Below are 144,179 nucleotides of genomic sequence, written 5' to 3'. Positions count from 1 at the left end.
TTGATGTGATTCTTAGTCCTTATTAAGAAAGTTTCGACCTGTGCCGAGGAGGTCTAGTGTATCTCCTATTCCTTCTTGTAAAGTTTTTAGTGTGTCAGCTTTTACCTCCAGGTCTTTGATCCATTTGGAGTTAATACTAGTGCAGGGTGACAAAGAAGGATCCAACTTTAGTTTTCTGCAGGTGCTTAACCAGTTCTGCCAGCACCAATTGTTGAAGAGGCTGTCTTTCTTCCATTCTATTTTTTTTGGCTCCCTTGTCAAAGATTAGGTGGGTATAGGTCTGTGGTTTAATATCTGGGTCCTCAGTTCTATTCCATTGGTCTTCCGGCCTGTTCTTGTACCAGTACCAAGCTGTTGTATGGCAGTGCCTCAAAAGGCTAAAGATAGAACTCCCCTATGACCCAGCAATTCCACTACTTGGCATTTACCCAACCATCCAGAAACTAGGGGATACTAAATCCACCACCACAACAATGTTCATTGCAGCATTATTCATCATAGCAAAAATATGGAACCAACTTAGATGTCCCTCAGTTGATGAGTAGATCAACAAGTTGTGGTACTTGTACACAATGGAATTCTATGCTGCTGTCAGAAAAAACGACATTGCCCCATTTGTTAGGAAATGGAAAGTCTTAGAAAAAATCATATTAAGTGATGTAAGCCAGACTCAAAGGAACTTAGGCTCAGTGGTTTCCCTCATTTGTCATAATCAGTAGAAACCTTGGGCTCTACTAGCAGAGATCTGCAATAGAGCAAAACCTTGATACATAAGGCCATATAGTATGAAGCTAATTGAAAAGACCTCCAGGATATTGAAACAAAAGCCATATAATGAATGATTGTTGTCCTTAATGTACTATGTTCTCTCATCTCTTTTGCTGTCCCTTGGTTATCTCATATTGTTACAGTATCTCACTTTGTTATCTGATATATTGGATTTATTTGTATTTGGTTATTTGCAATTGGATAGGGAAGGGGGAAAACCAAGATGGGGGGTGGGGGGGAGGGTAATGGGGACCAAGATATGTGAAAGGGTATCAATATATGTGAATTAATGCACCTTCTATCTGGCAAATATCATGTAACCCTTTTATTAATTACAATAAAAAATATAAAAAATAATTCCATAATTTCTTTTATATATGATCTAGGCCAACACTGTCTCAGTTTTTTTTCTATGGTAAAACCCAAATGCTCTAAGAGAGTCTTCTTAATTAAGAATTCTTGGTAGGAAAATCTCTGATGAATCTAAAGAGGAAGTAGGATAAAGAAAAGAATGGGTATCTTCTAGGGGTTAGAGGGACTAGTTATTACCAAAGAGCTTATAAACAACTCTAAACAGTCAGACAGTTCTTTAGCAATAAGACCACAAATAAATTACCCTAGCTATGATAAAAAGCTTTTCTATTGATGTGGAAGCATGACTTTAAAGTGGAAACTCCCAGGCAATTCCTAGTTTTATCTAAGACTTCCCTTTCTCAATTTAAAACTCAAATGATTTCCTTCTGTGGTTTTATCAATGGGCCAGAGGTCTGATAAGATTGCTTCCTTCCTGTACTTGGAACTCTGCCATCTCACTTGGAAGAAGTAATAAGACTTGTCTTTCTGATCTGGCTCAGAACTCAGTGGAACAAAAAGCACATGAGATATGGAACCATATAATACAGAGGCAGGCTAACATGATGAGCCCAAAGTGAACTGGAGTGGACTTTGACTTGAACCTTCATCTCTATCTGTGAATGTTTACCATCTCACAAACTATCTTGCAATGCTTACCTAGTACACAGTTGAACAGAGATCATAGCCTATATTTTAGTTTTGTGGGGCAAATATAGTGAAGTACTGTGGCCTGGGTAATCAATAACAACAGAAACTCATTTCTTAGACTTCTAGAGGCTTTGAGTTCAAGAACAAGAGAGCTAAAGGTTTGGCATCACTGCTTCCAAGGTGGCACCATTATGCTGTAGCATTTTGATAGGAGGAATGCTATGTCTTCACATGATGGAAGAAATTGATAGGATAAAAAGGGGTGAATTCCCTCAGTCAGGGTCTTAATAAAGATACAAAATTTTATTCATAAATATTCAATCAGTGTCTAAAGGGCACACATCCTAATACTGTCTCAAATGGAATTAAGTTTCAATGAGTGAATTTTGAGAAAGATTCAGACTATAACATTCCACCCTAACCTACAAAATTCCCATCTTCACATGAAAAATACAGCCATTTCATTCCACAGCCCCCAATATAATCCCAGCATCAACTCAAGCCCAGAGTTTTATTTAAGTTATATATAGGTAAGATTCAAAATTTCATTCTAAGGGAAATTGCCCTCCAGCCGTGAGTCTATGAAATCAAATAAGTTATGTGATTCCAAAGCACAATGATTGTTGGGAGCTGAGTGCAGGGTCAGGCTGCCCCATGAATCTGCATCACTGAGTAAGATAACCACACAGAGAAATGAGCTGTCATGTATGAACGCCATGCCTAACTTTGAGCTATACTGTCTGCATTCTGAATCACTTTCTGCTAAGACTTGATTACCATTGGGTATGAATGTGTTATTGCTTTATCACTCTCTGCTAAGATCTATAGTGAGAGTAAACAAGTGGACCTCCCCTGCCCTGCCCGTCTTTGTGCTGATAGGCTCCTGTACCCTATATTAGCTGAATGTACTTCCTCAATAAACGAGCTCCTGCCTTGTGGGGTCTCCCTGATTCGTCTGATTGTCCTCCAGTGAGGGAGGGCCGGGGGCAAGCAGTCAGTCGGCCCTCTCCTTTCAGGGCTTGTCCTGGTCAGGGCGTGTTCTCCCTATCGCTCCTGCGGGTCAGAGAGACCAAGGACTAAAAACTCCGACAAATGATGACACAAACACAGAATAGATATTACTATTCCAAAAGGGAGAAACAGACAAGAGTGGCAGACCCCAAGCAATTAAATACCAATATGATACACAGTGTTAAATCCTCATGGCATGAGAATAATCTTGGACTCCATGCCTTGCCTTTTGGACACACTGGAGGAGGGTTTGGGTTTCTAAAGATTAACAGGATGCCATTTCCACAGCTTTGCCAGATAGAACTCATACTGTAGCTCTCATGGGTTGAATCTCATGCAGTCCCTATAGGTTTCTCAGGTCAGAGTTGCATGGAGGTAGTTCTATATTTCTGGAGTCTCTAGTGGTAGCATTACCTTCATAGCTGCACCAAGCATTACTATAAGTGGGAAGTTTTTTTTACAATTTATTTTAAATTTTATTGTTAGGGTGATGTACAGAGGGGTTACAGTTGTATTTGTAAGGTAGTGTATACATTATTTCTTGAGCATTATTATCTTTTCCCATGTTTTTCTCCCACTTTCTTCCCCCCAAACCTTCTCAAGTTGTAAAGTTCATTGTCCTGTGAATATCACTTTACATTAGGTCACCCTGTGTCCTTTGTCTCATCTTTCATTTTTTTCCCCTTCCTTTGCCCTAATTCAAATAAACAAATAAATGTACATGCAATACACCAGGTACCAAAGTCAGATACAGTAACAACAGAGAATAAACCATAAGAGAAAAACAAGAGAGAAGTCACTTCACATAGTACATTAAAAACAACAACCACAATGATAAATATCTTGTTTATATATTTTGGAGTTCACTTTGCTTAGCATCATCTTATATGGTCATATGCACATAGGTATTGAGCTATTGTGATCCTCTGTTATGAGAATCCTAGATGTATACTAATTATTACAAATGAGAGACTCCATGGAGCCTATGTTTCTTTGGGTCTGGCTTACTTCACCTAATATGATTTTTTCTAAGTCGTTCCATTTCCTTAGGAATGGGGAGTATCTATGGGCAGCATATAATTCTTTTGTATACAAATACTAAATTTGCTTGATCCACTCATTTACTGAGGGGCATCTGGGTTGGTTTCATATCTTAGCTATGGTGAATAATGCTGCAATGAATATGGTTGTGCCGGTAGGCTTAGTATGTCCTTGTTTTTGGACATTTGGGTAAATGCCCAGGAGTGGGATTGCTGTGTCATAGGGGAACTCTATATGTAGTCTTTTGAGGAGTCGCCATACTGCTTTCCATAGTGGTTGAACAAGTTTACACTCCCATCAACAGTGTAGTAGCAATCCCTGGCACATCCCCGCCGGCATCTGTTATTAGATTTCTTGATAATGGTCATTTTAACTGGGATGAGGTGGAATCTCAAAGTTGTTTGGATTTGCATTTCTTTTATGTTCAGAGATGTGAAGCATGTCTTCATGTGTCTATAGGCCATTCTTATTTCCTCTTCAGAGAAGTCTTTCTTATATAAATGGGAATTCAGTGGCCCTGACCCCATGCCTCTGATTGGCATCATTTAGCAAAGGTTCTCTAAAACACCCTTTGAAATCTAGGTGGCAGAACGAGTTTGCACTCCCACCAACAGTGTAGTAGTGATCCCTCCTGGCCACATTCCCTCCAGCATCTGTTATTATTCGTTTTCCTGATCCTGGCCATTCTAACTGGAGTGAGGTGGAATCTTAGAGTTGTTTTGATTTGCATTTCTTTTATGACCAGAGATTTTGAACATTTTTTCATGTGTCTATAGGCCATTTTTGTTTCTTCTTCAGAGAAGACTCTCTTTAAGTCTTTGGACCATCTTTTAATGGGATGGTTGTTACTTTGGAGTGATTCAATTATTGTAGCTGTTGATATATTTTAGATATGAGGCCTTTGTCTGTTGTTTGGTTGGTGAAGATCTTCTCCCACTCTGTAGGCTTCCTATTTAATTTACTAGCTATGTCCTTTGCCATACAAAAGCTCTGCAGTTTAATGCAGTCCCACTTATCAAGCTTTTCTCTGATTTGTTGTGATTCTTGGTCCTTATTAAGAAAGTTTCGACCTGTGCCAAGGAGGCCTAGTGTATCTCCTATTCCTTCTTGTAAAGTTTTCAGTGTGTCAGCTTATGGAAAACAGTATGGCAGTGACTCAAAAGGCTAAACATAGAACTCCCCTATGACCCAGCAATTCCACTACTTGGCATTTACCCAACCACCCAAAATCTAGGGCATACTAAATCCACTAGCACAACAATGTTCATTGCAGCATTATTCACCATAGCAAAGATATGGAACCAACCTAGATGTCCCTCAGTTGATGAGTGGATCAACAAGTTGTGGTATTTGTACACAATGGAATTCTATGCTGCTGTCAGAAAAAATGGCATCGACCCATTTGTTAGGAAATGGAAAGACTTAGAAAAAATCATATTAAGTGAAGTAAGCCAGACTCAAAAGAACTTAGGCTCAATGGTTTCCCTCATATGTCATAATCAGTAGAAATCTTGGGCTCTACTAGCAGAGATCTGCAATAGAGCAATATAAGGCCATATAGTATGAAAATATTTGAAAGGACCTCCAGGATACTGAAACAAAAGCCATATAATGAATGATTGTTGTCCTTAATGTACTATGTTATCTTTCATCTCCTTTGCTGTCTCTTGGGTATTTCATATTGTTACAGTATCTCACTTTGTTATCTGATATATTGAATTTATTTGTATTTGGTTATTTGAAATTTGATAGGGAAGGGGGGAAAACCAAGACGAGGGGTGGGTGGTGGGGGGGGAGGGTGATGGGTACCAAGACATGTGAAAGGGTATCAATGTGTGTGAATTAATGCACCTTCTATCTGGCAAATATAATGTAACCCCTTTATTAATTGCAATAAAAAATTATAAAAAAAAGAAATCTAGGTGGCAGTAGCGTGCCTCTGCAACTTAGACTCTCAGCAGATCTACAGAGCCAGCATGAGAAGCACATCTGTGCAGAACATGAGGGAGAATAGGCTCTCTATACTGTCTTTTGGAATGATTGTTCCATCAAGGTCCTAGCATTCTGGACCTGTTGAAAGAAGTAGCAACTAACCTGGAAGATTTACAAAATGTTTTTGGTGCCATTCTCCAATTAGCTTAATAAAGATCCCCTGTCTTCCTTCTAATCATACAAATGCCCTTGTCATGTGATACTGATACATGCCTTAGCCTGTATGGCCAAGCTGAAAATTTATAGGTTTTTTATGCTCTGTTTCCGTTTTGGGTATCAATTCCAGCTTTGAGAGACAACATATAGCTTCCTAAATGTTCTGCTACTTAACCATTTCCTCCACCTATATCTTAAGCAATAACTCACAATTTTTATGCTCCTCTAAGTCCTAGAACATGGATATAATTTAGCCATATTTTTTGCAACTATAGAATAAATATTGAGGAGGGTCTGGAGAAAGAGGTCAATGGTATTGGAAATATACTTCAGGGAATCATCTCAGAGAACAAGAGAAAAAGACTTTCTGAACTGTTTGGATCCCGAATTTAGTGGAGACACAAGTTTCCTATCCGGCCATCCTGCCCTGATCCCAACCCCCCCAAAAATATCCTGAAGAAGACCTTTTTTTTGTTTTTAAATTCTCTCTTTTTTTTCTTCTTTTTCTTTGTTTGGGTTTTTTTTTCTTTTTTTTTTTCTTCCACCCCATCTTTCAGTTGCATTTATAGGTTTTCTTATTTTATCTTTACCATCCTACCTACATTTTTTTTCTTCTCTTTTCTCTCCCACATCCCTCTGTCACTGTGGTCATTCCTGGAAACATAGTGACATCTCTGGGAACAGTCTGAATACAAATGATATCTATATTGATACAGTCACCTGCTTTTTAATCTCCTGGTGTCAATCCTAGTATTTCTTAAGCAAGAGCTCACAATAGTGAGGAACCTCCCCCCACCACTGTCTCATCCTTTATCTATAGCTTAGCTCCAAAGTCACTTGCACATTTTCAGGTATTCCTCAGTATCCATGGATAAATTGGCTTCAGGAGTCCTATGTGGATGCTCATGTCTTTTATATACATATAATCAGTGCATATCTTCCCATATGGCTTAAGTAAATTCATCATAGTACCCAATAGAATATAATTCCATGTGAATAGATGCTATATTATATAGGAAATGATACAAAAACTAATCTGTAGGGGGTGGGGGGAAGGGAAATTGGGACAAAAACATGAGAAAGTATCAGCGTGTGAGAAATAATGCACCTCCTATCTGGCGAATATAACTGTAACCCGTCTACATTACAATAAAAAAAAAAACAAGATGAAGAGACAAAGGCAAAAGGCAAAAGGATGAACCAGTGTAACAGTGAAATTCACAAGACAATATGTTGAAAATGAACTTTACAACTTGAGAGGGCATTGGGGGTGGGGAAGTGGGAAAAAAAACATGGGAAGGGGTAGCAATGTTCACGAATTAATGCACTCACAATCTTAAGAATGTAACTAGAACCCCTCAGTATATCACCCTGATAATAAAATAAAAACTTAAAAAAACAAAACTAACCCATATATTTTCATTCTTCTCCTAACATTTTTGATCTGCTATTGGCAGAAGCCAGGGAGATAGAACCCATAGATAGAGAAGGCCCACCCTATTTGTTATAGCAACACCCTCAGTGCTCTTCATTACTATTTTTACCTTAGTCTATTCATAGTGTCAACATAAAATACTGGAATTGGGCATTTTATAAATAATATTTATTGCTCATAGTCCTGGAAGATGAAAGTCTAAGCAGGTTTTGGTGTCTGGGGAAGGCCCAGTCTCTGCATGCCCAACATGGCATATTTTTCCTGCATTCTCTGGAGGGGAGGAACACTGTGCCCTCACATGGAGAACATGGAAGGGCTGAAAAGAATGTGAATTCCCTTCATCAAGACTTTTAAAATATCTATTTTATTACTAGATGAATATTAAAATATCTATTTTATTACTAGATGAATATTAATTATTCACTGAATATTTTTCATATATATTCAACATATATTGACCATATCTGTCCATACTCCTTTAATCCCATCTATAAAACATGATTCTATATTTTTATAATTTTATTTTATAATTACAGTATAATTTTAATTGTATAAAGGGGTTTTATTGTAAATTCTACATACATGGATATATTTACATTAATCAAACTTATAAGAGCATCTATTTCTGGAGAAAGGCTATTTCCTCATGATATCACTAGCTGCCCCAAAGTTCCACTTCCCCATCCTGTTTCATGAGGAATTAAATGTCAATATGAGTTGTTGAAGAGGCACAGACATTCCAATGACATCACCCATGTTTCACAAATACTTACTATGTATTTAAGTTACCTGTGGATCTTGTTAAATGCAGATTCAACATTGTACTTACATGTCAATAGAGCAAAAGGCTAAGGTAATTTTCCTTGTCCTTCAAATGACATTAATCCATGAGGGCAGAGCTTTCATGACCTAATCATTTCCTGAAAGACTGTGTCTATTAATGCTCCTCAGTAGGTAACAAGTTTCAATGAATGAAGTGGGGTGGGGGACATGTAGATTATAACAATTTTGAAGCTACCATGTATTATGCGGGATTCTGGGGAAAATCCCCATGTCCAAAAGAGCTGATCATTTGTATTCTTGGTACTTTTGTTAAAATAGCTTTGGAAAATGTAGTTAGCCGAACAAATGTCTTGCCAAGAGATAGTCATTGCATGGAGCTCCTGAAAGGGATTTTGAGAATTTGGACAATAGGATAAGAAACAATTCACTTGTACTTAGTGTCGGTCCCCTCCCTCCTCAGCAATGTATGAAAATATCAGAACAACGTTTAATCTTTGGAAAATATCCCTGGTGATCTAATATTTCCATCCTCTTTCCAAAAATTGTCTTTTTCAGAAGCAAAATGGACAAGTCTCTTGTCCCATCTGAAGAGAATATTTTATTTATTTTTTTATATTTTTATTGTAATTAATAAAAGGGTTACATGATATTTGCCAGATAGAAGGTGCCTTAATTCACATACATTGATAGCCTTTCACATGTCTTGGTACCCATTACCCTCCCCACACCCACTACCCACTCCCCGTATTTGTTTTTCCCCCCTTCCGTATCAAGTTTCAGATAGCCAAATACAAATAAATTCAATATATCAGATAACAAAGTGAGATACTGTAACAATATGAGATACCCAAGGGACAGCAAAGGAGATAACATATAATGAATGATTGTTGTCCTTAATGAAGAGAATATTTTAAAAAGACAGCTTATTGGGCCGGGAGTTTGGCTTAGTGGTAGAGTGCTTGCCTAACATGCACAAAGATCCGGGTTCAATTCCTTGGAACCACATACATAGAAAAAAAAAGCAAGAAGGGGTGTTGAGGCTCAAGTGGTAGAGCTCTAGCCTTGAGAAAGTCCAAGGACAGAGCTCAGGCCCTGAGTTCAAGCCCAGGACTGGCAAAAAAAGAGATAGCTAACTGCCCTTTCAACTACTCAAGAGAGCATGGAAGTCATAGATTGGTCATCAAAAACAGCCTTACTTGCAGAGTGGCAACTTTGTCAGCCTCAAAAACATTAGATGACAGCTATTAAACAAAGAGAGATTTGATATGCTTCCTTGTAAATGTATGGCTCTGGATATACTGATAGTGAAAATTGGCAGAAAGCAAGAAAGAAGTGACTAAAGAATGGCAATAAGAGGACTGAAAAGCTCCATAGTATCTAAAGCCTTCTAAGATATACCTTACTAGTTTTCTTTCCTCCTTTATTTTCCCCTCTCACTTCTTTATTTTTTGCTTCTGCAATTTTAAAACTGCTTGCTTCTTCTTGACATTTTACTTGAGATTCAAAGATGCCAGTGGTCTTTTTTTCTTTTATCGAACTTTATTTAACTTTCTTTTCCTCTCTCTTTGCCTACCAGTAACTCAGAGTTAACTATCTCTGACTGTCACTGCCTCATTTTTTTGCCAGTGGTCTTTTATGTGCTTTCACCCCCAATCTCCTCCCCATCCAAGTCCTAGCAAGTATCTCTCTGGACCTATGAAGCTGTTGACACATTTGGTTTTCTTCACAAATCAAGTTACATATTGGCCCCAAAGTCTACATGAGCAATGTAAATGATCAACTCACCAATTAATATTAGCAACTATATGCTTTGTGTATTTTTCCAGAGCTGCTTAGGGAGCCCTGGTAGCTAGTCACTACTTTTAGACTCTGGTGTCAATCAAGTTAGATTTTCCATGTTCTTCCTTGGTGTCCAGATTATTTCCTCTCACTCATTCTGCTGGACTATAACGACTTTTCTAGCACAGGATTTGGTTTAGAGACCCACTCCATGAGAAGGATATTAACACAGAAGAACTCTCACCTTACCAACATCAACCTCTTTTGTTTATTCCCCACCCAATGCCTGCCTTAGGAACTTCAGAGTGCAGTTTCTTGTGGGTGTTGACTAGAAAAAAAAGTCAACACTTTGAACCTGTGAGTTGAGGTATGGAAGAGATGAAAGATTGCAATCTAGATTGTATATGCTGGCCAGTATGACTATTGGTTGAATGATAGTTTTAAATCAGGCATCATATATCTCCATGTGAACTATAGTAGAACAAAGGTCCTTATTTGTACCTGAAGCATTATTAGGAAGAGGGTATGTGGTGAAGGTTCCCCCCCCCGCCCATGTCTCTAACTTCTCTCCTTTCGAAGAGATTAAATTGATAGAGAGAAAACACTTTTCCATAGATGTTTCAAAAGGCAGACATTTTTCTGAGTGTAAAATTTGGTTTTCCAGGCTTAATTGGATTATCTCAGGACTTCAGATACTAGTGAAACTTGTAGCTGACATTAGCAATAGAAAAGGGCCAGTCTCCTTCTTCCCCTGGAAAACCCAGAGTTCTAGCTAGTAACAGAGGTAAAGAAAATGAGGGAAGTTCTTAGTGCATGAGAATGAAAGAGTCGGTAACAATATGAGAGCTCTTTAGAAAGTTTAATGGAACCTGAAGTCTGTACTTGCTACTTTAGCTTTCTATAAGGCAGTGCTCAGGAAATGGTAACCAAATAGAAAAGGGAGAATGAAATTATACTCTTTGAAGACCATTGATAATGTTTCCATTCAGCTATACAGACTTTTTGGAGAATAGTGCTAGAAACATACATCTTTGCTGATCCTCAATATTTTCCAGATCACACCGTATGTTGATTATATGCATGATAAACAGAAAGAGAAAAATACCCTCTCAACAAAAGTAGGAAGTATTTGCAACATGCATTAAGCCCTAAATGAACAAATGGAACATTTGCAATCAAAGTGGCAAAGTGAATGATTATATAGAGCAGAATGCAACAGGGAGATTGAAGCATAACCTCAGTATTCTAAGTCCCCCAAATGAAAATTCTACGGTTTTGAAAAGTTGACATATCGTCGATGCAAAGAAGTTGAGTTGCCATAAGGAGAAACAGAAAAGTAGCATTATGGTTTCTTATCACCATGCTACTTCCATCCTCATCCTACCAACAAATTTTATATAAATTTCTAACAATATAAAGCATAATGATACTTTGCATATGCTCATGAGGAAGATCCTGCAATATCTCATTTCTTATTGTCTCCATGGCACATTTCTCCCCGAATACAAGTAATCTTTTTCATTTTATGTAATGATTAATATTACAATATTTTCCTCTGCACATTTATTTTCTTTCCTGACAATACTTTTTTAACTTGCATTTATTAACTTAAAGAAGCATATTTTACTTTTTTTTCAACTTCACACATTTTTATTTATTCTTTTTTTTGCTAATTCTGGGGCTTGAACTCGGGGTCAGGGCACTACCCTTGGGCTTTTCTCAAGGCTAACACTCTATCACTTGAGCCACAGCACCACTTGTGGCTTTTTCTGTGTATGTGGTACTGGAGAATCGAACCCAGGGCTTCATGCATGCTAGGCAAGCACTGTACCACTAGGCCACACTCCTTGTCCCTTATTTATTCTTTACTTGGTCAATACTACAAAAGTAATAAAAAGAAAGAAACACTGAAAGGTATCATCTAGTAACAAAATCAACATTTCTGAAGCATTTTTTAAACAGGAGGTTCCCTCTCTGAACAACTTTTTGTAACTCTGCATTGTAGTCCATAGATCTTCAATTGCTCTCACTTCTGAGCCCAGACAGCACAGTGTGGTAAACTATGTGTTTTACTTTTAATGACACTGTATTCAAGATGTTGCTAACCAAGTCCTAATTATCTTCCTGATTTCTGTCCCTCTTCACATTTTTTTCAGTCCTGTAATAATACATATTGCAATGTTCAATTTGACTGGCTCACATTTAGAACTTTCTCTAAAAGAGCTAGCAGAGGACTGGGGAATGAGCCAATATTTCACAAGTTTGGTTTAGACACGGACCCCAGAGGTTTCCCAAGTCCAAATTAGGCCAAGTTGGCCTAGCTATCTCCTAAACAACACTTCTCCTGCTGTTCTCTCTCCCTTGGACTTCCAGGGGATTTATTCAATTGGGTCCTTGTTTGCTAAGAGGCATAGATATGCTGGTATCTGAGGTATAACTAAACAAACCCAGCAGAGAATGGCAAACTGCTTGTGTTACCGGGTGAGAAGACAGACATCGCCCTCATCCATCTCATAACAATTTCCAGCCAACATTAGGCACTTCGGTTACAGAGGAAAAGACACATTCCCTGGACTCCTGGGGCTTCTGTTTTGTGCACGCCAGGCATATGCCCAACCAATAGACACACAAACACTAGCAATATATCTGTGAAGTGATGAATGAATGGAATTCAACAGGTGAGTGGCATTGGTGGGGGGGGGGATGTTAAAACTACGTAAATAGGGACACTTTCTTGTTGGCTTGTGTTTTTCCAGGAAATTTAGGACAAGATTGGCTATAACTTAATTTGAGTCATTGAAAGTGCCTTTTCTATGCACTCTCTTTCTCCTCCTCTGTTATTTACAATGAAAAGAAAATCCCCTAGTAAACTTTTTTTTTGGTGGGTCATGGGGCTTGAACTCAGCCTAGGCGCTGTCCTTGAGCTCTTCAGCTCAAAGCTACCTCCCTACTCTTGAGCCAAGCCCCACTTCCCATTTTCTACATGTTAATTGGAGACAAGAGTCTCAGGTCCTTTTGTGCCCAGGCTGGCTTTGAACCTTGATCCTCAGATCTCAGCCTCCTGAGTAGCTAGGATTACAGGTGTGAGCCACTGTGCCTTTGGAGAAGCTATATTTTTTTAGTACAGGCAGACAGAATCCTAGCTTAAATATGCTACTGATTCTCTTCTATATTCCTTCTGTTCTGTCCTCATTTGATATCATTTTCAATCTATTCCTTTCCAACTTACCTCTCCTCCAATCTTTCCCCTAAATTCCTTTCTTAATCCCTAGAAATAGCTAGGGGATAGGTGATGATGGAAAGGAGAGGGGGGATATGAAAAGCTTGGAGAGAAGCTTTAAAACAATGAGCATTTCTCAAAGTCCTGGCATATAATGTCTCTGGCTTCCCTTCAACTTTCAAGAAATCAGTAATGGTAGATGTAATGCAATAAACATTTACTATGCATAATTGTTTTCAATACCTCATCTCCTCTAATACTTATAGTAACTGCAAGCTGACACAATTGCTTATATTTTGCAAATGAGAAAAATGGAATGTGAAACTGAAACTGAGGTTCAACAAGGCTAATCAGAGATGGGGCAGAGAGCAGGGTTTGGAATCCTGGGTCTGCTATCAATTAGCTAAATGATCTTGGACATTTTGCTTATCTATGTATTACTTTACTTCAGAAAGGTACTTAACCTTACTTAAGGGTGCTAATTGTGCAGAAAAAAGGGTTGTTCAAAGTGTAAATATAGTAGTCCCGCTCTATCTGTGATTTTTCCTCAAGTCGCACATTAAATGGTAAACTGTAGGAAAAAGCAATTCATAACTTTTAAATGGCAAGTGTTTTGTGAGTAGCATGGTGAAAGCTCATGCCATCCTACTCTGAATCATTCCTTTGTCCAGTGTATTCATGGTGGATATATCATTCATGGGCCACTTAGTAGCTATCTCAGTTATTGAATCGATAGTCCTGGTAACATAATATCATAGTGCTTGCTTTCAAAAACTCTTACTTTAGTTATTAAATAGCCCCAAAGTACAAGAGTAGTCACGCTGGCAATTTGAAGATGACAAAAAGGAACAGTAAAGTGCTTCCTTTAAGTATAATAATGGAAGTTCTTATCCTTATATGGAAAAAGAAAAACATATGTGGAAGTAGTTAAGATCTAGGATAATGCATTTATGAAATTGTGAACAAGGAAAAAGTGTTTTGCTGTCACAATCTGAAATGTAGAGGTTGTCTTGTACATATTGATACACATGTATAATTCCAGATAACCACCCAAGAGGCAGAGATAAGGAAGATCATAGTTTGAGGTAAACCTGAGCAAAAAGTTAGTGACAACTCAGCTCATCAAGCTAGCAGGATATCATGATACTTTCCTGTAATTTGAGCTTTGTGGGAGATATAGGTAAGAAGATATTGGCTTGAAAATGGCCCAGGAAAAAACTGCAAGGCTCTATCTAAACTATTTACTAAAGCAAAAAGGATTACAGGTGTGGATCAAGTGTAGACCTGCCTAGCAGATATGAGTACCTGAGTTCAAATCCAGTACTTCCAAAAAACTGCAAAATTTACAGTCACAGTACATGATAAGTACTTAAAATATGAAAGGTACTAAATATATACTATGTATAGGAATAAAGCATAATATCTGCAGGGTTTAGTACTCTTTGGTATCAGGCATCTACTGGGGGATCTTGGAATATTTCTCTCTAAATTAAGGGGGAATGATCATAGCTTGTACTTTGTGGTATGAATAACTAGGTCAGATAAGAAGAATTGAGGTTAGGTAACTAAGCACTAAGTATAAAGCATGAGCAGTCTGGTGGGATCTGGTCAATATGTCACCCCATGGTGTATCTGTAAGAGTACACAGGCATCAGAGGCATCTTTATATCAAGCTATTTAAGTATGACAATTGTACATGAAAGGATTTTCAGCACAGTCACAAATTCAGCTATTCCACCACTGTTACACAAAACATATCCTCAGCATAAGTGCATATGTTCTACCTTACAGTTAGAGATTCTGTGTGATAGCTTCATGTATCCTATGCTGCCTGGCTCATATGGATTTTGTGGGATGAATGGGTAGGCCACAGGAAGTTTCTAAAAAGTGAACTGCATAGGGTCTAGTATAAATTTGGCCTTCTATGTGGGTGAGTTCTATAGCCAACAAATCTGAGACCAAAATTTCAGAAAAGTTTAGAAAGTTCCAAAGAAGCAAAGCTTTAATTTTCTGTGTGCTAAATCCATGTGAATAGCATTATGGGTGTGCACAACCTCCTATAGTCTCCCACCATTTCACAGATCCTCAGTCTCTCCCTAGTACCCATGGTGCTAATACCGTTTGACTCATATTGCATTCATGCACTATATTGTTATGTGATTATAAATGTACTGAATGTGTAAAGACTTTTCCTTGTCATTATTCCTTGATCAGAAGAGTGTAAAAACTTTATAAAGTTTATGTTGCATTCAGAAGTATAATATTTTAGAGATGTTCTAAAGTATATGGGAGAAATGTGTAAGTTGTATTCAGAAGAACACCAAAGCTCATTTTATATGAGTCTTGAACATTCATGGATGTTGGTAGGTAAGCGAGGGTTGTCCTAGAGACCGGACACCAAGGTATTACTGCACTACGAATAATACATTCACTAGCTGGCACACTGGCTAAATAGATTTATCACTAAGATTTCTTAAAACTTGGGAGTTTATCATTGACTCCCTATCATTTTCTGAACCCCCTCTAGGTTTTCCCAACCTCAATCCACCCCATTGATGGCTGGGACACTGATCAGACAGGAAAATGTCTGGGTAGAGGTTCCAGGGGCAAGCACTTAAATTTCTCATGGCAGTGAACTTTAAGAAATAGGAAGAGGAATGAGAAAAGAGCAAGTTTATTCTTAGAGAACACTAAGGAGGTCAAAGGATGCATGTGGCAAGCCTAAGGAGTTAATACAAGGCCATCAACAGGAGACAGTTCCTAGAAGGTCTGTAGCCAGATATGCAAAGGAATAATGACAGAAGTAAGGAACATAAGCAGGAGTTAAGTGGAGGTTCAGGGCCATTGTCTTAAGTGAGATCCTGAGGTCTTAGATTTGTTTTTTTGGTTACTTGCCATGTAATACATGGGTAAAATGGCCCAGAATAAACACAAGGCTAGGACTTCCCCTGCTTTGCCCAGTGAGAAGTTGTGACTTATTAAGGAATATTCTTGAAGTTGGAGGCTAGTTCCCATCAGCACGCCTCTTATACCATCACCTACAATTGACAAGGTGGAGCAGAGAGTTCACCACATCTCTTTCTGCCCAGCCCTCATTGGTGTGGGCAGAACAGAGGGGTTTGCACAGGGTGGACCTAACCACAAGTATAAAAAGCCTCCTACTCATTGTGCAGGGACAGTATGAATGAGAATTCAAAGACTGTTAAAAGTTCTCCAACCAGCAACATCTTCAAGCACTTAGTATTGGAGATTTGCGGTAAGGTGGTAGGCGATAGTGGTTCGTGCTTAAAAGTAGGTAATTGAAATGTATATAGATTGAATTCAGATTTCAACTCTGCCACGTGAGTCTGTATGAGTTTAGGTGAGGCACTCACTTTAAAAAGGAATAGTAGTGACTTTTACTAGAAACAATCTCCCATCTCAAAGGCTTGGCATTTATAGAGGTTAGCTGGTACTTAGCAATGCTGTGAAGTAGTGAGATAGAAACTGACATTACAGTGGTTAAGAGTGCATTCAATATATGTGTAGAAGATCCTGAAATACGGAAAAACGTTTGATTTCCCCTATCTTTGTGCCAAGATGAGGAGAAATGATGATGGGTATCGGAATTAGAAGTGCAGAGTTAAATGAGGAAAAAATATTTCAAAACAACAGTGGGGCCAGTGGGGCCTCTTAAAACTTAATCACTGCATATATTTTGTATAACAAAATATGTTATAACTAAGTTAATAAGTTTTCAAAACTTTGCAATAAATTATAAGAATAGATCTGGGGAAAAATAGTGTCCAAGGACAGTGCTCAGGCCCAGAGTTCGAGTCCCAGGACTGATAAAAATATTTTAAAAATATGAATGTCTTTGAATGTCTTCATTTCTTTTATTTGTTAATAAATTTTATTTTATTGTCAGAGTGATGTATAAAGGTACAGCTACATTGATAAGGTAGTGAGTACATTACTTGTTGAACATTATTATAAATATCTTCATTTCTAGTAGTATTTTTCCATCAGTTGTACTTTAACTGTATAAATTTAGATGCAATGTTTATTCTTAAAAAAAACTTAATCACTACAGATTTTGGGGGGTGCTCCCTTATCACCCGAAAACTTCTTGGATGAGATCTAAGCTTCCTTAGTCCTATTTCCAGGAGTCTGCAGGGGACTTGAGTATCAGAATTGTCCTAGATTGGAGACTCAGGTGCCCACATGAAATTGCTCTGTCTTTTGCAGGTTGCAGGTAGCTATTCACATTTTGCTTACTACAATGGGCTCTATTTCAGTCATCAGTATGATCTCCTGCCAGAGTTGTGTTGGTGGAAAAGGGGAAGGGGAAGAGAGGAGAGTCCTGGCATGTGAAATGGTTTGGAGACAGGAGTGAGCAAGTCATATTTACTTACTCAGGAAACAAGATCACTTGGCCGGAACAAAGAGTTTAAGACAGACAGTAACAAAAAACTGAACAAAATTCAGCAAGGAAGTATTGACTAGAGAGTGCTTTGACACTTAACATGTTAGGGCTTCTCATGAGAGGCAAATGAAAATCTGAGAATTATATACAAATACTCTTGGAAGATTCTTGCTGACCTGTGCACATTATATTGGAGGGAGGTAAAACAGAAGTTCAGGGAGACCTAAGGATAGGGAATTCTTAGACAGGCTAATCAAAAATAATGAAATTGGTGAGACAGAGATCTTCACTTATGGAAGAAAAGTTCAAGTAGTATCCGAAGTGATAAACTTTATTAACTTTCTCCTTAAATTGTGGGGTTGGCACTAATTCTAAGTACTTAATATTAGCACTGAGTTGCATCAAGTTGGTACCAGGAAACTGGTATAGGAACAGTGAAGAAGTAAAAATTGTTGAGTTTGTTACCTAATAAGAGTGTAGGGGTAAAAAAATCAAAAATGGAGTTATGACTTGATGGTTATGGAGCAAGTAAAGAGAAATGCTCACAATTCATGAAAGTGGTGAAGAGAAATATCCATAACTCTGATGTGAGTTTCGAGTGTACTGGTCCTCTTTTAAGCCCAGTGTCATTGAGTTAGACTTTGTCATAGGCAGAATAATGGCCTCCAAAAATACTTTGCTTCTTAATCCCTGGAATTCATGTATGTTACTTTACATGGCAAAGGGGAGTTAAGGTAGTAGATGAAATTAAGATGAATCCTTAAAATGGTAACATTATTGTGGATAATCTAGATAAGCTCAATGTAAGTACAATCTTCCTTAACTATGGAAGACTTAGGCAGAAAAGCAAGTTAGAGGGATTTAAGATGAGGATGACTTGAAAAATGAATGGAAAAATGGAATTAATGAAGCCAATAAATTTGAGGTAATGCATTACAAAAGCCATAGGAGACTGATAGCGATTTATATTCCTGCCTCTCTCCACAGTAACTCCTATTGACCTCTATGAGCTATGTTTGCACAGAGATCAACTCTATTTAAGCACTTAACTTTTCTTGGAGTATTTTATGTTTAGTTTTATCTTCCTAGCTACATCATGAACTCCAGTGGAGACCATGTTTTGACGTTAAGTATTGATTGTAGTATTCTCACACAACAATAATAACGATTAAACAATAATGGCTAACATTTATTGACTGCTTTCTCTGGGCCAATAATTGACTACTATAAGCACTTTCCCCATATGAGTAACTCATGTAATTCTCTGTGAGTTTCCGTTTTACCAATGAAAAAGCAAAGATATCAAGATACTCAGTATATTGCATGAGGTTACACAAAAAGGAATCTAAGTCTAGAAAATTTGGCGGCAAAGTTTATGATCTTAACCTCTAATCTACATTATGGGGTGAATTTAGTCAAATACATGATTAAAATGAGTATTCCTTTAACTTCTGCTACTTAAAGGATATGATCAGAACTGAAACATACTTGTGGCCAAAATAAAATAATAGGTAACACTATTATACCTTCTTCCTAAAAACGTTTGAAAACCAGACAAAAATGTAAGAAAAATATTTTTCAAGTCATTGGTCAAGATATTGGTACCTAAGTAACAGGAAAAGTGACTGTCCAGGTTTGGCATTTTATTAACTGTCTGCAGAATTAATAACCTCTTGTCTAAGATACTACTGTGCTAATGTCTCCTTTTAATTATAAATAGTTCAAAATGAACAGACTGTGAACTTGAAAACTACTTATGTGTAAAGAGCTTAGGAGATTCTTAAAAGTTTGTGTTCATAACCTTGACATTTTTTAAAAATAAAAAATCTCAACTAAAAAAATTGATGCACATTGAAATTGCCTCCATTTATTGCTTGACATAGCTCTGGGTTACAACACTGTAAAGGAAGCCCAGAGAATCTGTGGGACTTCCTGAATTGAGGTGGTACATGAAAGTCAAGGGATCTTCTCCCAACAATATCATCCTTTGGTATCACTGCGTGAATGTCTAGGGACCTGTGTAATTTCTCATGTTCAAGTGCATTTTTGCCTTTTAACACCCAGTGTGTTTACTTGTAGGCATAGTCTAGTAACGACAAATGAGGGAAACCACACAGCCTATGGGATCACTTTGCTTAATACATTTTTTCTAAGTCTTTCCATTTACTTATTTTTTAATGTGTCCAAAAATACTTTATTTTTTATAATACTTAATAAAAGGGTTACATGATATTTGCCAGATAGAAGGTGCATTAAATCATATACATTGATACCCTTTCACATGTCTTGGTCCCCATTTCCTCCCCACCACCCCCTTCCCTAACCAATTTCAAATAACCAAATACAAATATAGTCAATATATCCGATAACAAAGTGAGATACTGTAAAAATATGATATAACCAAGGGACAGCAAAAGAGATGAGAGATAACATAGTACATTAAGGACAACAATCATGCATTATATGGCTTTTGTTTCAGTATCCTGGAGGTCGTTTCAATTAGCTTCATACTATATGGCCTTATGTATCAAGGTTTTGCTCTATTGCAAATCTCTGCTAGTCGAGCCCAAGGTTTCTACTGATTATGACAAATGAGGGAAACCATTGAGCCTAAGTTCCTTTGAGTCTGGCTTACTTCATTTAATATGAGTTAATTCTAGTGCAGGGTGACAAAGAAGGATCCAACTTTAGTTTTCTGCAGGTGCTTAACCAGTTCTGCCAGCACAACTTGTTGAAGAGGCTGTCTTTCTTCAATTCTATTTTTTTGGCTCCCTGTGGTTTAATATCTGGATTCTCTGTTCTATTCCATTGGTCTTCAGGCCTGTTCTTGTGGCAGTACCAAGCTGTTTTGATAATTATAGCTCTGTAATAGAGTCTAAAGTTTGGTATTGAAATTCCAAATGCAATTGATAAACATCATTAATGAAAAATGTGAAAATATAAAGAAAGAGATAAGGGAGGAAGCCATAGCTAAACAAGAGGAAACCATAAACAAGGTGATAACTGAAAAAAGGAGAAGCCATAAAGGAGGCCATAATAAAGTTTTTTCAAAGAAAAATGGATGAATTTATAGAATCCACAAACAAAAAGTTGACCGAACTCCAGCAAATGTCCAAAGAAAATAAAGCTACTGAGCTAACCACTCAAATGGAAATAAAGGAGCTAAAGAAATCCATACATGATCTAAAAGAAGAGATTCAAGGCATCAAAAATTAGCAACTAGAAGCAAGGGAGATGAAGAATAAAGTCGATAGCTTTGATAGCAGGTTACACAATGCAGAAGAGAGAATTTCTGGGGCTGAAGATAATTTATTTGTTATAGAGAAAGAACAGAAAGTGAGTCAATTCAAATCTAGGAAATATGAGAGAGGCTTCAGGAGGTCCAAGATACAATTAGGAAGCCTAATTTAAGGCTAATTAGTATTGAGGAGGGTCTGGAGAAAGAGGTCAATGGTATTGGAAATATACTTCAGGGAATCTCTTGGAGAACTTCCCAAATATCCAGAAGGGCAGACCCATCCAGATACAAGAAGCTTTTAGAACCCCAAACAGACCTGACCAGAAAAGAACATCCCACCGCCACATTATAACCCAAACTGGATCAATAGAGACCAAAGAAAGGATCATAAAGTCAGCCAGGGAGAAGGGATCCATCACCTATAAAGGCAAACCAATCAGAATAACCCCAGATTTCTCTCCATTTACTTATAAATGGTATCATATCATTCTTTCTGATGGAAGAGTAGAATTCTATTGTGTATATATACACAATACAAATTTCCCTTTGTTTCTGTTTTTCTTTTTTTCCTGTACCGTTGGTCTTGTTTGTAAGTTTATCTGTTTGGGGGACTCTAAGGGGGAACACTGAAATGGTTAGACAAAGGGTGAACAAATGAAGTGATGATACTTACTAGACTGAATGTTGAAAATGAACTATACAACTTGGGAGGGAGAGGATGGGAGAAAATACAAGGATACAGTAAGGGAAGGAGCGGTGCTGTTCAAAAAGAAATGTTCTCAAGGGGCCAGGAGTTTGGCCTAGTGGTAAAAGTGCTTGCCTAGCATGCAGGAAGACCCGGGTTTGATTCCTCAGTACCACATACATAGAAAAAAGCCGTAAGTGGTGCTTTGGCTCAAGTGTTAGAGCTGTAGCCTTGAGAAAGTCCAAGGATAGTACTCAAGCCCTGAGCTCAAGCCCAGAACTGGCCAAAATAAAAAATAAAGTCAAAAAGGACATGTAATCAATACCCAATTAGGTATGTTTAACCCTCTGCACATCACGTTTACAATAACAATAAACAAAGGAAGAAAGTCAAGGGAGATCAAAGTGGCTGGAGTTTGAAGTGTAGAGTATTTGGGACATAGGGAGACTGAATCTGTGGAATATTTCTAATATTTAGTAGAGTACTGGTTAACATGTATATGTAAAGAAATTTCAAGATAGTGGTATAAACACCCTGAAGAGTATAAAGAGCAGTATCCAACACTAATATAAGATATGCTGTTTACTTCTGCTATCACTATGTAAAACTTCATAATCAATGAGGCCTTATTTAGTCCTCTTAGAAATTCCTTGTATCAGCAATAGAAAATAATTAGCCCTACACTAGATATAGTGTTGGACTAGACTAAACAATCTCAAAATAATTTGACTTAAAGGACTAAGCTATTTCCAACTCTGATTTAAGAATTAAGCTCAGCATTAAGGCAAGAGACAAACATAAAGGGGATGCAAATAGGGACAGAAAAAGTTAAACTCTCCCTATAGATTATTCTCCAAGTTACTTGAACTGATCCCAAACTTTGTTAATGTAGCAGGGTATAAAATTAACCCACAAAAATCAGTAGCTTCTCTGTATGCCAACAATGAGAAGAGTGATGCTGAAATTAGGGAGGCAACTCCTTTTGTAATAGCCTAAAATATATCTAGGAATTAACGTAACCAAAGATGTGAACGTCCTCTATGATGAAAACTTTAAAAACGTGAAAATAAAGCAAATTTAGGAAAGTAGAAAAACCTCCAATGCTCCTAGATTGGAAAGATTAGCATTATGAAAATGGCAATACTGTCTAAAACTATCTACAGATTTAATGATATACCAATCAAAATCCCAACAACATTCTTCAGTGACATAGAAGAAGCACTCCAAAAATTCATATGAAATAATAGAAGGCCCAAAATAGAAAAAACACTGCAGTAAGAACAACACTGCAGCAATGTATACCATGCATCAAATTCTATTAAAAAACTGTAGTAATTAAAACAAAAGCAACAAAAACAACAAAAGAACAGCTCATTACTGGCCCAACAATAGGCCTGAGGACCAGGACTAAAACTGAAGATCCAGAAATGAATTCATAGACTAATGGCCATCCAATATTTGATAATGGAGCCAAAGAAACAGGATGAAACAAAGACTGCCCCTTCAACAAATGATACTGGCAGAATTGCCTATAAACATACAGAGAACTAAAGTTAGACTTTTATATATCACCCTGCACAGAAATCCTGAAAATATTACAGGAAGGGATAGGGGAAACACTAAGGTCAAAATTTACTAAGATCTGGAATTAAAACAAATCAAAGAAAGACTAGATAAATGGGATTGCATTGAGTAGAAGAGTTTCTGTATGGCAAAGGACATAGCTAGTAAGATAAATGGAAAGCCCACAGAATGGGCTTTCCTAGCTCTGCTTCAGACAAGAGCCTCATATGTAAAATATACTCAGAGCCCAACAAATTAAACTTCCCCCAAACAAATCCTCAAAGAAACAACAACCCAAATAAGAATTGGCCTAAAGACTTCTCTGTAGAGAAAATAAGAATGGCCAATAGACACATGAATAGATGCTTGACATCTCTGTCCATAAAAGAAATGCAAATCAAAACAACTTTGAGATTCCACCTCACTCCAGTTAGAGTGGTCATGATCAAGAAATCTAATAACAACAGATGCTGGCGGAGATGTGGCCAGGAGGGAACATAACTAGACTGTTGGGGGGCAGGGAATATAAACTTGTTCAGCCACTCTCTAAAGCAGTATGGAGTTTCCTCAAAAGACTAAATATAGTTTCCCTAGGGCATTCATCCAATTGACCACAAACCAGCCATCAGAACAACCATATTCATTGCAGAATTGTTTAACATAGCCAAGATATGAAATCAACCCAGATGACCCTCCATGGAAAAATGGATCAAGAAAACTTGGCATATATATGCAGTAGAATTCTATACTTCCCTCAGAAAGAATGGCATTGTCCCATTTGTAAGGAAATAGAAAGACTTGGAAAAATTACACTAAATGAAGTAAAGCCAGAACCAAAGGAATATTAGCTTCATGGTTTCCTTCATTTGTAATAATTAGAAGGGGCCTATAAAGATACATGTAAACCTGATGGATAGTAAAAGACAAATAATTACACCTATATATGATTAATTAAACAATATGATTAATTAAACAACAATCTATACATTCACAAAAGAGAACAAAGAAAGATATGCTTAGGACCAAGACATGTGAAAGGGTATCAATGTATGGGAATTAATGCACCATCTATCTGGCAAATATCATGTACCCCTTCTATTAATTACAATAAAAATATATGAAAAAAAGATATGCTTAGGAGATGACTGCAAGAGATCAATAGCTGTGTGCCTAAGGTCATGTAAAATGTTATTTGTTGAAATGAACTCCAAGAAATGGAACTAATAATACTTACGGTTCGTTATTCCCTTTTCCTTTTCCATTTTTCTTGGTTTATTTTCTTCTGCCAGTTTTTTTTATTTCTGTACCATTTGTCTTATATATAAGCTTATCTGATTTAGAGAGGGAAAACAGAAACGGCAAGACAAATGGTGAACCAATTCTGCAATGAAACTCACTAGACACTATGTTGGAAATGAACTATACAAATTTTGGAGGAGGGAAGTCAGAAGGAGTATATGTGGGAGTGAATGAAGGAGGGGGTGACACTGTTCAAAACAAAATGTACTCATTACCTGACTCATGTAACTCTAACCCTCTTTACCTCACCTTTACAGTAAAATTTTAAAGAAAAGAAAAAAATATTAAGGCTCAAGAATATTTTCTGAAGGAGAAAATGTCCGGTGAAAACTCATATCTAGCATTCACTAAATAGTTATCATGCTATTCATCAAAATAGTTATATTTTGAACTGGTATGAATGTTAAAATTATCAGACAAGGACATTAAAATAACTATTAAAGTCCATTACCATCCAGATGTTTTAAAAGACAGATAGAAATACAGGAAAATCCTAAACAAAGTAGAGATAAAATCTACTGATGAAAAACTCAAAATACATAAACTACACATAGTGTAAGAAAAAAACTCAGAGTTATAGTATAATTCATCAATAATTTTATACTGAATGAGTAAATTTAAAATGATAAAGTACATTAGAACAGCATAGTAAACAAATTGAGCATTTTTTAATCTAATCACACAACAGCAACATCGAGTACATACTTTTCAACAATAAATATTCATGGAACAGTTACCATATTTTGGAACACAGCAAAAATCTCAATTTATTTACAAAGATTTCATTCATGTCTAATATATACCTAGTATATGTACATAACTATGTATATTACGACAGTATAATTAAATTTCAAATCAGTAACAGAGTAATCTCTGTGAAATTCCTCAAATAGTTAAATACTAAGTAGTATACTCGAAATAATCACTTGGTCCAAAAAGAGAAAAATCAAAAAGGGGAAATTTAAAAATATTTTGAACTGAATGAAAACAGAACATATCAGAATTTTTGGAATGTTACCAATGTACAACTTAAAATTCATAGCACTCAATGTCTATATTAGGCAAGAAGCATGTCCTAAATCAATAACCACATGTTATTTTTCTAAAAGAAGAACAAACAAAGGAAGGAGATGGGGAGTATTATCAAGGCAAACTTCAATGGAATAAAAACAAATAACAGGTCCGGGAGTTTGGCCTAGTGGTAGAGTGCTTGCCTAGCATGCATGAAGACCCGGGTTCGCTTCCTCGGTACCACATACATAGCAAAAAGCCAGAAGTGGTGCTGAGGCTCAAGTGGTAGAGCCCTAGCCTTGAGAAAATCCAGGGACAGTGCTCAGGCCCTGAGCCCAAGCCCAGGACTGGAAAAAAAAAACAGATAACAAAGAGACAATTAATGATAGCAAAGGCTGATTATTTGACAAGATCAATAAAAAAGAGAAACCTCTAGCCAATTTGATTAGAAAGATAAAAGAATGAATCACCAATACTATACAGATATTAAAATATTATTGTTAACAGATTTTATTAATAAATGTGAAACAAAAAGATGAACAAATCATTCAAAATACATAACTTAATACAATAAAATAAATAACACATATAGCCTTATAACTATTGAAAACTGAATTTGTAGTAGAAAATATTTTGGAAAGAAAATTCCAAGCCTGAACAAATATTCAAAGAAAAATGAGTATTACATTGATTCCAAAATTCAACCAAGACATCACAAGAAATCCATAGACTAATATTCCTTAGAAATGCAGGTGTAAATTTCCTGATCAAAATACTTGTAAATCAAATTCAGCAACACCCCCCCACACACACACAGACACACAGAGTTTAGCAACTATGATCCAGGTGCTGATGGTTCACCCCTGTAATCCTAGCTACTCAGGAAGCTGAGGATCATGGTTCAAAGCCATCCCAGGCAGCAAAATTTGTGAGACTCTATCTCCAGTTAACCACCAGAAAATTGTAAGTGGCACTGTGGCTCAAAGCACACTAGCCTTAAACAAAAGAGCTCAGGGACAGCTCCTAAGCCTGGAGTTCAAGCCCACCACCCGAAAAATAAGGTTAACTATGCACTATGGCAAGCAGGATTTATGCCAGCAATACAAGTTTGGGATAACATGCCAAAACAGCCAGAGTAATACATCATGATAATAGGATAAAGAACAAAAAAACAAGTATTACCAGAAAACATAGAAAGTCACGTGACAAAACCAAACCGGCATTAATCATTAAAATATACAAATTAGGAATTTATTAGTTTAAGAAGTTCTAGAAGGACTTCTAAAAAATTTGCTTAATGTGAAAGAGACAGTGCCTTTCCCCTAAAATAAGGAACCACACACAGAAAGTTGCTCTTATGATCATTTAACATTGGAAGAAGATTGTGAGCAGTGTCATAAGGCAAAAAGTGTATAAAACATGTCCAGATAGAAATATAAAATATAATTTTCTTTTCACTCACAGATTCCACTATAGTGTTTCAGGAAGTACACTACATACAATGATTAGTCTGTGAGTTCAGCCAAATCCCAAAATACAAAAACAATTTTGTAAAACTCAACTGTCTTTTTATAAAAGATATAACTTCAATAACATAAAATATTAAGTATTTTATGATAATACTGCCACCCTAGACCTTTAGTCTAAAAGACATAAAAATTGCTGAGAGGGCCAGGAGCATGGCCTGGTGGTAGTGTGCTCACCTAGCATGCACAAAGCCCTAAGTTCGATTCCCCAGTACCACATACACAGAAAATGCCAGAAGCAGCGTTGTGGCTCAAGTGGCAGAGTATTAGCCTTGAGCAAAATTGTCCAAAGACAGTGCCTAGGCCCTAAGTTCAAGGCCCAGGACTGGCAAAAATAATTGCTAGGAGAAAGTAAAAAGCTGAATAAATGGAGAATCATTGTGCAGGTCAGGTGGCTTGACGCTCAGATGTAATTCCTCCTCAAACCCGTCTACCTATTCACTGCACTTGCAAACAAGATTCTACAGGCCTTTCATGTTACAGGTGACAACTTGATTCTAAAATTCATATTTAAATATGAATGACCTTGAGTAGCTAAGTAATACTTTTAAAAAGAAAGAGTTAGGGGGCAAGTAGTACCTGATTTTGAGATTGTTTTTATAGAGTTACTGTAGTCAAGGCAGTGTGGCATTAGAATAAAGACTGATGACAAACTCATAAAACAGAAGAGGGAATCTATGAATAGATGTACACATATATTGAAAATTGATTTTGACATAGCTTCAAAAGTTGTTTTCAGGACAAATATATAAACTTGATGCCACACGTTGCATTGAATATAAATTTATGTCAAAATCTATCATATTCCCAAACATAATATTCAAATTTTTAAAACTACTAGTATCAATGTGGAAGACAATTATGCTTTGTAGATAAGCACTGGAAGCTTGCACTTATAATCCTAGCTATTTAGGAGGCTGACAGCTGAGGATCATCATTTGAAGCCTGTCTGGGGAGGAAAATCTTCAAAATTATACTCAATTAACCACCAAAAATTATGTACTGGAGGTATAGCTCACATGGTACAGTGTCAGCCATAAGTGAACAATTTGACTGAGAGTGAAAAGCCCTGAATTCAAGCTCCCCAGGTATTGGTAAAAAATATTATTATGCATCTTGGGTTATAGAAACATTTAGCTTACCAAAATAAATGTATCACTTGATAAATTAGACTTGGGTTATATAAATATCTAAGCATAACCAATAAAAGGGAAAACCAATATTTGGGAAAATGAAAACTTATGAATGACATTATTAAAAGAATGAAAATTCAACCAACTGGAAGAAAATCTTTGTTTATATATCTTAATTGGTTTTGTGTTGTTGTCATAAAATACCTGAAGGTGGGGGGCCAGGAGTTTGGATTAGTGGTAGAGTGCTTTGTCTTGCATGCACTAAGACCAGGGTTTGATTCCGTGGTATCACATATTCAGAAAAAAGCCAAAGTAGTGCTGTGACTGAAGTGGTAAAGCTCTAGCCTTGAGAAAGCCCAAGGACAGTGCTCAGGCCCTGCATTCAAGCCAGGACTGGCAAAAAAAAGAGACCTGAAGGTGGGAACTTATAAATAAAAAAGAGTTGTATCTGACTTTATATGGTGTCTGGAAGGTCAAACAGCATGTTGCTGGCATCCTGACAGGATATGACAACATGGGACAAGCATGTGGACTGGCCTATCTGACAACCTGCTCTCATGGTAATTAGTCACATATCTCACCTGTTCTTGTGATATCAGTGGAGGCCCAGAGACCTAATTACCTTCTAGTAGGCCCTACCAAAGATTCTACTGCATCAATACTTCCACACTAGGTCCAAACTTGAACCTTTGAGGAATAAATGACATCCAAGCCATGGAATCTGATAAAGGACATGAATCTAAAATTTATCAAGAACACCCGAGGCATAAGAAAATGAACAATTTGGGTAAATAAGAGTAAAGATTTGAATTTTTCACTTCATATAGACTCATCACCTTACATATGGAATTGTAACTCCTCTGTATATTATCCTGACAATAAAATAAATTTAAAATAGATATATGGTGGTAAATAATGACATTAAAGAATGCTTGTTATAATTAGCTGTTAGGGAAATACAAATTAAAATACCACTGAGATACCACTACACAAATTAGACTGGTAAATGTTTTAAACAGGACTGCAGATCTGAACATCAGCAAGATGGCAAAATATGACTTTCAGTTATACTGCCCTTTGTTGAAATAATAATTAGAACAAATATTCATATAGGAAATTATCTTCATAAGAGCTAACAAAACCCAAAACAGGTGAGAGATTAAACCACCCATTTAGCAGAAAGAAAAAAAAAACATTGACAAAGTTAAAAAGGACTGTTTTCTGTTTGTGGTTGTTATTTTTCCAGTCCTGGAGCTTGAACTTAGGACCTGGGCACTGTTCCTGAGCTTCTTTGTGCTCAAGGATACCCCTCTGTCACTTGAGCCACTATGCCACTTCTGGCATTTTCTGAATAGCATATTTTGGAGATAAGAGTTTCACCGAGATTCCTGCCCAGACAGAGTTGGAATCACTATACTCAGCTCTCAGCCTCCTGAATAGCTAGGGTTACAGGTGTGATCCACTGGTGCCTGGGCATGAAGGACTGTTTCACCTTACTCATCCCATCCATCCTCTCTAGTGCCTGCCTGCCTAGTGTGAATAAAGACACTTTGTACTTGAAGAAAGAAAAAAAAGTAAGTGAAGCACTGGACTGTCTTGAATCTCAACAGTGGCCTTTCCTGGCTTTGGGCTGGATTTCACAGGTTCACAGGTACAGGCTGCAGGCATTGCTTGATGACCCAATTTCTGCATCTATCTCACCACAAGTTGGCTGAGATTCCAGACTAGCTTCAGTGCCATATCAGTCCTGTGTTTTTGGAGTTGATGCTTTCCCAAGGACCAGATTTGTGCCTGCATCCTAGTCATCAGGACCATATCCATGGACCCAGATCCTCAAATGTCCCTAGGAGATTCAGGTCTCAGATCACCCCAGCACATGGTAAATCTATGCAGACTCAGGTTCCAGGCCTATCCCAGCATGAAACCAGCACTGAGACACTGCGGCCTCAGAGGCCCAAAGCCTCAGGCCACACTCACCACTGAGCTGGCTTCCATCATCCCAGGATTTGGCCTGTACTAGAAGTAGGCTGACCACAATCCATGCCTCTCCACCAGTGCTAATAATCAAATCGGCACCTGTGGTTGAAGCCTCTTGACTGGCTCCTGTAGCTTCAGGCTCCAAGTACATCTTAAAGTCTAACCCAGCCTGGAGTCAGTTTCAGCCCCACTTCACTATCAGGCCAATATTGCTAACCTTAGGTATCAGGATGCCACCCACAAACATAGTCTCCAGTTGTAATCCATGTGAGGTTCAATTCTGCAGCAGACTTTGAAGCTCAGGCCAGTCTCTGCAGCCCCTGTGCTCAGGTTGTTTTTTGTGACTTCAGATCCTGGAACCATTATGTTTATTGTTTTGATACTTTCCTGAGGAAAATACACATATTGTATTTTACACAATATGTAAAAACATAGTTACATGCTTTACATGCATGCGATTATTGTATTTCGATGGTACACATATAAAGCTATTAGAAAGATAAAGCATAAAAATGAGCAGTATACTGGTAGCTTATGTTTGTAATCCTACTACTCAGGAGGCTGAGATCTAAGGATTGTGGTTCAAAGACAACCTGGGCAGGAATATCCATGAGACTCTTACCTTCAATTAACCACCAAAAAGCTGGAGATAGGGCTGTGGCTCAGGTGGGAGACCAGTAGCTTTGAGCACAAAAAGTCACAAAGTCATGTAGAGTGCCTAATTCCTGATTTCAAGCCCCAGGGCCAGCACACACAAAAAAGGAAGTAACTAATTTTCCAATATGTATTGGAAGAATGGCACAGCCTCTATATTCCAATTCTTGTATTAGTAAGCGATGTTTTAAGTTCTCATACACTATTGTTTTTCTGTAATATACCAAGTAAATTGTTTGAGGTAGTCATGTTTTCTGGCTACTGTCTTATTTCAGTCTTTATTAGAACCCTGGATCTTAATCTATCTGAAGAAATGAATGTCTTAGGACTCCAGAACCACTGAAAAATTTATTTTTCTCTTCCCCACACACTGAATCTCTAATATCATTGAGAAATTAATTACTTATTTTGATGTCCCAATATATGACTACTGCTGTCCATAAAGCAGCTAGTTCTGTGCAGGTAATTTAATATGTGTCAAAAAAACTTAGTTATAATCTACATTTAATCAGGGTACAAAATTCTGTCTATAAACTTCTAAGCTCCAAAGCTCTTGCTTCTGTGTAGGACACATTTTCTTTGGACAAAGGGGAATTGTGTGATATCCTGCTGATGTTGAAACAAGCAACCCTTGTCATTTTTGGCAAGCAATAAGCTGAAAAGATATTGTAAATATAGAAAGTAGTTTCCTGAACTTAAATAAACATGAAATTTTGATACCATACAAAATTAATTTGGGGACACCCAAAAGCATATTTAATTACTCTGTGGTTGATCCCTGAAAATCTCTTTTCCTCTGATGAGGAGGAATCCTCTTTATGAAACATGTATACCTTTTAAAGTTGGTAAATCGCACATTTCTTCTGCTTTGACGAAAATGTCCATGGTCATAACAGCACACACAGCAATGTCTTTGTTATATCCCTAGATAGAAGGTTGACTATCACAGCTTAGTTTAGACAAAAGAATAACATTTTCTCTACTGGCCTTTTTCTGCAGAGAGGGCATCTGAAGACTCTTTGATATAGAAATAACTACCTTTTGAATGAAAACTGGACTGCAAGGTTACTGTTGAGTGTGGAGTGAGATTTTGCAACGCTTGGCGTTCTAGAACATATAGTCATGTTGTCATGATTATTACTTTTAGCCATTTTTTGCCAGCTACCAACCTTAAAATCAGGGCTAGGATGTTGTCCCTGAGCTTTATTGTTCAACACTACTGCCATATCACTGGGGGCCACAGGTCTACTTTCAGTTTTTGAGTGGCTGGAGATGAGAGTCATGAGAATTTTCCAGCCTAGGCTGGCTTCAAACCTTGATCCTCAGATCTCAGCCTCCTGAGTAGCTAGGATAACAGGCATGAACCACCAGGGCATGGATATTAATCCTTTAAAAAATTTATGTGGGGCTGGGAGTTTGGCCTAGTGGTAGAATGCTTGCCTAGCATGCATAAAGACCTAGGTTGGATTCCTTGGTTCCATATACACAGGAAAAGCCAGAAATGGTGCTGTGGCTCAAGTGGCAGAGTGCTAGCCTTCAGGATAAAGCCCAAGGACAGTTCTCAGGCCCTGAGTTCAAGCCCCAGGACTGACAAAAAAAGTTTTATGTGGTTATCTTCTCCTTCATAGCATTCTGTAAGTATACATGGAAAAATAATTCTGGGCCTTTAAAATAATTTACAAAGGAGGGAGTAAATAACTTTGTGTTTTCATACTGCGGTGTTTCAACCTATAACCTTTCTTAGAATTATCCAAGACCAATGAATTCCATCTCTGTCTCCTTCATGCTTTCTATATTTAAAGTTGTCCAGAAAATGAGCACCACATTCTATTTTAGAAGCCCTATTTTGTAAGTATACCAAAGTTCACTGTCATACAGAGTTTAAATAAATGTTGCTGAGGGCTAAAAATCAAAATCAAAATGAAAACTCATGAAGTAAGGCAAAATATGTACACGTCATATACTCAAGAAGAAATTAATATAAAACACATAAAGCATTCATACAGGTGAGTTGCCAAAAAGAAAAACTCCAATTAAAAATGGGTGAAGGCTTCCAAAGTTTGTATTTTTAAGGACTAGTCATTCAGAGGGAGCTATAGGGAAGTACTACAGACCTTTAGGAGCCTTAGAGTTGTTAAAAATGGTTTCAAATGGGATGAAGGGGCCTTATATGTTTATCTTCCTAATTCTCCTTGTTTTCTGGTTCTAAATGTTGGCAGTTTTGCTCTGGTGCATACTCATGTCGTGGTAGATTACCTTACTACAGGTGCCATGTAATGATGCTAATAAGTCTGAGTCTCCAAAGCTGTGAGTCAAAATAACTCTTTGCTCTTTGTAAGGGTTATGTGTTTTGATGTTGAAATGGCAAGTGAACACAGAGCTGAATAAATATTTTTCCACAGAAGGCATGCTAGTATTTTAATATCACTTACTCATCAAAGAAATTGAAATCAAAACCACAATGAGTTATCATCTCATATTAAGATGACTGTTTTCAAAGACATAAATGAAACCAAGTGTTAATGATAATGTGAAAAAGAGGAAACCCTTGTACATTGGTAGTAGCAATGAATATTTTTTTCAAGCTTAGGAAAGACAGTGTGGAGATTCCTCAAAAGTTCAGAATAAAACTACTGTGTGATCCAGAAACCTCACTCTTGGGGTATATTTCCTGAAGGAAGCAAAACTGATGTTTAGAAGATATTGCTTCAAATGAACATGGGATTGCAGATGTCAATATTCATTAGAATATCTGTTAGATATGGAAACAACCTATATCAATCAGTAGAAGAACAGTTAAATAAAATGTAGGCCATCTGTATAGGTACACAGGCATATTATACAGCCTTCAAAAAGAAGAAACTCACAAAAAAGAAGAAACTCTGCCATTCACAGTAAATGGGTAAACATGGACATTATAATGATATTATGATAAGTGAAATAAGCTAGGAACAAAAGTCAAATGCTGCCTGATCTTACTTATATTTGGAATAAAAAAAAACAATCTTACTCATGTAAGCAGAATAGAATGAATACCAGGGGTTGGGGGTTAATACGTCAATATTAGCCAAGGACACAAATTTCCAATTATAAAATAAATAAGTTCTGGAAATGTCATTATAGGAGGAAAACAGTTGAAGTACAATATGTGAATCCAGAATGTGACTTTCAAACATTGTACCTAACCATTCCTACCTATGTGTGTAGGGAGAGGAAATACATACAAATTGTTCTAATATACTTTAATTCCTTCTTATTATAATTCCATGATTCATTTATCTCTATAAAAATGGCCGCATTTTACTTAAATTTCTACTTATTCAATTGTTTTATTTGACAATGCCTTATTCTAGCTTGATGATTTTTGACTTTATTTATTGTGTACTATTTGCTTTTTCCATATATGGATATTTGCACATATATGTATACATATATATGTATGTAATAACCGTCAGTTTGATGTTATTTGCAAAAATAAAAGTCTTCATAATTCTAAAATAAATAAATAATTTCTGGAAATGTAATGCACAAAATAGTGACTCTAATTGACAATGTTTTATGTACATGAAATCTTCTATGAGAACAGATACTGAGGTGCTTACATTCACATACAACAGGATAACTGTGAGGTAATGGATATATTAATTCACTTAATGGGATTATCACTTCATAGTGTATATACACATGTATGAATATAGTTAAGTTTACACTGAATTCACTGGGAAGCTGAGAAACTTTGAGAAAGAAAATCTGACATGGATGGTTTCCCTCATTTGTAATAATTAGTACAAACCTTGGACTCTCCTAGCAGAGGTTTACAATAGCTCAAAACCTAAATACACAAGGCCACATAGGATGAGGCTAAATGAAAGGATCTCCAGGATATGAAAACAAGAGCTATATAATGTGTGATTGTTATTCTTAATGTACTATGTTATTTATCATCTCTTTTGTTGTTCCTTGCTTATCTCATATGGTTACAGTATCTTACCTTGTTATGTGGTGTATTGTATATATGATTATTTGTTTATTTGAAATAGGAAAGGGAAGGAGGGAACAAGATGAGGGGAGAGGGTGCGGGAGGGAAATGGGGACAAAAACATGGAAGAGGCATCAATGTGTGTGAAGTAATGTACCTTCTATTTGGCGACTATAACTGTAACCCTTCTTTTACTTACAATACCCCCCCAAAAGAAGAAAATCTGATATGGGTTGTTGGAAATGAATTTGATGTCAATGTATATATCATAGTAAAGATTTAAAAGGTCAGTCAGAAAGTCTGTTGTTCTATAGTATGTAGAGTCAAGCTGCCTTTTGGACTTCATCTCCCTTTATTTTTCCCTAAAGCATGATTCTTACCTGTCTGAGGCCTAGATTCAATTACAACATCAGGCTGAATCCCTAATCAAGAACTATTTCTTGACTAGTCTTGGCACACCATAAAATTTTCCATCTGGTCTGTTTCCAAGCACCTAGTGTCTTTGCACATATACCATTGAATTAAGTAACCCACTTTAATTGGCCTAGGGCTCAGTCAACTGTACATATGCTTGAAATAAAATTCCTATTTCACCCCACTGCCTTTCTTGGGGTGTCTAAGTTGATTTTCTAACAATTACACACAATAGCTTATTTTCAACTTCAGTTCCACTACCTCCAGCAGTCAGGATCCTTGAAACCTCAATGACTTCTGGAGAGTTAAATAGTCATTACAGGCATCTAGGAACTGGAATGCCATTCACACAGCTGGCCCAATTAGCTTAGGATGGGGGAAATTCTCTTCCCTAGGGCAGTCTGCTTTTTATTTCCTAGAATGTCAGAGCTAATGGGTTCCACAGAGATTATCCTCTTATGATGAGGTGACCGAGACCCAGAGAGAATAGGCAGATTTTCCTAGATTACTCTGCTAATTAGTAATACAACTGGGACTAAATGCAGTTTCTTAAACCCAGTGTCTACCTTTTCATTGTATTTAGCTCTCAAGAGAATACTGTTCTGATCCCTGTTGCTATTCCCCAGACAAAATTTTGTTCTCATGTCTCCATTTTCCAGGAAATTGAAGATCTGAAGGTAAGGAAGATTTAGAAACACGAGTGGTTAATCAGCTGCTGAGACTTTCAAAAGAGAGTAATAAGAGGTAATACCTCAAAGGTCACAAAATACCCAAGAGAACAGCAGCAGTAAAAATTTTAAAAATTTTTGTTGCATTGTTTGAATATATTTATATTTTAAATATTTAACTAATGTAAGCACATTTTTTACATTTCCAATGCACATATATTATATGGGTACATGGAAATTTATGTTTTCATGTATAGACTGTATAATGTTTAAATCAGATTCAACATGTATGTCTCAAATACGTATCATTTCTTTATGCCCAAAACTTCCAAACCATTTCAAGACGTTTAGACAGGAGTATATTATTGCTAGCTATAGTTGCTGAAACACTCAATAGCATACAATGATTTCTGGCTCCTATCTAACTTTAACTTCGTGCCAAATACTCAACCTTTCTCCATCATCTCCCTACTTCTACTTCTTTTCCTGTATATTTTTATTGTAATTAATAGAAGGGTTACATTATATTCACCATATAGAAGGTGCATTACTTCACAAACATTGATACCCTTTCTCATGTCTTGTTTCCCATTTCCCCCCACCCCTGCCTACTTCTACTCTTATGGAACTCTAATTAGACTCCAATATTGTTTTTAAGCCATTTTAAACAGTACCATAGTTTTAACTTTGTTGGCCACATGTTAATATTATACAAAAGCGCTGTCATTACTGATAGATTATTTATCTTCTATTCTGTGTTCTTGCTGTACTTGCTTATTTTAGGTGAATTTTTGTAGATTAAGTGGGAATTTCTATGTAGACAATCATGTCATCTTTAAAAAGGGATGCCTAATTCTTCAAATGCCTAAGGACTTATTTACTTACATTATTGCAATGGTTAGGACCCCTGAGCTAGGTTTAATAAGTGTAGTGAGAATGGAAATCATAGCCTTGATTTAAGTATTTTACTGTTTCTGGTCATGTTAGTTTCAGGTATTGCTCAGATGTTCTTTTTTTTGCCAGTCCTGGGCTTGAACTCAGGGCCTGAGCACTATCCTTGGACTTTCCCAAGGCTAGAGCTCTACCACTTGAGCCTCAGCACCACTTCTGGCTTTTTTCTATTATGTGGTACCAAGGAATCGAACCCGGGTCTTCATGCATGCTAGGCAAGCACTTTAACCACTAGGCCAAACTCCTGGCCCTTGCTCAGATGTTCTTTATCTTGAGGAAATTCGCTCCCATTTCTATTTTCCCCTGATTTTACACTGATTTTTACATTGATTTTCAAAGGAAAACAGACTCCCATCCCTGACAGAAACACCATTTAGTTATAGTGTGAAAGGGTCAGTATATAATATTACTGAATTCTGTTAAGATTTATGCATCTATATGCATGTGTTGTTTATATTATTTATTGCCATAAATTAATTGCACAAAGAGTTTTTACTGGTACTTTTTAGAAGTCTGAATTCTATATATAAGTCAAGATATAAAATAGTTATCTTTCTGAGCTTGGTTAATCTCTCTCAGCATAATACTCTCCAGTTTTATTCATTTTACTCTGCCTTTGATTCGAATATCAGGATAATGATAGCTTCAGAATATTTGCCTCTATTCTCTACAAGAAAGAACAATGAACTGGGTAAAAGTGTTAGGTAAAATTCTCCAGTGAAATTGTTTTTGCCCTTTTGGGAAGATTTAAAACCAAGAATTCCATTTATACAATAATGTTGGAATATTCAGATTTTCTATTCCATATTGAATTAGTGGTGGCAGTTTTTATATTTAATGAACATAAGTGTCCATTTCATCTAAATGCATGAGGCTCTTCTTAGTCATTTATTATCACCGGATGCCTGCAGGGAAGACAGCAATATAGCCTTCTTCCTGATGTTGGTAAGTTGTATCTTCTCTTTTTGTCTGTCAGTCTTACTACAGAATTAAAAATTGTTAAATGTAAAAAGAAGCAGGATTTTGTTTCATTGCTTTTCTCTAGCATTTTTCCTCTTTCTTTAATATTATTGTCAAATAGTAATAGAAAGGAATTTCAATTTATCATGTGCCATTATTTAGGCATTGTATCCTATTCAGTGTTTCTCCACCTATCATTCTCCCCACTCTCATCTATCCCATTCACATTCATCTTAAGTATGCTAGATCCAGTTTCATATATGTACACTGAGAATTATGATTGTATTCACCCATCATTCTTGTCTCCATTCATATCCTCCCCTAGGGTTTCCTACTGCCTCAGACATGACATGTTTCAGCTTCCTGGTATTCATTTTGTTAAACAATCTAGAAGCTGTTCAACAGAGTTATATAATAGAAACTCAGCCTTCCATATACCATACTTTGGCACATTTGATCATGCATATATATATACATATTTAATATTCTACTGTATAAGTATACCACATATTCTCAATCCATTCATCAGTTGAAGGGCCTCTGGGCTATTTCTAGAACTCAGCTATTATGAATAGTGCTGCAATGCATGTGTGCACCAGTGCGTTTATTGTATCATGACTGACAATCTTTTGGATAAATACTCAAGAGTAGTATCAGTGTATCATTGAATGGGTCTATTAGTTTTTTGAGGAATGTTTATACTGACTTCCATACTAGATGTAATAATTTACATTCCTACCAGCAGTGTATTAAGGTTCATTTTTTCCATTACATCCTCAGAATTTGATGTTCAGATTCTAGGTAATGGCCATTCTTATAGATGTGAGATGTAATCTCAAAGTTGTTTTGTTATATATTTCATTTATGATCATTGATGTTGAGCAATTCTTCATGTATTTATTGAACCTTGATTTGTACATTTTCTTCTGAGAAGGGTCTCTTTATCTCTTTGGTTCAATTATTAATTTGGTTATTGATTTTGGGGGGATTTCTGGACTTTGTTTTTTCACTCCTTGTATAATTTGTTATGAAGAACTTGTCAGATAAAAAAAACTAGGAATATCTTCCCTCCTTCAGTAGGCTTTTTTTTGCCAGTCCTGGGCATGAGGTCAGGGTCTGAGCACTGTCCTTGGACTTTCTCAAGGCCAGAGCTCTACCACTTGAGCCTCAGCACCACTTCCAGCTTTTTTTCTGTGTATGTGGTACTGAGGAAAGTACTGAGGAATCGAACCTGAGTCTTAGTGTATGCTAGGCAAGCACTCTACCACTAGACCAAACTCCCAGCCCGTCCACTAGGCTTTTTAACTCACTCACTGTATCCTTTCCTGAGAAGCTTTTCAGCTTGATGGGATACTGTATGTAAATTCTCACATAATATATATGAGGAGAAATTAATGTTTACTTGCCAGTCATAGGGCTTGAACTCAGGGGCTGGGTACTGTCCTTGAACTTTCTCAAGGCTACCAGACTACCACTTGAACCACAGCATCACTTCACCTTTTTCTATGTATGTGGTGCCAAGGAATCGAACCCAGTGCTTCATGCATGCTAGGCTAGCATACCACTAGACCACACTCCTGGCTGTGAATGTAATATTTTAAAGAGAAAAATCACTACCTTATGAATGTAACAGTAACCCCTCTATACATCACCCTGACAATAAAATTTTTAAAAATTGAGTTGTACTTTCAACTATAATCACAGATTTCACTATTCTTACACTTTCGTCAGTTTGTCTTACTCTTTCAGCTCTACCATTTGATGCATTCTGGCTGAGTGAAACTATTTTTGGTCAAACACTCTTATTTTTATTATCATGTATTAATTGTACAAAAAGGATTTATCATAACATTTCTGTACACACATGCATTTCACTCTGATCAAATTTATTCCATTACTCTCTTCTATGCTCTTCCCTCATCTTTTTGTCAGTCTTTGAGCTTGAACTGGGGACCTGGGCTCTGTCCTTGAGCTTTTTTGCTCAAGGCTAGTACTCTACCACTTTTAGCCACAACACCACTTTTTTTTTGAGTGGTTTTTTGGAGATAAGCTGCCTGGGCTGGCTTAGAACTGCAATACTCAGATCTCAGTCTCCTGAATAGCTAGAATTACAGGTGTGAGCCACTGGCACCCAACACCATTCTTCCCTTTTAAAACAATTTCAGTGGGTTCTATTCCATTTTCATTGGGCTGTAATAACATACATTGCTCTTGGTAAATGTAATTATTTGAAGTCTGCCTCATCTGCTGTTAAGGTAGTCTTTCTTACTTTACTTACATTAATATTTATAGGATGCATATTTTCGTCCTTCTACTCTTAATTTGCTTATGTTACTTTGGGTAAAATTTTTGTGCAAATCACCCCTGGATAGATCATTTTTAAGAATCTAATCTTTCACTTTCTTTTAATTGATATACTTACATTATGTATCACTAACATAGTCATTGATATTTTTTCTGGTTTGTGTGCTTTCCTTCTTTGTGTTTCACTTTTCATGTTTTCCTATTCCTGTGGGAACATTTTTAAAAAATAGACATTGTTGTAAGTTTTGTTTCCTATATTGCAATCAAAAGATTCAAGAGGAGAAAGCCTACTATATTTATACTTTTGTTTTTATTATTTCTAAAGTTAAAATATTTTTCTTTTATCATTTTATTTTCCTTTAGTCCCTCTTTCAGTGTAGCTTTGCTGGCAACAATTTCTATTCATTTTCGTTCATCTGAGAATGGTTAAATTTCCCCCTTTTTCCTTGCAGAATATATTTACTAGATATAATAATACTGATTGAAAGTTCTTTCAGTCCTTGAAACATCTTGTGTCAATTCACAATTTCTTGTGAAAAATGGATGTCATTGAAATTGTTTCTCTCCCGAGTAAGGTATCATTTCTATTATTAATCAGTATGTTTTCTTCATCTTCATTTTTTGAAGTTTAAGTCTTGATACGGATTTTTTGGTTATTTGTTGATTGTGTTCACTCAGCCTCTTGAATTTATGATTTCATGGATTTTTTTCAAGCCTGGCAGATTGCAAGACATTATTTCTTTGAGTATGGTTCCCATTCTGTCTTTTGTCCCCTTCTGTGACTTTAAAGACATGAATGTTAAATTGGAGACTCTGTTCATTTGTTTTTCCAGACTATTTTCTCTGTTGTTCAGGTTGGGTAATTTCTACTGTTGTCTCTTTAGGTTCACTGATTCTTTCCCATATTCCCTCTATAATGCTTTTGAGCCCACCCAGAGAGATACACTTTGGGAAAGAGTTTTTTTTTCACTTCCAAAATTTCCACTTGGTAGTTCTTTATTTTTAATATTTTTTTCTTGAGACTTCTTGGTTTTGTTGTTAAGAATGTTTTCATTTGTTTAAACCATGTGATACTTTATCCATTCACTCTCCCATTTGTGGCCATCACAATTGATTCCATATCTTAGCTATTATAGAGAATGCAAGAATAAGTATTGGCATGCAGGTGTCTCTTTGAAAGGCTAACACTATTTGCTTTACCTATATTATGAATACCTTGAAGAAAAGAGCTTAAAGTGTTCAAACACAAAGTGATAAAATGACGGAAGCATTACCCTGATTTAATCAGTACATATTCTACACAGGCGTTAAATTATCACAGTATACCCTGAAGAAGTACCATTAAACACAATAATTAGTTTTTAAAAGTGAGTAGTTAAGTATTGAGACATTTTCTTCACAATAATAAAGTTATGGAATCAACTGTCACTAAATGAGTAGACTATAAAGATCGGACATATATACACAATGGTGTTTTATTGAGCCCCCAAAAATGTCATTTGCAGGAAAATGGATGGAACTGAAGATCATCATGTTATGCAACATAAGCCAGACTTACAGAGATAAGTATCACATGTTTTCTCTTGTTTTAGGGAAGGAGGAGGAAGGGGGAAGAGTAATAGAGAACATGATTATTATCAAAGTACGTTATATGCAGCATGAAAATGTCACCAAAATGAAATTCATGTTTGGTACAATTAATATATGCTAATAAAATGCTTTAAAAAACCACACAGCAAAAATAAAATTCATCTTTAAATATCATGTTTAGTAAGTTCACATGTGACAAGAGTATATAAAGAGTGTATATATAAAGAGACTCTAAGTGGAGAAATATAGTATTGGCATGTAAAGGCTGAAATTAGAGTGAATAGATGCTGACTTGGCAAGCAAGTTCTAAAAGGTTTCCAACCCCTAGCTTAGATGCCAGAAGACCCAGTGTGTGGCCTTCAGCTGCAGTTAATCACCATTGCCTTTTACCTTCCAATTTAGAGGTCATATGAGCTCAGAGTCCACTGTTCCTTTTCTGCAGCATATTTCTGTACTTTTTTCCTTCACCTTTAATCTTTCTTCCCATTAGTCTACTGTTGTTAGCTCTTCTACAAATATCTCATCCATATTATTCTTGTCTCCCTTCCTCTCTCCTTCCAAGGTCAAATATGGTCCTTCTGAGGATACATGCTGAAGGCAGATAAAATAGGAAGCGACTGTGTTCTATCAAAGCTTGCAGCTCTTTCTCCTTTAGGATCTTGTGCATGTGACACTAGATTTTCACTGTGACCACCATTGGTTAGAACTATGTGGGTTCATCATTCCTACTTGCTTTTCTTGCTTATAATATTGACCACTTTAAAATATTGTGAATATTATTCCTACATTCCCCATTTTTTACTCCTAATTATTAGTTTGCCTCCAGGATAAAGCCAACAGCTTTAATCTGGTTTCAACTCCTGCTACAGTATGGCTTTATGATTACATTTCTGGGCATATATCACACTCTGTCTGTACCCAGAGTATGGAACCTGGGCATCATTTAGGATTTTCTTTAATTCTTCACAGAATGTTCGAGATTGTATGGCTTTAATTCCTAAACTCCTACATATTAAAAAAACATTCTGGCTATACCATCCCTTCATCTTTTAGTTACCTCCTTTTCCTTCTGAGATGCTCTATGCACATGTCTATCAAGATCTTTGTCACTGACCCCGAATAGTCTTCATGACTGTAAGTCATGAATGTGGTTTCAACAAACAGCACTCACCAAATATTCCCTTGGTTCCTTACATTTCTCAGCCATCATTGCAAGTATAGAGGCATTTGAATCATGCTAACAGGTGTACTGTGAACTAAAATGACATGAGTTATTTCCAAGCTTCTTCCAAAACGAAGAGTCACAATGTTTGTCTATTCCATCTTTTCTCCTCTCCTGCTAAAGTAACCTTAGAAACCACATGTTGAGTTGCCAGAATTTCAATATGAAATGAGCCCGGGTCCTAAATTGCTAGCTAGATGAGAATTGCAACTAATTTGTACCTGACTGCACGAGTCAGAAAAATATCTTGTGTTGATTTGCTCATGTTTTCAGGCTTATTTTTTTGTGAGAGCTAGCATTAGCTATTCGGACTTACTTACTGAATAACATCAGCAAACCCTACTTTAGCAAATTTAGTGACAACATTTTAGATAATGTCTGCCTAGAAGGTTATTCTACTTCACCAAATTAAATTTTGGGTTTTTTTTCTTTTTTTTTGCCTGTCCTGGGGGTTGAACTCAAGGCCTGGACACTGTCCTTGGGCTTTTCCTCAAGGCTAGCATTCCACCACTAGAGCCACAGCACCACTTCTGGCTTTTTTTTGTGTATGTGGTACCAAGGAATCGAACCCAGGGCTTCATGCATGCTAGGCAAGCACTCTACCACTTGGCCATGCTCCTGACCCCTGAGATTTCATTCTGATCAAAGCATTCTGACATTGCTCTTCTAGAATTCCCCATTCCTATTAAACATGATTCTTCCATATTACAGAGACTTTCAAATCCTTGACACTTGACTACACTCAAGGTTTCTCAATCCCTATCAATCCCTATCAATTTCATGTTGTTCAGTATAAAGCTGGGACACATTTGGCATACTTTTTCTTATGCCTCACTTTTAATTTCCTAAACATACTTAGTTTTCCACTACTACTGTTCTGCAAATCCCTCAACAGTACGTAAGTATAAAGCCACTGTTTTCAACATCCCTAAATACCCATTTCTCATAGCTGATCATATTTCCTTCACAAAGAATGTATAAAAAAATCTTGAAGGGCTAGAAACTAACTTTCGTATATTTATTAATTTTCCTCTTTTCTTATTAGAAGTAATCTCATTTTCTCTGAAAAAATTATCCCATTTTTGAATTTCCTCCACTGTCATTTCTCCAATAATTATTAATATGGCTTTAACTGTTCTTTCTCCACTTCATTTCTCTCTTTGATTTTTTTTCTATATAATTCATTGTAATTAATAGAAGGGTTACATTATATTCACCAGATAGAAGGTGCATTACTTCACATACATTGATACCCTTTCTCATGTCTTCGTCCCCATCCCTCTCCCCACTCCCACCCCTCATCTTGTTTTCCCCCCTTCCCTATCCTATTTCAAATAACCAAATCCGCATATATACAATAGATCAGATAACAAGGTGAAATACTGTAAAAATATGAGATAGCAGGACACAGCAAAAGAGATGAGAGATAACATAGTACATTAAGGATAACAATAACTCATTATATGGCTTCTGTTTCTATATCCTGGAGGTCCTGTCCTTTCATTTATTGTCATACTAATGGCCTTATGTATCTACGTTTTGTTCCATTGTAAATCTCTGCTAGGAGAGCCCAAGGTTCCTACTGATTATGACAAATGAGGGAAACCATTAAGCCTATGTTCCTTTGAGGCTGTCTTACTTCACTTAATATGATCTTTTCTAAGTCTTTCCATTTCCTAACAAATGGGGCAATGTCATTCTTTCTGACAGCAACATAGAATGCCATTGTATAAATACCACATCTCATTGATCCACTCATCAACTGATTGGCATTTGGGATGGTTCCATATCTTTGCTATGGTAAATAGAGCTGCAATGAACATCGTTGTGCTAGTGGCCTATGGACACATGAAGAAATGCTCAACATCTCTGGCCATAAAAGAAATGCAAATCAAAACAACTCTAAGATTCCACCTCACTCCAAGTTAGAATGGCCACGATCAAGAAATCTAGTAACAACAGATGCTGGAGGGGATGTGGCCAGGAGGGATCACTACTACACTGTTGGTGGGAGTGCTAACTTGTCCTCTTTGATTTATAAAAACACAAAAATGCTTCATATCTTAAACAAATCACCAAGTCTTATAGTGTATCACTCTCAAGCTATTACCATATTCCCTCAATTTGCCTCATTGTTAAATGTCTTAAAAGAACACTGTTTAGTGGCTCTTTCTATTCTATTACTTATTATCCAATCTCTTGCAATATGTATCTGCTTTTATCTCTACCACAACTATTCTTACTACAGGCACTGATGAATAATTAAACCAGATCAAAATAACTATTTTCCTTAAGTGGTATAAGCTACTTGACCTCTCAGCATCCCTCAATACGTTTTATCAATCTGTTCTCAAAAGTGTCTCTCTTGGCTTCAACAATTTCATGTTCTCGTATTTCTTTGATCCCTTTAAATGACTGTTGTTCTCTACTCTCCATTGCATGTTATTCTTTCCAGTTTTCCTTTCTTTGAGTTTATTCACATATTAATCTAAACTTTATTGGTCTCTTCTTCTTCAATATACTCATTCCCTTTCTTCCTATAATCCTCAAAATACTAGCACCAAATTATATCAGCCGTATTTGAAATATTTACAAATTACTTCTTTTGTATGCACTATCCAAGTTTTACATTTGTCCTCTTTCATCCTGACTCCTGTAAAAGCCTCATAGGCTTTGCTGGCATGACAGCTTGTGTCTATAATTAACCCAAATTTACTTTTAGAAAACATGACTATCTCCAGTCCTCATTCTAAAAGGCTCTAATTGTTTTTTCAGTGTTCATAGAAAATGTTTCAAATTTCTTATCCCAGTGTGCATTGTCCAATAGTTTTGACACTTCTATGTTCTAATTACATTTAGCTTTCCATTTTCAAAATACCTCATGCACATAATGAAATGCACTGTCATATGAGTATTAAAGGGAACATGTGTAATCAAGGCTCTCACTCAGGAGCTGGAGGGAGTAGAATTATGAGATTGAAGGCAACCTACCCTTTACAAACCCTTTCTCAAAAGCAAACAGCCAAACATCTCGAGGTCATTTAACTATGCATTTCTTTTGACCTGTCTATTAAGTCCTTTTTATTTGTTCTTCTTCAGTTTGGTTTTCTATGTGCTTCACTTTGAAAGGTCGCTATTGCTTTATCTTGAAGTTTCTGTTTTTTATAGTATCTAATCTGCTGTTACTTCTGTCCAATGAGTTGTTCAGATATTGAATATTTTCAGTTTTTTATTATTCAGTGAGGAATTTTCATTTATTTCTTCTTAAATAATTTAGTTTCTTACTGTGTTAACATATTCCTTGAAAGTATATTTTTTTCTTTTTTAAATTAAAGAATGTATTAACATTGATTTTTATATTGTATTTCAAATGTCATGTTTAACAAACAAGTATTCAAGAAGGGAATCTCTATATACAATCACTGGCACTTAGATTTTAGAACGTAATTACATTTAAAGCTGAGGGTTTGTATGTCATAGATACATATTAATGTATGTAATAAAACATTATGTCTAGAGAGTATATAGCCCATCATAGATTTTTATGTCTGTGTAGTTATGTTTATATCTCCAAGACCATGTCCATAACATCATATATTTTTAAATTTCTTCATTGCTAAACCCCTCACTTCTGACATTTTTTGGGTCTGTTCTTTGTGGTATGATTTTTCTCATAGCCACAAGTCATATTTTCTAGCTAATTTTCCTACTAAGTTTATTTTTATTTAAGGTTAGAGTTGTGAATATCACACAGTTGAGCCTTGGATTACTGAATATTTTTGTAGCAGAGAGTTGACTTATTTATATGTCAAGTTAATCCTTCTAAGGCTTTAAATTTGTGACATAGTGAAAAATATTTTTTTTGTTTTCAGATTTACTGAAGTATGTTTGAGAAACAAAAATGATTTACACTATATGTATTATATATTATGCAACTATTAATACAGTAAGCATAATTATATATCTATAAACTCACTTATGTGTTTCTTCATATCCATTCATCAACAAGACAGTTGGATTGATTCTGTATCACAAGTACATATTCATTACAAACTTATTCATAGTAAGTGTAGATATCTCTTTGAAGCAGTAATTTTATTTCCTTTATCAACATGCACAAAAATAGGATTTTTGCATAATATTTTAGTTATGATCTTAATTTCTTGACAAAACTCTACAATGTTTCATATAATTGTACACTATCAATAATGTACAATATTTCTCTGAGTTCTATATAATCAGTGAAACTTGTAAACTTTGGACATTTCAATAACAGGAGCCATTTTTTAAAATGAGTTTGGAAGTGTTTCCTCCTTTACAATGATTTTGAAGAACTTGGGAAGCATTGGCATTTTCTTCTATAAATGTTTTATAGAATTCACTAGTGACCCAGTTGGGTTTTTGTGGGGCACGTCACATCAGGGAAATGGGCTCATTTCCTGGTTTTGGGACTCAACCTGCCTGTCACCTGGTTGGAAGGCTTGGCTGTGATTTAAGGCTACCTCTGAGACTGGCCCCGCAGCCCTCTCGGACAGCACCCACCTCCCCCTGCCCTGCCCACCTTTATGCTGATAGGCTCCTGCATCCTATACTAACCCATTGTAATTCCCAATAAACGAGTTCTTGCCTTGACAAGTCTCCCTGGCACGTCTGATTGTCCTCCCTCCAGCGAGGGAGGGCTGGGTGCGGGAGGCCAGCCAGCCCTTTCCTTTCTCAGCCTCGTCTTGATCCGGGCATGTTCTCTCTATCCCTCTTGTGAGTCGGGAGGGACGGAGGTCTAAAAACCCCAACAGGTTTCTGATGGGTTATTTTTTTCAGCTAGTGCCAGGGTGTGAACTCAAGGCCTCACAGTGTGTTGTGTGGCATTTTAAATGCATTTTGCAACTCTATATCTTTTTTCCTATATTAGTTTTGTTTCTTTATAGTTAGTTAAAATGATTGCTTGTAAGTAAAGACTATTGACCAATGGCACAATTGGCTTTTTCCTGACTGTTTTTCAGACTCTTAACCATTTCTCATTGTTTTTCTTCGTGATTTGATGGCTTTTGTTTAATGGTATGATTTGATTCACTTCTCCTTTTGTTTTCTACTATAACTTTTAAAGTTACTTTAATGAGTATATTGATTATACAAAAGTTATTGTGCTGTTTCTCTATATGTATACAAATGTTTCTGTACTGTGTTTCTTTATAGGGGGCTCACATAAAATACCTTGTACTTTTAATTATTATTTTATTCCAATATCAAGTTAAATTTAATCATATAAAAACTCTAAAATTTTACTACTATCCCTTATTAATTTTTGGATTATAATTTTGTGTGTGTGTGTGTGTGTGTGTGTGTGTGTGTGTGTGTGTGTTATTGTGGTTAGAACTCAGAGCTTGAAGCTTTCTATTGAGCTACTCTACCCCTTGAATCATGCTTCCAACTCTTTTAGCTTTAGTTATTTTTAGCATAGGGTATCACTTTTTGTCTAATGTAGACAACCATCTGCTTATGTATATATCCTAACGTACTCAGTATGTTAAACATATTCCACTATTGCCATTATACTAATAGGTTCATGTGAACATTTTTTTTTTCGTGTAGAACCACAATTTTCTTGATCTTAGCCTCCAACGTGCCCTGCAATGAGAGTCACATGCCATTGTTGTATGCAGCTATTTGATAAGATGGGCTTCTCATACATATTTTGCTTGGGCTGACCTCAAACTCTAATCCTGCTCATCTTTGCCTCCTAAGTAGTTAGAAATTTAGATATGAGCCTCTAGGTTTGTCTCTATTAGCAATTGTTTGTTCCTAGCATTTTGTTGCCAGTCCTAGGGCTTGAACTCAGGGCCAGAGCACTGTCCTTGGGCTTTCCTCCAGGCCAGTGCTCTACCACTTGAGCTACAGCACCACTTCCAGCTTTTTCAGTGTATGTGGTACTGAGGAATTGAACCCAGGCTGTCATGCATGCTAGGCAAGCTCCCTACCATTAGATCAAACCCCGGCCCCTGTCATAGCAATTTTAATGCTTTGATTTTAACTTTTATATATCATTATAGTACTCTAGTTTCTTAATTTGACTCTATCACTTAAAGTGTTTCATAGTTTTATTTTTATCATGTTAGTTATTAGCAAACTTTTGTTTTGACTTAAAAATTCTTTCAATATTTCTTGAAATCTAGTGATATCTAGTAAAGGTATGACTATATGTAGCTCCTTAATATTTAGTGCTACAGGTGTGGAAGCCTGTTTATTTGACTGGTTAGAAACCTTAATATTTCCGAGTTAAGTGAACTTTGACAGTTATTTAGCATGGATTTATAGTTATTCATTGATTTTCTCAGAGATTTTCTTAACGCACACAGAACTTGTTATATAGCAACACAGTACAAGGAACCTGTAGGCAAATTTCTAGGATTTTTTGTAGAAATCTAGACATGTAGAACTCTCTGTAGATTACTATGTAATATGATCCTCACAATTTATTCCAACAGCATGGATGTGTATCTGTGCCTTCAACTTCATAAACCAATATGTAGACTACTTAGAGTCTACATCACTTACCCACAATCCAGAAAATGCCTCTATGCAGAAATACAGGGTTTTTACACTTATTTCTATAAGGAAAAATAAGATTGTACTTCCTGTTGTTTAATGACTGAAAGCAAATTTTATTTTTCTCACTTCCATTCTTCAATTCTTGACAAAATTGTCTTTCATATTTCAATCACTTGAGTAACTTTGTAACAAAGGAAGGTAGTTATAGCATTTAATGTATTTCTTTTTTCTTTTATTTGGCCAGTCCTGAGGCTTGAATTCAGGGCCTGAGCACTGTCCTTGGGCTTTCTTAAGGCTAGAGCTCTACCACTTGAGCCACAGCACCACTTCTGGCTTTTTCTATGTATGTGCTGCTGAAGAATCAATCCCAGATCTTTATGCATGCAAGCCAGGTACTCTACCACTAGGCCAAACTCTGGGCCCTTAGTATGTTTCTTTAATTTTTCTTTGAACAGTTTTACAAAGAGGTTTCAATTCAACATGTCACACATTCATCTTGATTAGTGTCATCCATATCATTCAATTTCTATCCTTTATATCCAAAAATCAATGTTGAGGTATTAGTTTTACACATGTTCAAAAGTATTTTCACCTCAGTGAAAACTTTCAAGTGTGGAAAATACAGAGTTGTACTGCTAACTGCTGTCATGTTTGCAGCAGATTGTATGCAGATTTGTCACGTTATTTATAAAGGCAAAAGTGTGTGTGTGTGTGTGTGTGTGTGTGTGTGTGTGTGTGTGTGTTGAAAGAGAGAGACAGAAACAGAGACAGAGACAGAGAGATATAGACAGAGAATAAGCACATATAGAGAAATAATACTTTTACCTCAGGTGTCTTAACCATAAACTTAATAGATAAGTAATATGCATTTCTACTACCATTCCCAGATTCAAGTATTATGGCTACTGTAACTGACATTGGGTTTCTTTTCTGTACCTGGTGGAAAAAATGAGTAAAACTTAAGCTTTGGTTATGCTATGAATGGCCTCTGGCTGGAGGAGGTTGTTCCACTTTTGGAACTCATTAAAAATTGATAGTACAAACTTGAGAAGGGGTATCAATGTGGGAGAAGTAACACGCCCACTACTCAACAAATGTAATTGTAACCCCTCTATACATTACCCTGATAGGAAAATTTTAAAAAAAAATTGATAGTACATATGCCAGTAGAAAAGATGAAGTGGTATGTTCTGGTAGAGAATATCATAGCACTTACATTTCAAATGGGCTCTAAGAAAGCTCAAAGGAATGATGTGTTGATTAGTGCATGTTGTAACTAATGAACAACTTATATTACCTCTTGCTAGTGTGACATTGTGCTTTAGTTCATTATGAGAGTTCTCATCAACAAGGAATTTTACAAGTTGTTCTTGGCATGCTGCTATTGTACTGAGTGACCTTGACTGTATGTGGCTCTAAAAGTCCACAGAAACAGCAAATCACTTCTTCCTTACATGAAAAAAAAGCGATTGAAAATATCAGCCTTGAATTAAATGCAGACTTAAAATTAGTGTTTAAGAAAAGTTCTCTCTCTGGGGCCAGGAGTTTGGCCTAGTGGTAGAGTGCTTGCCTAGAATGCACAAAGACCTGGGTTTGATTACTTGGTACCACATACATAGAAAAAAGCTGGAAGTGGTGCTGAAGTTCAAGTGGTAGAGTTCTAGCCTTGAGAAAATTCAAGGACAGTGCTCAGGCCCTGACCTCAAGCCCAGGGAAAAAAAGGAAGGAAGGAAGGAAGGAAGGAAGGAAGGAAGGAAGGAAGGAAGGAAGGAAGGAAGGAAGGAAGGAAGGAAAGGAGGGAGGGAGGGAGGGAGGAAGGAGGGAGGAAGGAAGGAGGGAAGAAAGAAAGAAAGAAAGAAAGAAAGAAAGAAAGAAAGAAAGAAAGAAAGAAAGAAAGGAAGGAAGGAAGAAAGAAAAGTTCTCTCTTTACAATGCAGAGGTGATTTAGGAAAATGGGATGCCAAACTACCTACTCCGTCTATCTCATCTTCCCATCCACCTTTACTTCTATCTTCTCTGAGTTCTGTATTTACCCTATTCACACCCATTTAGAGACATTCAGATAGTTTTGGTTTGTTTTGTTTTGGAAATACTGAACTTTTGAAAAGTTGATTGATGACCGGGGAGGACACAGAATCATGAATGCTTTAGCTTACAGGGGTGAAACACATACTCATCATCTATCTTGATTTGTCAGGTAAAGTAAGGTTCAAAAACAAAGGAGATGTTCTTGTCTTCCACTTAATACCCTATCCAAAACTATTGTCTTCGTTAAGTTTCATAATGTGCTGCTTCAAAAAAAATTCAAGCCAGCAACCAAAAAATAACATGCACAAAACAATAAAGTGAACTAAATACAAATTCAGTAAAAAAAAACAAACATCCTTACAAGTGATGAAGATAGCAAAATGCACAAAACTTTAGCCAGAAGGACATGTTCTAGAAGCAATTATCTGTAATTTTCTTTCCATTGGTGACACACTTCACAGTTTTGAACAGTTGAAATTATAAATCTTATTTTGTGGTTTAATCTAAACATAGTTTGTTGAATAACTACTATATTCCTAAGCACCACTGTTCTGCTTTATTAGGTAAAGCTTAAATTTAACTATAAAACTATAAAATAATTATTTAACAGGTACAGTGCTAAGCTCTTTCACAATTCCATTCTTCTGGGTTGTATTCTTTAGTTATATTTACTTTTAAAAGGTTTTATTTTATACCAATAATACTCTGACATCAGAAAAGTCTCCTAAACCTCAAGCATTCATTGATCATTTCTCAAAATTTTCACAACCAAGTGACTCCAGTACCTCATATTTAAGCAACCCTTACTAGCAAAAACTCACATAGACCTCTGTGGTACAGCCATATGTGACCTTAGCTTCTGAGGATCCTTACAGCCTTTACTGATATTGACAGCACCTAATGGAATCCACAGAGACACATGTTATAACCTCTGAAAAGCTAAAAGTGCTATACACTGCTCTGCCACCACCATCACATCCACTGGGAGAAGAAGGCCTTTATCCATTAAAGCCAGTCCGTAAAGTCTAGAAGGCATAAATGCTCTAAGGCTGTAGTCCTCATGGCAAGGTCATAAGAATCATGAAAAATTCCAGAAAGAATGACATCATCAAAAGAAAAAAATTTTCAGTAATTGACCCCAAGAAACTATGATACTAGAACTATCTGATACAATTCAAAATAAGATTCAGCAACTGTTCAGAAAACCACAAGAGACTATCCACAAATAGATCAATGAATGAAGAAAAATACTCCAGGAATGAAATAAACAGTTCAATAAAAAGATAAAAATAAAAAAGGAAATGAAACAGGAAGTCTACAAGTGAAAATAAAAATGGATGAAGCGAAATATGAAACAAAGTTCAGCAGTTAATTGAGCAAAAGACAAGTATAAGTCATTTGAAATTACAAATGGCCTTCAATTTAAGGTAGTTTGATTCATGAGAATTTGAATTCACATGTGAAAGCAAGTTGTATTCAGTATAAATGGTGACTTTTCATGCTTTTCTGAGCTACTTTAAAGTTGTATGCTATGATACCATGTCATGATGCTAGGCAGCAGTAGAGAGCCATAGCCACCCCTCAGCTATATGATAAGGAGAGGGAACAACTGATATTCACGTGTACTGTGTTGTTATACTATGATGTTTGCATTGGATAAAGACATAACATAAAAATAAATCATAAGGGCTGGGAGTTTGGCCTAGTGGTAGAGTGCTTGCCTAGCATGCATGAAGACCCAGGTTCAATTCCTCGGTACCACATACATAGAAAAAAGCTGGAAGTGGTGCTGAGGCTCAAGTGGTGGAGCTCTAGCCTTGAGAAAGTCCAAGGACAGTGCTCAGGCCCTGAGCTCAAGCCCAGGACTGGCAAAAAAAAAAAAAAAAAAAGTAAAAAAAAATAAATCATAAACACAACAAATCAGAGAAATTCTGGACAATTGGGACTGCATTAAACTGCAGAGCTTCTGTAGGGCAAAGGACATAGCTAGCAAACTAACTAGAAAGCCTACAGATTGGGAGAAGATATTCACTAACCATAAAACAGGCAAAGGCCTCATATTTAAAATATATCAACAGCTCAAAAAATCGAATCTCTCCAAAACTAATCTCCAAAGAAACAATCACCCCATTAAAAGATGGCCCAAAGACTTAAAGAGAGTCTTCTCTGAAGAAGAAATAAGAATGGCCTATAGACACATGAAGAAATGCTCAACATCTCTGGCCATAAAAGAAATGCAAATCAAAACAACTCTAGGATTCCACCTCACTCCAGTTAGAATGGCCATGATCAAGAAATCTGATAACAACAGATGCTGGAGATTTCTAAGAACAACAATCACACAAGATAAAGCTCTTGTTTCCATATCTTAGAGCTCCTTTCATTTAGTCTCATTCTATATGACCTTATGTACCTAGGTTTTGAGCTATTCTAATCCTCTGCTAGGAGAGTCCTTGATGTGTACTAATTATTACAAATGAGGGAAACCACTGAGACTATGTTCCTTTGGGTCTGGCTTACTTAACTTAATATGATATTTTCCAAGTCTTTCCATTTCCTTACAAATGGGGCAATTTCATTCTTTCTGACAGGAGCATAGAATTCCATTGTGTATAAATACCGCATCTTGTTGATCCACTCATCAACTGACCCCCCCATTTTCACTACATTTTTCATTTGTAATTTTATGTGTTCTTATTTTTTTTTTGCCATTTTACCTCCACCCCCCCTTTTTTTGGCCAGTCATGGGGCTTGAACTCAGGGCCTGAGCCCTATCCTTGGACATTTCTCAATGCTAGAGCTCTACCACTTGAGCCACAGCACCACTTCAAGCTTTTATCTCTATGTATGTGTTACCAAGGAATCAAACCCGGGACTTCATGCATGCTAGGCAAGCACTCTACCACTAGGCCAAACTCCCAGCCCCCCACCCCCTTTTTTAAATATTACATTTTTTTTCTTTCCACTTTTTTCCCGCTTTCCTTCTGTCATTGTGGTCATTCCTAGAAACATAGTGACAGCTCTGGGTACAGACTAGATACAAATTTTATTTTTATTGATATAGTCACCTACTTTTTAATCTGCTGGTTCTTAACCCTAGTATTTCTTGTTTAAGAACTCAGAATTGTGTTGGTTCTCTCCCCACCGTTTTTCTTTTTCTTTTTATTCTTTTTACTTTTTGTAAATTTTTATCATTGAGCTCTCCTATATGTACCTTCCATTTTCTTTATATATTTTTCTTATTACTTTTCTTATTTTTCTTATAATTTTGACCTTATTTTTTCTAAATTTTTTACTCATCTATTCTACCTTTCTATCTCCTTAGGTCAGTTATCCTTATGCTATCCCTTTCCTTCATTACTATATTAATCTTACAATCCTACATTACTTTTTTCTTACCTTCCCCCTTGTCTTTCATACTATTTTCTATCTCTGGTCCTCTGTTCATCCTTCAACTTTTATAATGTGTGGATCTACAGTTGATGGTTGTTGAGCAATACTGTATATATAGGGGTTCAATTATACTATAGGTCTAGAGTGACTTAAATATAGAGACTGGATTGTGGAGGGTGTTGTGGGTCATAAAATGGTGATTGGTGGTGGTGTTAGATTTGTCTGTAAGTGCAGAGGGAGAGAGAGAGAGAGAGAAAGAGAGAGAGAGAGAGAGAGAGAGAGAGAGAGAGAGAGAGAGAGAGAGAGAGAGAGAGAGAGAGGAGAGAGAGTGATGATACCAGTCTAAAATTATGAACTTCTATTGTCTGGCCAGCTGAAGAGCTCTAGGTTGGTTATATCCTAAAAAATGCAATCTTGTGCAGTATTAGTCTTGCTCCCATTTTCAAATGGGCCCAAGAAGAAGCTCAAGAAAAATGGCAAATCAAGGAATAGCATCTCCCATCCAATATAAACAAGCAGTGGTGCAGTCAATGGCAAAAGTAGAGGAGAGTCCTCTAAATGCTACACAAATGCAATTGGTAAACATGATTAAAGAAAAGTTTGAAAGCATACAGAAAGAGATATATGAAGGAGAGGAAGCCATATCTAAATGAGAGGAAACCATAAAGGAGATACGTGAATGTGAGGAAACCGTAAAGGAGGTCATAAAAAAAGGATTTACGTGAATGACAGGAAGCTATACAAAAAAAATATGGACGAATTCATAGAATCCACAAAGAAAAAGCTGACTGAAATCCAATAAATATCCAATAAGAGTAAAGCTGATGAGCTAAAGGACTTCAAAGAGACCACTCAAATGGAAATCAAAGATTTGAAGAAGTCCATACAAGATCTTTTAAAACAAGAGATGCAAGGCATCAAAAATGACCAATTGGAAGGAAGGGAGAGGAAGAACAAAGCAGAAAGTATTGACAGCAGGTTAGACAATGCAGAACAGAGAATCTCTGAGGTCGAAAATAATGTAGTTGTTAGAAAGAACAGAAAATGAGTCAAACCAAATATAGGAAATTTAAGAGAATGCTTCAGGAGGTCCAAGACACAATTAGGAAGCCTAATTTAAGGCTGATTGGTATTGAGGAGAGCCTGGAGAAAGACGTGAATGGTATTGGAAATATACTTCAGGGAATCATTTCAGAGAACTTCCCAAATATCCAGAGAGAAGAGAACAATTACCTACAAAGGAAAACCAATCAGAATAACCACAGATTTTTTCAGCAGAGACCAGGCAAACAAGAAGAGATTGGAAGGATATATGTCATGCTCTAAAAATAAATAACTACCAACCAAGAATACTGTACCCTGCTAAGCTCTCATTCATAACTGAGGGAACAATAAAAACCTTCCATTCCAAGGAAAAGTTACGACATTACATAGCAACCAAAGAAGCATTACAGAAAATTCTCAAAGATGTTCTACACATTGAAAACCAAATGTGGTACTTACAAAGAAATGGCACCCCAAAATCATACCAGCTAATTACTGCAAGAACAGTCAAGCCACAGACACTAAAAAAAGCTTTTAAAAATGGCAGGAGCTAATAATCAATCCTAGCCCTCAATATCACTGGAATTAACTCTCCAATTAAATGATATAGACTGTCTAGATGGATCAAAAAGCAAGATCCATGATTCTGCTGTCTTCAAGAGACACATCTTGCCCCCCAAAACAAACATTATTTATAAAGTGATTGCTTGGAATAAAATTTATCAAGCTAACAGCCCTCCAAAACAGGCTGAAGTCGCCATCCTTATATCAGATAAAATAGAGTTCAAACTGAAACTAGTGAGAAAAAACAAAGAAGATTATTACATACTAATAAAGGGATCTCTCATCCAGGAGGACATAACCATCCTAAATATCTGCATACCTAATCCTGGAACATCGAACTTCATCAAGCAAACTTTGCTTTCACTAAAACCACATGTAGATCAAAACACAGTGATTGTTGGTGACTTTAACACACAACTCTCACCTATGGACAGATCAACCCAGCAAAAACTCAACAGAGAAACCTAAGAATTGAACAAGTGTATAGACCAATTAAATCTAACAGACATCTGCAGATTATTCCACTGAGCAACATCACAATATACTTTTTTTTCAGCAGCACATGGAACATTTTCCAAAATTAATCACATTTTAGGGCATAAAACAAACCTGTGCAGATGCAGAAACACTGAAATTATTCCCTGCATTCTCCCAGATCACAAGGGCATCAAATTGGAACTGAACAGCAATCTCCAACAACGAAAACCCGGTAACTATTGGAGCTTAAACAACACAATGTTGATTCACCAATATGTCATCGAGGAGATCAGAACAGAAATTCAACAGTTTATGAAATTTAACAAAAAAGGGACACACAAAGTACAAGCCCCTTTGGGACACAGCAAAGGCAGTACTCAGAGGAAAACTTATAGCGCTGAGTGCTTGCATTAACAATTTGGAAAAATTGCAAACCAACAATTTAATGTTGCAACTTAAGCTCTTGGAAAAAGTGCAACAAACCAATTTCAATCACAGTAGAATGAAGAAAATTATTAAAATCAAAGCAGAATTAAATGGAGTCCAAAAAAAACTATAGAGAGAATCAACAAAACAAGGAGTTGGTTCTTTGAAAAAAATTAGCAAAATTGACAGACCCTTAGAAAATCTTACCAAAACAGAAGGGAGCACACCCAAATAAACAAAATCACAGATGAGAATGGTAATATCACAACAGAAATTACCAAGATCCAGAGCATCATTAGGGAATACTTTTCAAACCTCTATGCCAACAAATTTGAGAATCTAGTAGAAATGGATGAATTTCTAGCCAACATTAACATACCCACACTGAACCAAAAAGACCTAAGCCAACTATTTCAAGCACTGAAATAGAAATGGCAATAAGAGACCTCCCATCCAAGAAAAGCCCAGGGCCAGATGGATTCACAGCTGAATTCAATAAGGTCTTCAAAGCAGAGCTCACACCAATACTCCTCAAGCTCTTAAATGAAATTCAAAATGAAGGCTCTTTGCCAAACTCATTCTAAAAAGCCACTATAACCCTCATCCAAAAATGAGACAGAGATTCATCAAAGAAAGAGAACTATAGACCCATTTCTCTGATGAATATTGATGCAAAACTTCTCAACAAAATACTGGCCAACTGTCTTCAGCAAGTCATCAAAAAATTATACACTATAATCAAACAGGATTCATCACAGGGATGCAAAGCTGGTTCAACCTATGCAAATCAATTAATATAATTTAACACATCAACAGGAGCAAGGACAAAAATCACATGATTGTCTCAATAGATGCAGAAAAGGCATTTGATAAGATCCAACACCCTTTTATACTAAAAGCTCTGGAGAAATTAGGAATCCATGGAATAGTCCTCAGTATAATAAAGACTGTGTATGACAAACCCACAGCTAGCATTATACTTAATGGTGAAAAGCTAAAGCCATTTCCTCTAAAATCAAGAAGGAGACAAGGATGCCTACTCTCTCTACTCCTCTTTAACATAGTATTAGAAGTCCTAGCCAGAGCAGTAAGGTAAGAAGCAAGCATAAAGGGGATCCACATAGGGAAAGAGGAAATTAAACTTTCCCTCTTTGCAGATGACATGATTCTGTATTTAAAGAACCCTAGAGACTCCACTCCCAAGCTGCTTGAGCTGATTCAAAACTTGGCAAGGTAGCAGGTTATGAAATTAACCCTAAAAAATCAACTGACTTCCTGTATGCCAACACTGAGAGGAACAAGGTAGCAATCAGGAAAGCAACTCCTTTTGCAATCGCCTCAGAGAAAATAAAGTACCTAGGAATTAACTTAACTAAGAATGTAAAGGACCTTTTTGATGAAAACTTTAAAACCCTGAAAAAGGAAATTAAAGCAGAACTGAGGAAATGAAAAAACCTCCCATGCTCCTGGATTAGAAGAATGAACATCGTGAAAATGGCAATCTTGTCAAAGGCTAACTAAAAATACAATGCAATACCCATCAATAACCCAATGCCATTCCTTAAAGAAATAGAAGAGGTAATCCAAAATATCATATGGAATAATAGAAACCCTGTATAGCAAAAACAATTCTCAGCAGAAAGAACAGCGCAAGAGGAATTTCAATACCAAACTTTAGCCTATTACAGAGATATAGTAACCAAAACAGCTTGGTACTGGCACAAGAAGAGGCCTGAGGACCAATAGAATAGAACTGAGGACCCAGATATTATCCCACAGACGTATGGCCCACTAATGTTTGATAAGGAAGCCAAAAATTAGAATGGAAGAAAGACAGCCTCTTCAACAAATGGTTCTGGCAGAACTGGTTAAGCACCTGCAGAAAAATAAAGTTAGATCATTTTTGCCACCCTGCACCAGGATTAATTCCAAATGGACCAAAGACCTGGAGGTTAAAGCAGATACACTGAAAACTTTAAAAGAAGTAATAGGAGCTACACTAGGCTTCCTTGGCACAGGTGGAAACCTTAATAAGGAATCAAAAAAACAACTAATCAAAGAATGTCTGGATAAGTGGGATTGCATTAAATTGCAGAGCTTCTGTATGGCAAAGGACATAGCTAGAAAACTAACTAGAAAGCCTACAGAATGGGAGAAGATCTTCACTAACCATAAAATGGACAAAGGCCTCATATCTAAAATATATCAACAGCTAAAATAATTGAATCACTCTAAAGAAACAACCATCCCATTAAAAGATGGCCCAAAGACTTAAAGAGAGTCTTCTCTGTAGAATAAGAATGGCCTGTAGACACATGAAGAAATGCTCAACATCTCTGGCCATAAAAGAAATGCAAATCAAAACAACTCTAAGATTCCACCTCACTCCAGTTAGAATGGCCAGGATCAGGAAAATTAATAACAACAGATGCTGGAGGGGATGTGGCCAGGAGGAATCACTACTACACTGTTGGTTGGAGTGCAAACTCGTTCAACCACTATGGAAAGCAGTATGGCAGTTCCTCAAAAGACTAAACATAGAGCTTCCCTATGACCCAGCAATTCCACTCCTTGGCATTTACCCAATTGTCCAGAAACAAGGACATACTAAAGGCAGTAGCAAATACATGGAACCAACCCAAATGCCCCTTAGTTGATGAGTGGATCACAATGGAATTTTATGCTGCTCTCAAAAAGAATGACATTGCCCCATTTGTATGGAAATGGAAAGACGTAGAAAAAGTCATATTATGTGAAGTAAGCTAGACTCAAATCAACATAGGCTCAATGGTTTCCTTCCTTTGTCATAATCATTAGAAACCTTGGGCTCTCCTAACATTTTCAATAGAGCAAAACCTAGATACATAAGGCCATATAGTATGACACTAAATGAAAGACCTCCAGGATATAGAAATAAAAGCCATATAATGAGTGATTGTTGTCCTTAATGTACTATGTTATTTCTCATCCCTTGGTTATCTCATATTGTTACAGTATTTTACCTTGTTATCTGATATATTGTATATACGTTTATTTGGGTATTTGAAATAGGATAGGGAAGGGAGGAAAATAAGATGAGGGTGGGAAATGGGAGGGAAATGGGGACCATGACATGAGAAAGGGTATCAATGTATGTGAAGTAATGTACCTTCTATCTGGTGAATATAATATAACCTTTGTATTAATTACAATAAAAATATATGAAAAAGGTACATAAATACAAACAAAAAGACATGACCCTAAGTGAGGGATTATTTGGAGGGGCATTAAGAAGGGTGAGAACAAGAGACAATGATGGGGAATGAATATATATATATATATATGCAAAAGTATTACAGTATAATACACTGTTTTGTGCAATTTTTTGCCAGTCCTAGGCCTTGAACTCAGGGTTTGAGCACTGTCCTTGTGCTTTCTCAAGGCTACATCTCTATCACTTTATCCACACTACCATTTCCGGGTTATTCTATATATGTCATACTGAAGAAAAGAATCTGGGTCTTCATAGATGCTAGGCAAGGACTCTACCACTAGGCCAAACTTCCAGGTCCATATTTTGTGCAAGTTTTTGGCAGTACTATGTTTGAAGTCCGGAGGCCATACTTTCTAGGCAAGAACTTTACTATGATGCCATGACTCTAGTCTTTTTTATTGCACTGGTTGTTTTTGAGATAGTCTCTCTTCTTGCCTGGGTAGGAAGTCTTATTATTTTTTATATTTCAATTTATTAGGAGAGAAATAACGAAAGTATAATCTGTTTCCAGGTAATATTTTTATGTCCCACTATACCTGGATGATAAGCATGTACCATCACACCTAGATTCTATCCACTGAGGTCAAATCTCAAGGAACAGTTCTTCCTAGGTAGACCTGGAATTGTGATCATCCCTGCTAAGTAACTAGGATTACATGCGTGAGGCAGAGATACTTTGTACAGTGTGTGTGTGTGTGTGTGTGTGTGTGTGTGTGTGTGTGTGTGTGTGTGTGTTGATCCTGGGGCATGAACTCAAAGCTTGGACACTGTCTATGAGCTTTTATGCTCAAGGCCAGCACTCTACCACTTGAATAACTGCTTACTTTTGGCTTTTTCTGGTTAAGTATAAATAAGAGACTCATGGACTTTTCTGTCCTGGCTGGCTTTAAACCTCAATCGTCAAATCCCAGCCTCCTGAGCAGCTAGGAATATAGATGTGAGCCACTGGTGTGCATTTTTAAAGTACATTTTTAAAGCTATGATGTATGGGAGGTGAGAAATAGTAAATGATTTTTCAACTTATAATGGTTTTATTGAGTTCTAGTTCTATAACATCAAGGGAGATCTGTATCTTGTAAGCAAAGTATAAAGAGAGTGAATAAAATGAGTACAGCTTACAAGATTTATGACTTATTGCAAAACCAGCCATTATGGATGTCTCAGAAGGAAAAGAGTAAAAGTGGCAGAAAGCCTGTTTAAGGAATAATAGAACTGAGCCATAGTGCTACAAACCTGTAATCTCAGCACTCTGGAGGTGGAGGCAGGAAGATCATAAATTCAAAGGCAGGATAGGCAGCAGAGTAAGTTCCAGGACAGCTTGGACTATATAGTAAGGTCTTGTCAGTAATAATCAGGAAAATTTATTTTTTATACGATCAATTTTTATTTCTTTTTTTATGCCAGTCCTAGGGCTTGAATTCAGGGCCTGAGCACTGTCCTTTGACTTTCTCAAAGCTAGAGCTCTACCACTTGAACCACAGCACCACTTCCAGCTTTTTCCTTTGAATATGGTATCAAGGAATTGAACCCAAGTCTTCATGTATGCTAGGCAAGCACTCTACCAGTAGGCCAAACTCCTAGCCCACAATTAATTGTTATAAGTGTTGCATTATTATTGTTATTGGTGTCTGTTATTGCTAACATTACAGGAAAATTGATATCTTGTTTCATGAAGCCAAAAGTCACTTCTCACATTAGTAACCTGTAAAATTTTATACTGAGAGACATTGTAATCAAGGTGTCAAAGTCAAGGAAAAAGAAAAAAATTGAACATAACAAGCGAAAATTGACTTGGGTCATGTAACTGAATCCCATGAGACAATTAGATTTCTCAGCAGAAATCTAATCTTTCTCAAAGAGATTGAGGGATGATATATTTAAAGTAGTAAAAGCAAAAAGCTACCTACTAAGAATACTACACCTGGCAAAATTAAAATTTTGAAATGGGAAGATGACTATTTTTATGCCAAAACATAGAGCATTTCTCAATATACCTATCATACAAGAAATATTTGATTTATTTAAATTAAACTGAAAACAGTGCAAAAACATGGAAGGCTAAATTTCAAAGATAAGAATAAATTATGTAGAAGGAGTAAATTAAAATTTCTAAATTTCTTCTGTCTTTCTGTTAATACCAAAATAATGACAGACCTGAAAATCTATCTCATTGTGCTTTCTGTTTTCATTTTCCTGATGATTAGAGATTTTGAGCAACTTTTTATACTCATCATGGATATTTGGACATTTTATTTTGAAAAATGCATATTCTCACATTCGATAATATTTAAAATTAGGTTATATGGTTTTTGCTACTTGGTTGTATGGGTCCCACTTATTGTAGATATTTAAACCTGATTTATAAATACCTTATCTCAATCTAAATGTCATCTCCTTTTCTGTGTAGAAGATTTTTGGTTTGATATATTCCTATTTGTCTTCTATCCTTTTGTTGTCTGTGCTTTTTGTATCTTAAATAAATCAGTTTAGTTTTCAAGAGCCTCCCGTTCCCCACCCAAAAAAATCAGTTAAGTGCAAAGTTTGTAGAAGGAAGAAAATAATATCTAGCAAGTAAATAAATCAAATATATATGTGTAAATATATGAAAATAAATATATTTTATATAGATAAAATCACTAAAAATAAAAGGGAGCTTTACAAAAATAAAAATAAACTTAACAGACCCAAAATACACTAAAAGATACAGACTCAGTACATAAAATCAAAAGTGAAAAAGGCACTACAATGTGTACTGCAAAATAAAAGGAATCAAGATGGGCTAGTATGAATAATTATACATAAATAAACTGAATAACGTCTAAGAAATACAAAAATTCTTAGAATCATCAACCTTGAGTTTAGAAGAAATAGAAATCCTGAACTGCTTACTAACAAATAAGGAGATTGAATGAGTAATGAAAAACGTCTCAACAAAGAAAACCCTAGAACCAAATGTCTTTTGGGTACATCCTATCAAATATTCAGAGAATATTTAAAGTTAGTTATTTTTAGACTCTTTCCAAGAAATTGAACAAGAAGAATACTTCCAAATTTCATTTCATGGGTCCACCCTGATGCCAAAGCGAGGCAGAGATACCACAAATAAAGGAAATTACAGACCAATATTCATAATAAACGTAGATGTAGAAATCCTCAGCAAAATATTAGCAAACCCAATTCAGTAGCAAAATAAAAAGATTATATAGCATGACCAAATTGGATTTACCCATGAATGCTTTGATTTGAATGTGAAATGGCCCCCACAGGCTCATGTGTTCAAGGCCTGGTCCACAGCAGATGGCACCATTTAGTGATGTGGTGGAACCATTAGGTGATGAGACCTAGTTTGGGGGTATGTGTCATTTGGACAGGTCCTGAGAGGCCCTTTCTCATCCCCTTTCTGCTTCCAGCACTTCACTGTGCTAGGGGCAAAGTCCAAAGTCAACTTTTGGCTGAAATCTCTGAAAACATGAAAATGGAAAACCTTTTCCCATTGTAACTCTTTTCTTTTCTTTCCATTTCTTTTTTTTTTTGCCAGTTCTGGGGCTTGAACTCAGGGCCTGAGCATTGTCCTAGGACTTTTCTCAAGGCTAGAGCTCTACTACCTGAGACACAGCACAACTTCCAGCTTTTTTCTATGTATGTGGTACTGAGGAATGAAACCTGCAGCTTCATGCATGCTAGACAAGCACTCTACCACTAGGCCAAACTCCCAGCCCCACCTTTTTTTTGTAACTCTTTTCTTAGTTATTTCTCTTAGCAGTGAAAAGTCTAACACGATTGGATACAGGAATGGTTCCACATACACTAATTGGTTAGTATAGCTCATTATATTAACAAAATGATACAAACTACATGGTCATATCATTAGATAGAGAAAAGATATATGAAAAAACTCAGTAATGCAAAACCCTCAACTAATTAGGTAATATAAGAAATTGTAGAAATTTACCTCTATTCAATAAATGCTATAAGTAAACAATGCTTGGCTATCTACCATCATACTCAGTAATAAAAAGTTAATCAAGATGAACTCCAAGTATAGAAGCAAAAGCCACATAATGAGTGTTGTTGTCCTTAATGTACTATGTTATCTCTCATCTTTTTTGCTGTCCCTTGGTTATCTCATATTGTTACAGTATTTTACCTTGTTATCTGATATATTGTATATATGCTTATTGGTTATTTGAAATAGGACAGGGAAGGGGGAAAACAAGATGAGGAGCGGGGTGGAGGGAGGGAAATGGGAACAAAGACATGAGAAAGGGTGTCAATGTTTGTAAGGTAATGCACATTCTATCTGGTGAATATAATGTAACCTTTCTAACAACTACAATAAAAATATATGAAAAAAAGGTGAACTCTAAGATAGGGAATCAAGAGGATTTTTTGTTTCTTTGTTTTTGTTTTTCAATGTACTGTGTGAAGTTCTATCTTTTTCCTTTCATTTTTTTTCTTTGATATATCCCCTGTTGTCACTGTTTGTATTTTGGTGCTCCCTGTCTTGTATATAAGTCTATCTGGCTCGGGAAAGGAAAGGGAATAACAAAATGGTGTGGCAAAGGACAAAAGGAGAATGAATGCAACTCACAAGATACTACTTTGGAATGAACTTTACAACTTGGGGGAGGGGAGGGAAAGTGGACGACAAAGGGAAAGAGCAACAACATTCGATAAGGAATGTACTCACTACAGTACTAACTGTAACCCCTATGACATTACTCATAGCATAAAATTTTTTTTGCGTATCCTGGGGCTTGAACTCAGGGCCTGCGCACCATCCTCGGTCTTTCTCAAGGCTAGATCTCTGCCACTGGAGCGGCTTTGAACCTTGATCCTCAGATCTCAGCCGCATCAGTATCTAGGATTACAGGTGTGAGCCACCACGCCTGGCATCAAAATATTTTTTAAGCTGGAAATTTCTAAGCTCTGTGCAATAGAGTATTATGTACTATCATATTGGAAGTCCTCATCAAAGCAATAATCTAGAAGATAAATTTTAAGTATCCTAATGCAAAATGAAGAAATAAAAATGTATTTGCACTTGGCATGACATTTTTAAAATAAAATATCCACAGACTGATCAGGAAACAGCCAGAACTGATAAAGAAATTTAGTAACATTCTGAAACATAAAATCAGTATACAAAAATCAGTAAAATTTCTGAACAACAATAAAGAAAAATCCAAAATAATGATAAACCAACATATTCACAATAGAAACAGTAAGAATAAAACACATAAGGACAAAGAACCACAAAACATTTTTATACCAAAACTATACATATTTTTATTTGTCAGATATTCTGCTAATAAAAAGAAGTATACCAGCTGGGCATCGAGACTTATGCCTACTATATGGGAGGCAGAAGAAGGAGGATAATGAGGATTAATTGGAGGGTGATAGGAGAAACATGAGGATCATGACCCATCCTGGGTCATATAGAAAGTCTGAGTCCAAGTTGGACTTCACTGGAAGATCCTTTCCCTCTCACAAAAACAAACAAAAAGCTGTAAATTACACATAAATAGATCATCACAGTTACTGTGATTTAAATCAAAATCCCAGAAGAATTTATTTTAGAAACTGGCAAACATTTCAAAATTTCTGTAGAAATATGAACAGCCCATAATAGTAAAAGAAATTGTAGAACAGCATAGGAAATTGAAATTGGAGTACTATAAACCTGATTTTAAAGCTTACAATCAGTCACTGTATTGAGACAATATAGTATTGACATAACAACTCACATATAGATCAATGGAAAAGAACAGAAAATACCTAAAGAGATCGATGCATTTGGCCAATTGCCTTTTTTCCCCCCAAATGTATCATTATTTATTTGTGAGTCTACTTTGTCCAGCATGACAGCAGAGGTCAAATCAGAGATACTTCCAAAACAGAGCTTTCTAGAAGCACTGGGGGATTTTTTTGTTTTTAATTTTGTTTTGTTTTTAATTTTTTATTTTTTATTGTCGGGGTAATGTATAGAGGGTTTACAGTTACATTCACCAGGTAGTAGGTGCGTTATTTCTCACACATTGATACCCCTTCTCATGTTTTTGGCCTCATTTCCCTCCCCCAACAGCCTCACAATCATCTTATTTTTCCCCCTTCCCTTTCCTAATTCAAATAAACAAATAAATATATATACAATATACCGAGTAACAAAGTCAGATACAGTAACAATATGAGAGTAACCATAAGGGCAAAAAAAGAGATGAGAAACATCATAGTACATTAAGAACAACAAACACACAAAGATAAAGCTCTTGTTTCCCTATCCTAGAGATCCTTTTATTTAGTCTCATCCTATATGACCTTATGTTACCTAGGGTTTGAGCTATTGTAATCCTCTGCTAGGAGAGTCCTAATTATTACAAATGAGGGAAACCATTGAGCTTATGCTCCTTTGGATCTGGCTTACTTCACTTAATATGATTTTTTTCTAAGTCTTTCCATTTCCTTACAAATGGGGCAATGCCATTCTTTCTGACAGCACCATAGAATTCCATTGTGTATAAATATGACGTCTGGTTGATCCACTCATCAACTGAGGGACATCTGGGTTGGTTCCTTGTCTTTGCTATGGTAAATAGTGCTGTAATGAACATCATTGTGCTAGTGCCTTTAGTATGTCCTCGTTTCTGGACAATTGGGTAAATGCCAAGGAGTGGAATTGCTGGGTCATAGGGGAGCTCTATGTTTAGTCTTTTGAAGAAACACCATACTGCTTTCCCTACTGGATGAACAAGTTTAAACTCCCACCAACAGTGTAGTAGCGATCCCTCCTTGGCCAATTGTCTTTTATCAGAGGCTAAAAGGTAATATAATGGTATTATTTAAATTAATGTCAACAAGTGGTGCTAAACAAAATAAATATCCATATTTGAAAAATAAACTTTGATGCCTGTCTCAGAAATCCCACAAAATTAACTCAAAGTAGATTATAAGCCAAAATATGCAAAATAAAAGGTGACTATCTTTACACTCAGGACAGTGGCAAAGATCACATAAATATGATAATAATGATAAACACAATATTTAGAAGTTAAATTTTATTAAAATTTAAACATCTTCTTGGGCTGAGAGTTTGGCCTAGTGTTAAGAGTGTTTGCCTAACATGCACGAAGACTGGTTCAGTTCCTTGGTACCCCATACATAGAAAAGCTGGAAGTGGTACTGTGTCTCAAGTAGTAGAGTGCTAGCCTTGAGGAATAAGCCTGAGGACAGTGAGCAGGCCCTGAGTTCAAGCCAAGGGCTGGCAAAAAATTAAATTTCTGATGAGGAAGTGCAATAATAAGAAAAAAAATATATATAAAATTTTCAATTCATAATGTGGAAGAACATATATATATATATCATACAAAGGACCTCCATACAAAATATATTAAGGACACTTAAGAATCACTTAATAAGGTAAACAACTTTTTTAATAAGTACAAATAGTAGGAGGGGAAATAAAAAAGGTGATAGAGGGGTGATTATGATTGAAGTACTTTATACACATGTATGGAAGTAACAGTGAAATGCATTAACCGTTCACATATGAAGGGAATACAAGTAACTGTAAAGATATGGGAAGATATGATCAAAGTATATTACATGCATGCACAGAAGTGTGCAATGAAATTCTGTGAGCAATTAATATATACTAATTTAACAAAATTAAAAATACAAGGGCACATATGGACATTTTGTAAAGAAATACCTTCAAAAGGCCAATACATACATAAGTGATCAACAGATATTAAAACCACAATGAAAGACAATTAAAATGTTTCATATTTGCAGCTTCAAAGTTTCAATGTTGGTGAGCATACAGAGTGACCAGACTTCTCCCAACACTGCTAGTAGGAATACAAAATGGTACAATCATGCTACCACCAAAACTCATGTGGAGGCACGGTCCCCAATGTGACAAACTAAGGGTGGGTCTACTAGGATCAGTTTAGGTTAGGAAAGTGGATGAATTAATGTCTTTCTTATATGAATAAATTCTGAATTTCACAGGACAAATTATCACATGCATAAGCAGTTTTAAAGAAATGCCATCTCTCACTCTTCCACATCATGCTATGAGTTGAAACATTATGACATCATGACCAGATATCACTACCCAATCCTGGACTTCCTTGCTTTCAGAACTATGAGCCAAGTTAAGTCACATTTTTGATTAATAATTCTCCATTATGTACTTATAGCAACAGAAAACTTAGGTTATCCCATTTTGGGAAAATTTCTTAACATTTAAGTTCATCATACATTTACTATATTACCTCAAAAGCCTAGTCCTAAATAATTACTCAAGGAAAAGAAGACATGTTCCCCCCAATTATTATATATGAATGTTGACAGCAACATTAAACAAAATACAAAACTAGAAACAATGTCTCAAATGTCTATTATCAATAAATAGATAAATGAATCTTGACATATTCACAAAACACTATTATTTCGTACCAAAAAACAAATTACTGATACAGTGTATGAATCTGACTAAAACTCAAAAATCATGCTGAGTAAATGAAACCAGGAATGTATAATTCTGTTAATGTGAAATTCTAGAAAATGCCAAATAATCTCTAATGATAAATTGGTTATTGCCTAGGGACAGGTTTCATGTGCATTGAGACTGTAAGTGGAAACCAGAGCACTTATTTCAATGATAAATATGATTTCTTGGGTATACAAGGGCACAGGACAAAAAGGAAAATAAATTTGAGATCTCATATTCATGCTTCATCTTCAAAACACACTGAAACAATGTTCTATTTCATAGATATATGTTTTGTCTTGTTAAGTGAAATGAACTCCAGGATAGGGAAACAAGAGGTTTATCTTTGTGGTTGTTGTTTTTAGTGTGCTATGTGAAGTTATTTCTTTCCTCTTTTGCTTTTTTTCCCCTTATGGTTTATCCCCTGTTGTTACTGCATCTGACTTTGGTACCTGGTGTATTACATATACATTTATTTGTTGATTTAAATCACGGAAGATAAGGGAAAAATAGATGATGAGACAATGGATAAAGGTAGAACCAATGTTACCAGTGATATTCACAGGACAATATGTTGGAAATAAACTTTACAACTTGGGAAGTGGTGGTGGGTAGGAAAGTGTGTGAAAAACATGGAAAAGGTTAACAGTGTTCAACAAATAATGTACCCAGTATCTTACAAATGTAAGTGTAACCCCTATATATATATCACCCTGACAATAAAATATAATTTTGATAAAAAGAAGATATATCGTGCTTATCCTGCTTTTCCTTTCTGCAGAGATCCTCTTCCTTGTTTAAGAAACATGAAATTGGGCTTTGAATTTGACTTAGTGGTAGAGTGCTTACCTATCATTCATGAAGCCCTGAGTTCAATTCCTCAGTACCACTTAAAGAGAAAATCCTGGAAGTGGTGTTGTGGTTCAAGTGGTAGAGTGTGAGCCTTGAGCAAAAGAAGCTCAGGGACAGGCCCTGAGTTCAAACCCCAAGATAGGCAAAAATAAATAAATTTAAATAAATTTAAAAATGAAAAGAAACATGTAATTGGATGTATAACATAAAGCAGAAACTAAATAAATGGTTTACTTGTGGTCCAAAAGAAGATGGTTAGAGCTAAAAGAGAACAGATTGTACTATATGGTATAAAAATGGCATCCAAAACATACAAACTCAGGGCCTGAGCATTGTTCTTGGGGTTTCTCAAGGCTGGAGCTCTTCCACTTGAACCACAACATCATTTCTGTCTTTTTCTATGTATGTGATACCAAGGAGTTGAACCTGCATCCTAGTGCATGCTAGGCAAGAACTCTTTAGGCCAAACGTCCAGCCCCATCCAGTGCTAACGTTTTAAGCCCTTACTACATGCTACATCCTGTGCTGGACACTCACCTGAAGATGATTTAATTTGATTGTAGCTCATCTAAAATGATGCATAAAATTTTGCTTATTGAAATGAACTCCAAGAAATGGAAACAAGAGATTTTTTTATTGTACTGTTTTCAGTTTTGGTATTGTTGTTTCTCTGTTTTACCCCTTCTGTCACTGTTTTTGATGTCTGTACACTTTGTCTTGTGCATAAGTTCATCTGATTGGGGGAGGGAAAGGTGGCACAAAGAGTAAACTAATTCAGCAGTGATTCTCAGTAGACACTATTTCGGAAGTGAACTATGTGGGGTAGGGGGAACTATTTTGGAAGTAAACCTGAGGGAGAAGGTCAGGAGGGAAAACCTAGGAGAAAATGAGAGAAAGGGTGACACCATTCAAAAAAAGTACTTATTACCTGACTTATATAAACTGTAACCCCTCTCTGTACATCATCTTTACAATAAATATTTTTAAAAGAATATTGGAATTCACTCATAATGTGAATAGTAAATTTACAAGGAATTAAGATATCTTGCCATACCTCACAGTGACTTGAAAATAAATTGGTGACTCAATGTCATCCTCATTTTATGAAAGTATTGTATTATTAAGCAAACTATTATCTACCTTTTTGTTGTAGTGTATCCTGGTAAGTATCCAAGCATTCCCAATCCAATCATCAGGTCATTGAGAGGATGAGAGAAACAAAGCCCTGAAGATAGAAATACAGAAAGCTGTGCTAGCTCTCTCTCCTGGACTGAGCAAAGCATGGTGAGCTAAAGCAGATGGGGAGGCCTCTTTACCATGCACTCCTTGCCTCTATTCTCAGTCCGCTGTGTCTTTCTTGGTCCTATTTCAGTACTACCCTGCCCCCTTTCAATCCCTTGTCTCCAGGCCACTCCACTCTCATTTCTTTTTTCTTTCCATTGAGTCCTAACCACTGACACCACCAGCGGTCCCTTGGACCCCTGCCCTTGCTTCCTTTACTCCTTGTGCTCTCTGTGTTCCTTTCTTTCCTGATCAACTTTCAAGGCCCTATTAGGGCCCCACTATCAACTCTGCCCTGACAATGGCTCAGTGGTTTTGAGATGAAGTAAAACATCACTAATTTGTTCTAATTGGGGGGAAAGGTCAGTCTGCCTTAAATGAAAAGTATGAGTGATAGGATATTTGCTGGGGCAGGGAGGAGGGAGGATGCAATCTCATTACTCTCAAGTACATAAAGTAATCCCAATGACTGAGACAAGAGGATAAAAGGCAAAGCTATACATTTTGGAGATCTGTAAGTGGTTTGCCAAATAAGCAGAGCTCATTTATAATTAGGACATTTGCTTTAGGGATATAAATGTGGCTGCTAAGGTTTTCACACTAAAGTAGGCTAATATTTCATTTATTTATACAAGCAGTTTACAAAGAGAGCTCATCATGGACATAGATGCAATCCCATTACAAGGGTCCACAAATTCAGACCTTATTTTTCCAGGTCACATGGCCTGTGGGAAAAATGTTTTGCTCAACCAAATTCCAAAAGGAGTAATGGGAAAACAGCAGCAACAGCAGCAACAACAAATACTGTTTTTGGTTCATTCTGCACAAGTGTTGCTACCAATGAAAAAACAATCCCCTGTAGTGGTTGCATTATTGGGGGGTGGGAAATGATGCAGAAGTGTGAGGGAAATGACTGAATGGATACAAGCAGAGCCCAACCTCAACTGAGCAGCATGCGCTCAATTGATCTTAGTTTGGAATCTACTAGTGAAAAAAGAGGAAGCAGTTTATTTTTACACTCTAAGAAGCCAATTTGATAAACTAATTACAAAGGCAAACAACATTTTCCTGCAAAGATTTAAAGAATTCCTTAAAACTTTTCATGTATTGCCTAATATGTTTAAAGCACTCTCTTTATGGATATGCAATTTTTTCTTGTCGGTCATGGGGCTTGAACTCAGGACCTGAGCACATCCTTGGACTTTTCTCAAGGCTAGAGCTCTACCACTTGAGCCACAGCACCACTTCCAGCTGTTTTTCTATGTATGTGGACCGAGGAATTGAACCCAGGCCTTTGTGCATGCTAGGCAAGCACTCTACCACTAGGCAAAACTCCTGGCCCTGGATATGCAATTTTTGAGTTAATCAGCTTCCTACCGGTGTTGGGCACAAGTAGTTCTTTATACAATGTCCTATTTATACGTTTTTCTGTAATCTGTTTCACCTGATGATGTATGAAAATGGAATTTTCTTTTCTTTTCACACAGCTTATAATTAAGGTTTCCTACCAACCCAACCTGGGCTGTCGTCATTATACCTTCCCTGTAGCTTCACATGCTCTGTATACAATTGGACTAGAATGTGAAGGAATAGGAACCTAGATCTACCAGATACCTTGGCAAAAGTATGAAGCAAAGATTCCTGAATTCTCATGCATCCTGGTCCTTTATCACTAACAATGTGAAGATATGTGAGTAGATGGTTAAAAAAAGGAGGAGCGGGGATTTTGTCCTAGTGGTAGAGTGCTTGCCTAGTATGCACAAAGACCTGGGTTTAATTCCTCAGTACCACATACATAGAAAAAAGCCAGAAGTGGTGCTGAGGCTCAAGTAGTAGAGCTCTAGCCTTGAGAAAGTCCAAGGACAGTGCTCAGCCCTTAAGGTCAGGCTCAGGACTGGCAAAAAAAAAAGAAACATTATATCATACTTTTACCCATTGACTTCGGATAATAGATATTTTTCACTATGAAAAAACAATGTGAATTTGTAAGGATTTTCTTCAGCTATTAGGGAAATCAATTGGTATGAAGCCAATTTCCCTAAAAGTCGTTAATTGGGTATTACTTAGAATTGTAAAATTCTTCAGTTTTAATGAAGGATTCACAGAAGGGTTCCCTAAAATATTTCAGCAGGCCAAAGCTACAGCGATAAGGGAAAAGCTTTTTGTGTACACACCATTAGAATTGCATCTAAAGGGATTAACTTCATTTGAAAGCCACTAGAAATGTTGAACAGGGTCATGTGGCTACGTCAGATCATTCTGAATTTTCGTGCTTTCTACCATGGAAGGGATGAACAAGGATTCTTCCTTAGTAAAGTGGGATGAGGCTACTGGATTCAAGAAAACAGATCTTTATTTTTCAACTCTGAAGGCAAAGTGAGGCATTGCTTTCACATTTCTAAGAAAAGTATCCTAGGAACAATAGGAGATAAAAATATGATTATCTTGGACTTACGTATCAAGGTTTTGCTCTATTGCAAATCTCTGCTAGGAGAGCCCAAGGTTTCTACTGATTATGAAAATGAGGGAAACCATTGAGCCTAAGTTCCTTTGAGTCTGGCTTACTTCACTTAATATGATCTTTTCTAAGTCTTTCCATTTCCTAACAAATAGGGCAATGTCATTCTTTCTGACAGCAGCATAGAATTCCATTGTGTACAAATACCACATCTTGTTGATCCATTCATCAACTGAGGGACACCTAGGTTGGTTCCATATCTTTGCTATGGTAAATAGTGCTGCAATGAACATTGTTGTGCTAGTGGATTTAGTATGCGTTTGTTTCTGGATGATTGGGTAAATGACAAGTAGTGGAATTGCTGGGTCATAGGTGAGCTCTATGTTCAATCTTTTGAGGAATTGCCATACTGCTTTCCGTAGTGGTTGAACGAGTTTGCACTCCCACCAACAGTGTAGTAGTGATCCCTCCTGGCCACATCCCCGGCAGCATCTGTTGTTATTAGTTTTCTTGATCCTGGCCATTCTAACTGGAGTGAGGTGGAATCTAAGAGTTGTTTTGATTTGCATTTCTTTTATGGCCAGAGATGTTGAGCATTTCTTCGTGTCTATAGGCCATTTTTGTTTCTTCTTCAGAGAATACTCTAAGTCTTTGGCCCATCTTTTAATGGGATGGTTGTTACTTTGGAGATTAGTTTCAGAGTGATTCAATTTTTTGAGCTGTTGATATATTTTAGATATGAGGCCTTTGTCCGTTGTATGGTTGGTGAAGATCTTCTCCCACTCTGTAGGCTTCCTAGTTAATTTACTAGCTATGTCCTTTGCCATACAAAAGCTCTGCAGTTTAATGCAGTCCCACTTATCCAGCCTTTCTCTGATTTTTTGTGATTCTTGGTTCTTATTAAGAAAGTTTCAACCTGTGCCAAGGAGGCCTATTCCTTCTTGTAAAGTTTTCAGTGAGTCAGCTTTTACCTCCAGGACTTTGATGCATTTGGAGTTAATTCTAGTGCAGGGTGACAAGGAAGGATCCAACTTTAGTTTTCTGCATGTGCTTAACCAGTTCTGCCAGCACCACTTGTTGAAGAGGCTGTCTTTCTTCCATTCTATTTTTTTGGCTCCCTTGTCAAAGATTAGGTGGCCATAGGTGTGTGGTTTAATATCTGGGTCCTCAGTTCTATTCCATTGGTCTTCAGGCCTGTTCTTGAGGCACATGCTTTTTTGTAGATGGTTCTATACCGTTGGCTTTTAGGGTTAGAAAGGGATATTAGTGATTATCTAACACAGTAATTTTTTTCTAACTTACTTTCTTCAAAATTCTTTTATCAAAATATTGAGTGAAGTCCAACATAGGGCCCATAAAAAGAGTGGAACTCCAAAGTAAATGTTTGAAGGTCTAAAGACTAGCCTACCCCCTAGCCATTCCTTCCCATATTATTTGACTAAGGAAGCCAAACTCGACAGCTCTATAGAAACTAAGTGGCTTACTCAAGTTTACCCCCAAGTGATAGTTGGTCTCTTAATTTTCATTTTCTGCTCCATTTTCTACATTTTAACATCTGGTAAAATACTCACACATACACACACACACACACACACACACACACACACACAATCACAATCACACACAATTCTAGGTAGCCATAGAGAGTTTCTACTGCCAATCTTAAACCATTAACATCTAATCTTGAATATTTGGATTTCCAAAAAGAAATATGGGAAAAAGCAATGCTGAAGTTAATGAAATATTTTTTGGAATATGGCATGACAGTATTGTAGCTAATTTTTCTGTTAGTAGTCTTCTCAATTCCACTCATTGTAGATATTTTCATAATGGCCCAGTATTTAAGACCAAACTCAACGAGTATTATAAAAGAACAGTCTAGGGGGAAAAAAACCAATGGGAATTTGCATTTAGGCTATTTTGATCTAGAGAGTTGAATAAGAAGAATGGGGGTGAAAGGTGCTCCCACTCTTATTTAGCAAGCTTCTATTTTCTAGTGCTCATACTGAATAGGTGCAATGTTCCAGAATACTTTGCTTTGTTTCTTCTATGTCTACGAGACAGGCCTGAGTGTATGAGTTGTATGTGTGTGAGTAAGTATGAAATGAAAGGTAGACAGATATGCATGGAAAAAAACACACACTAAGACACAAACACTGACATAAGGAGACACACACATATATAGACACAAAGAGACACACAGAAAACCACAAAGAAACATACACAGAGATACACATATTCATCCATAGAAAAAGGAGAGATACTGAGTGACAGTGACAGAAACAGAGAAAAAAAGACATGAAGAGACAAATAGTGATTGATATACACAGATTGAAAGTGAAAGATCGTAAGACTGAGAAATTGCAAGACACACATACAAGGAAATAGAATGGTATATGCACACACACACACACACACACAAAGAGAGAGATTAAATATAAAAATCAAGAGAGACAGAATGAGACTGAGAGGAAAAAATGGATACAGAAGTAGGAAAATCCTAATAAAGAGAAAAATCACTTCTTTTTTCCTTCTCCCTTAGAAGCCTTCAATATTTGTTTCTTTTGTGTTTAATATAACGTGGAAATGAAATTTTAGTTCTTTGGGCAAACTTCTCTGAGGCAATTTGATAAAATATGACTGTAGAAAATACAGTTTTCTTTGTATTTTATCTACCACATTTAATTGTTTGAGAGTCACAATTATAGGAGTATGGATGCCAAAGCTAAAGCTAGAGTTGATATGATAAATTTACCAGAACTTTTCCAAATCTTCAATGTCAGACATTTATATTTCTTAGCAGATTTGTAGTGCTAAATGTTTCTGCGGTTTATACCTCATATAAGGCAACGAGCTGAACGAACGCTTTCTTTAGTTCTCTTGTGTGCATAGCAAAGTCTTAGGATCTTTATATGCTCTCCTGAGGGAAGCAGTATAACAGAAACCAAATAGCCATCTCAGGTAAAACCAGGACCATTTTCAAAGTTATCTAATATGGGACACTTCATAGTTTACCTGTAAGAATTTTTTTAAAAAATAGGCTTAGACAGTTTCATAAGTTGCCAGTACATTTAAATGGAGTCTTGTCTCTGTCTTTTGCTATCTCTTTTTGTCTTTCACAAACACACAAACTCAGATTTATTAAAGAGAAAGACAAGAATGCTTTCTTAAAAAAATTATACAGTAGCTTTAATGAAAATCACCCCAATCTGGAAATAGCTCAAACAGCCACACAGAAGACAAATGAATAATGGATACTCATCTCCCATACAGCAGAATATTGCACAAAAACAAGGAATTAATTCTTGAAAAATGCAACAAAATGGATGAACCTTACAGCCAAGGAGTGAAAAGAAGTCAGACACAAAATGTAAGGGCTTCATGATTCCATTTATATGAAGTTCAACAGCAGTCAAATATAATCAATAGTAATAGAAGTCAGAAGGATTGTTACCTTTACATGGAGGATATTAACTGAGAAGGACCTTATTTGTTGCTAAAAATGTTTATTTTTGAGTTAGGATCTCACTACATAGCCTACGCTGGCATCAAACTCAAAATCCTCCTGCATTATATCTTATTAGAAATGGTTAATATTCTAATATGCTAGGGGTAAAAACCCTCAGCCAATATTATATGGCCTTAGAGCAAAAGATAAGCTTTACATTTAAATATTTGGAAAAAATGAAATGTTCCATGGCATTTAAATTACATGAAATTCAAATATTAATATCCCTAAAATATTAACTCTGGCTGCTTTTATTGTACAATGGAGAGGTTAAACAGTTATGACAGAATCCATATGGCTTGCAGAGCCTAAAATACTTATTCTTTGGCTTTTTATAACAAATGTGGTTACTCCTGATATAGGTGGTAGCTGCATAAATATAGATGTGGGAAAACATCACTGAGCTTTAACATTTAAAATTAGTTTACATTACTTACAATAAAAGTTTACCAAGATATAAAAGGGAAATTAATTAGAACATTTACACAAATGTTTAATGCACACTAGATTCAGAAAAAAATTCTCAATTTCATTACTTCTTTCATTTTTCTTATGGATAAAAATCAGTTTTTAAACATCCATTTTGTGGGATTTTCTATTTTTTACCTTTTCTTTTTAAAGTTGATGTACAGAAGGGTTACAGTTATATAAGGTAATGAAAACATTCTTGTCTGACATTGTTGTACCCTCCTTCATTTTTCTCCCACTTTCCTTCCCTCTCCTTACTCTTCTCTCAAGTTGTATAGTTCAATTTCCAAGATAGACTTGTATACACACACGTTTTATAAGAACATTATAGGAAGTGTTATTAGAAACAAGCGTGCTGTAACTTAATCATTAAACTTTCTTCCCAATCATGAAATTCAGAATGACGTCTTTCAAGTAAAAATAAACATAATTAATATGTCATTTCCTATTCTCTTTCAAAAAAGAAGAGAAAAATGACAAAATTTACAGCTGTTTTGGAGCTAACATATTCTCATTTTCATTGGTGGTCCATCTCTGAGTCATTCATTAAATCACTTCTAAAGGTCATTGTGACTTCTCTGAGCAGGCATTTGTATTATTAACTAAAGAACTGCTAAAATCAAATTCCCTGTGTTATTCTTTCACAGGAAAATATCTGTCACTAACAAGAGGCCAGTGTAAGCCAACTGACAGTGATGAATACAGTTTAACATTTCTTGTTAGAAGCTTTTAATGATGCAATTTCTTTACATTGTCAAATTTGTTCCAAACTTTACTTTCCTATTTGGCTGTTTCCAGTACTTACAAATTGCAATGTATGTCAAGAACATTTCAGGGTAAAATAGAAAATGAAAGCTGGAAAATATATCTACAAGGTGGCTTCGGGGTGGAAAGGCATTTGTTTCTGAAGCCAGAATATAAGTTTAAAATCACAGGCTGGCAGTCAGACAAGCTAGTGACAGCCTTTTCATTACAGCTTGCCTAAAGTGTGTGCTCGTGTTATTGCAGTTGTTGCTGTCTCTACGCCTACAGTTGTAAACCAAACAATATATGAACAATTAAATTTTCTTCTGCTACAAACCACACTTGATATTCATCTTCTAATTTGCATTCATTCTTAGATATCCAAAGAAAACACATTTTACCTATGCTGAAATATCTGGCAGCATTTAAATTAGTATTGCAGGATTCCCTGGGTCTATCTTCAGTTCAAGTTTCTCATGAACTTTGATTAGTGATCTTGCCTCTTGAACTCCTGAGAGGTTTGTCTCCAATTTGATGGCAGCCCAGCAAGTAAAACAATTCATTTTTACATGGGAAAAAATACTCTACCATGGGATGCTAGAGGATTAAGGGAGATAATGTATGCAAAGTTCCAGGAGCACAGTAATGCTCCATAATTGATACTTATGCACCTTCATAAGAAATCCATTTGTATGTGAAGTAATGCACCTTCCATTTGGCGAATGCAATGTAACCCTTCTATTAATTACAATAAAAATATATGAAAAAAGAAATCCATTTGTCTCTGGGTAGACAGTAGGGCAACAGTACTCCTTAATATAACTTTGGGATAGAGTGGAAATGTCCCTTGTCTCTGCTGGCCAATCAAGCAGCCACTAGCCATACATGATTACTGAACACTTATTCCCAGTGTGATTGAAGATCTGAATTTATTCAATTCCACCTCCTCCTCCTCTGCATGCACCACCACACCCAGCTTAGGGACTTAATTTCTAATGCAATTTTCTTTTAATTTGTCAATTTAAATTCAAACATAAATAAATGGCCACATGTGACAGTATAGCCTTGAGGAGACTTGTTTTCCTGGCTGAAATAGTTTTGAACTAGGTATTCTTAAATCCTTTGAAATCCGGTGAGACTTTTTAAACATACTTCTGTAATACCCTTTACCTTTTCAAAGCATATAATTGTATTGTTTCTAGTATATTCACAGATGTGTCTATCTATAAACAACATCTATGGTAAAATATGTTACAATCTCCAGAAAAAAAACTCATCTTTTGCCAAATCCCACCTCTTTATATTTTCCTAAGATTTTTTTAAATACATTTTGCTCTTATGAGTAGATTTCTGGGTTGATTACTGAATATAGTATAGTGTAAAATTTAATTCATATATATAGTAGTTTGATTGCTTCAAAAAATTAATCATAAAGACTATTTTTCCCCTGTTGAATTGTCTTGAAACTCTTGCCAAAATAAATTGACCTTACGTGTGTGGATTTCTGGAATTCCTTTGATCTTTATTTCTAGCATTTTGCTAGTACCACACTGGCAACAATTTTTTTCTCATTTTCTTTCCATATATTTTTATTATAATTAATAGTAGGGTTGCATTATATTCACTAGATAGAGGGTGCATTACTTCACAAACATTGGTACCCTTTCTCATGTCTTGGTCCCCATTTCCCTCCCCTCACCCCCACCCCTCATCTTGTTTTCCCCCCTTCCCTATCCTATTTCAAATAACCAAATACGCATATATACAATATAATAGACAATAAGGTGAAATACTGTAAAAATATGAGATAACCAAGGGACAGCAAAAGAGATGAGAGATAACATAGTACATTAAGGACAATGATCACTCGTTATATGGCTTTTGTTTCTATATCCTGGAGGTCCTTTCATTTAGTGTCATACTATATGGCCTTATGTATCTACGTTTTGTTCTATTGCAAATCTCTGCTAGTAGAGCCCAAGGTTCCTACTGATTATCACAAATGAAGGAAACCATTAAGCCTATGTTCCTTTGAGTCTGGCTTCACTTAATATGATTTTTTCTAAGTCTTTCCATTTCCTTACAAATGGAGCGATGTCGTTCTTTCTGACAGCAGCATAAAATTCCATTTTATACAAATACCACATCTTGTTGATCCACTCATCAACTGAGGGACATCTGGGTTGGTTCCATATCTTTGCTATGGTAAATAGTGCTGACTAGCAACAAATTTGGAGCTAGTTTTGAAATTTGGAAATGTGAATCCTCATGCTTGGTTCTTATTTATAGCTGCTTCATATCCCTTGCCATAATTTAGAGTTAGCTTCTTAGTTTATACAAATAGTTTTCCTGGGCTTATGAGAGACATTGTGTTGTATCTGTGGAACATCTTCTCATTTAGACCTTATGCAATTCCATTGTATTAAATTCTGCCTAATGATGTTGAAAATTTTTTCAGTAATATTTTGTAGATTTTAAGACATATATTTTTACATTACTTTAAAAATTTTATCTAAATTATTCCATTATATTTCCTACAAATGCAAAGCGATTACTTTGTTACTTTCATTCTGTGTCACTCACTAAAAATATAGAAATGCATTTGATTTTCATTTAATATTGTGTATCATGAAATGTGACTAATTCATTTATTAGTTCTAATAAATTTGATTGGTATATTTAGGATTTTCTAAAGAACTCTAAAAAATTTCTGTGAAATAGAGCAAAATCTAGATACGTAAGACCATATAGTATGACACTAAATGAAAGGACTTCCAGAATATAGAAACAAAGCCATATAATGAGTGATTGTTGTCCTTAATGTACTGTTATCTCTCATCTCTTTTGCTGTCCCTTGGTTATCTCATATTGTTACATTATTTTACCTTGTTATCTGATATAGTGTATATATTCTTATTTGGTTATTTGAAATAGGATAGGGAAGGGGGAAAAACAAGATGGGGGGGCGGGGGGTAGGGGGAGGGAAATGGGGACGAAGACATGAGAAAGGGTATCAATGTATGTGAAGTAATGCACCTTCAATCTGGTCAATATAATGTAACCCTTCTATTAATTACAATAAAAATATATGAAAAAAATTTCTGTGGAAAATTTTGTTGTCTGCAAACAGACAAACTGAATAGCTTTTAAACTTATTTTTCCTGCCTAATTGCTCTAGCTAGAGCCTCTAGTATAATGTTTCTGTAAGTGGTAGATGTGGACATTCTTGTGTTTATCTTTCCTTAGGGAGAAATAGTTCGATTTCTTATCAACAATTATGACTATTGTGATATTTCATAAATGGCTTTTATCCTTTTGAGGAATTTCCCACTAGTTACATAACAGATATTTAACAGATAAGAGCTTTTATCCTCCTATATCATTCAGACTTTACTACCAAATTTCCATAGATTTTCCTTGAATCAAGTTTTCTTCTTTTTTCCTCTTTATTCTTATGACCATTTCCAGAGACTAAAAATAACTTCTGTTTTATACACACACACACACACACACACACACACACACACACTCTCATAAATATACATACTACTATTTTTTTTGCCAGTCCTGGCTTGATCTCAGGTCCTCAGCACTGTCCTTGGACTTTCTCAAGGCTAGAGCTCTACCACTCGAGCCTCAGCACCACTTCCAGCTTTTTGACATGTATGTGGTACCGAAGAATCGAACCCGGGTCTTTGTGCATGCTAGGCAAGCACTCTACCACTAGGCCAAACTCCCGGGCACACATACTACAATTTAACGGGAGAGAGGATAAATAAGGTTACATGTGCTGTCATGCTTCTCTCTTTTAAGATCTCTTTTTTGTTTTGTTTTGATTTGTTTTTTGTTTTTTTTCTTGGTATTCAGTATATATATATATAATTTTTACTTTATTAGGCTTAGATTTCTATTTTCTTTTTAAAAATTATTTATTGTAATTAATGGAAAGGTTACATTATATTTGCCAGATAGAAGGTACATTTCTTAACAATCATTGCTACCCCTTCTCATGTTTTTGTCCCCATTTACCTCTCCCACCCCCACCACTCATCTTGTTTTCCCCCTTCCCTATTCTATTTCAAATAAACATACATACAATATATCAGATAATGAGGTAAGATGAGAAATAACATAGTACATTAAGAACAACAGTCACACCTTATATGGTCTTAAGATCTCTTTAAGCACGTAAGATTTTAAAGAAACCATAACACTGAATATATATAAGAATATTTTACAAACATTTGATGATACATTAATATGTCTGTATTAATATACTACATAATGAGATAAAATGGCCAATCAAATAAATGTCATAATTTCAAAATAGTAATGTATAAAAATGTTCACATCCTTCCTAGCAAGCAAGGCTCTGAACTCAAGCCCTAGTAACACCAAAACAAACTTATAATATGAAATACCTAGGATTACATCTGGATATAATTCATGTAACTTCTAAATCTCTACCCTGATGCTTTCTTTAACCTCATTTCTTCCTCACTTTAACAACAAAAATCATATATGAAATTTATGTATTTATTCATATAGATTAGGTATAATGTGTTTTAATATTTTCATCATCCATTATTCTCTTTTATTGTCTGTGTTTTAATCATTTTTTATTATTTTCATTATTTCATATCCAACCCATCTTCTCTTTGAAATAGCTTAAATGGTTCTGTTAACATTTTCCATTCTTGTTACCATCGTCATCTCATATATTCTATCTTCAGTCCTCTTTATTGAGTCCCAAATTGCTTGCCATCAAGAATGGAACCTTATTATCCTTATCTGAAAAATGCACTGTCATATAATTTTAACTCCATTTCTCATTTCTGCCTTCCCAAAATGTTGGCCAGAATGTGGAATGTGCTTTCCAGAGCTGCTAACTGAAGGCACTCATCAACTCCCTGTCCTCCATGGAAATGTCTTAGCACTAGCATCCATGGAGTAACTAGTTTTGTTGAAAGCTCAAGATGTCTCCCTGAACAAACTCACATTGCCCATCTCCTTTCTTACCTTGAGGTCTATTGTTACTTGGAAAATTCTTACATGGATCTTTTGTATAACCATTTTATATCTATCTGACCAGGTTTCCCCCTTTTTAAATATGCCTAAAAATGCTTGCTTTTAAAAGCATGTCCTCAACTTTCTTCTGCTTCTAGAGAATATAAGTAATTAATATATCTAGCTGTCACCATCTGCCCCCAGAACATTTTTTTAGTCTTTCCTTCTTCAATAGGCAAATTCAACTTGTAGAAATCTTTCCTGGTTCCTTTCAAAAAATTGCAAAGTAAATAGAAGTCTGCATATACAAATTACTTTCATAGAGAATCTGATTACATATGTGTCTCTTACCCTTATACTTTATTTTGCCAGTCCTGGGCTTGGGCTCAGGGTCTGAGCACTGTCCTTGGGACTTTCACAAGGCTAGAGCTCTACCACTTGAGCCTCAGCACCACTTCCAGCTTTTTTCTATGTATGTGGTACCGAGGAATCAAACCCAGGTCTTCATGCATGCTAGGCAAGCACTCTACCATGAGGCCAAACTCCAAGCCCCATACACACTTTTTTTTTTGCCAGACCTGGGGCTTGAACTCAAGGTCTGGACACTGTCCCTGAGCTTTCTCAAGGCTAGTACTCTACCACTTGAGCCACAGCACCACTTCTGGCTATTTCTGAGTATGATTCTGTGTATGATTCTGTGTTTGATTCTGAGGAATCAAACCCAGGGTTTCCTGCATGCTAGGCAAACATTTTTACCACTAGACCATACTCTTAGTCCCCCAGTTTTCTTCTTTATCCAGCTTTGTAACAATACTACGGGAAGTTGTCTTTAAGTAGAAAAGAGTGTGTACATGGGAAGACAATGGGGAAAAGGTACAAAGAGTAATCTTATTTAACTATCAACAGGAAATACTATTCTTTATTTCTTTCTTCTGTGGGTCATAGGGCTTGAATTTGGCCTGGGCACTGTAACTAAGCTCTTCAGCTCAAGGCTACCACCCTACCCTTGAGCCAAGCCCCACTTCCACTTTTCTAGAGGTAAATTAGAGATGAGAGCCTAAGGTCCTTTTGTACCCAGGCTGGCTTTGAACCTAGATCCTCATATCTCAGCCTCCTGAGTAGCTAGAATTACAGGCATGAACCACCACAACCAGCTATTCTTTATTTCTTTACATAAAACTATAGAACAATATACTAAATGCTAGTCATTTTTACCTGTAATCCTAGATTTTGAGGAGGATGAGTTCTGGGGAATGAAGTTCAAAGCCAGCCTGGAAGGAAAGGCTGTGGAATTCATATTTCCAATTAACTTCCAAACCTCAGTGGTAATGTACCAGTCTGAGTGAAAAAAGGTTAGAGACAGCACACAGGTCCTGATTTCAAGCCCCAGTACTAGCCACAAGAAGGTAAGAAAAACAGAAGAAAGAAAGAAAGAGAGAGAGAGAGAGAGAGAGAGAGAGAGAGAGAGAGAGAGAGAGAGAGAGAGAGAGAGAGAGAGAGAGAGAGAGAGAGAGAGAGGGAAGGGAAGGGAAGGAAAGAAGGAAGGAAGGAAGGAAGGAAGGAAGGAAGGAAGGAAGGAAGGAAGGAAGGAAGGAAGGAAGGAAGGGTCATTTCTGAGTCCAGGTAGATGAAAACTGGTTAGTTTATAATGAGGCTATACAAATTCATTCCAGTTATGACTATACACAAAGACACGTTCCTATTCTTTGCCTAGGTCAGCCTCTTTCTATAATAAAAATATTTGATCATGTGCTATTTTTACTATGTTCTGAAAATGAAAAAGGTTAAACTAAATTACCGTACTTCAGTACTCATTAGAACAGGTACCCATTAGAAAGTTTTGTCTAATTGCTTTTATTGTAGTAATCATAAATATTTCTCTTTCTTTGGTGGGTCATGGGGCTTGAACTCTGGGCCTGGGTGTTGTCCCTGAGCTCCTCAGCTCAAGTCTACTGCCCAACCCCTTGAACCTCAGCCCCACTTCCTGTTTTCTAGTGGTTAATTGGAGATATGAATCCCCGGGCTGGCTTTCAACCATGATCCTCAGACCTCAGCCTCCTGTGTTGCTAGAATTACAGGCATGAGCCACCATGTCCAGCAATCTTAAATATTTCTTAATCATCACAGGCACACACACACACACACACACACACACACACACACACACACACACACACACACGCACACTCACACACCCCAAACCTAGGTTCTTAAAAAAATATGAAGTTGATGTTGTAATTAGACTTTTCTTTCTGGTTTCAATGCATTTATTTTCTTTCACTAACTCAGTATATACACAATCTTTTGTTCCTGGAATCTACCAGGAAGCATGAGAATAAAAGTCTTAGCAGAAATTTCAATAAAACAAAATTCTATTTTCATAAACAAATTAGAGACCATGTGAACTCAGTGTAATCAGTACATAGGAAAAAGGAGAGGACACTTGCAGATTTTCAGCTTCTTTTTGGATAAATTGAGTTTCTGAATCTGGCCAAATTGCAGACAAAGATGTACTTGAGATGTTAGTAATTTAATTATATCTGTATTTCATAAGTACTATGTTTTACACCAGAACACCAAGGTCATACTTTTAGATATTCACAATGTTCATTATAGTAGAAAGATTTACTTATACAACTGCCCTGAAGGAATATAAACAATATGATTTTTAAAAAATAATCTAATGAATTTATTATTATTTTCTCATTTAGGGCATTGTACTTGGCTCAATCTTTGGCCCTTAAAATAAGGGCCAAGGGGCATAAATTTGGGGAACATTTGGCTCAATGTAGTGTACTTATGGTGCTCAAATTGTTTTATATAACAAAGTTCAGATGTGCAGCTATATTATTATAACATCATATGATGTATTCCATTTTGCACTCTGCTTCCTAGAAGCAGTAATTATTATCTGTTCTGTTCCTCTGAGCTTTGGACTTTAGCTACCTTTCCAAATAGTTGAAAACTAAAAGCTAGCCTTTTATATATAAAAGGGAAAGATATCTAGTAATTTTTCAGAATTAAACATACCATATTTCTAATGAAGTCAATAGAATTGGAAAATCGAATTGTCTTCCAAAAGAAATGTCCTTAGCACCCTCTTTACATGTCTATCATTATCTTGGTAATTTAGGCAAAAAGCCTTTGCTTTTACATGAATTGCCTTGGATTGCTATGTGGTTGTTTTCAGCCTGAATTGTCTAGATTGAGTCCAGGAAAGAAAAGCAGGCTGCCTTCAAATAGATGTGGGAGTGGGATTTTATGCATTAGGTACATGTCAGTCATCACTGCTGCCTTTGATGTTTGTAAAGAATACTTTTTTTGTGGAGAGCACAGAAGACTTGGTACATAGACGCACTTAGAGATCTTTACTTCCAAATCTAAATGATAATAATGGAATGCAGTTTACTCTATAGGCTTTGATGAAGAAGTGCATACCCTAGACCAAATATTATCATGATACTATCTTTATTAGCTGCGTTGTTTACTTTATGGAAACATGTTGGAAACCTTTTCAATAGATACACGAAATATTAGCATAAATGCAAATGGAAAACAAAACTTATTTAATGAGTAAATTAAAAAGAAGTTAATCAGACAATTCATACAGATGCATACAGGTACCATCTTGGTACAGGGAGCCTTTAAGTGAATGGACAAGTAGCCCTGAAAATTCCTACTGTATGTAGTAAAAGATAGCCAAGAAGACAATTATAATACTTAATTGCCTATAAGTTAGATTGAAAAGCACTGTTTTGTTAATAGCATGTAAACAAACTCACAAATGTTCTCTATGAATTTTAGGCTTTCTAGAAATTTAGATTAAGATTCGCAGCCAGGGGTGATGGCTCACACCTGTAATCGTAGCTACTCAGGAGGCTGAGATCTGAGGATCAAGGTTCAAAGCCAGCCCCGGGAACTAAGATTGAGACTCTTATCTCCAACTGACCACTAAAAAAGAGGAAGTGGGCTGTGGCTCCAGGGGTAGGCTGGTAGCTTTGAGCTGAAGAGCTCAGAGACAGTGCCCAGGCCCAGAGTTCAAGCTCCATGACCAGAAAAAAAAGAAAGATTCCCGTTTCCACTTTGGACTGCATTTAAGGAACCATATAAGCAACATATTCCTAACTACCCTGTCCTGGCCACAGCAATGCCCCTGTAGTTTAGCCACACTTCCTATACTCAACTTAGAAACAATATAAATGTTAAGTAATTACTTATCCAATTTTTTTCCATGGCAAATGGTGCTCACCTGAAAACTTGTATTCAACAGCAATGTTCATTTGCTGCATGCTTTCATATTACTAACAATCTGGGAACCTTAGAAAATGTGATTTTTCAATTGCAAACACATCTCTCAATAATCTTATACTAGAGACTACTGATGATAAATTCAAGATCCCTTTAGCATATTCACAGTTATTTAATAGTAGAAACCTGATCAATACTGAAAGGAATACTCAAATCCATCCTTGAAGTTTAAAAGGACTCCTATGAGTAGTTATTTGGAGAAAGCTGCTCATGACAGAGTGACATTTTAAAGCTAAAAGTTGACACAGGTTGGAAAAATGTGTAAAAATCTAGAGGTTTTAAGAATTAATTATTGCAATAAATAGTCTATCACTAGGGCCACATAGTTTTCTGATAAATTTGTACTCAAAACAAAATGACACTATTCGTAATCAGCTACATGACGAGGATAGAGTTTTGTTGAATAGGAAGCTTGAGTGAGAAAATTTTAATTAAAATCTGATCAGCTACTTCTAATATTAAATAGCAGGAAGAGTGAAAATTAATCTACAACTACATTGTATCTTAAGAATGGGGTATTCATGATCAGGCATGTATACTAAGGTAAGATCAGAAAGATAGAGTTGCAAAGTAGAGTTTCAGAACTGTAAATGGAAGGACTCAGATTTTATATAGCACAATTTTTTTATTGTTTGGGGGGAGGTGTTGAACTTTGAACTCAGAGTCTCACACTTTTAGGCTGGTACTATCCCTTTTGAGCCAAGCTGCCAACCCTAGTTTTTGCTTGTTATTTTGGCAATCATGTCTAGTGAACTTTTGTGGCCTGGCTTGCCTCAAACTATGATCTTCCAGGTTTTGTCTTCCTTAGTAGTTTGTCTTATAGGCCAGAACCACCAGTGTTTGGCTTATAGAGGGTTTTTTTGTTGTTTTGTCCTGTGTGTGTGTGTGTGTGTGTTTTTGTCAGTCCTGGGCCTGAGATTAGGGCCTGAGCACTGGCCTTGGGCTTTCTCAAGGGTACAGCTGTACTACTTAAGCCTCAGCACCACTTCCAGCTTTTTTCTATGAATGCGGTATGAAGGAATCGAACCTGGATCTTCACGCATGCTAGGCAAGAACTTTACCACTAGGCCAAACTCCTGGGCGGGCTTATAGAGTTTTTATACACTCAGTTTAAATGTACAATTTGTTCATTTAATATGCCTTGAAACTGTCTGATGACATTGAAATATTCACTGTAACCTCTACTTTTACTTTCTGTGATAGTTAATTTTACATATCTGGTTGGCTGGGTTATGATGTCCCTAGATACTTTGTCGAACATTTTACTAGATATGACAGCGAACACATTTTTGGATAAGATTAATCTTGTTTGAGGCAGTCTTTCTATAGAGCCCACACTGAACTGGAACCCAAACTTGTAGCCTCCCAATGTGCAACGGTTACAGGTGTGTATCACCACAACTAGCCAAGACTCGTATGACATCGATAGAGAAAACATATTACCCTCTTTGATGTGGGTATCATGCAATCAGTTGAGGTCTTAAATAAAATAAAGGCTGTGCCTGTTCCAAATAAGAGAGGATTACTCCTGTGTTAGTCTTTTCTTGTTCTGTGACTCAAATAGAAGCATTGATTCTTTCTGGTTCTTCAATGTATCAGCCTTTTGATTAAAACTATACTGTTCGCTCCTATGAGTTTCCAGCTTGCTGACATTCTGTGGATTGTACATGTATACCCATGTGCATGTGCACAAACAAGTGCATTCCACTTTAATCCACATGCCTTCTGTATCTGCATCTTTCAATAACGATGCAGTCATACATAGATCTTTTTTATCTAATCAAGTCTATTCCTATGTCTCCCTCCTCCAATCTCACCACACACCATCCCATCTTTTGTTTCTGATTTCTCTTTTTCCCCATCACGTTTCAGAGGAACTAGAAACTTTCAATGCTCACTGTTAACATATTACTTACACTGTGATCAGGCTCTGGCTCTATGACATGAAAGTGGATTTTCAGATTTATTTCTAATAATTAGTTAACTAGTTTGGGTTCTGCAGGATACAGTTCAAATATAGTAGATTATCTAGAAAGTGGACACATGATGGGATACTATCTTGAGAAGATTACACAGCAAGAACAGGAGGAAGTGCTGGGTGCAAGTGGCTCTCACGTGTAATCCTGGCTACTCAGGAGGCTGAGATCTGAGGATCATGGTTCAAACTCTGCTCGGGCACTAAAGATCGTGAGACTAATATTTCCAATTAACCAGTAGAAAACCAGAAGTGGTACTGTTGCTCAAGGGGTAGGGCTGTAGCCTTGAGCTGAAGAGCTCAGGGACAAAGCCCAGGCCCAGAGTTCAAGCCCCACGAACAACAAAAAAAAAAGGAAAAAAGAAAAGAAAAGAAAAAGAAGAGGAGGAAGAAGGAATGAGTGAAATGTAGCAGGGCACAGCAAGGTTGAGGGAAGCTTATTTACTTCAATGGGAAAAGCTTGAGCAAGCTTGCTGTTTGAGGGGTAAGAGCCAGTAAAAAGATAAACAGAAACACAAGGACCAGAAGATGTTGAAAGGGAAAGAATCAGTTCAAAATACATGAAAAATAACTCTGTTACAGACATAAAATGAAATTAATAATAGCTATAACTATTCCTCCACCCAGAATATTTGATCATCTTAGCCTTTTCATGGAAGTAAGGGAATCTTACATTCTCCTACCAAAAGTGCAGAAGAATTTGAATGACAATTATATTTTCACACAAAAAAATAAAGCTTTCAATCCTGACTAGTTATAATTGAGACAATCTTTGTTCCATTTTCAGCTATGTTGCAGAGTTAAATATGCTTTTATGACCTTATTTGGAAATCAAATCAGTACTTACGCCATTATTTCTTTGAGGATAATTTTCAACTTCTTGAAAAGCCATATAGTGTCCAGATTGGAAACTGCCTGTTGATAACTATAAGGCTGTCCACCTTTTCCAATGATATCACCACCAGAAAACACAAACTTGGAAACTCATATAAGGAAACAATTTTCAAAATAAATTTGCACTGCATCCAAGAAATTCACCTTTCTTGATGTGTAGGCACACCTTATTTTAACCCCAAAATGGAATGACATTTTTTTGGCTTTCTTACTTACCAGTCCTGGATCCAACTCCCTCTTACTTGTTCCCTAAAATCAATTTCATCTTCACAGACAAAATGTTTCTGGCCTCTGAGGAAATTCCAAAGAATGGGTCACAGGCACTGAAGACAATATCCAAGACAGTTTTGAAAAAGACTCTGCGGAACCACGATAGCCACTTCAGAATAAGTTTATATACCACTTAGAAGTGAGAAATCATTTTGCTAAGTTCTTATGTATTTGCTTCAAATTCTTTTAGAAGTATACCCTATTTTAGAGGATATAATAGCTGCTTTTTCATAGATTGACCCTTCAACTGTGCAGCTAAATTGGAATTGCTAACAACTGGGAACTGGAGCTTCTTTGTAATACTATATATAGTCTGTTTGATTCATTGGAAAGCATTCATACTTAATGAATGTTTTAGATTGATAATCAATATGGATAAATGTTCTCTGGAGTCTGGTGTTTATGATCTAGTCATGTAAATAGTAGTAAGTCTCATCTGGTCTGTTTTGCACAGAACGTAGTACGTGTAATAGAAAAGGCTTGCAAAAATAGAACATGTAGAATGTATAATGGCATACAGCCAAAATTAGCTCTTAACACAAACCAAATGGGAGAAAACAGAGAAGATCCTAGAAGATGGAATAAGCAATCTCATTTTTTGAGCATAAGAGCAGAACCATATATTTAAACTTACAACTCAATCTGACAGTTTGGCTGTAACTCACATTCAAAGTCACATGTAAGTCACATACAAATGACTCCACATTTTCCCCTCAATTCTCAAACCTACTCAAGCACCCCAGGTCCTATCCTGTTGTCTAGCTCCACATCTGACATTTAATTTATCAGATCTTACTCCAGAGATTTGTTTGTTTTTCTGGAAATGATGCCAGATCTCAAAAACAAACTTACTATCTCATTATCAGTTTCTGGACTTTCTTTCTAAATGATCTTGAATATATCCCAGAGTATGCTTTTTCCCCCTCCATTGTGCAAAATTCCACCAAAATTCAAGTTGAGGAAAACTAGCATTTTAATGAAAAAACAATTTCACAGATGGATATTATAATACCTATGTTATATTCTTAAAACATGCAAATGAAATCTGCACTACTATTGAAGAGACAAAATGAAAAATGATGATGTTGGCAGGAACAAGATTACGAATATTCATGAAGAAGGACAAGCATATATTTCTCTAAAATGTAGTATGCTCCTTCCCAGAGGAGGCCATCTGGCCTTTTTGATTTGCTAGTTAAAACCAATTAGCACAAAATGGGGATACTACCTTATTGGGTTTCACCACAAGCCTTCTTGTTTCACCCATAATCTTATGGTTTCTTTTTAAATATTTTCTGTTAATGGTACAAATTGAAAAAAAATCACAACAGAAACAACTCGTGCCTAAGCTGAATAGAATCCACCAGAGCTCAAGCCAGCACTCCCTCATTAATGTCTGTAATCATCGCTTTATTCCAGAGAGACAGAGATGATAACAACGCAAGCCTGCTCACGCACCCAAACTGTTCCTTTGGCCTTTGGAAGAGCCAGGCAACCAACTGACCACTTAATTTTTGTTTACACTGCCAGCACCTGAGTTCCAGAAAGTCTCTCCAGTGAAGGAGCAATGGGATTAAAAAACAAACATCAATTCCTCTGATTTCACTAGAGTTAAAGAGGCTCACATTGCTTTACCAATGATCACAAGAATAATGCTAACTCAGCCGAGTTACATGTTATGATCATCAGATAAAAACTCTAATTTCCTCAATAAGTGCCTATTTTCTCAGTGTTTTGGCACTGAGCTTTCTCCCCTTAGCTCTCTTTATGTAAAGTTTAAACTCTGTACTCCTTCACTTTCTCTTTCTCCTCCTCTTCTTTCTCCATCTTCCCTTCTTTTTCTTCTTTTGTGGCACTGATGTAGAATCCAGGGCATTGTACATGCTAGTCAAATACTCCACCACTGACCTATGTCTCCACTCCTCAAAACTCTCTTCTTAATAAGATATGATTTTTCACAGTATTCACCTCTCAGTGTGTGATATCAGAATCACAGCTACTCTTTCATTATGGTTCTATAATTTAATCTGCCCCAGAGAAGATAAAAGGAAGAACTATACATAGTTTAATTAGGTGTATCTGGTACAAAATTTGCATGAAATTGTGATAAGTTAATTATATAAATAGCATAGATTAGGGTGGTGTTTCCATGCTTTGGTGTGCATACTACTTATGATATGAGAGATAATTTCAGGTAGCACATGGACTAATGTTATCCTATAAATATTTGTGTATGTAGTTGGTAGGTGTGCACAAACATACACAAGTATATGTTTAGTACTAGAAAAGTGATTATTCAGTGTCTACTTCCTAAGGTCAGATGAAATTTTCTAAAAGGAGGGGTGCCAGATTTTTTTCATATATTATTTAATGTAATTAATAGGATTACATTATATTCACCAAATAGAAGGTGCATTACTTCACATACTTTGATACCCTTTCTCATGTCATGGTCCCCATTTCCATCCCCCCACCCCGCCGCTCATCTTGTTTCCCCCTTCCCTATCCAATTTCAAATAACCAATCAAGTATATATACAATATATCAGATAACAAGGAGAAATACTGTAACAATATGAGATAAGCAAGGGACAGCAAAAGAGATGAGAGATAACATAGTACATTAAGGACAACGATCACTCATTATATGGCTTTTGTTTCTATATCCTGGAGGTCCTTTCATTAAGTGTCATACTATATGGCCTTACGTATCTAGATTTTCTTCTATTGTAAATCTCTGCTAGGAGAGCCCAAGGTTTCTACTGATTATGACAAATGAGGGAAACCAATGGGCCTATGTTCCTTTGAGTCTGGCTTACTTCACTTAATATGATTTTTTTCCTAAGCCTTTCCATTTCCTTACAAATGGGGCGATGTCATTCTTTCTGACAGCACCATAGAATTCCGTTGTGTATAAATGCCACATCTTGTTGATCCACTATCGACTGAGGGGCATCTGGGTTGGTTCCATATCTTTGCTATGGTGAATAGTGCTGCAATGAACATCATTGTGCTAGTGGATTTAGTATGCCCCTTTTTCTGGACGATTGGGTAAATGCCAAGTAGTGGAATTGCTGGGTCATAGAGGATCTCTATGTTTAGTCTTTTGAGGAACTGCCATACTACTTTCCATAGTGGTTGAATGAGTTTGCACTCCCACCAACAGGGTAGTAGTGATCCCTCCTGGCCACATCCCCTCCAGCATCTGTTGTTATTAGATTTCTTGATCCTGGCCATTCTAACTGGAGTGAGGTGGAATCTAAGAGTTGTTTTGATTTGCATTTCTTTTATGGCCAGAGAGGGGTGCCAGATTTTTAAGTTAAGTAAATTACGAGTGTAAATAGATATATGAAACAACATAGGATGTGTCAAGAGAGGTTAATAACTCTCCTTATCCTGAAGCCCCCTTTTGTTATGCATCAACTCTGTGGTTTGGAAAATTTTTCCTCCTTGAAATTCAGTTTCCACATTTATGAAATGCATAATGTGTGCATTTTCAAAAGGTGTAAAACAGCAGAAAGATTTAAGTTTCTTTCTTAAAGAAATGGACAAAAACAAATTATATTAGGGGGCTTGGAGTTTGGCCTAGAGGTAGAGTGCTTGACTAGCATATGTGAAGATCCGGGTTTGATTCCTAGGTACCATGTATATAGAAAAATCTGGAAGTAGTGATGTGGCACAAGTAGTAGGGCTCCAGCCTTGAAAAAGCCCAAGGACAGTGCTCAGGCCCTGAGTTCAGTCCCCAGGACTGGCAAAAAAATATTGCGGCCTAAGCCTTGAAATTACCCTTTCAAGCAGGGTAGAAGGATAAAATGTAGTTGTCTGACAATCTTAATCAAGAACTAATAGGAACAGGCATTGGGGAAGGGCCATTTGGAGGAAAGGGTAATAGAAGCATTGTTCAGTGTCCTGGTATTTAGATGTAATTATTGGTATTATATGTATATGTTCAAAACATTAGATTGAGCAGAACAGCATATTCTCATTTGGAACCACTCATCTGTCAACCTTGGCATACCTCTATTTTTACCAAATTTTTTAGAAGTTAAAGATTTCCATGTCTATTTCCACCATGAACTTATGAGAATCTTTAGGGCATTGAATATGTCTTCTCATCTTTGTATCCTAACATCTAGCACAGTGCTCAGTTCAATGGGTGGCTGTTGAACTGAGTAAGAAGGATGTTTGTGTTTTTCATTGAAAACTCTTAAAACTTTGGTTAATTTTATATAATATAATTATATACTATGAGATTACCATTTTATTAGTGAAAATTAAAAAGATTAAACTGATTTAGTGAGATTATAATTCAAATAAATTAAAGAGTTTCACTTATTTATTTTGTGAATTTTTTAGCTTTATCTGGGTAGTTGTACAAGGAGTTGACCATGAATACATCTCATTTTGATCAATATCATCTCTTTCAACATTCTCACTCACCCCTCCAATCCCACCCCTCCCTTACTTATCTTAATTTTTAATTTATTGATTTTTTTCCATTTAACAAATGCATTTATATTTGTTGTTTGGAGGGTTTTTTGATGGATCATAGGGCTTCATCCTGGCCTGGGTGCTGTCCCTTGAGCCAAGTCCCACTTACCATTTCCAGAGGTTAATTGGAGATAAGAGTCTCTGGTTCTAGCTATCACACTGTTGGAGGGATGTAAACTTGTTCAATCACTCTGGAAAGCAGTATGGAGATTCCCCAAAACACTAATCATAGAGCTCCCCTATAACCCAGAAATTCCACTCTGGGCATTTACCCAAATGTCTAGAAGCAAAGCCATACTAAAGGTACTAGCACAATGATGTTGTTCATTGCAGCACTATTTACCATAGCTAAGATATGGAATCAACCCAGAGGCCCCTCAGTAGACAATGGATCAAGAAGATGTGGCACTTATACACAATGAAATTCTATGCTGTCATCAGAAAGAATGATATTGTCCCGTTCGTAAGGAAACGGAAAGTCTTGGAAAAAATCATATTAAGTAATGCAAGCCAGTCCCAAAGAAGCATGAGCTCTATGGTTTCCATAATTTGTAATAAATAGTACACATTTAGGGTTCTCCTAATAGAGGACTACAATATCTCAAAAGCTTTGTACAGAAGGTCATATAGAATGAGACTAAACGCTATGAACTCTAGGTTAATGAAACAAGAGGTTTATCTTTATGATTGTTGTTCTTAATGTGCTATGTAAAGTTATTCCTCTTGTTCTCTCTTTTTCTTTTTTCCACTTATTTTTCACCTCATGATGTTACTGTATCTGGACTTATAAACTGGTATACTGGTTTGTATACTGTATACACCCTTATTGGTTTATTTGAAATAGGGAAGGGAAGGGGAAAACAAGATGACTGGGAGGGGGAGGGGAGAAAGAGGGACACAAAATGAGAAAGGGTATCAAGTTCTAAGAAATAATGTACCCAATACCTGACAATACATTATCCTGACATTAAAATATAATTTCAAAATGGAAAAAAAAATAGTCTCAGGTTCTTTTGTGCCAGGGCTGGCTTTGAACCTTGATCCTCAGATCTCAGCCTCCTGAGTAGCTAGGATTACAAGCATGAACCATCTTTACCCTTTCCACCCATCCTTCTCTTATTCCAAGCCTATACATCTATCAATAAACACACTGGGTTGTGTGCAGGCAGTTATAAAGAATTAATTGAAATGTAATTGACTCTATGGAGAGCATAAACAGTATAATTCTTTACAAGGACTAAGTCATATCCCAACAAAATAAGTACCAGGAGATAGGTACTTGCAAGAGGAAGGGGGGATGGGTAGAGGGGTAGAAGAATGAATGGGGGAAGGGAGTAGAATATAGACATGAGTGCATTAAAGGATCCCATGGTATTAGAGTATCACAATTTGCAAATGAGATTGAATATTTTGAAAATGGAAAGACTGCCTAAGAGAAATATGGCATATATATAAGATAAAATTATGTTTTTCCCATGAAATATAAATATTTTGAGAAATACCCCAAATCTTTGGAAATAGAAGAGAAAACACATTTCTGATAGATGACAGATTTCCTATCCTAATCATATAATATTTTATTGATAAAAACAAATTCCTACCATTTCCTTAATGAAATCTGGCAATTGTAACATGGTGCCTGAAAACATTGTGTCCCTCCAAATTAAGCACTCTGCTTTCCTCTATGATTCACGCTAATGAGTGAAGAAAAATAATTAGTTACTCTAACAAATTTTTAGAAAAAATCATGGAAATATCTTTCCTTAATCTATTTTATTTTAATTAATAGAAAGGTTACATTATATTCACCAGATAGAAGGTACATTACTTCACAAACATTGATGCCCTTTCTCATGTTTCGGTCCCCATTTCCCTCCCCCCACCCCCACCCCTCATTTTGTTTCCCCCCTTCCCTATCCTATTTCAAATAACCAAATAAACATATATACAATATATCAGATAACAAGGTAACTGTAACAATATGAGATAACCAAGGGACAGTAAAAGAGATGAGAAATAACATAGTACATTAAGGACAATAATCACACATTATATTCTTTCCTTAATCTTTTTATCAAGAATGTAAGAAATTAAAATCCTCTGGTAATTATTCTCTAATATTCTATAGAAAAAGGCTATAATATCTTCTCAAATATGAACTAATAAATATGTTTAAAGAACAATGTGTCATTTTCTAATATTTGGAGCTAAGGAAAAATTATTATGCCTTTAATATTCTAGCTTTCTGACACAGTCCCAACATATTTCCTGCTTGCTGTGTAGGTGGACACTTTTGAGAGGTGAAATAGCATCTATAACTCCAAGACTGATTTTAATGCCAGACTTCTTAGAATCTTAGCCCACTAATTATTGAGACCTCTAACAAATACAAGTTAGTAATTATAGCTTGCTAGTGTGGAAACAACTTGATTAAAACTGAATTCACACATTACCACTAACCTATTTCATATGGGAAATAAACTCCAAAGACCTATGGTATATTTCAGATACTGTTTATTGAATTGTGGCCAAATAAAAGATGCAGAGTTTAAAGGCTAAAGATTCAGTTATTTAATATATTTTTTATGCATGTGAATTGGCTATTATTTCAAAGATATGTAATACCTGAAAAAGACTTGGGAAACACACCCAATAGGCAGTTACAGTAAGACTTTCTGGTGATGTAGGTAAAAAACGTCATAAAGCCTCTCAATACAGTTCTCAATGTTACGTATGGTATACTGCAGTGCATTATAAATAAACAAACATGAGCCTAAAGTTAAGACATCCTAATAACGACACTCCCCTTAACTTGGTATAGTTTAAAGAACATCTTTGACCTAAGTTATCACCTCTGACATTTCAAAAAAAAAAGCAGCAAAATAAATCAAATAGGAGCCAGTAGGCCGAGATTCTAATCCTTAGTGTATCTGTAACTTGTTTTACCTTGTCTTTTGACCTTTTGGTGATTTGTTTTTCCTATTAGTATACCAAAAACAACATCTGCCTCACAGGACAGACTTGAAAATTAATGAGATGGTGTCCGAGAAGTACTCGAATATCAGGTGTTCTGTAAATTCTAGGTATTGTTATTCAATATTAAAATTTATTACCCATCTCTGAACCACCTAACTAACTTGCTACATCTGAAATGTGATCTCAACACATAGGTGTAAACAAGAAAATGTCAAATTGGATACCATATTTTCCTCAGTTTAATCAATCAGTGTAACTAACCAGACTTTTTCTCCTCAACTTTTAAATTCAGAGAGTTGAATAAGTAGTATTCATTGATTATAAGCATAGCTATGAGAGATAAACTGTATTTTACAGGTTAGTTGTTTTTTTAATGTACATTCTTAGTAATTCTAAGAATAATGTATTTCCAGTTGCTATTTTGAGAAATTTCACCCTTCGACAATTTTCCCCCCACTGAAGAGAATGTATATTTCTGTTCCCCTCCAAAAGTTATTACAATAGCCTAAGTACCAGAAATGACTAAATACTAAGAAGCCAGAAGCTACAAATGTTGAAAAGAACATCCCCCAAACTATACAGGTAACCTTCCTAGATTTGAAACTGCATGTGAGTTACTGTGAGAGGACTATTTTTTTTCACTTTACTAAGCTAATGGCTGCCAGGCATGGTGATAATGTAAATAACCCCAGCTACTCAGAAAGTAGAGGAAGGAACACCTCAGTTACAGGCTAGTCTGAGAAGTTAGCAAGATCCATTCTGAAAATCAACATGATTGGGAGCATGGGGCAAATGGTAGAGTGCTTGCCTATAGGTTATTTTGAGGGTTTGAGTTTAATCTCCAGTACCAGAACTTAATAGCTTATACCCTGGAATAACAACAATGAGAAATTCTTTTAAGCATATGTTTTCCACATGACCACATTTGATACATGCTAAAAACATCTCCATAAAAAAATGTTACTAGCCATCCTTTCCAAATACAAAAGGAAAGGCTAAGGAAGAATCACCATGTGACCAAATTCTAAAAATGGATTAGTGAAAGACAAATGTAATCTTAACCATAAATTATCTGACCATAATTTTGAGGTATTTTCAGTTGTACTATGCCAAATGCGTATGTAGATCTTTTGAAATTCAATATAAAAATTGAAACAACAAACACGAAGGTTTCCATAGGGTTACTCAGTTTCATACTCAATCTGCTTTGCTCTTCTGAGTCTGCCTTTGATTACCTTCCTCAGAGGTGGTATAGTACAACATTAAGGAATACAGCTTTCATGACTGCTTCCTGTTACTATGCAAAAACAGTCTTCCACTGACTCAGTCACATTGCTTTCTTTGTGTTTTGCCCTCTTCTTTCTATATTCCTTTTCCTTCCTCTGTTTTCACAAATGCTTTTGATTGTTTTCTTCTAGGGCTCTGTCCCTAGAAAAGTTTCCACTTGAACTGCAGCTATTTCCTATAAGAAATTCCAAGCTACAAACAGTCATACTACCACCAAGTACCATATGCTGTAGTTTCAGCAAAACGACTTCTAAAAAAACCAGATTGTTTTCTATTCTAACAATATCCCTCCTACTTTGGGAACCCAATTCCTCCACATATTGTTCTCTTTTTTCTCACTTTTTCCCTTTAAAGCACTATGTCAAAAGACTCTTGTTCCCTCCCATTTGGGGAGAAGAGTGTGAGGCAAGAACCCCTGGTGAAAAAAAGGCATAAAGTTAGCCAAATAGCTAAACTAGGGGAAAGTTGAAGGGGAAAGACTTTAAGAAAACATTCTTAGTATGGATGGCTAAGTAGCAACAGGGGATAAATATAGGACACAGGTGGTCAGCATGTGTCTTGGGCAAAGGCAACATCATCCAACAGACATCAGAATTCCTTTAGACTAGTGGTGCTTGCTAGCTAGAGGTGATATTTTCCATTAAGCACTGTTTGTATTGTGTGTGACTGCACTACACCAAGGAAAAGCCGGCTAAGTTTATGCACGGTTGGTACCAAGACTATTTTCTAATTCTACTGCCACCCCAATGAATCTCTGAAACCTACAACTGTTTGCATAGGGAATAAAAATGTTGCTTTTTACTGAGTGTCTCTCTTATCTCAAATGTAATCTTCCCACACATGGGAGGGCTCCATTTTGAATATTAGTTGCTGTATTATTTTCTAGTAAGTGTAAAAATTCCAAGTGGCTTTATTTTGGTCATTTTAGGAACTAGAAAAGAATGACAGCTTTCTTCATTTTGTTGTGATATGTCCTGCAGAAGTAAAATTAAAAATCATCGCAGATGGCTGTGACACAGATACATTTAGTAGATTAGCTACTGACAAATCTCTATTCAAAGATCTTTACTATTGATCATTATGGTAATACTACATCGGTTTATCTCCTTCTAGACTCATGACTTAGGCTCTGACACCTAAATTAAGGAGTAACAACCCATCTCAGTTCATCTTCTGATTGACTAGTTGAGGCAAAGTGTTATGGTACAAATGAGTGCTAGACATACATTCAACTCCTTCCTTCACTTATCATTTAAATATTACTTACTGTATGCAATTTTTCATTAGTGTGCTATTCTAGGTGCATCTGGAATTTGAAATTGAAGTCATGATTTATGTCTAAGTAAAACAGCCAGATTAAAGCTGGAGTTGTCATGCCATTATTAAATCAACAAGTTTAACTTATTACATTGAACATGAAATGACAAAAGAACCTATTAAAAGTTAGGAAGTCTCCCTGATTAATCCCACTTCAGTGCATTTTTAGTTGTCTGCATGATTCCTTGATCATGAGTATTTGCGTAAGGGGGTAGAGTGATGGTGACAGTTTAGAGAATGCTCTTGGCACTGATTTTTTTATCTTTATTGAAAAGATGATGAGCAACGAGAGGGGGTTACAGTTACATAAGTAAGCTACTGAGGACATGTGTTTTTAAACACTGTTACCCTATCCCTCATTCTCTCCTGCTTACCACTCCCTACTGCCCTTCCCCCTCCCACCAAATTCTAAAGTTAATATCCAATATAGGGTCAAGTGAATATCGATGTTGCATCAGTTCTTTCTTTGTCCTGATGCTTCTGTGATTCCCTTTCTCTTCCATACATTGAATAATCTTATGTACAAGACACAGGTCTAGAAAACCAAGAGAAATGCAAAAGAAAACCGACTACATTCAGGACATAATAAGAACCACTTGTTTCCATGTCTTGGAGTTCATGTTTTTATGCTTCATTATATATGGTCCTATGCACTAAGCAATTGGGTTATTGAGATCCCCTGTCAAGAATATAATATTCTAGTTCTTACAAATGAGGCAAACCATGCAACTTACTTTTCTTTGGGACTGGCTTACTTAATAGCATTTTTACAGGTCTTTCCATTTCCTTATAAGTGGCTGGCCACTGATTTCTTATACTCAGCAGGGAAAGAAAGGTGTTCTGGAGAAAGATGGTGCACTGTGCATATGTATTTTCTTCTTTTTCATTTCAAAGCTTTGTTGAAAATGATAGAAAACACATTTTCAAAACCAATTAAAGCTCAATAGGGCTACAAAACAGGAAGAAAACATTCAGCATTCAGCAATAGTCCAGAATGTTTGAGGAAATCCTTAAAAATAGAAAGCAGATGAGGTCTGATTAATGGTGGAAACAGAGGAGTGAAAGCTGCAACCTAAAACTACAGTAATAAGAGTACTCTCTTTTAAGAGAATGCTATTATTTTCTACTTTTAATTTTTGGTCACTTCTGGTGCTTGAACTCAGGGTCTGGGCTCTGTCCCTCAGCTCTTCAGCTCAGTTAGCTACCAATTTGAGCTATAACTCCACTTTCAAGAGAAAGCTAAAGAAGCACTAAGCTTATATTCAGAAAAAACATGAGTAGAAGTTATCCACAGAACTACTTTTCAACACAAAGAACTGTATTTAGATGTAGTATGCCAGTAGAGATTCCCTTTCTATCAGTATCCCTCTCTCTCATTGATGTGCAACAGTGTTTGCAAACTTAGACTAACCACCAGGATTAAACCTCAAAACCTGCACCTGCAGTTTTTATTAGTACATGTTATTTGTAGAACATGAGGGGTTTCATTTTAATCCTCTGCATATACTTAGAGGAGAGAGGCTGAGGAGTTAAAGGCCTAATAGTTATCTATGAACCAATGATCCTCATTTTGAAATGCATTTAAATATCTCCTGGAAACTGGTCCCTTTGAGAAAGCATGCCTCCTAAACTTTTGTGAGCATAGCAACCTTTTGGGAACCTATATAAGTATATCTGATTTGAGAAATCGCAGAAATGGTAGGACAAAGAATGATCCAATGCAACAGAGATACTCACTAGACACTATCTTGGAAGTGAACTTTACAACTGAGGGAGAGGGAATGGGAGGGCAGTAAGTAGGAGAAAATGAGGGAAGGAAAAAACTGTACTCATAATCTTATACAAGTGTAACCCCCACTCCATACATCACTTTTACAATAAATTTTATATTTATGTGTATATATATATATATATATATATAGCGCCACTCCTGGGCCTTGAACTAAAGGCCTGAGCACTGTTCTTGGACTTTCTCAAGGCTAGAGCTCTACCACTTGAGCCACATCACCACTTCTACCTTTTTTCCATGTATGTGGTACTGAGGAATTAAACCCAGGTCTTTGGGCATGCTAGACAAGCATTCTACCACTAGGCCAAACTCCCGGCCCAATAAATTTTATAAAAAAAAGAAAGGAAAAACTAAAGTGAAGATTTTGCTTCAACAATCTGAAGTATGGCCTACCCCTTGAGCCACAGCTCAGTTTCCCATTTTTAGTGATTAATTGGAGATAAGAGTTTCATGGTCTTTAATGCCCGGGTTGGCTTTGAACTGCAATCCTCAGATCTCAGCCTCCTAAGTAGCTAGGATTACAGGCATGAGCCACCATGCCTGGCTGAAGACGAACACTTCTATGGAAATGCTGAACTCACAAATTTTTTAAGCCTCTGCTAAAATTTTATTTTATTTTTTAATATATTTTATTGTAATTAATAGAAGGGTTTCATTATATTGCCAGATAGAAGGTGCATTACTTCACAAGCATTGTTACCTTTTCTTATGTTTTTATCCCCATTTCTCTCCCCACCCATCCCAATCACCTTGTTTTCCACCCTTCCCTATCCTCTTTCAAATAAACAGATAAACATATATACAACATATCAGATAGCAAGATAAGATACTGTAACCCTATGAGATAACCAAGGAACAACAAAAGAGACCAGAAATAACATTAACAGAAATAACATTAAGAACAACATTCACACATTATATGGCTCTTGTTTCCATATCCTGGAGGTCCTTTCATTTAACATCATACTATATGGCCTTTTGTATCTAGGTTTTGTTCTGTTGTAAACCTCTGCTAGGAGAGCCCAAGGTTTCTACTGATTATGACAAATGAGGGAAACCATTGAGCCTATGTTCCTTTGAGTCTGGCTTACTTCACTTAATGATTTTTTCTAAGTCTTTCCATTTCCTTACAAATGGGGCAATGTCATTCTTTCTGATGGCAGCATAGAATTCCATTGTGTATACATACCACATTTTGCTGATCCAATCATCACCTGAGGGGCATCTGGGTTGGTTCCATATCTTTGCTATGGGAAATAGTGCTGCAATGAACATTGTTGTGCTAGTGGATTTAGTATGTCCTTGATTCTAGACGGTTAGGTAAATGCCAAGGAGTGAAATTGCTGGGTCATAGTGGTGTGCTCACAATTTTTCTGTCGGTAGTAGGGCTTAAACTCTGGGACTGGGTGCTGCACCTGAGCTTTTTTGCTCAGGGCTAGCATTCTGCTTTCCACCACAGCTCCACTCCCACTTTTCTGATGATTAATTGGAGATAAGTCTCATGGACTTTCCCGCTTAGTCTGGCTTTGAACTGTGATCCTCAGGTCTCAGCTTTCTGAGCTAGGATTATAAGTGTGAGCCAACGAAACCCAGCTGGGCTCACAAGTTTTTTTTTCATATATTTTTATTGTACTTAATAGGAGGGTTACATTATATTTGACAGATAGACGGTGCATTACTTCACATACACTGATACCCTTTCTCGGGTCTTAGTCCCCATTTACCTCCCCCCACCCCAACCCCTCATTTTGTTTTCCCCACTTCCCTATCTGACTTCAAATAACCAAAAACGCATATATACAATATATCAGATAACCAGGAGAAATACTGTAACAATATGACATACCAAAGGATAGCAAAAGAGATGAGAAATAACATAGTACATTAAGGACAATTTCTCATTATATGGCTTTTGTTTCTATATCCTGGAGGTCCTTTCATTTAGTGTCATACTATATGGCCTTATGAATCTACATTTTGTTCTATTGTAAATCTCTGGTAGGAGAGCCCAAGGTTTTTACTGGTTATGACTAATGAGGGAAACCATTGAGCCTATGTTCCTTTGAGTCTGGCTTACTTCACTTAGTATGATTTTTTTCTAAGTCTTTCCATTTCCTTACAAATGGGGCAATGTCATTCTTTCTGACTGCAGCATAGAATTCCATTGTTGTGCTCACAAGGTTTTTAAGACTGATAATGGAAGAACCACACTTGAAGTAGTAAGATCCTATAAGAACCACAAAAGCTTTAATTACATTGTCCAAATAATACAGTATTAACTAACTTGATCATATGAAAGTAAAAGTTACACAAGTTGAGCTGTTTAGAAATGGGAGGAGCTAAAAGGAGGATGGATAATAAAAATTTATATTTTCTATTTCAGTATCTTCCAAATCTATCTCAGGATCAAGAAACACTTAAATAGAGAGTTGAAATAAGAAATATTTATCAATGAAGTCATTAAAAACTGAAAAGAACAATTATGAGGGAGGAGAAAGAAAATAAGAAAACATGAACATTAGGTAAATGTCCATGTTTCAAATAAAAAAATATTTGTTTCACATAATATAATCTAAAGCTATGCTAAAATATGGTATGCATATTACTCAGATAAGCTTTATAAATACACTATGAAGTACTCTGGTTTTTCCAGGTTTTAATTATGACAAAACTGAAGCCTAGACAGATTAACATGCTATATAAACCAGAGAATGACACTCAGATTTCAATCCCACGGAGAGCTACTTCAGAATCTATACTATTATCTACTAAACTCTCCTGGTTGTAAAGGAGTCAATAGCTGCTACCTAAAACACAAAGGAGCTGGGCACTGGTGGCTCACATCTGTAATGCTAGCTACTCAGGAGGCTGAGATATTATGATCATTGTTCAAAGCCAGCCAGGCAGGAAAGTCTATGAGACTTGTCTCTAGTTAGTACCCAAAAAGTCAGAAGTGGAGCTCTGGCTGAAAGTGGTAGAGTGCTAACTGTAAGTGCAAAAGCTCAAGGACAGCATCCAAGGCCTTGAATTCAAGTCCAACAACTAACAAAAAACAAACAAGGAAACCCATATAATATAATACTGAATTTTAAGTTTCCTGAAACATAGTAATGAACCATTACTGTAAGTGACATATCTAATTGAAAGATTCAAAAAATAACTAGGAATAAAGATGTTAAATTTACTTATTTTATAGGCTTCTGAGTAGCTTGAAAGAGCTCTGCCATGCACAAAAGCACTTAAGTACAAACACCTTAATTCTTATAAATATATTCATAAAGTAAAAACAAGCAATGTAAAATTATGAATGGGTTAAGGCATGCATAGAGTTTCCTGTTTTCAACTTCTCTACGTTTCCCTATTTTTCTGCTTTTTCTTATATCTTCTAATTTAGGGGTGAGGAAACTTTTTTCTTCTAAACAGACACTTGGATATGTAGCAGAACACCATTGTGAGCTATACAAAATGATAGCTCAAGGCATATGACCCACAGTCAGTTGAGAGAAGTATACAAGTCTATTTCATCATATCCCAATTATTTTCAGGTCTACCAGGGATAGAGAATGAAAATGTGAAAATGGTGGAACAAATTTAAAATTAATGAGTTGTTTATGTTGTCTAAAAAGAGTAGTTCCTATTAATCCATGCATTGAAAACAACAGAGGATGTAGGTGGTCCTGGGATACTTTTGGGACTTTTTGACAAGAAGCCTAGCTCGATGGAAAAACTTACCTTAGCATGCCCTACAAAAATCAATGTGGATTCTCACTTCTCTATTGCTTCTCCATTCTCCATCCTGGATGGAACAATAGGTAAGTTTAATGAGCTATGCCAAGTAGCTTGTCCCAGGCTGTACTCTTTTACAGTTCTTTAAATATCAAAGTCAATTTTAGAACATCAGAAAAAGCTTCTATCTGAGGCTTTCATGCAAACAGATCCAAGATATGCTACATTTAGCATGGCCAAGATAACAAGAAACCTGACTTCTTCAAAACCGCTGTAATTCCTCCATACAAGGCATTCCTTGTAGACAGGTAATTCATCTTGACAGCTTCAAAGAGTTTTACTTTCTTTGACAGTTATGTTATGGATAACCTCTACTGGTCCAGTTCAAGACCCAGGTGAATATGAGATGTTTTGCAGTTAGTTGTGCAATTTGATCAACCAAAAGTGGTGAATCTAAAATTTTTAGCATCCAAACGTCAAATGGAAGTGACTCAGGAGCACATAGCTCAGAATATTACATTCCATGAGGATGTCTTAGGAATTCAAAAGAGACTCCAATGTTGTCTACCTAAGGATATGATGCAGAGAATATCTCTTCTTGATTTGGAAAATAATCTCAGAGAGATTTGGAAATAGTGTAAAGAATAAAGACATAAACCTTGGAGCCACTTGTGATTTTTTTCATGATGTCTATTACAGCAGAGTTGCATTGACAATTCGCATACAACTCTTTTTTTTTGCCAGTCCTGGGCTTGAGCTCAGGGCCTGAGCACTGTCCTTGGACTTTCTCAAGGCTAGAGCTCTACCACTTGAGCCTCAGCACCACTTCCGGCTTTTTTCTATGTATGTGGTACCGAGGAATCGAACCCGGGTCTGCATGCATGCTAGGCAAACACTTTAACCACTAGGCCAAACTCCCGGTCCCCGCATACAACTCTTGTAGCTAAGCTTGTTCTTGAGTTGTAAGCAAGTCATGATGCTAGACGATGACTTGAGGTACTGAAAGCAATGACAGAATTGATGTTCATTCCACCAGGATATCACATACATAAAAGCCAATCCTTTCGTGCTAGCCTAGAAAGTGTCCATGTGATGATAAATTTCAAATTACTAACTCTTTTTATTTGTTGGTACTAAGTATTGAAAATGGGTCCTAATGCTTGTTAAGCAGATGCTTTAAACTGCTGAGCCACACATCTGGCTCTGTTTTCTGAAGGTTGTTTTCAAGATCACCTCACAGTAGCTAGGATAGCAGGTGCTCACTACATCCAACTATTCAGTGAGAAGGTGCCTCATCAACTGTGTCTGCCTAGGTTAGTCTCAAACCAGGATCCAGCACCCACATCCTCCCAAGTGCTGGTAGCTAGCAATGCGAACTACAAACTTTTTGGTCAGTAGTCGGGGTATTTATTATTCAGAAAATTCTTGTCTTTGTGGAAGAAAAACATAGTAAAGGTCAAGCTGCTGCAGGGAAGTTTATTGCTCTTTTAAGAGACAAGGCTTCCTTACAACTCCTCTTGCTACAGATGAATGATAGGGGAAAGGGAGGTTGTCAGTTGCCTAAGAAAGTAATATTGGAACAATGAAAGATTTATTTTCCTATTTCTTACTTTTGAATGAACTAATCAAGAAATGAAATAATGCTCACAGATATTACTAAGACTAGGTTATCAGATCCAGAATCTTCAGACACAGTGTCTTTAATAGCTATTGAAACATTCCAAAGAAGATAATTTGAATCCATGATAAGTACTTAAATCAAAAAATGCCTTAATGAGAAATATTCTCATGATTATGCATAGTGATAAAATCTCTTGATAGTTGATACATTCAAATGAATTTTACTGACACTGTCCAGCTAGCATGAATACCAAGGAGTTGTTTGACCCCTAAAGCTAGCTGCAAGGATAGGAATATGGGAAATGCTTCATACTGTACACATAATATTTGTACAGCCCCACAAGGAATGCCTTTGGTGTATGGCAGCAAAGTCTTGGTAAAATGATCAATCTCTTGTTTTTCTAACACTAGGGTAAAAGTCATAGTGAATGATAGCATCTAGAGACATTGTGAAACACTGCATTCTTTTTGAAAGTTCTTAGATCCTCAGAGGATATGTTGAGAAATCTGCTTGATAGTTTTCTCAAGTTTAAATAATCTACTTTTTTCTGTGGATATGAATCCGTTACTTGTCAAAAAGCCTATGTATGACTCAGGTACTTCCATGAAAAATATATGAAGCAATCATTTTTAAGACTTTGATAGTGGGCATTCAGATCTACCACACACAATGAACTGGTGGTTCATATATCCTTCGGTTTTCTGTTTGTGGGAAGTTTCCAAACTCCAGTGAGAAACAGGTAGAACCAAAGAAGAATGTGCCTTTTTAATGATGTGAAGGAAAGGAAGATCAAAATGATAAATATTCTGTTGACTGAAATTAGTGGGACATTTACTATAAATGAGCAGGTTACAAAAAATTATGTAGGAGAGTCCCTTACTTCCTTGGCCACATCTTCAGATCTTCAGGTTTAGGACTCATGAGTCTAGCAGAGAATATTTGTTAGGAGTCTGAGAATTGGTCAGACATTTTGGAACTAACTAAGGATAAAATAAGGACCTGGAAGACACATTATATAATCACCTGAGAACTGAACAAGATCATATTTTAGGAATAAGAAACACAAATTGGAGAAAGCACTATTATACCCTAAGGTTAGAGCAAACAAAAAAAACCTTGAGATCAGGCCATGATAGGATCTTGAAGATACTAAGAGCAGTTTATTTTCTACAGTCAAACTGTATGTAGATGAAGATGACGATGACACAATTCAGAGTCTCTGTAATGTCCAGTATAAAATTAAGTAATTAACAGAAGTGATTACTCAGTTTAGTCACCAGGAAAAAGGAAATTTGCAGCAACATTGAGATTATTCTGCATACCCACAAGAATTGCGAAAAAGAAAAAGAATGATAGTATGAAATGTTAAAGAGAATCTGAAATAATTAGAACTCTCATATTTCTGGAGGGAGTGAAAACTGACAAAAAACTTGAAAAAAAATCCCACAATTATCAAAATAAGCATGTATCTACCCTGTAACAAAGCAATACCATATCTAGGCAGTTATTTTTCAAAAATGAGAACAAATGTTCACAAAAGGGTTTGTTTAAAAACATCCCCAATAAGCAGGGTGTCAGTGGCTCACACCTATAATCCTAACTACTTAGGAGGCTAAGATTTGAGGATCGAGGTTCAAAGCTAGCCCAAGCAGAAAAGGCTTCATGAGACTCTTATCACTGATAAACTACTCAAAAAAAGCTGAAAGTGGTGCTGTGGCTCAAGTGGTAGAGTGCTAGCTTTGAGTATAAAGAGGCTCAGGGACAATGCCCAGGCCATGAGTTCAAGCCCCAGAAGTAGTACAACAAAAAACAAACGCACACCCCTACCAGCTTTATTGCTAATAGGCAAAAATGTAAATACAGCTTTTCTATATTAATAAGATTGTTAAAAATTGTGGTATATCCATGTAAGAGAATGCTAATTAGCAATAAAAATAATGCCATGTACAATGACTAAATCTACAATGTGTACTCTTCTGAGTGAAGTCATCTAAGCACAAAAATACAAATGGAATGATTCAATCAGTACAACATACTTCCACAGAAATATCAACCTATGATAATAAACAATTACATCAGAAGTTACTTGGTGATGATAGAGTTGACTAGAAGGACATGAAGGAAATTTCTGGGGAAGCAGAAATTTTTATCTTGAGAGAGAGGTAGATAACATACTTATATGCATTTTATATAACCAGTTGAATGGCACACTTAGGATCTCAAAATTTTTAGTAATATAAACTCATGAAATTAGCAGAAACTTACTAACTTGAAACAACTTTCTATAGGTCATAAGTCTAGCACAGTAGAACAAGGTTTAAGAACAAAAGTGGCAGCCATGGCACTGTGGCTCATGTCTGTAATCCTAGCTACTCAGGAGGCTGAGATGTGTGAGGATCAAGGTTCAAAGCCAGCTCGGGCACAAAAGGACCTAAGATGCTTATCTCCAATTAACCTCTAGAAAAATGGGAAGTGGGGCTTGGCTCAAGGATAGGCCTTCAGCTGAAGAGCTTAGGGACAATGCCCAGGCCCAGAGGTAGGGCAGTAGCCTTGAGTTGAGAAGCTCAGGGACAGTGTCCAGGCTTAGTTCAAGTCCCAGGACTCAAACATACACACACACACACACACACACACACACACACACACACACACACACACACACAAGTGGTTGGATTTTCATTCGGAAGTCTCTGGATAAGATATACTTTCAAACTTACTGTTGTCAGAATTCAGTTCCTTGAGAATGCTAAACTGAAAACCATTGTTTTAATCTCTAAGTCTCTGACAGGGGCCAGTCTCAGCAACTAAAGATGACTTTTAATTCCTTGTTCCATGAACTTATACCTGTCAGCAGTACAGAGAATGCCATCCTGAATTGTTTACACATTTCAAATATCTGTGACTCCTTTCTGGTATCAGCTAAAGAAGAATTCTGTTCCTATAAGAGTTGATATAAAATTAGATCTGCCCAGACACCTTAAAATGAATGAATTTGATGTTTTAATTACATCTTTCAATTGCTTTATGAGCAGCATCCCAATAAATGTTGAACAATGAGGGGGACAAGAATCATGGGGAGGGACATTTTAGAATGGTGTCTATCACATAACTGAATAAAAACAGGCAGAAATAAAATATTTTCAGACAAGCAATAGCTGAGAGAATTTGTTACCAACAGGCTTACACAGCAAAATGAAATAGCCTCAGGGGAAAGGCTGAAACTTTGACAGAACTGGTAAATATGCCTGCTCACATAAAATATTATTTTAAAATACCCCTTATTGAAGTTGGGCAGTGGTGACTTTTACCTGTAATCTCAGTAGGCTGGGATCTGAGGATAGCAGTTCCAAGGCAGCCAGGGCAGGAGACTCCTGAGAGACTATTATCTCCAATTAACCACCAAAAACCAGTAGAGCTGTGGCTCAAGTGGTACAGTGCAAAACTTGAGCACAAAGAGACTCAGGAACAGCACCTAGGACCAGAGTTCAAGATCCAAATGAGAGAAAAAATATAAAAAATAAAAAACAAATCAGATTTGAATAAACCAATCATTTAAAATAAGTGAAAATCAAGGTGATTTTTAATTTTCTTTCCATTTCTGGTAGTGAAATACTTTAAAATGGGAATTTTTTACTACAAATTCAATATCTACTGAAATTATTAATCAAATGGGAGGGACTATGTTCTTTTGATGGGAAGTTACTTGTTAATGAGTTGTAGCAAAAGAGAGGGTAAATCATGGTGTTCAGGAAAAAGCAAGTAAGTTAGGAATGCTGTTAAGTGGAGCAGCCAGAGAGATAACCAATGCAGTTGAAGTCAGAAGAGGGTCAAGATAGAAGAGCTGTAGAGTGCAACTTTGGGGAGAACAGAGAAAGACATTTTAGGGAGACATTGAAAAGTGAAAGAGAAGAAAAGTACTAATAACTGTAGGAAAAATGCTACTTAGAATCCACCCAACTTGGCCCTCAAGTGAATAAGATTTGAGTATTCTTAATAATATAAACACTTAAGTTCATTTAACTGAAATGCTATAATTATAGTAGGAAAATTAGGTATCTGAAATGGCAGTAGAATATGGGAACTAAATTCTAATTTGTTATATCTGGGAATAAATAGGTAACATTGAAAATTAATATTAATAATAAAAGCAATATTATCAAAAGTTGTAGGGTAATCAGCTAAACAGTCAAAATAATTGAGACAAATGGAAGACAAAGTAAGTGTAATTGGGTAGAAAATAGTTACTTCTCTCAGTTGATGAGTGGATCAACAAGTTGTGGTATTTGTACACAATGGAATTCTATGCTGCTGTCAGAAAGAATGACATCGCCCCATTTGTTAGGAAATGGAAAGACTTAGAAAAAATCATATTAAGTGAAGTAAGCCAGACTCAAAGGAACTTAGGCTCAATGGTTTTCCCTCATTCGTCATAATCAGTAGAAACCTTGGGCTCTACTAGCAGAGATTTGCAATAGAGCAAAATCTTGATACATAAGGCCATATAGTATGAAGCTAATTGAAAGGACCTCCAGGATAGTGAAACAAAAGCCATATAATGAATGATTGTTGTCCTTAATGTACTATGTTGTCTCTCATCTCTTTTGCTATCCCTTGGTTATCTAATATTGGTATAGTATCTCATTTTGTTATCTGATATATTGAATTTATTTGTATTTGGATATTTGAAATTTGATAGGGAAGGGGGGAAAACCAAGACGGGTGGGGGATGCGGGGGGGAGGGAAATGGTTACCAAGACATGTGAAAGGGTATCAATGTATGTGAATTAATGCACCTTCTATCTGGCAAATATCATGTAACCCTTTTACTAATTACAATAAAAAATAAAATAAAATTTAAAATAAACATTAAAAAAAGAAAATAGTTACTTCTTATTATTAGTTTCTAATACTGAAAATAAATTTAAGACAAGTTCTCATTAGGGCCAAGTTTGCCTTGGACTCCTGTCAGCATCTGAGTACTAGAATCACAGGCATGTGCCACCATTTGTAGGTTAGTAGTTGACTTTTAAAAATCATAAGTATTAATTAATTTGAAAAATGGCTAGTTATCAAACACTATATCATTCTGTTTCTACAGGAAGGAAAAATTCAACATTCCCATTGACATTTTGAGTAATGTAAGAAATAAGTGATATAGAAAAGAAATATTAGAAGTATAAAAAGTATTGCAATAATCATTTACTTTAATTTCTGTTACATGTAATACTATGCAATAGACACCTGAAATCTTTCCTTAATCTTTTGTAAAAAAATTATTCTATTCTACAAATCAATATCTTTGGATTTCCTGTTTGAGAGAGTTAAGACTGATTATGTGTATCTTCATTTATAACATTAATTATTAATAATAGCAATTTACTGGGAATACTACTTATATAATGCTTATGAATTAGGTTCTTTATAAATACTTTGCCTATCTTAATTACATTAATTTTTACAGGAATCCTATCAAGTAAGTGCCATTGTGTTTTCTAGATGACAAAACTGAAGCATGGAAAAGTAAATTCTAATGTGTAAGGTCTCATAGGTGGTTAACTACAGAATTAGTCATCTAGCTGCAATGCCTACATTACTAATTACACTATACTGATTTGCACATTAAAGTTTCACTAAAATGATAATGAAGGGATAAAAGGAAGTATAAACCAAGAAGCCAAATTGTGTTATTCTCTTAGGAAAAATCTTTTACATTCATAATAAAATGCAAGCTTCTTCCTGTATTCCCAGAACCCTGTAGTTTGGGCTCTATTCTCAAATCTAAAGAGTATCTTAGATCTATGGTTATTTGGTTGGTCCCTTCAATTTGTAAATTGCTTTCCTTGTGTCTGAAATGTCCTTCTTCAGATTTTCAGGAGAGGAATTCTGATATTTATGCAAATCAGAATAAATCTTTTATGACTTAGGATGCCATTGTTTTAGGATTACATCAAATACTTTCCCTAGCCAATTTATCTAAAGCAGGCCCTTGCCTCTGTGCCATATAAATTAACTTCTTTTCTTTCCTGGTACTAAATGTCAAACTGAGGTTCACGTGCATGCTGAGCAAACACTACTACTGAGCTCTCCCCCCAGACATAATTTTGGAAAAAAAAAACAGACTATGTAAAGAGAAGCCATGATAAACTCCAAAACACCAAGAATAAAAAGAATATTGGAAATGTTCCTAGTGAAAACAAAAATTCCTAGGTGAATGAGAACCAACTTGTCATAGATTTTGCTAGAAAGTATTGAACAATGCTAGTTTGGGGGATTTGAACTCAGTGATCATACTTGCTAGGCTGAAGAGATAACCCTTGAGTCAACCTTCAACCCTTCAGCCTATAATTTTATACTAACAAAATATAAGAGAAAGCAACTAAAATTTATTTTATATTAAAAAATAAAAAAGAAAGTACTAATTCTCAGATGTTGTTAAATGAAAGACACAGTCTTATTCTTATAACCATAGAAATATTTGTGCTGAGTACCACTAAGCTAACCATTACAAAGAACAATCCACAGCAAAAAAAAAAATAAACAACTTTATTCTATAACTACCAAACTATCCTGGAAATAACTTCACTCTAATTGCCATAAGACATAACCAGCACTATTTCTGGATTTTTTTCTGTGATTAATTGGAGATAAGAGTATCAAAGACTCTCTTGCCCAATCTGGCTTTGAATGCAGTCCTCAGATCACAGCCTTCTGAGTAACTAGGATTACAGGTATGAACCACGAGCACTTGGCTTGCACTTAACTTCTTAAAATGGTTTCTAGCCATGGTGATTATTTCTTTGATAAGAACAGAGCTTTTGGTATTTGAGTTAGAGCATCATATAATTCTCCCTTTATTTTCAGATCTAATTTTTGTCTGTTGTAGTATGGCTTTGTTTTGAAATGCCAGTATTTTAAATGTAATTTTTATTTGGTAATAAGCCCATTGCTGAAGAAGCAGATCACTGGAGATCCAATGAATACCTTCAAGCACAAAGCTCTGAGTTCAAGCTCTAGTATTGACAAATCATTAGTTGGATATACATGACAGATAGAAAAGTAGATATCATTTCATTAGCATAATTTCCAAAACACAGTATTTGGACTTATATTCATTCAAAATTTCTTTAAAATAATTGAAAACATGACATCACTTAGCCTTTTCTTTAGGGTCAGTCACAAACATTTGTGTTTCTTTGGCTTCCCTTCATGATACTTACCATCTCACTACCTGATTTGTTTTTTCAGCATGAGATATGAGAAGCAATGTTGTGGATTAGTAAAATAGACTTGAAGTCTGGCCATTCCTTGGCAAAGTCCAAATTAGATATTTATTTAAAAAAACTCCATTCTTCACAAGTGAGTTACTGAAGATGTGAGGAAATGGTTTGGTGCGCTCAAGGAGCTTGCTAATGAAAATCGACACTAGATTTTGTTAGGGGAGGGAGATATCTTGAGAATTCCCATTCTGGTTTCTAGAAATTATGCTACTGAAATGTCACATGACATAGTTCAGCCACTTCTCCAAAAATATAACTTGTAGACAGACCCAGTACATCCTTTTTTTTGTATGTGAAGTTCTTCAGGACTACTTTCCTTGTACATCTGGATGATGCATCACCTGTATGAAAGTTCCAAATATGCACTAGAATTCATTTTATTCTCCAAAGCAACTATTGAAGATAATTTTAAAAAATAAAATTTGTCCTCCACTACTATACTAATACCTTCCTCCCTATCCTGAATATTTCCTCAGAGAAATGTTTTCTTGGCTAATAAAAGAGTAGTAACACTATACCCCCTCATGGCAGCCGCCTCCTTCAGAAAAGAACCCTGTGTAGGACAATCAATTCTTAATTAACCAAGGTCACAGAGAAAAGGTAAAGTATGGATTAAGTCTAAATCTCCAGGTAAGCCCTACAATTCACTTTTAGCCATTAATTTCTACCTCTTCCCTAATTACAAGTTTTATCAGAGCTCTTGATAATTAAGTAAATATAGAGATTTGTGTTTCACTTCCTTTTTTATCCTTGTCTAATGAGGAAGGAAAGGGAGAATACAGGAGCAAAGAGAGGTGGTATTATCTGCAAATATGATAAGTCATTGGTTCCATATGACTAGTCTATATTGACTCAAAATATAGCTCTAGTTTCTTCCTGAAGTTTCTAGGATTTTATTCATTAATATTGGACCACAAGTGAAGACTAAAAAATATAGCAGAAGTAATGATTTTTAATTCAGAATTGTATCTAATGTCTGAAATATAACAACTAAATGGACTCTAGAACCACTAATGTGGATAGTTTTAATTCTAATACTTTTGACTCAACAATTTTTCTATTCTCAAGTTCCGATTTCCCATCTGAGAAACAGAGATAAGTTTAGGGATAAGATGAATTCCTTCTTTAGCCACTTACGTTTAAAGACTCTGTAGAATGTCTAGTAGGAAATTGAAACATGTCAGAGAAAGCTGTCTCATAAAGTTTACTATTTCATTATTTAAAAACTTGAAGTTGCTCATGGACGCTGCATATTTTGAGGTATATATTTAAGGTAGGATTGTGCTTTAGGGAAAGGTACAATTAAAGGATAGACAGGGCTAAACATGTAGCTCAGTGTTAGAGATCTTGCTTGGAAAACACAGAACTCTCAGATCCCTAGCAAATAATTAATTAGCTAACCAGTTAATTAACAAACATAAAGGAAATCTAGCAAAAAAAAGCATGGAGAGGAGCTCTTAAGAAAGTAAGAAAAATACAGTGTATTAAGAGCCAAAATACATAAGGTTCAATATCACATTCTTCAGCAACTCCAAATATATCTAGAATGATCAGGATCCAATACCTCTGTCAAATAGGGGTAATATAGCGTCCTATGCAAGAGAAGTTTCAATGAGGGCTTAGGGATACACAGTGATTAGTTTCTAATGGTCTAAAGAGAAAAATAACTTGTGAGAAAGGAACTGGATACAGTAGAGTGGTTCAGTGTTTGAGGTTAGTGGAAGAAAGAAAGGGAGAAGAGAGTATAATAGCTTGATGTTGGTATCAGGTCCAGAGAAGATTAATGAATTTTTGACATGAAAAGAAATTCAGATTTGTTTATATATCAATGTAAATGAGTAGATTATACTAATGTTTCAAAGGAGAGAAAGGATGAGTGATAGAATAAGATCTTGAGGAAAGTTAACGGATAGGCACCAGAGAGAAGGAAGTATACTAAACTTGGACAGAAGAAGGAAAGTTTCAAAGAACAGAGGGAAGTAAATAAGAGTGAGTTCAGATAAAGATGAATTGTTTGGTATGAAAAGTGGAGAAAATCTGTCTATAATAGCTTCAATATTCTCTATGAAATAAGAGTTAAAGTAAGGGAAAGAGAGTTGGAAGGTTGTGAAATATGAAGCTTCAGGACTGTCACTAGGATATCTGAGTAAGAGTAGTAACCAAGTAAGAATCACCTGTGATTAGAAAACACAAATTAGCCTTGACACTAATTTGTTGAACTATGTTTTTCTCCAAATAACTCAGTATTACTAGTTGTAAAAGTTGAAAAATGGGTAAAGAAGATAATCCAAGAGAAGAATTAGGCAAATTTTAAATATATCACAAAAACATGAAGTGGAAGATGGAACAAAAGTTTATCAATACATACTAGTATTGTATATCCAGAGGAAGTAGAATGTGTTTTAAAATGCCTAGACATACCATTGTTGGCCAAATTATTCCTTTGAAATTTCTTTTTATTTTATTTTTATTTTTTTGCCTGTCCTGGGGCTTTAACTAAGGGTCTGGGCACTGTCATTGAGCTTTTTCTAGGCTATCACTCTACCACTTGAGCCACAGCACCACTTCCAGCCTTTTCTGTGTATGTGGGACTGAGGAATCAAACCCAGAGCACTGTGCATGCTAAGCAAGCACTCTATCACTAAACCACACTCCTGGCCCCTGCGAAATTTTTAAGTATACTATTGTTGTATTGTTTTGTGTATTTCACTTTAGTTTGTGGCCAATACAAAGAAAGTCATTAATTAGAAGGCTATGTATTAATTAGATCCTGACTATAAAAATGGATTCTTTTAGTTAACATTCACAAAAATCCTAAGGAGAACATACTGAGTTTATAAAGGAGCCAACTGAAGAGAGGTTAAGAAAACTTACTGAAATTAATCACAAGTAGTTATTAGCACAGAAAGCTTCAAATTCAAAACAGCTTGACTTAACAGTCAGTGATCTTTCTATTATTCCCTGGTGCCTGTCTAAGAAAAAATGGCAACTTAAATTTTCATTTATTATATAATCAGATTAACGTGAAAAACTCTTGGACAGCAACACTTCCCAGAATGAGCAACACTTCCACAAGAAACCGATTGTCTCAAAGGTCATACCAAGCAGGTCCATGAATGATCTTTTGTATGTTCAAACAATTGGAATATGGAAAGGACTATACTTTCATTCCTGGCATGAAAAAATAATTTGCTTATGACATTAAAACCAGACATCATCTCACTGGTGTCTCATTTAAAGTAGTGCCAGATTTCCCATTAGTTTTAAGGAGTTTGGGTTTTGTTTTTTGTCTGTGGCAAGTGAGAGTTGCAAGTGCAGGTGACTTACACAGCTTTTACTATTGGAAGAGAGCCACAGATTGAAAAAGTCAGAAAGCCACTACATCAATATCCTGGAAGCCGTGTGTCCTGCTCAGAAGGCTAAGCTGAGGAAGTTACTCTGTACTTGAATGAAGGAATGCTTGACACTCATTATCTTAACTAGCGTCAATAAAAGCCTAAAATCAGATTAGGATTAGTGTAGCAAAACAACTAAACTGGTGAACAACATTTCAGAATCCTCTCGAGAAATCCTCCTTTTCCCAAACTTCAGTTGAGAAAAATAAAAGGCTGAAGATTCTTCTAGACTTCCATATTCAGTAGTTAAGGCAGAAAAGAGCATTGTTTAATCTTCTAGTTGAGACATCCCTTGGAAAAACTCTAATAATTCAGTGGATTAAGAAGTAGGAACTCGAATAGCTTAATAATTCTCTCCCACTGAGTATTAAAATAAAAGGGAGCAAATATTTATTGAACACCTAATGCATGCCAGACACTTATTCTGTCCTCATCATAACCCTCTGAGACAAGCAACACTACCCCTGTATTACAATTGAAAGAAGAAAGCATAAAGTGATGTTTCCAAAAATCATATAGTGAATAGATAACAGAAATGGTGTTTTTACTTTCAAATATATGACTCTGAATTTCTAATAATATGAGTTATCTCAGTAACAAGCAGATGGTTTTGATAGTGTAATAAATAAGGAGATCATGGTTTGTCCATCAATGTGCTATTTATAAACAGTAATGTTACCCAGAATCCTTTTATTAGAGTTCCTGGAATGTTTTTGTATTTCATGGACTCATCTAAGATGTTAAAAAGCCTATGCTTCCATATACACATACAAACAAACACACACATATGTATATAGTTTCATTGTTATTGTAAAGGTGATTTACAGAGGGGTTACAGTTATATAAGTCACGTAATAGAGTACATTTCTTTTTGAACGGGGTCAATTATTCCTTTGTTTTCTCCCAATGTTTTCCCTCCTGACTCCCCTTCCCCACAAATTATATAGTTTATTTTCAACAGTGTCTAGTGAATATCACTGCTGCATTTGTTCATCCTTTGTCCCACCCTTTCTGTGCTCCCTCTTACCATCTCTAAAACAGATGAACTTACATATAATACAAAAAGTACAGAAATAAAAAAACAGTGACAAAGAAGTCAGGTAAAAGAAACAAAATAACAAAAACACCTTCTTTTTTCCATTTCTTAGAGTTCACTTTTATAAGCATCATTTTATTTGATTATCTGCACATAGCTATTGAGCCTCTGTAATCCTCTTCTAAGAATATCCTTCTTTGGTTTCACTGTGTGAATATTGTAAACTTGTTCAATCACTCTGGAAATCAGTAAGGAGATTCCTTAAAAATTTAAACATTGAGCTTCCTGATTACCCAGCAATCCAATAGACCACAAACAAGGCCACATGAAAGATACCAACAAAATCATGTTCATTGTAGCATTGTTTACCACAGCCATTATATGGAATCAACCCAAATGCCCCTCAGTGAATGAATGGATCAAGAAAATGTACTATTCTATGCTTCACTCAGAATGACACTGTACCATTTGTAATGAAATGGAAGAACTTGGAAAAATATTTTTATTTTATTTTTTTGCCAGGGCCTGAGCCCTGCCCTTGGGCTTTCTCAAGGCCAGCACTCTACCACTTGAGCCACAGCACCACTTCCGGCTTTTTCTATGTAAGTGTTACCAAGGAACTGAACCCGGGTCTTCTTGCATGCTAGGCCAAACTCTCAGCTCAGAAACAAATTATATAAATGAAGTAAGCCAGATCCAAGGAAACACAGGTTGCATAGTTTCCCTCATTTGTTGTAACTAGAATGTGCCTATCAATCTACAATTAAACACAATGGATAGAAACAATTACAATTGGACATGATTCCCTTTCAAAATACCTAAAGTAAAATGACTACAAAGAAGATAGATTACACTGAAATTTAGTTACACTGAAATTTAGTTATCAAAAGTCTTCAAATTCATATGGCAATATCTATGCCCCTTATGAATAAGATTTATCAATGGATCTAGCTAGAATTTCTAAATAAATTAATCATTATAGGAAACCCTAATATTCATTTAGAAATTCCTAAAAATGAAAATAATGTTACTATAAAAAATAAACCTGTTGAGCCCGCAGCGTGGCCTACTGGTTGGGTGCTTGCCTAGCATGCACAAAGCCCCAGGTTCAATTCATTCATACCACACACACACACACACACACACACACACACACACAGAAAAACGCAGAAGTAGTGCTGTGGCTCAAGAGGTACAGCACTAGCCTTGAGAAGCCCAAGGACAGTGCTTAGGGCCTGAGTTCAGCCCCAGGTCTGGCAAGTAAACAAACAAACAAACCTGAGTTCTGCACACATAAACTCCTTCAAGGATCCACATGGTACTTACACTATGCTGTGTTGAAGCTGCTAGGACTTCAGTTGTGTTGAACTTTCAAGACATGTTTGTTAATATTTCACAAAGTTTGCCAAATAATATAGCCACTGGTAAAATTTATATAATTTTGTAATTTAATGTTATGTTAGAAAGGAATGGGCTCACACTTGTAATTCTAGCTACTCTGGAGATTGAGATCTGAGAACTGTGGCTCAAAACCAGCCCAAGCAGAGTCTGTCGAATTCTTATCACCAATTAACCACTGGTAAATCTAAATCAGAAGTGGTACTATGGCTCAAGAGGTAGAGTACTAGCCTTGAGTAAGAAAGCTCAGGGACAGCACCCCCCCCCAGTTCAAGTCCCATGACTGACAAAAAATGGTAACAAAACATCATCATTTTAATTTTTCCTGCATTTTATTATTGTATATGCTCTTGAGGTTACTTACTCATATTTTATATCTTCATAGTGTAATATTGTAATGTTACCATGCCATCTATTATCATATTCTTATTCAGTCATGTCAAATTGGTAACTTGATGATTAAGTATACTGGGAAATGTTACAAACTTGGATTTTTTTTTCCTGCTTAGGAAATTGATGAATACTTATTAGTACTTCCATGTGTCTGTGATTTGGGTTAAGAACATTTGTTGGGACAAGAAATAAACCTGACAGCCGGGCACAGTGGCTCACACCTATAATCCTAGCTACTCAGGAGGCCGAGATCTGAGGATCGCGGTTCAAAGCCAGCCTGGGCACTGAAGTCCCTGAGACTCTTACCTCCAATTAACCATTAGAAAATGGGAAGTGGTGCTGTGGCTCAAGGGATAGGATAGTGGTCTTGAGCTGAAGAGTTCAGGGACAGCACACTCAGGCCCAGACTTCAAGCCCCATTACCAACAGGAAAAATAAAAGAAAGAAACCTGACAATCTACAACTCTTGATACCTTTAAACAGAAATTGAAAGGTAGATCAAGAAAATATTTTTCAGATATTAAACAAAAAGTATAATGGACAAAAGAAAGTTGATTTCAACCAAATTAACAGCTACGTTTTTTTTGTCAGCCATTGGAATTGAACGCTGAGCCTGAGAGCAGACCCTGCCACTTCTGGTTTTCTGGTGATTAATTAGAGATAAGAGTCTCACAGGCTTTTGTGCCTGGGCTGGCTTTGAACCATGATCCTCTGATCTCAGCCTCCTGAGTAGGTGGTTTACAGGCATGAGCAGCAGCTACTTTTTGAAGATACTCTTAGGAGTGTTTATGAATGCATTTATCTGAAATATGTTAGATTCAAGGGAGACTTCAAATAGTGAAATTCCTTAGAAAGGCCAAGTCAAACTTCCAACAAAGTAAACATCAAGAAGCAGGTACTTGTAAGTGGTCGGGTGGGACTAAGAAGAGAGGGGTAGACAATGAACTAGACAAAGGGGGAGAATACAGTCAAGAATTCAATACATATCCACAAAATTAAGAAAAGTGCGAGGCCAGGACTGTGGCCTAGTGGTAGAGTACTTGCCTAGCATGCATGAAGTCCTGTGTTTGATTCCTCGGTACCACATATACAGAAAAAGCCTGAAGTAATGCTCTAGCACAACTAGCAGAGCGCTAGCTTTGAGCAAAAGGACTCAAGAATAGTGCCCAGGCCCTAAGTTCAAGCCCCATTACTGGCAATTAGAAAAGTCAGGAAGGAGTGGATTGGGATGAATTGGTGAGAATGCTGAAAGGAGTAACACTGATGAAGATGCATTGTATTCATAAATTGCTTTGTGAAATAGCAATTCCTTTTTACAACTACTTAAAGATAAAAATAATAGAGAAGATATTCTTAGGAGAACAAAAATATAAGCCAAAGATCTTGAAAAAAATATTTGTAAAACATATGCCTAATAAAGGACTTAAATTGATAGCATATGAAGAATTCTCAAAACTCAGTCATAAGTAAACAACCAAGGAAGTAAGATATACAGAAATTTAGGTAATTTATTAGTTAGTAACAAGTAATCTTACAAAAAAGGTCCCATATTATTAGTCATTGGGGGCATAGAAATTTAAAAAAAGACAATGAACCACCTCTACTTAAATACATTAGCATTGATATAATTTAAAAACCTGACTATATTAAGTATTAGCAAACATGCACAATAACTACTTCTCATATATTACTGTAGAAACTGTGAAATGATGTGATCATTTTGGAAAGTATTTTAATGGCTTCTTATATAAACTTTCTTCTATGACTCAACCTATCCAATTCTAGATATTTCCACAAGAGAAATCAGAGTATTTGTCCATACAATGCTGTGTATGTGAGTGTTTGTATTATCATTTTTAATATAACAAATTGAAAAGAACCCTAATTCCATCAGCAAGTAAGTATATAGAATGATTGTAGTATGATTATTTAATTGAGTATCATTTCATAATGACAAATTAGTAAGTTATTAATACACACTTCAATTAATCTTATAAGTTTGCTGAATTAAAGAAACCATACAAGCAATTCACATTGTCAATTATTAATCTGTTACCTGGGGATGGAGAAGAACAGAAAAATGAATTACAAAGGGACACTGAAGACTTTGGGGAGAAATGGAAATAATTCATTATCTTTTGGTTTTAGTTATGGTTTCATCCATATATCTATAATCCAAAACCTCAAATTGTGCAGTTTAATATACATAGTATATTGTACACTAGTTATGCCCCATGTAAACTATTTTAAAAGAATAGGGGCTGGGAGTTTGGCCTAGTGGTAGAGTGCTGGCCTAGCATGTACAAAGGCCCAGGTTTGATTCCTCGGTATCACATACATAGAAAAAGCCGGAAGTGGTGCTGTGGCTCAAGTGGTAGAGTGCTAGCCTTGAGAAAGCCCATGGGTAGGGCTCACGCCCTGAGTTCAAGTTGTAGGACTGGCAAAAATAAAAAAGAATAATACTGACCCTATTAACAAACCATTTAAATATTACTGCTGCTAATAAAGTGTGGAGATGACAAATTCATTAAATAGGATTATTCTGATTCTTGATTGCTTATGTTTAAAGTACCTTCATTATGCCCAGTCATGAGCAAGTTGTTTTACGAATAACTGTTTAAGATCTGCTAAATGATGAGCTCATAAAAGTCTAAATATTCATTTTCTCCAAAGTAAGTCACATACTTCCTCCTATCTTCCCCAGTTACTATATGAATCTAGGTAGATGGACTAAGTAAAGGCTTACAAATATTAAATCCTGTGTCTTATGCCACACAGTAGGTTAATTGTTCCTGACAGGTAAACTTTCCTGTTAGAGGAATCTGTGCTTTGTCTTTTGTAACAGATCCTTGGGAGAGATTTCAGTATACTCAAACAAACAAGCACTTCTAAATATTCAAATCATGCTTCAAGTTCATTAGCATTTCACTTCTTAATCATAGGTCTCTTATCAATATATTATTGCTTAATACTCCTAATCTGTTCATTTAGGACACAGAAAACTTACATTCATCCACACATCCAGGAACAATATCTGAATCAACATCATGAACTTGTATATTTTTCCCAACCCAATTATTGGTTGTGTCCCTTTTTCCTTTAGATGTTGCTGGGGAGATTTTGGCAAAGTCTAGAAGGAGGAGGATGGAAATGGGTAGGGAAGGGGAAAGAATTAAAGGGTAAATTAGCAGGAGCCAGTGCCCTCCAAACAGACAAAAAAGAAGAAAGAATAGTGTGTGAAAGACAAGTTTCTACACTCTTCTCTCAGAAACAGAACCTCCTTTTGTGTAAATTTTACCAGAAGGAAAGCACCAGAGACTGAAGATATTCTTATACTGCTATTGAAAGACAATATACCCACAAACCCTTCTTCTTCCATTGATAAGACACACTGTTAGTACTCATGCAATGATAAGAAGACCTCAGCAGCTACAGAGACATGTGTACATGCTTAGCAGAAACAAAGGGACAAAGGGACACACACACACACACACACAGTAAAACACAAATTTTTCAAGCTCTTGAAAAATTAGGCATGGAGGGAGACAAAGGCGAGAAGGTCACATAGTGGGAAAGGTGGTGTGAGTCTGGAGGATGAGTGGGGTGGAGGTGACAGACTGGATTAACAGTTAAGTGTAAAAGGGAGAGGGTAAATGAGTTAGTCTGATTCCATAGAAACAACCTAAGGGTGGATTAGAAGAGAATGAGATACAAAGCTCCCAAATACTAGTGTTTCAAAGGTACAATTTTCTATTGAGCCTTTTCATTCTGCACATTAACTCCAATCACTGTTTTCTCATGTTCTTGGGGAGACTCACTTTCTAACAGATTTTTTTAATTTTGAAATGATCATATTTAGTGTACATGTAGAGACATGTTTATTTAAATTATCTAAATCTTTATGCAATTGATTTCTAAGGACATAAGTTTAAGGTTCAGGTGGCTGAAAGGCAAAACAGGCAAGTGTAAAAAACAACTACAGCTATCAAGAGCAAATACATTCTGTATGAAATGGAGGGAATCTTATACACAGTAAAAAGCAGAAATGAGACAGAAAATGGATGTAAAAATTACCTTTGTTCTTCTAGAATTGCTTTGGAATGCTACAGCTATACCCAATATAGCTTCACTATTATGAGTTATTATAGGCAGGGGTGAAGTAGTGGAAAATCTGAAATACACAATATTTTTAAGACATGAATTTCAAGTACACTTACTCCAACTATGTTAAGAAAAAAAATTTCTGAGCAAAATATCTGTCTCCACGGAATGCAGAATGGATTGTTCAGTATAATTATGATTATCCTGAACTCAGCTACGAGGGTTTTTCTATTAAGCAGCTTTCTCATTGGCTCTCCATCTTTCTGAAAAATAATAAAAAAGCCAATGTTTATTGAGTAGTTTCTACAGAGAAGGCAGACACTGTTACAAGCCATTTGCATGAACTGTCCAATTCATTCCCAAAAATTATCTTTTCAAGCAAGTTCAACAGTACTTTCCATTTTACTGATGTGAAAACTGAGACCTGGAGAGATTGGATGCTTTGCTCAAAATTTTGTAACTAGTAAAAGATATAACCTATATTTCATTGTCGTTGTATTTGTGTGTGTGTTTGTTTTCTCTTTTTGCCAGTCCTGGGGCTTGAACTCAGAGCCTGGGCCCTGTCCTTGGACACATTTTGCTAGTGCTCCGCCACGTGAGTCACAGCGCCACTTCTGGCAAGATATAACCTATATTTCAAGTAAAATAGGTTTACTCCAGAGCCTGTGCTATTTTCGTTTTTCCAGCTCCTGGAGCTTGAATTTAGGGCCTGGGTACTGTCCCTGGGCTTTCCTGCTGAAGGTTAGCACTGTACCACTTAAGCTACAACTCCACTTCCGGTTTTCTGGTGGCTAATTGGAGATAAGAATCTCATGTATTTGTCTGCCTAGGCTGGCTCTTAATCATGATCCTCAGATCTCAGCCTCATGAGCAGCTAGGATTACATGTGTGAACCACCAGCATGCAGCTAGAGCCTGTATCTTCAACTATCTTGCTGTACTGCTTCAGATAAACAACCTTTTGCCTCAGATTTAAAAAAATCTGATTATCAGAGATATATTTGTCAAAGCAAAAAAACAACTTTTAGAGTATGTTTCTTCTGCATTCTTCATCTGGGCAGCAACCCATGTGATTCCAAAGCAAGATCACTGACTTCCAGAGTCATGAGCTTCAGGAGCTGCTGGCAACAAAGAAAAGGTTTACAGCTGATGCAGGAATGTAAACTGCAACTTTCAGAGGAATTCATAATATAGATAAAAAATATAAAGTTTTTCTGCTTACATTGCAATTAGCCAGGAAAATAAATCAGTTACAATTTCATATCCCTCCCATCTGTCTATAGCTGCAGTGAATATAACAATTGTTTACATGTATGTGAATGCATTTCCAATTATATCTCCTTTGCAAAGCTTTTATTTCTTTAACAAATACTGAAACAGGCATGTGCATTTATCTAGCTTTGCCTATCACAGTGCTTGAAGACTGTTAATGACAGGAATCTGGATAATGCAGATTTCCATCCTACATACTCACCCTTGATTTAAAGAAAATACTAATGTGATTCTTCAATATTTTTATTGTGTCATAAAATAATAAGGCTTACATGAGTCAGTAATGATTATGACTGCAAACAAAAAAATGCAGAGGAAGAAAATTGAAGATAAACTAAAGAAACTCTCTTTTGATAGAATGAAAAGTTAAAAAGCTGCTGGGAAAGTTGCCATGGATACCATGTCCTGAATGTAATACTGGGCTTTTCCTCATATTTAAACACTGGAGGCCTGACTCTCCAGCTGCACATTTCTTTTCTGTGCATGCAGTAGCAACTACTTGAAATGTTAAGTCTATATATTGATGAATGAGAATGAAATGAGAATTTTCCTTTACAAGTATACTGACCTGCTGAAAAGGTATTTGAATAAGCTTAATTCCAAAGGGATTGTTTAATCCCATTTCTGGTTTACTCAAGACTTTTAAATTAAAATTTTCTGCCCAACAACCTTTATATATCTATGGTAAAGAATCCGAAGTCAGGAACTGCTTATGACAACAATAGATCTACCTACGTGCCCCTATGGTTTTCTTTTAGTCACTGATGTTTACCAGCAAGTAAAACATATACTCACTCATGGCTCACTTATTGGGGCTTTATGGGGCCGGGGTAGAACAAATAATATTGCAGATTAGGAATTCCTTCCATGCATCACAAAAACATACACACCAGGAACATTGATCAAAACATCATTGTATCAAGAGTGCACTGCTTACTTCATATACTAAAATATTTAGACTTCAATAAAATGATTGTGATATATTTCATAAATGATAAAAGAAAAATATAGTGTATAAACAGCTTGCTAGGAAAAAAAAACTAAAAGTTTGAAAACAACGCAAAATAGACCATATAAATGATAGGTTCTTGTAAATTCAGGCTCAAGTCCCGATTCTGTCACTTTACTGGCTAGGTGACTAAAACTCATCTATCTATACTCATTTACATTATTTCTCCAGGATGATAATATTTGTGGAATGATACGATAGTATAATACTGTTAGAACTAAACATAATATAAATGTATAATACGAATAATATATATCAAATATAATATATAGTACTATTATGTATATTACATAAAGTTGCTCTATGGATAAAATTAGCCATATATAAAACATTTTATTACACTAAATTATATTTTTATTCTCTAACATTCAAAATCACTGATTTCACTTTGGCTATAGCAAAAATATAAATCTAAGGTAGCATGAGCTTTTAATTTACCAACACTGATTATCAGAGATTTATTATCAAAGCAAAAAACCCCCAAACTTTCAAAGTATGGTTCTTCTACATCCTCCATCCCTATCCATCCTGTCTCTCTACTGCTGCATTGAATGTAACAATTGTTCACACCCAGCTTGGTCTAAGGTAGAATTTTCTCTTGGACCTTTTACAGTATTTTATCCTTGATATTCTGTAGCTTGAAAACAATTTATACATAAAATTATTTCTTCTATTTGTGATATTTTATTGTTGCTGAGAGGAGGGGGAATTTATTTTTCCATCTATCCTATGCAGTCTTCTTGAGTTTTCTGGATCTGTATTTTTGTGTCAGACATTATTTGAAGGGGAAATATTAATCATCAATTTTTCAACTTTTTTCTTTCACTTTTTCTTTCATCTTCTTTTGGGATTTCATGATAAATATGGCATGTCTTATGTAAGACTACCAGACTTCTTTAGGTGTTCTCTCTTTTAAAAATATTTTTTTCCTCTTTGTCAGATTTGTCATTTTATATCATGACATCTTCATGCTCAGAAATTCTTCCTCAAGTGTCATCAATATATGAATAACCTCATCTAAACATTCTTAATTTCTGCAACTTTTAAAAAAAATCTTTGGCATTTCCCTTCTATCTGGTAAATATAATGTAACCCTTCTATTAATTACAATAAAAATAAGATTCCCTCCTTGAGCACTTGTTTGTTAAACTTGTCATTAAAAAAATATATAGATATATGAAAAAAATCTTTGGCATTTCCTTTGGCACTTTCTTAGGATTTCTACCTCTTACTTTACATCATCCATCCATCTTGCCTACTCTGTACTTTGTCCACTAAAGCCCTGACAAAACAATGAAGTCAAGCTGTTGCACAGGGAAGAACATTTTGGGAAATTTAATATACCAAACACTATGTCTTCAAGGATTGTTTCTGGAATATAAACTTTATTGGAAGAAAATCAACTCAAGAACCTTAAAGGAGTCTATGATCACTATGCTGAAATAAGTTAAAAAGGTAAAAAAGAGTCCTGGACCTTATATTCCACGTATTAATTACCATAGTCTAAGGAGTCATAGGAATTGTCTAGATTTCAAAGAGAAACAAGCACAAGCGGAAAGGTATAAAAGCATGAGTAAGTAACATGGCATTACAGCATAAACAAGGTAAAAACATTTTTAGAGTATGGCTAAATGATAGTGTATCTGTTAGGCTTCTTAGATATGGTCAAGGAACTTGCTCAAGGTATTAAGAACAAGAAAAATCATTTTCAAATGTATATGAGGTAGCTCACAGTATCATTGGGATGGTTGAAGAAACAGATTTGAGGATAACCTTCCAAGAATTATATCCAAAGCCACAGCATAGAATTAGTCTGATAAGGAAGAAAGTGTAGTCCTTATCACTGCCAAATGCTAAGTGGTAAGACCTCAAATTAAGGGCAATTACAAGTATTACTAGCGCTAAAATCATTTGTGCTGCTGTTGCTTCTTACATTTGGACACGTCTACTACCACTTATGTCAGAAAATTATAGCTTCTTATAAAGCTCATTTCTTCATGCTGTTGATTTTTAAATCAACGCCTCATGTCTGTGCCTTTATCACCTTGCTTCCTAGCTACCAGGGAAGCTAGAAATTTTGAGTTCTGATTTTTATTATTAAAGGGAAAATTTAATTATTTGAGAGTTTTTAATAAATAATATCTATTCAGGGAGATGATGGTAATATCCTTAAAAATTATCACAAATATGTAGGGACCAGACTGTGAAATGTCTTGATTACCTCTGTAGTGACATTAGACTATTGCTAGGTGAGCAATAGGAAGAGGCACCGGTTTTGAAATAAGGAACATGTTGCTGTTTCAATTGCTTTTCAGGCAATGAAAAGTTAGCAAAACAGGAGGAAGTGACAAATTAAAGAATGTAAAATCATGGACTGAAGTAGCAAAAGTGAAAATGAAGGGACATGATAAAATGCACTTCAGGGATAGAATGTGAAGGGATGAAGACAGAGGGATTCATGAAGTCTGGGTCTATCTATCAACTACCCAAGGATACCTATCCTATATTTCTATTTGTGTTTTGCTTTGCTTTGGTTTACTAGAAGTGTTTCCTTTTAGTTCCACAAATAAGATTATACATTAATGTCAATACTTCTTGCATTTTAAAATACTAATATTTTTTAAATATTTATATTTTCTATTTAAACACTTTTTCAACTGAAAATTGAAGGAATCTTTCCAATTATGCTTAACTCAGTTGGTATTAATCTAATTATCTGGGGGAATTATCATTCAGTCATCCATCCATGTATTTTTTTATTTTTTTCAATCATTTTAGTACAATGTATTAATCAGGTATGAATTTCAAATATCTGAAGTCAGGCCGTTACCATTATAAGGCTAGATAAATACATGAAAATCACAATTAGTACATGAAATGAATTTATTATATGTTAAATGACATGAAATCGCCAAAGTTTATAACAAAGGTGAAAAAAGTATGAACTGCAAGAGATGTGAAAACATTTGGAATTTCTGTTCTAGCCTTGGGTATTCAAAGAAACTCCTCATGAACTGACATTTGAGTGTTAAATATAGTTAGGCTTTGTATGTGTAAAGACATGGAATATTAGAAAAAAAACAAGTGTCCACTTTGGGCAAAGAGATCAATTTTGTAGAGGTCATGAGGGAACCTTGAATGTGTGTATGGTATGGAGGACCTGGGTTACATCCATTGAGCAGGAAATAGTATAGAATTTGACATTTGTAATGACACAATCAGAACTATGCTTTACATCCTGCATAGGATAACTGTAAGGAGAGGGGTCTCAGAATTCAGAGACAGGAATGATCACACAGCAAAGTATCAAGCTGGTTCAGGTAAGAGAAGATCTTGAGTATTGGAGAGATAACTCAGAGGAAGATATTAATCTTGAGACCCCTGAGAAGTGGAAATGATTAGCTGTCAGCTGCACAAGAACAGACCAAGGATGACAGTGAAATTAATCTTTAGACTATTTAGATATCTCCACAAACATGACAAAGACTTATAACAATTATTTAGATAATTTGACAATGACAAAGAATTATAACAATTATTTAGATAATTACTTACATAATTTAAAGGCAAAAAGCTGCCACGAAATGAAAAAGGAAAGCTTTCATATTTAAATGGAAAAGTTCCATTATCTAAATCATTCAATATTTTTCTACATTATGATTATGTAGATAAAAGTGTGTGAGCTCATGACAAATGCAGAACCATAATGTATATTATTTGGTGATAGGTTAATCAAAGATTCATTGCTCTTCATCAATTAGTAATTTACTAACTTATTAAATTGGAGTGCTATGAAGGCAGGAACTTCGTCAGTGTTTACTGCATAATGAAAATATGAAAACAGTGGAAAATTAGAACAATTATGCATAAGCAAGTGAGATCTTTTACCTTGTTCTCATTTATAATGACATCTTATATTCACATTGCTCTAATAGAAAGGTTTGTGAGACCCAAAGAGAAAATGTGTAACAGTGAAATTACAGGATTATACCTTAGTAAAATAAGGAAGAAAGATATTTCTACTGTTTTGAGTAGTAAAATATTTACCAACCTACTTAGTTTAAATAAAAACAAAATATATCCCACCCAAAAAACACAAAACAAAAATAAAGACAAAAACAAACCACAACAATAACAACAGCAAAGCAGAAACTGTGTCTCTCCTAGATAGAACCAGCTACAGAATTAGCGAAGGCCAGTGAAAACTTTAAAATAAGAGGCTTCTTGTTTTAAAAAATACTGTTTGAGGTATGAACTATAAAGCTATTTTTCTTTTCTTGTGCAGTCTGATATCTCATTCGTTTTTGCCTTAATAGTGAACTCTATTTGCTTTTAATCCCATCCAAGTGATAAAGTTTTATCATTCATAATTATATTGTACAGTGTCAGTTTCAGCTACAAATATAACACCATGAAACTAATATATAGAATTGAGTTCATATTTCATAATCCTTATATAAATATTATTTTTCTCAGAATAGTATAGAATTGTGTGAAATAACTCTTTTTAAAGTTTTCATTTAACTCATATTCTTCTAACACTCTACCTTCTGGTTGGTATTGAACATGGAAAGGGTGAAATTAAAAGAAGCTTTGTTTTGTTTGATCTTTCTATTTTTCATTTATATATTTCTAAATTAAGTGATTGAATCATATGAAGAATTAACATAAATAATATGTGGACATGATAGGGCTCCCTGATAGTTCAAGTTTTTAGAAAGTTATTTGCTGCATTCTGTACTATCAATGCTATAAACTAATTGTTGTAGTTATGGAAAGCATGGCCTATGTCATTCTTACTCATGTTCGTTCCTACTAAATTTCTATGATAAGTGGATCCATAGGAATTCTGTATTAGGGGGCATCATTTGAAAATGGGAGGAGAATAGTGATAAGCACGTACTTTTCTTTTTTGCGGGTGCGGGGGGTGGTCACAGGGCTTGAACTCTGGGCCTGGGCACTGTCCCTAAGCTCTTCAGCTCAAGGCTGATCCACAACACCACTTCTGATTTTCCAGTGATTAATTGGAGATAAGAGTCTCATGGCCTTTAGTGCCGGTCTGGCTTTGAACCATCTTCCACAGATCTCAGCCTCCTGAGTAGCTAGGATTACAGGCGTGAACCACCCCGCCTGGCCAAGCATATCCTTTTCATGTTCACGTGCACATACTATTGCCCCATGTGACTATGCTTACAAAGTAAAATTATAAGGATAAAATTGTTGAGAATGTCAAAATTTCAAAGTTTCAATCAGAGAGAATTAAGTCAAGTATGAAGGATTTCCCAGTATAGCGCCCTCAATGAGTCTACAGGTGGTGTGCATATGAACTTTGCCTTTGACTTTACTTACTACATCCCAAATCTTACATTCTGTTAAAGAATGTCAATGGTGATATTGAAATAGTGGAGACCTTAAACTCTTCTTGTCAATCTATCTACAATGAAAATTCTAAAAGAGCACTTTCAGATTACTTTGATCACACAAAGGGAATTCATGAGAATTATTTTCTTTTTTTTAATGAACAAGGGAGTAAATCTTTTATTGAATCATATTGAAGAATCTTATTGGAAGTCCTAGACAGTACACAAACAAAAGAAACAAATGCTGTTCGTATCAACAAGAAGAAATAAAATTATCTTAATTTGCAGATAACATGATTATGTGGAAAAATACTAAAATTCTCCTGGAATTCAAACCAAGCGTAGAAAGGTATCAGTATGCAATAATTACTGTTTCTTTTTCTAAGAAAGATTTTAATGGAAATATATTTGTGTATAAAGAGACTTTCATTGTGGTATTTCCATGCATACATACAATGTACCTTGATCAACTCACCTCCTCCCTCATACTTGAGCAACCATGTTTTAGACCAATTAAGGACAAAATAATAAAAGGTTTCATTTTCTCCTTAGTAATTCTTTTTCTGAACTTTTCCTTTTTTCAAGATATAGGTGAATCCCAGTGTGGTAGCTCAAGTCTAGTTACTTGGGAGGCAAAGATGAGGGGATCATGGGTCAAGAAATTTACACCTTAATCAATGCCTGAACATCATGGTATATTGTTATCCCAGCTATGGGGCATAGGGCTCGGGGCGGTGATAGGTGCTGGTTATCCCCAACTACTTAGGGAAGCACAAATAGGAAGATCACAGCCCAGGATGTTCAGGCATAAAATGAGACCGGACTTTGAAAATACACAGTGCAAAAGGGGCTGGAGGCATGGCTCAAGTGGGAGAACAGCTGTCTGCTACAAGGCATTTAAGTTCAATCACTAGGAACACCAAGAAAATCTATAGAGAGGATTTTTTCAATACAATTTTTCTCCTCTGAAGGTTTTCTTCTGATATTTCTTCCAAGTTAAGTATGGGATTTCCCTCAGTTTTAACTTCATCAAGCAAACTTTGCTTTCACTGAAACCATACATACATGGAAACACAGTGATTGTTGGTGACTTTAACACAGCACTCTCACTTATGGACAGATCAACAAGGCAACAGAGAAATCTTGGAACTGAACAACTATATAGATCAACTAGATCTAACAGACATCTGCAGATTATTCCACCCAGCAACAACACAATATACGTTTATTTTCAGCAGCACATGGAACATTTTCCAAAATAGACCACATCATAGGCCATAAAACAAACCTGGACAGATTCAGAAACAGGGAAATTATTCCCTGCACGCTCTCACACCACAAAGGCATCAAATTGGAACTGAACACACATCTCCACCAACAAAAACCCTGTAACTCATGGCGTTTGAACAACACATTGTTGAATCACCAATGGGTCATCGAAGAGATCAGAACAGAAATCCAACAGTTTATGAAATTTAACAATAAGGAGCACACAAAATACCAGCTCCTTTGGGACATGGCAAAGGCAGTACTCAGAGGAAAATTTATAGCTCTGAGTGCCTACAACAAGTTGGAAAAATCACAGACCAACAAGTTAATGTCTCACCTTAAGCTCCTGGAAAAAGAGCAACAAACCAACCCTAATCCCACTAGAAGGAAGCAAATTATTAAAATCAAAGCAGAATTAAATGATTTGGAATCCAAAAAAACTATAGAAAGAATCAACAAAACAAGGAGTTGGTTCTTTGAAAGAATTAACAAAATTGGCAAACCCTTAGCAAATCTTACCAAAAAAAGAAGAGAGCATACTGAAATAAACAAAATCACAGACAAAAATGGTAATATCACAACAGAAATTACCAAGATCCAGAGTATCATGAGGGAATACTTTTCAAATCTTTACGCCAACAAATTTGAGAATCTAGAAGAAATGGATGAATTTCCTAGCCAATATTAACATACTCACATTGAACCAAGAAGAACTAAGCCAACTAAACAGGCCTATTTCAAGCTCTGAAATAGAAATGGCAATAAGAGACCTTCCACCTAAGAAAAGCCCAGGGCCAGATGGATTCACAGCTGAATTCTATAAGGTCTTCAAAGCAGAGCTCACACCAATACTCCTCAAGCTCTTTAACAAAATTGAAAATGAAGGTTCTTTACCAAACTCATTCTATGAAGCCAGTATAACCCTCATCCCAAAACCAGACAGAGACTCATCAAAGAAAGAGAACTATAGACCTATTTCTTTGATGAACATCGATGCAAAACTTCTCAACAAAATACTGGCCAACCGTCTACAACAACTTATCAAAAAAATTATACACTATGATCAAACAGGATTCATCACAGGGAGGCAAAGCTGGTTCAACATACGCAAATCAATTAATATAATTCAACACATCAACAGGAGCAAGGACAAAAATCACATGATTGTCTCAAGAAATGCGGAAAAGTCATTTGACAAGATCCAACACCCCTTTATGTTAAAAGCTCTGGAGAAACTAGGAATCCATGGAACATTCCTCAATATAATAAAGGCTGTGTATGACAAACCCACAGCTAGTATTATACTTAATGGTGAAAATCTAAAGCCATTTCCTCTAAAATCAGGAACGAGACAAGGATGCCCTCTCTCTCCACTCCTCTTTAACATAGTATTACAATTCCTAGCCAGTGCAATAAGGAGAATTATTTTCTTCTGCCAGTTGCAGCATTTGTGAATGTCCGTATTCAAACATATATAATATTCATCACAAGATGTTTACACTCATCAGTACAGCTCCACCACATCTGTACGAGCATGATTTTCTCTGTCTTCAGCAACTCTCCATGTACACATTTATAGAAAAAAATATATACATAAGATTAGCAATGCCCCCACATCTACCAATATAGCCAGGAAAGAAGATAGAAGGAATGAGAAGGAAAGAAATTATCAAAAGAGAGAAAGAAGTAGAGACAGAGGTGTGGAATCAGGGAGGGAAATTTGGGGGTTAAGTGATAAAGAAGAGGAAATATGGCCAAATGGTAGTGGACTAAATCAGATCACATTGCTATTCTCTGTTGACAGAAAACAAAGTTAGGAGATTCAAAATTAGGACTTGATTCTAGATAAAGACCAAATCTGTCTAAGGGTTGGAATACCCTTTATAGCATAAGTAGATAGCTAGATATTATGAATGATTTGAAACTAATAACAGAACCAAACAAATACCATATCCTATTTTACTAAGGTACAAAATAAAATTTATTTAGGTCATGTTTCTGATAGGGATTATTAAATTTCTTAAAAGGAAATTGAGTTTCTTACCTCATTAGTCAAATGTAAGTAATAATAGTTTACATTTCTGAGTTTATTAAGATTCTTGGTGTGCCTATTGGTTTTAGCTACAACAAGGCATCTGCACATAAAGGGTCACAGCCAATAAGTCTTGGAGTCCCTCCTCTTATGAGGAATATGAGGTCTCCAATGAAACAACATAGGACAATTATACCAGCTGCTGTTTGGGTTCTTAAAATGCCATTGGAAGTGAATTCTTTCAAAATTCAGTCCTTATTGAACTTTATAGTGCATTTTCCTCCAAGGACATCAGCAGACTTAGCATTTTACAAGCAAGATCATTATTATCTGAGAGTAGGTCAAAGCACTGCACATTTATTTGGTTCAATTTTAGTGCACCAAACTACCCACCATTTTCCTTCTCATGGGTAGTTGTGGTTCTCTTATCTATGGGTAGAAGGGATATTTAATAGTTTTTTTTAACAATCACACTTTGTATTACACACAATCTTTCACGGATCTGATTGCAGCATTTTCCCAGAAAAACTTGTTGATGTCACAATGTTCAAAATAAATTATACAAGTTCTTTTTCTCTTACACACTTTATATGATTACTGGTAGCAATATAGAATGTCAATACTAACATGTGAAAAATAGCGAAAACAATTAGAAAGAACACTAATCTACATGCCTAATACCGATGGAGAATAAGCGGAGCAAGGCAAAAGCAACTCACATTATTTCACCTTTTTCCACCTTTTATTATTATTTAATTTTATTAATTAATTAATTAATTAATTAATTTTTGCTAGCCTGAGGCTTGAACTCAGAGCCTGGGCACTATCCTTGAGCTTTCTCAACACTGGTGCTCTACCACTTGAGCCACTGCACTGCTTCTAGCATTTTGTGTGTGTGTGTCTCTGTGTGTGTATGTGTGTGTGTGTGTGTGTGTGTGTGTGTGTGGTAACCAAGGAATTGAACCCTGGTGTTTGTGCTTGCTAAGCAAACACTCTACCAATAGGGAAGGGCTTTTTTCCACCTTTCAAAAAATACAGTGGATAAATAAAAAGTGTACATTTCCAGTGTCTGGTACATGCATACATTTAAAAATAACATGTACACATTTAAAAATAACATAAGCAAATTATCCATTGCTTCAATTAGCTATCCTTTTTTATTTTTTCTATTTATTCATTCATTTCCTTATTCACTTATTTATTTTATTATCTTTGAGTAGCTGTGCAAAGGGTTTTCAATGGAGCATGTTTCTGGGTACAGTGCATCTTGATCAATGCTGTTCCTTCATGAAGTAGCTTACTTTAGCATTGTGTTGAGAACATTTAAGAGCTATTTTTTTCCAAGGAAAAAAAATAAGAATGACAGGAAGAGGTGAAGGTAGTAGTGGAAAGAAGAGAACAATCAGAGAGGGTGAAGGAGGGTGAATATGGTTCATGCACCCATCGAAAAACGGAATATTGAAGCTTACTGAGATTGGTGTAGGAAGGGAGGGACATGAGAGAAAGTGACTAAGTATGTGTGTGTCCAAATGAAACCATCTGCATTGATAAAAGGAATTCAAATATCTTCTACTTTAGCAAATTTCTAGTATATAATACAGTATTGTTAAGCTTGTTAAGCATAGCAAGAGAATATTTCTTGAGATTTTTCAACAATACTTAGCTTTAAATAAGCTCTTTTTATTAACTGACTTTACAATGTATTAATTGAAATTTATAAATTTATTTTTTTCTTTTTTATGGATCATGGGGCTTGAACTTGGTCTGGGTGCTGTCCCTGAGCTCTTCAGCTCAAGGCTACCTCCCTACCCTTGAACTTTATAAATTTCTACAAGATAAATTATTAATATATTTTCTGATACTAAGCTAATCACAAGGAGATCAAATCACTGCCTGATAACATACATCTAACCTGCCTGATAATATACATCTAACCAATGTCAGAGGCAACCAGTGCTTTAGGACTGTAAAAATATGCCCAATTTTTTTTAAGTTTTATTGAAACTTAGCAAAAATGTAGAGAAGAAAACACTCCCATGTAAGAGCACCCCAATGAAAGAACAGTATATAACTGTCATCCAGAAACTCACTCTCAAGTCTCCTTCCACTCCTTTGTAGAGAGTAACTATTATTCTTCCTGATAAGATCATATATTAGTGTCAAAATTATATTGCATTTATACTTTTTGTGCATATTAGCTTATTATACTATTTCTATCCAAAGTGCTGTGGGTATTTGAATTCGATGTTTAACTGTTATAAATAGTAATTATAAATAATAATTATATGAACATTCTTGAGTATGTCTTTGGTTGTTTATATAAGTGCTTTACGTTGGGAGACCAAAGAGTAAAATTGCTGAGTTTAGAATATATGTCAGGTCATCATTTAGAATATATTGTGAGTATATTTTCCACAAAATCGTTTTAACTTATATTCTAATCAGTTTTAATTTCTCTGAATGGTTGCTGCCTTTCTCATTTTAACATGGGAAGGACTGAAAATGGTGAGTGAGATAACACTGACCAAGATTCATTGTCTTCATATAATACATTGTTGACTGCAAGTCCTTTGTACAACTGCTTAATGATAAAATCAAATTTCAGAAATAATAAATGTGCAAAAGGTCTATAGCACCATTAAACAAGTGTCAGCCCAGAGGTAGAACCACAGTACTGCCAAAAACAAATAAAAATAAAAAGACAGTTTAAATAGCTCATTAATCTCATCCAGTACCATTAGACAGTCAGGTGAGAAATAATGCACCTCTGCTCCCCTTTTTTTAATTAGTCATAGGACTTAAACTCTTGGCCTGGGCGTTGTCCCTCAACTCTTCAGCTCAAAGCTACCACTCTGCCATTTGAGCCATATCCCCACTTCTGTTTTTCTGGTGGTTAACTGGAGATAAGAGTCTCACGGACTTTAGGGCCTGGGCTGGCTTTGAACCGTGATCCTCAGATCTCAGCTTCCTGAGTAGCTAGGATTACAGGTATGAGCTAACTCACCTGGCATATAATGCCCATTTTTATAGAAACACTAATGAGAGAAGCTAAGAAATTTAATCCTTGGGGATGGTGTGTAGCTCAGTGATAGAACATTTTCTTAGCATGTTCATAGTCCTGGGTTTTAGTCCCAGCAACATGCATGTGTGTGCACACACACTTACACATACAAACATGCAACACATTAAAGTCTAGAATGGAATTTCATTATCCTGACTATTTGGGGGTTAATGTTAGACTCTATGTTAGGTTTCTTTCCTCAGCACATCCTCCACCTTTCCACGTCCTGCAAATACTACATTTCCAAATAAAATTTGACTACAAATTAACATTTAACTTTTTCTTGAAGGAAAACTGACCTTGACATCAACTGTAACAAATATAAGTTACTGGTTTCTATTGCATTCCAGGTTTCCAGAGAGATTGCACAACCATTAAGTTGCTTACCAATTATACATATTTATAATAAGGTTAAACTGAATTTCTGATGGAACAGTGTCTTGCTCAACAAAGTACAGTATCACTCATTTAATAATAAGAAATTCACAATAATTCTTAAGATTGGCTAGGTCTAAAGAATAAGAAACAGGAGGATCTACTTATCGGGAAAATAAATTGAGACACTCAATATTCATAAAATGTTAGAAGAGAGAAAGTCTGCATTCCTCTGGACAGAACACACACTCCATCTTAGTATGTTAATGTAAAATGTCATATTGCCCTCACAAAAATTCAACATTTTTGTCTTTACAATGTACTTAATACAAGGCTAACCAGTCATAACTGGGTTAGATTGCAACAGGTATAATGAAGTCTTTGTGAATTCTAAGGAAGTCTCATTCCCTGATACAAGCATCATTTTCCCATCTGGTTGAAAATATATCCCAAACTTCATTTTTTTTTTACTTTCTTTCCTTTCTTCCCTCCATTTCCCTCCCTCCTCCCCCTCCCCCTCTTCCCCCTCTTCCCCCTCCTCCCCCTCCTCCTCCTCCTCCTCTTCCTCCTCCTCCTCCTCCCCCCCCCCCAGTCCTGGGGCTTAAACTCAGGGCCATGGACGATATCCTTGAACCTCACTGTTCTCATGGCTATTGTTCTACCTCTTCAGCTACAGTGCCACTTCTTCCTTTTTCTAAGTAGTTTATTGGAGATAAGAGTCCGGTGAAACTTCTTGCCCTTGGCTGGCTTTGAACCAAAATCCTCAGATATCAGTCTCTTGGGAAGCTAGGATTACAGGCATGGGCCATGAGTGCCTGACTCTAAATTTATTTTTTACTCATTGAAGTGATATCTATTAAAATTAAATTTGAGGACACAGGGAGTGCATTGAACAAGGGGCATATTGTAAAATTCTTTCAGGTACTTTCCTTAGAATAGACTTTAATGAAGGAAAATGTATAAGACAAGCATATTTGATTAGAGCTTCAACTGTAGGAAGAGATTTTAGTAGATCTTTTGACCTAAATGCAACTTCTGTGACCATTCTCTACTGAATGAGCTATGGCTCAAATTTAGTTTTTTACTCTTCCTACAGTTTTATACTCTTCTCAAAAGCACATTGTAATTCAATACAGGCTAATGAAAATTTATATCATAAAAAGTCTTTGGGAGAGTCTATTAAAAAGATACAAGAATAGCTGTTAATTAGAACAATTATTTCATGTAAAATGAGTTCACATTTTTCTATAGTCCTTGAATAGGGTTGATTAGTTGATAAAAAGTGAAGAGAAAAACTTCTAAGTCAAGTAATCCTTGTATGGTCCAACTAGATAATCAATTTCTGAATTGATATAATTTATAAGAATTTTCATGTCTATGTGGTACCCAGGAATAGAACCCAGGGCTTCATGCATGCTAGGCAAACAGTCCACCGCTAGGCTACACTCCTGGCCCACAAAATATCATTTTAATAAAAAAAAGAATTTTCATGTCTAATAAAATGATTTATAGGAAGACATGTTTATTAGTATGTTTTTCAATTATTGAAATCAAACATATTCATATATTAGATGGGGCAGTGGGTCACTTCTCTAATCCTAGCTACTCAGGAGGCTGAGATCTGAGAATTGAGGTTCAAAGCCAGCCCAGGCACAAAAGGACCTCAGATTATCTCCAATTCACCTCTAGAAAAGGGGAAGTGGGGCCTTGTCTCAAAGGTGGGTTGGTAGCCTTGAGCTGAAGACCTCAAAGACAGTATCCAGGCTGAGTTCAAGTCCCATGACTCACAAAAATATCTTAAATGACTAAGAACCTATGTAAGGCACTGTTCTAGGAAGTAAGGATTAAAAATATATCATCCTTGCCTGTGGAAGATGACAGTTTACTATGGGGGACATTTGTATTAATAAATCATTGGCAAAAACTAATGTCTCAAACAAAAGTCAGCATTTGGATTGCATCATCAGGAAAGACTTCTCATAGATTGAGATGGTTATTGACAGAAGAGCACAAGTTCATCAGACTGATAGGCATGAGGAAATATTACAAATGAAGACCACCTTGAGATCAGCCTTGTAAAACAAGTGGCTAATCCAGACAGTTTTCATAAAAGGAAATTGGGATGATAATCTGAATGCTAGGAAAGTCTAGAGAAATTATCTTAAAATGACAAAGCCTGCTTTTAACAAATATCCATCATGGCTCTATACCATTGGAATTTATTTTGATTAGCTTAAAGCCTCAGGAAGGTTGGGGAAATGGTACCTTTCCTGCCCTAGTACATGATAAAAGATGATGTTTTCAGTTTAGAAAACCACCATTCCACTTTGATTTAAAGGATAAATAATGCCATCACATTTCATTCTGTAATAAAGATCTTTTAATAGGAGAATTCAGTTTTGTCCTTAATTTCTGTGAGTAAACAATAAAAAACATTATTTACATTTTCATCAGTGTTGTAAGTTCATGTGTCATATATTTCATAGTAGTGATAAGATGCTCCATAAACAATTTTTACATTGGCATAAAAATTTATTTTACTTAACAAATGGTCTTCATATTACAAGGGTAAACTCACCTCCTAAACACAGATTGGCTAATTGTTCTTTTTTTTTTATTGGTCCACAATTTGACATTTATGAAGCATACCAGCTAGGATCACATCGCAGTCAATTTGTCCATTAATGGTATTACTCTGATAATTATTCAAATCTGTCCCAGGTATATATCTAGTGAAAATATTTTCTTCTGCATTCTTGCTGAAGACAGGTACGGAGATGGGGAGCGGTGTCGATCCCTCCGGTGTGTTTGTATGTACATATATACACACGAATGTGTACCTGGCGTCTGTAGCTCTACTTGCGTTCTATATACAGCTACAGACAGATGAGCTCGCACACAGGCCGGGCCATCAGTCCTCGTCACTCATCGCTGACTGCACTGGTTCCTCTCACTTGACCTTGATTACGTAAACAGTGTGATATTGTCTCTGACCCTACAGGGGCTCATCTATACATCTATACATCAGCGGCCGACGTGCCTCGGACGGAGCCCTTCTTACGCATTGTTTGTAGTTCCTTCTGGGTCTCATCTTCCATTCGCCTAATGTCTTCCATCGTCAGATCGATCCACTTGTCAATCCAACAGAAAAGCTGGCGATGAAAATTTGTAAATATCCTTTTCTCTTGCTTCTGAATGAAGTTTTCTACTTTGCTCTGCAGGCCCCACCACTTGAACTTGATGGTCACCAGCTTATAGGCGCACATCTGAGGGCAGTCAGGGTCATTGGCCAGCTCCTTCTTCCAATTGGGTCCCAGGCTTTCTCATGGAACACCAAGGAGCCCTCAGGAGCAATCATCCTCACGAATGCAGGAACTTTGCTCTTTAGGTGATAGATTTTGTGTGTGTACTGTCCTTTTTCTCCATCCTTCTCGTAAAGTTCATTCTTTAAGACCTCTATTCCTTCTCCACCACCGGGTCTCATTCTTACTAGCTTCCGCAACTGAGTAGAGTTGTCCAACCTGATGCTCTTGAACAGAACACGGCAAAACCACACGGAATTCTTTAATCAGCACCATCTTCCCAGAACCCCCCTCACAGCTGCCGCTGCTGCTGCCGCCGCCGCCACCACCACCACCACCGCCGCTCTGGCTAATTGTTCTTCCCACTGAAGGATAGGAAAGTAATTAACTCTCCATACCTATCACCTTGTCTTCTCCAATCCAACTGTGCTGTAGATGGAGCCCACAATAAATACAAAATATACAGATAGCAGTATTCTACTATATTTTGTATGTATTAACCAGAACATAAATTAAATTATACAAATAGGTAATAAAGAGAATAGAAATTTGGAACTTTGTAATCAGAAATATATATTCCTTTAAATTCTCAACAGTAAAATAGAATGTGCCAATCTCTTTAATTTTTCATTTTCTTGAAAGAGAAAACATGCTAAAAGACAAGCTATGTGGAAGAATTGTCACAGCGTATGTTCTGGATGGTTATTGAAATTCACTATGGGTCAGAGTTCACACAAATAGTCCGCAAGGCTGCTCAGCTAGAAGTGATACGTCAATGGTGAAAAGGCAACACATAACCAGGGATAAATCCAAGTTGAGACTTGATCAACAAGCAAAGACAGAAATGTAAGTAAAGACAAACTTCCTAACAGATGAGATAGGGAGAGGTCATGGATGTGAAGAAGAGTACAGGAAAGGAAAGTATACTAAAGTAG

General features: G+C 36.1%; 1 pseudogene; it reads right to left on the bottom strand.

Moving 5' to 3' along the window:
* Nucleotides 1–142,959: 142,959 nt before the first annotated feature.
* LOC150041325 (phosphatidylinositol transfer protein beta isoform pseudogene) lies at nucleotides 142,960–143,570 on the bottom strand (annotated as a pseudogene).
* Between the last annotated feature and the right edge of the window lie 609 nt (nucleotides 143,571–144,179).

The sequence above is a fragment of the Megascapheus bottae genome, chromosome X, assembly GCF_031878675.1.
Source record: "Megascapheus bottae isolate mThoBot1 chromosome X, mThoBot2.hap1, whole genome shotgun sequence".
Lineage (NCBI taxonomy): Eukaryota > Metazoa > Chordata > Mammalia > Rodentia > Geomyidae > Megascapheus > Megascapheus bottae.
The sequence above is the reverse complement of the archived record's forward strand: the minus strand, read 5'-3'. Positions and strand labels throughout refer to the sequence as shown.